The sequence below is a fragment of the Hypanus sabinus genome, chromosome 5 (genome assembly GCF_030144855.1).
Source record: "Hypanus sabinus isolate sHypSab1 chromosome 5, sHypSab1.hap1, whole genome shotgun sequence".
NCBI classification, from domain to species: Eukaryota; Metazoa; Chordata; class Chondrichthyes; order Myliobatiformes; family Dasyatidae; genus Hypanus; species Hypanus sabinus.
In genome coordinates, this window is record NC_082710.1 from 142,510,529 (window position 1) to 142,654,707 (window position 144,179).

The window sequence follows — 144,179 nt, forward strand, 5'->3', positions numbered from 1 at the left end:
GGATACAACTGCAATATTTAAAAGACATTTGAACAGGTTCACGGATAAGAAAGATTCAGAGATAAAATGAGCCAAATCCGGGGAAATGGGACTTGAGTAGATGCATGAATTGGTTAGTATAGACCAGTTGGGTCAAAGGGCCTGATCCCATGCTGTACACTTTGATGAGTCTATGACTCTACAGCTGGCTTTGAAATGTGCCAAGGGGCTCATTTTTGTGTATAATCTAATAGCCGCAAACGATTGCAGCCACTTTCTCTGATCACCTGTGTTCTTGGTTGATGTTACTGTTCCCCTGGATACTTACAGGTGCTTCACTGTATGAAAGATACAGTATACTTTAGATAGTACAATGAAGACTGTTGAACTTAACATGACCAGTGACCCCAGTTCAGTCGTGGCCCCCAGCACTGCCCACGTGGACACTCGCGCATTCTACTGCATGGGCTTCCCCCAGGGACAAGCACCTCCTCCTCCCGAAAATCTGGTGAGGATAGAGTCAGAATCAGGTTTATTATCACTAACACATGTCATGAAATCTGTTGTTTTGTGGCTGCAGGACAGTGCAAGGCAGGAGACTTACTGTGTTGCAAAAAGTAAACTAACAAATAAGCAGTGCAAAAGAGGAATAACAAGGCAGTGTCCATGGGATCATGGTGATGGGGAAGAAGCTGTTCCTAATATGTTGAGTGTGGCTCTTCAGTGTCGTGTAACTTCTCCCCAGTGGTAGTAATGAGAAGAGGACATGTCCTGGATGATAAAGCTCCTTCATGAATCAGAGGGGAGGGGGCGGGGAATTTGATGGGAATATGGAGACAATAAAATGGGTGGAGGTAGGATTAGATTAAATGGTAGTTTTGATGGTCAGTATGGTCTTGATGGTCCGAAGGGCCTGTATCTCGCTGTGACTCTATAAGAAACTGTTGAATTTAACAACCTTTCACTGCAAGTCTACAGACACAGGACATATCCACTGATTCTGTTACTTGGGGCAATGCAAGTTATCATAAGGACAGATGTCCTTCCTGAAACAAAATAAAACATTCCTCTCAATTTTTCCTTCAACCCTCTTTTTTTTCTTTTCCATTAGTCCAACTTCTATCTTCAATCATCTTGCTTCAACTACTTGCCCCCATTCCAGTTGTCCCAGTCCCCTTCTTATGAATCCTTGCAATGGCTACAACACCTTTCCCGACTGTACACATCTCCTAAAGATGGTAGCAACAGTGATTTACTAATGAGAAAGATTAGCACATCATTTCAGTAGAATATTGACTTAATATTAGTTTGCAATGTCCAACTTATTTTTCACTGACTACCACAGAGCATTGTTGCAACAGATTCAATTCATTGTTAATCAGAATTAAGATCTCTGTCATTTTCCATACTCGTTATCTGATTCTCATTTAAGCAATAGTCCCTTTCTGGTTATCATGCCTGCATTGTAAGTGCTTTCCTTTTCATCGAAATCCACCAGACAAGCCAAGATATATTTCATCCTTTATCCAATCATCCACTATTCCATATTCAAATAATTCCCCATAATTTGAAAGATATGACAGGCTTCCTTGGATCCACATTGATCTGGGATTATTACCATTAAGCCTGTAGAAGCTGGTTGAATTAAATTCCATTAGATGACAATGACTGAACTTCAATTATGCTTCATTGGCAAGACGTTTTTTGAGCTTCTACTGATATTAGAAAGGGTAAGATTACTTCAGATCTTTATTACAGGCAAATAATTCCAAAGTAATTGAGTTATCATTCTTAGGATTGAACATCTGATTTTACTTATTTTAAAAATTCTTTAACTCTGAGGTCAGAATTGAACCTGAGTCTGGCACTGTGAGGCATTGGGCTCTAGCAGCTGTGCCACCCCTCCCACTGCCTCAGATTCCGCGGTGTATTTCAGCAGGCAAACTACCCCTGCTCCCTACCCACATAAAGCAAGTTCTCCCACTCCTTAGTGGGACTTTTAATATGAAAATTATCACCCACAGCCCCTCTTACTCCTGTTTTGGTAAATCTGGAACTTGCCAGCAACAAAGAATCTGCTGGAGGAATTTGGCAGGCTGAGCAACATCTGTGGTCAAATCAAGACGTACAAAAAAGCTCGATGAACTCAGCAGGTCGGGCAGCATCCGTTGAAACAAGCAGTCAACGTTTCGGGTCGAAACCCTTCATCAGGGTTTGTCAGGAAACCCGAAACATCACATCCTTGTTCTTATATTCTAGTACTTTTGAAATGAGTGTTTCTTTATCACTGACTCAACCTGCAAGTTAACCTTTGGGGAATCCTGCCCAAGGACACCTAACTCCCCTTGTACCTCTAATTTCTGTATTTGCTCCCCATTTAAGAAATAGTTCATTCTTCTATCAACTGCACGACCATACACTTCCCTACACTCGATTCCATCTGCTATTTCTTTGCCCATTACCCTAATCTATCCAACTCCTGTAGACTCCCTGTTTCCTCCACACAGTCTCCCCCTCCACCTAACTTTGCATCACCCGCAAACTTGGTCACAACTTCTCATGCTCCAGTTTTCTCCTACATCATAGCAATGTGTGGGTTGGTAGGTCGTGTGCAGGCAAGTGGTAGAATCTGGGACGTAGAACAGTACAGCACTGGACAAGCCACTCAGCCATCAATATCTATTTGTTTGTTTGTTTATATATTTATTTTTAGAGATACAGCGTGGAACTGACCCTACCAGCCCAATGAGCTGCACTGCCCAGCACCCACCTATTTCACACTAGGCAATTTACAATCGCCACTTAACCTACAGTGGTGAACTACATATACCTGTCTGGACACGCCCCCCCCCCCACTGACTGCTCCTGTGGCTCCTCCCACGGACCCCGGTATAAAGGCGATCGAGGCCTGAGCCCTGCCCTCTGTCTCCAGGATGTAGTATGGTGGTCAATTGCTGCTTGTTCTTTCTTCCAGCCAATAAAAGCCGGTATCTCGCTTCACGTCTCTGAGAGTTTTTGATGGTGCATCACCTACTAACCGGTACGTCTTTGGACTGTGGGAGGAAAGTGGAGTACCCGGAAGAAGTTCACGCAGTTCACGGGGAGAACATACAAGCTCCTTAAAGACGATGCCTGGAATTATACTCTGAATACCGGAAAGCCCTGATCTGTAATAATGTCACGCCAATTGCTACGCTATCTTGGCACCCTAATGTCGCGCTGACCTAAATGCCAATTTATACTAAGTGCTCTCCTCCTTTATATCATCCATGTCCCTCCATTCCCTTCGTATCCAAGAATACACATACAGTATTGGACTAAAGTCTAAGGCTCATATGAATACAGCTAGGGTGCCAAAGATTTTTGCACAGTATTGTATTTGCTAACGTGGAGCCGAGAGCAAGTTTGTAAATCTGGCGGGAGCACAGGACGTTAGGAATGGTGAGAGTGGAGTGCTGCAGGAGGAGTGTGGGACAGGTAGCAGAGAAGGAATGCCAGGGGAAGGGCAAGTTGCACTGGTGCAGACTCACCCAGTCCTGAGATCCCAAGCAGGGGTCATTCAATTCCAAACATGGGGATTATTGATCATTACAGAATGTCTCCTGCTCCCTCCCCTCTCCCTTCCCCTTTTCTCAACCATGATTCCCCTCTCCCTGCCTGCTTCCCACTCTCACTCCACAAACATTTTCTGCCCCATGGGAAAGGGGAGAAAAGACTGTGGTGATTTTGGAGTGCTGTTATCACTCTCAGAGTAAATTAGATTTTTGTTTTGACATTTGAAGGCTTTTGAAACCAACCAACAAATGCCAACGCATCTGAGGAACTGAGTGTATTGGAAGGTCCCACCTAAATCAGTGGGTTGGGACTAACTTTGCAATGTTGACTGGAGGAGAGGATAATGAATCGCTTCCCTGAACAGGGCTAGAAGGCGCTGTCCCAGGTTCGATCCCGACCTCAGGTGCTGCCTGCGCGGAGTTTGCAGGTTCTCTCCCCGTGACCGCATGGGTTTTCCTGAAGGTGCTCCAGCTTCCTCTCCCGTCCAAAAAACATGCTGGAAGGTGGGTTAACTGGCTTCTGTAAATAACCCCTCGTGTGGTGGGGAGAGCAGGAACTATTTATTTAATTGTTGAGGTACAGCATGGAATAGGCCCTTCCCTTTGAGTCACACCACCAAGCAACCCCTGATTTAGTCTAATCATGAGAGAATTTACAGTGACCAATTAACCTACCAACTACTACATCTTTGGACTGTGAAAGGAAATGAGATACAAACTGCTTACAGACAGCCGTAGGAGTTGAAATTGAGTTGCTGGCACTGCAAAGCATTGTGCTGACCACCATGTTGCTGTGCCACCTGATCAAATGGGTTACAGGAAATGAATAAAGGGGATGTGACTGATGGGATAGCATTGAGAGCCAGCATAGACTCAATGGACCAAATGGCCTCCTTCATAAGAATATACGAGTAAGATACAAAGTAGTTATGCAGGGTGCAGTGAGAGCATTTGCTGCATTTCCAAATTAATAGCATCTCTATACTTGCAGTTCAGGACATGATTCACCCAGTGTTGTGTTACATCTTAATGAGGGATCCCCTGCAGAGAAAATATCACTCCCATTAGCCAATCATACCTATTAACAAACATTCTGCGTGGAGATATTAATCAGAGTCTGAATAAATGCTCCCTTTAAATATACAGTCTCATTATCAGTTTGCTTTCTCTTCTAACTGGGGGCTAATTTATTGAGGTGAGTTGTATAAATTTAATAAGTAGCTATCCATTACTCATAAGGTTTTAAATGAAGTGCAAGATGTTTTGGATAGAGCTGGGAAGTTGAAGTCATTTGCTCGAGAAGGCTCGATCAGCAGAAGGTTTGAGATTCACCCAGGATTGTGCAGGTCCTAGCAGTACCGCCCATTCACTTTCGAGGTAGACTCTGTAGTGTTCCGTTCTGCATTCAGTGGCCATTTTTAGGTGTACACCCAGCTCGTTAGTGCAAATATCTAATCAGCTAATCGTGTGGCAGCAACTCAATGCACAAAAGCACGCAGACATGGTCAACCTGTTCAGAATGGGGAAGAAATGTGATGTATGTGACTTTGATTATGGAATGATTGCTCGTGCCCGATGGAATGGTTTGAATACCTCAGAAACTGCTGGTCTCCCGGGATTTCAACGCACAACAGTCTCCACAGAATGGTGCAAAAATCAAAGAGACAAAAATATGTAGTGAGTTGCAGTTCTGTGGGTGAAAACATCTTGTTAGTAAGAGAATAAAAACACAAAATGCTGGCAGAACTCAGCAGGCCAGACAGCAGCTATGGGAGAAGGTAGTGATGACGTTTTGGGCCGAAATCCTTCATCAGGAGTGAAGTAACATGGGATGGTGGAGAGGGGATAAGAAGTGGGGGAAGGGATGAAGTAGAGAGCTGGGAAGTGATAGGCTGAAGGGAAATGGGCTAGGGGGAAGTGGAGAATAATGGGAAATAAAAGAGAAAGGTAGGGCTGGGGGGAGATTATAGAGAGGGGGGAAAAGAGAGAGAAAGAGAACCAGACTAAAATTATAGATATGGATGTGGTAAGGGGGGGTCAGGGGTATCAACGGAGGTCAGTGAGTTGAATGTTCATGCCGGCAGGAAGGAGGCTTGTGGTGAACTACATATTACTGTCTGGACACGCCCCCTGCTGACTGCTCCTGTGGCTCCTCCCACAGACCCCGGTATAAAGGCGATTGAGTTCTGAGCCCAGCCTCTCAGTCTCCAGGATGTAGTATGGTGGTCACTCACTGCTTGTTCCTTCTTCCAGTCAATAAAAGCCGATATCTCGCCTTTACATCTCAGAGTGAGTTATTGATGGTGCATCAAGGCTACCTAGGCGGGAGATAAGGTATTTCTCCATCAACCTGAGTGTGGCTTCATCTTGATGGTAGAGGAGGCCATGGACAGACATGTCGGAGTGGGAGTGGTCTGTGGAATTGAAGTGTGTGGCCACAGGGAGATCCCGCCACTGCTGGAGGACTGAGCGCCGGTGTTCGGTGAAACGGTCTCCCAGTCTGCGGCGGGTCTCCCCGATGTATAAATGGCCACATCGGGAGCACCGGATACAGTATATCACCCCAGTTGACTCGCAGGTGAAGTGGTGCCTCACCTGAAAGGACTGTCAGGGGCCTGGGATGGTGGTGAGGGAAGGAGTGTGGGGGCAGGTGTAGCACTTCTTCCGTTTGCAGGGATGAGTGCCCGGAGGGAGGGAGGTGGGGAGGGATGGGGTGGATGAATGGACAAGGGAGTCGTGTAGGGAGCGATCCCTGCGGAAAGCCGAGAGTGGGGGGGAGGGGAAGATGTGGCTGGTGGTGGGATCCCGTAGGAGGTGGCAGAAGTTATGGAGGATTATACATTGGATCTCTAGGCTGGTAGCGTGATAGGTGAGGACCAGGGGGACTCTATCCCTGGCAGGCTGGCGGGGTGATGGGGTGAGGGCAGAGGTGCATGAAATACGGGAGATGTGATGGAGGGCAGAGTTGATAGTGGACGAAGGAAAGCCCCTTTCTTTAAAAAAGGAAGACATCTCCTTTGTCCTAGAATGAAAAGCCTCATCCTGAGAGCAGATGCGGCAGAGGCGGAGGAATTGAGAGAAAGGGATAGCATTTTTGCAGGAAACAGGGTGGAAGGAGGAATAGTCTAGGTAGCTGTGAGAGTCTGTAGGTTTGTAGTAGACATCGGTGGATAGGCTGTCTCCAGAGATAGAAACAGAAAGATCTAGAAAGGGAAGGGAGGTATCAAAAATAGGCCCCAGACAGTCCTTTCAGGTGAGGCACCACTTCACCTGCGAGTCAACTGGGGTGATATACTATATCCGGTGCTCCCAATGTGGCCATTTATACACTGGAGAGACCCGCCGCAGACTGGGAGACCGTTTCACCGAACACCAGTGCTCGGTCCTCCAGCAGTGGTGGGATCTCCCTGTGGCCACACACTTCAATTCCACAGACCACTCCCACTCTGACATGTCTGTCCATGCCCTCCTCTACCGTCAAGATGAGGCCACACGCAGGTCGATGGAGCAACACCTTATCTCCCGCCTAGGTAGCCTCCTACCTGCCGGCATGAACATCCAACTCACTGACCTCCATTAATACCCCTGCCACCCCCCCCCCCCCCACTTACCCAATCCCTATCTATAATTTTAGTCTGGTTCTCTTTCTCTCTCTTTTTCCCCGCTCACTATAATCTCCCCCCAGCCCTACCTTTCTTTCTCTTTTATTTCCCATAATTCTCCACCTTCCCCTAGCCCATTTCCCTCCAGCCTATCACTTCCCAGCTCTCTACTTCAACCCTCCCCCCACTTCTTATTCCCCCCTCGACCATCCCATGTTACTTCACTCCTGATGAAGGGTTTCGGCTCAAAACATCGTCACTACCTCCACCCATAGCTGCTGTCTGGTCTGCTGAGTTCTGCCATCATTTTGTGTTTTTATTTATTTCCAGCATCTGCAGATTCACTGGTGTTGCCTTGTTAATAAGAGAGGTCGAAGGAGAATGGCCAGCCTGGTTCAAGCTGACAGGAAGGAGACGGTAATTCAGGTAACCATGTGTTACAACAGTGGTGTGCGGAGGAGCATCTCTGAATGCACAACGTGCCTAACCAGCAGAAACCCACAAGTGTACGCTCAATGGCCACTTTATTAGGTACAGGAGGTACCAATTAAAGTCGCCACTGAGTGCATTTGTCTCTCCGCAGAAGGTGAAGCAGCCCATGTCTGCATGGAACAAGATATGGCAATATTCAGGGTGATGAGGGACACTTGTTCTACAAACATGGTAAACAATGACATCTCCAGCAGGAGTAAGTATCACTTAACTTTCAACAGAACTACCACCTCTGTGTCCCCAAACCCCATTGATGAAAATCCTTTATTGTGCCAGACTATGTAGTAACAACAGGTCAAAAATTGGATTACTTCACCTCTTGACAGCCAAGTCTTTTCACCGTCTGCAAGCCAGGTCAAGAGTCTGCTGATTTATCCTTCTCTTGCCTCTAGATGAGTGAACAACTGACAACTCCAACAATGCTTAACACCATCCAGAACAAAGCAGACCACTTAACACGCTAACTACTATACCCATCCCCCCACCTTCACCACCACCACCACAGTAACACAGAGCGGATACAGTGGGACCACCGTCACTCACAGTTTCCCCTTGAAGCATATGTCATCCTGGCCTGGAGCTCGGCCACTGGCCTTTCTTCATTGCCAAGCGCACCTTCACCCACACTGCAGCGGGTCCAGTAGGCAGCTCCCCGCTGCCTTCTCAACGGCACTGTTGGATTAGGGTCTAAAACTGTTACTTAAGTTGTTATTGTTCTCATAGTTTCATCTTTCAATGCCTGATTATACAGTATAATCGCCTATTTCTCTGTAATGTTTCGTAGATGGTCGAGTTTCTTTGTCATGGAGCTGAAATGTCAAGGTGGCATTCCTTGTTGTTTACAGAAGATGCCCTTCTTTCTCCAGCTGCACCGGTCTGTCGTGTTGAGAGAGAACAAGGGGGCTCCGGTACTTAGTTACTTCCTTCTTGCTTTTCTTACTTCCAACCTGCCTTTCTTTTCATTACTTCTGTTACCTGCTGCTTCGAGTTGACAACTGTGAATTGTACTTCAACAAATATTTAAGATTGGGGGATCACTTTGTCAGCACCTTAACAGGGAGGATTTCCCGGTGTCCAGCCATTTTAATTCCACTCCCCACTCCTAATCTGACAAGTCAGTCCATGGAACTGCCATGATAAGACCACTCTCAAAACATCATATTCTGTTTGGGTAGACTCCAGCCAGTCGGCAAGAACATCTGTTTCTCCAACATCTGGTAATTTTGCCCCCATCCAGCCCCTCTCCTATTCTTGCTCTTCCCTTACCCCTTCTGTTCTATCCTGCCTCTGGTACTTCTGTTCCTCTTCCCCTTTCTCCCATGGTCCATGGTCAGATCACCTCTCGGCTCCCCTGGTTTCACCTGCCACTTTCCAGCTTCTTCCCCCTTCCTTTCCAGGTCTCAGCCCAAAACGTCAACACTTTATTCCTCTCCATAAATGCTGTCTGACCACCTGCGACCCTCCAGCATTCTCTGTGTGTTACTCTGGACTTCCAGCTTCCGCTCAATCTCATGTGTTTATGTAACTATAAGATTTCTGCCTCATTCTTGACTTCTGAAGAACATTCTGGACAACATCATCTCCAGATCCAACAACTGTTAAGGATGGGCAACAAATGCTAGCCCACCTGGCAGTGCCGAAGACGCAGGCAAAAGTAATTGATTATTTTAGTGACAGCATAATACCACACTTGTCTAACGGCGAATACATATTTGCAATATTGATGGTCTCTGTGAACAGCAGAATGGTAAATGTGACATCCAGCTTTAACTGCTCTGAGTGTTTCAGGGGTCACATAATCTTCTGTCACAGCAAAACAGGACAACAGCAAAAACTAATGATGTGCACGTGAGGGACACACTCTACAATCAGTTGGATTCCATGCTTCCAGCTTAGGTGGTGTCACAAGACTGAGAGACACAGACGACCGCCGACATTGGAATCTGGAGCAACGATGAAGCTGCTGGAGGATCTGAGCAGATCAAGCGTTAGGTCGGGGGCGGGCGGGGGTGCGGAAAGGACGGTCAATATTTCTGCTTGAGACCCTTCATTTTTTTCTCAGAGTGGAGGGGAGATAGTCAGTATAAAGAGGCGAGTGGAAGGGGTAGAGCAAGAGCTTGCAGGTGATTGGTGGATCTAGTTGAGGAGGGGTGATAGGAAGATGGTGGAGAAGGGAGTGGAGATGGTGACAGAGGCTGGGATGTGACAGGTAGGGGTGACAAATACCATATAAATATAAGACATGGAGTTAGACCACTCAGCCCATTGAGTCTTTTCCACCATTCAATCATGGCTGATATATTATCCTTCTCAACCCCATTCTGCTGCTTTCTCCCCATAACATTTGACACCCTGACTAAACAAGAATCAAGGACCTATCAACATCCACATCCACCTTAGCACCCAGAGCCATCTGTGGCAATTCACCAACCCCTTGTTAAAACACCATCTCCCATGATCATTTCTGTGAACCTCCTCCAGACCCTCTCAAATGCTAGCACATCCTTTCTTTGCTGAGAGGCCCAGAATTGCTCACAACACTCCAAATGCAGTCTGACCAATGCCTTACCTCAAAGAGCAGATGATGACAGAGTCTGACAGGAGGGGAGGGAGGAGCATGAAACCAAAAACAGGAACAGGTGAGGAGGGCATATAAGAACAGTATGAGACCTTCCCCCCTCTGCTCCCATCTGCCAATCAACTCTCCCCTCATCTGAATCCACCTATCACATGCCAGCGCTTGCTTCACCTATTCCCCTCACCACTGCAAAGTTCAAGGTTCAAAGTTGAAAGTAAATTTTATTATCCAAATACATATATGTCACCATATACAATCCTGAGATTTCATTTTTCTGGGCTTACTCACTAAATCCATCAAATAATAGCCACAGCATACTGAAGTTTGTCAAAGCTATTTATAACAGCCATCTCTCCTTTAACCTTTCAGGCTAGTCCAGATCTCGACCCAAAGCATCAGCTGTCCATTTCGCTCCTGATGAACTCCTTAAATACCTTATGTGCTGATTGAGTAGATATGTCAGTCAGAATAGACCATACCAGGGTGAGTGACCAGGGCTAATTTCACCACTAGAGTTTCTACCACAGGAAGATCATCCACACAAGCTGTTGGAGAATTAAGCACAAAAAGTAAGATCTTGTCTGCCTTCAGCTCACTGACCATTATAGCTGTATAGATTATTTTACTCTACATTCTATTCTGCATGGAATTTGAGAGCAAAGACAAAGTAAAGGAATAACTTCAGTGGTGTCCTGTGGCTACTCAGCTTGTAGGAAACATCTGAAAATGCAGAGGAGGAAAGCATTTGGTGCAACAGGAGCAATGGAGGATATGATGACAAGATCTTGAATTATAAATGAATGCAAAGCTAATTGCATGAGTCATCGCTTGTCCATGACTCAGCAACATTGCTAAGATTCAGACATAGGCATGGTTTTATGAAGAGATCTGAACTTGCTGTGTTTTGCAACGTTTGCTGTATTGTTTGCAATCATGCCATCAAGGGAAATCATTTCAATTGATGCAAATACTGGGATACTAATAAACAAGCCCTGCTGTACCATACCTTAATTTTTCAAGTTTTGATTTTGTCAATATTTAGAAAATATGAGCTTGAGTAAGCCACTGTGTCAGGGGATATCGAGAAAATATTTACCTCAACAGCAACCAACCTTCAGATTTGAACATGGATTGTAGATGGAATTTAAAATGCAGCTCGGAACAGTGAATTGCAGACCAGAAGCACCTACTTGATTGCGATATCTGCATAGTCGTGAACACAATCAACCGTTATTGCATGAATACGACTCAGAGACCACAGTAATTAACACTTGTTTTGCCTGCAATGATAGAAAGACCCTCTTTCTCTCTCTCTCTGTCTCTCCCTACTTCTCTCTCCCCTCTTTCTCCCTCTCTCTCACTCTCTCTCCCCCTCTTTCTCTCTCTCCCTCTCCCTACTCTCTCCCCCTCTCTCTCCCTCTCTCTATCTCTCCCTCTCTCTCACTCTCTCTCTCCCCCTCCCTCTTTCTCTCTCTCCCTCCTTCCCCATCTCCCTCTCCCTCCCTCTCTCCCTCTCCGTCTCTGTTTCCCTCTCTCTTTCCTCTCTCTCTCTCTCTCTCTCTCTCTCTCTCTCTCTCTCTCTCTCTCTCTTCACTTCCCCTCTCCCTCTCTTTCACCCACTCTTTATTTCACTCTTTCTCCCTCTCTTGAGGGACTCTAAAGACTCTCAGCTTGTGTGCATCCCAAATAAAGACTTTTACATCTACCAGCTACATTGCTTCAATGACGGTTCACAGGCTGTTTAATATCATCTTCTCCAGGTCTCCTCCTCTGTCCCTCCAATGCCCTGATTTTGTAAGAATTTGTCATTTTCTCTTTAAGCACCCCCATCCCTATGATCTAACCTCTGGGCTAGGGAATTCTATAGATTCCACCCTCTGTGCAAAGTCCCCATCTACCTTTTTAAATGACCAACCCCAATCTTACAACTGCACCTCCGCTCTCAAGAGCTTTCCACGTGTGGAAACACCGTGTCCATCTAGGACACGTACTTTTCTCATTACTACCCTCGTGGAAGAGGTTCAGAATCCTCATTCAATGCTTTAGAAACAGCTTCTTCCTCTCTGCCATCAGGTTTCTGAACAGCCCATGAACTCATGTACACTCCATTATTCTTCTTTTGCACCATTCATTCACTCATTCGTCTATTTCTCCATCTACCTATCTATCTGTTTAATATAGTAACATACTATTTTTATGTCCTGCACTGTAGCGATGTCACAAAACAATAAATTTCACACTAATGGCGATAGTGGTAATAATCATGATTGCTAGTTCTGTCACAGCCCTGCAGGATCCAATCTTTCAATAAGATCACCCCTCGTTCTGCTGAACCCCAAATAATTCTGACTCTAATGTGATTGGTTGTTTAGCCAGGATGATGACCTCACAGACGGGGTGGTTGGGGTGTTGTCGATGCCTTGACTCCCACTGAACTGACAGTTGTGCATCCCAAGTATTAGTAAAAAGGAACCTCGTGTAACTAAGATGACAGAAAAATGGAATTCACAGACAAGCTATGTTCAGGTACTGCAACTGACAAACTAAAGAAAGTGAAGAACTGGACTCTGCAATGTGATTAATTAAGGGTAGTCAAGACATTGAAGAAATTGAGTCACTTTAAGAGTTTGCGAGGTCAGAATTGACAGCTGGTCTGAAGCTTACTGATTTCCTGGAGCTTACAATGTGACCTACAGCTGTGGTTTGGAAAGGCTGCAGTGCAGGGGGAGATGCCGTTTGAAAAGACCGTATTTCATTTATATTCCTGGTTTCCCAATTATTGGGGAAAACGTGGTAACAATAGGCAGAAATCTTGCGGACCAATTGCGAGGGACTCAAGGCAGAGGACAGGTCCATCTTGATATCCAGTGAATGTATGTCAAGCTGTTCATTAGTATAGCTGTTCCCCATGACATTGTAATGTTCGCTACGTACCACAGCATGAAGGACAGTTGTCTACGTCATCCCATCTCACTGCTTCTGCCTTCTCTCACCTCCTACATCCTATCCACCACACCTCCCCCTCCTTGCCACTCACACCCTCCCATGATCATCTCCATCCATCTTCTCTCCTTCCTCATAAACCCATCTCCCAGACCCTTCTCAATAGGGGTGAATCCCACCTTCTCTTGGAAAAGAAGCTATCACAATCAGGGATCACTTGTGGGGGGAAAAAAAGCAGTTTTTCTGTCAGTATGTGGACTGCTTTTTCTCTGTTTCACCTCATGGGCGCGCATTGTCCTTGGATGGTTTTCCTTTTATGTCGAATTGTTTGTCTTAGCACCAGTTCCATTTTCTCACTTTGTTTTCCAGGTGTTTCATTTGGGGCATGGGGATTTTTGAACTCTTTGTTTTATTGCTTGTGTTCAATTTGGGATCATTTAATTAGCAAGGTAATGCCAATGTCCAGAATTCCTATGTGCTCCAGGGGGTATTTCGGGGCGGGGGGGGGGCATGCCAACCCCTCTTTGTGGGGTTGTTGCGGTTCCTTGCCTGGTGAAACTCTGTCCGAGTTCTTCTACGTATCGTCGGTGATTTCTGTTCATCCAGATTCTGTATCGTTCACCTGAGCTCTTACTAGTTTTTCTAGTTAATTTATGTAATAAATCTTGGTTTTGTTTAAATTACTGAAGTCACTGTGATTCGCTCGTGATCCTCACAGAAACTTCTGCTGTACTTCCCAACAGATTCTATGAATTTCAAAGGACAAACTTGGTTATTCCTCTTTTGCATTACTTACTTATTTTTGTAGCCTGTACTAATTTTTTATATCTTGCAATGAATGCTTCCGCGAAACAACGGAGATCCCGACACGATCAGAGATAATAAAATGGATTCTGGTTCTGATGATCACTTGATGCCGGTCTTACCTGCAGAGTGAATCATCCTCTTTCTGACATACCTCGCATAAACCACATGACTCTACCAGGTCCACAGTACGCCTTCCCTCTCCGAGATCAAAGGCCACCTCAGACCTTCTAGCCTATTCAGACTTGCAAGCTATTGTAGATTCTCAGTGTCACTTCTGCATTTGCCCATTTTCCATGGCAGGGAAGGGCACCACAGATTGCGAAAGACAGAATGGGAGTGAGAAATCGCTCGCCTTCCACTTGGGCCTCACCAACATTACAATAAAAAGCTCTGCACCCCGTGTAGGTGACTGAGAACATTCGGGGAATGCAGACACACAGACTTTTCTCCAGTTACTATCTCTGGTGTCAAGAGAGAAGAAACATCAACATTTACTGAGGGGACTAACTTTGCCCTTCACTTAATTCCATCTAATTTGGTTCAATGCATCTACTCAAATTAATTTTGGAAGGCAGTGACAAGTGGCCATTGGTTGCACAGTCTTTTAGTGCCATCTACTGGTCAACAATTTTTATTTCATCCGACAACCTTTCATCAATGGTTGAAGTTTTAGACCTTCTTCAGGATGAGAAAGGAAGGGGGAAGATGCCAGAATAAAAAGTTTGGGGGGGGGAGGATAGGTGAAGCCAGGTGGGTGGGAAAGTTAAGGGGCTGGAGAAGAAGAAATCTGATAGGAGAGGAGAGTGAACCATCGGAGCAAAGGAAGAAGGAAGTGCACCGGGGGAGATGATAGGTAGGTGAGGAAAAGAAGTAAGATGGTAGAGAGGGAAATGGTAGAAAAGTGAAGGGGGAAAGGAAAAAAAAGAAAAAAAAAATACCGGGAGAAATTGATGTTAATTTTATCAGGTTGTAGACTACCTAGACGAAATATGAGGTGATGTTCCTCTACCCCGAGAGTGGCCTCATTATGGCAGAAGAGGAGGTCATGGACTGACATGTCAGAACAGGACTGAGGATAGGAAATAAAATGGTTGGCCGTCGGGAGACTCCAATATTGGCAGATGGAGCGAAGATACTCTACAAACCATCCGCCAAAGGTTTTGAGTTCATACACCACTTCTGGAAATTCAGGCCACTTCAATTCCTTGAAATGACATCGCCAGCACTTGAGGGACTGACTTATAGAAAAAGGTTGAATAGGTTAGGACTTTACTTCCTGGAGCATGGGAGAATGAGGGGAGATTTGATGGAAGTAAACAAAATTATATGGAGTAGAGATAAGGTAAATGCAGGTGGGCTTTTTCCACTGAGGTTGCGTAAGACTAGAACTAGAGATCATAGGTTAAAGGTGAAAGGTGAAATGTCTAAGGGAACCTGAGGGGAACTCCTTCACTCAGAGAGTGGTGTGAATGTGGAATGAGCTGCCAGTGGGAGTGGTGATGTGGGTTTGATTGCAATATTTAGGAGATGTTTGGATAAGTACATGGATAAGAGTGGCATAGGGGTCTGTGGTCCAGGTGTGGAGCAACGAGACTAAGCAGGATAACAGTTTTAAAAAGTCTGTTCTATTGCTCAAGTTCCCAGTTAAATTTATTTGTCATATCACAGAATATTAAATCAGTAATTACTTTTTGTTTGTTCAATACTTGGGATCAACATGTCACTGGTAACACCAATGTTTATTCCCCATCCTTAATTACGCTTGTGAAACAGGTATTAAAAATCCATCTTGAAGTTTTGAAGTCCTTCTGATGAAGATACTTCCTTGGTGCTGTTAGGAGGAGATCAGTACTTAAACGCAACAAAGACAAGATGGTGGGTGAATTTACCACATACAAATTTCTCTCCATAAATTCCACTTCGAAACATATTACTGTTCCTTTATAATTTATAGGTCTAAATCCCAACATTATAACTTCACTATTCACTTGCAACTTTCCTAAGTTCAGCAAACAATGTTGATACAGGATTGCTAATTGTAATATCTTAAACAGATAAATGTTACATAATTAACTTCATTTACACAATGACAAAAGTTTGAATAGTTATTTTACGAAGCTTTAATAAGATCAGCATAAACAATTAACATGTTTAACTAAAATCTTATTATGCTTCTAATATATATTTAATCCGAAACTCTTCTGTGAAATGGTAAACAGGAATTACAAGCGTTTTAATCAAATGAGGTGCCGTGTTATTAACATATAATAATTATGGATTGTTCACCATTGCATAATGTAGCAGCTCATTTGTGTTCTGAGAAAGCTCTTCCAACTAATTTGAGTAGAATTTTCATCTGGATCATTTCAGCAGCAGAAAATGATATGAAAGGAGAAACAGCTCAGAGTTCAGAGTTCAATTCCAGAGCCACTCCATAAGGAGTCTCCGTAATCCTCTCCATGGATGCTTGTGCTTCCTCCGGATCTTCCGGTTTCTTCCCACAGTCCAAAGATTAACTGGCTATTGTACATTGAGCTGTGATTAGGTTAAGGTTAATCAGGTTTTTTGGAGGCTGCTGGGGTGGTGTGGCTTGAAGGGCCTACTAAATAAATAAATTTATTATTAAGCAATAAAATTGGAGGATCCTTTTGTACAAAATGCACACCCATTCTTCATTTCCCTCCTTTGCAGACTCAGCCAATTCTATCACAGACACAACTCTCCCTGAATACCCACACTCCGTTATTCAGGAGCAGCTTTCTCCCCTGCTGCCATCAGATTTCTTTCTTTCTTTCTTCCTAAATCTTTTTATTTCCATCAGATTTCTGAAGGCATAAACAGTACCTCGTTACTCCTTTCTTCTTGCTAGTCAATTATTTATATAACTTACAGTGATTTGCTCTGTACTAGTGCCATAAAACAACAAATTTCATGTCTTGCAAGACAGTGATAATGAACGGGACTCACTGTAAAGAGTGCAGAGAAGACTTATGAGAATTATGCCAGGACTCAAGGGCCTGAGTATTAGGAAGAGATTGGGCAGGTGAGGTCTTTATCCCTTAATGAACAGGAACCTTATAGAGACGTATAAGATAATGAAGCAAATAGATATGGTGAATTCAGCAGGGAAAGGAAACCAAAAATTAGAAGGCATAGGTTTATGGTGAGAAGGGGAAAAATTAAGAAGGACCCCAGAAGCAACTTCTTCACACAAAAGGTTAAAATCGAATTTGCTGTCTATGGATATGTGTGTACAGGTACAACAGCATCACAAGCATAGAACATCATATATTGTAGGTAGGATGTCTTCTATCTCAACCCCTACCATTAACCAAAGGGTCTATGGACCCCGGAGTGGCAGCCTCTGGTTCAGAGGGATGTGGGAAAGTGGGATAGAATTCAAGGGTCTTTTAGATGGGCACATCAATAGGGAATGGAGGGATGTGGATCACATGCAGGTAGAAGGGTTTAGCTGAATATTTTGACATAGCTGGCACAGACACTGTGAGCCCAAGACCCTGACGCTGTGCTTTACAGTTCTGTGTTCCCTGGCAAGGCTGTCCTTGACATCTGTAAATGCTAGAATTCAGAGATAAAAACAAAATAGCTGGAAATACTCAGCGGGTTAGACAGCATCGGTGGGGAGAGAAGCAGAGAAAATTGTACCTACAGCGACTCATTTCGTGCCGATGCCATGGGCTCGGACATAAGTTGCACCAAATAAAGAGGCAGGCGTTGAGACCGGGTTTGGAATTTCTAGGTGAAAATGGATGACTTCTACACAGATGATCAGCAATCCCAGGGCATCGGTACTACCCTCTTAGATTCCTTGAGGAGTCCAAAGAGCGAGAACAATACTCAGTAGGTTTCCTCGCTGTAGAACAAGGTTAACCTGAAACAAGTCCAGTGGGACTGCTGATGTTAATGAAGAAAATGCAATAATTTCCTTTTCTTGAATTTAATTGTGTTGAACTAAATGTAGTTAATTGCTTTTAATTGCTCCCCAGTGTTTGCATTTTTAAAATTTTTTGTTCTTTTTTGTGCCATTTTTTAACATCTTAATTCCTTCCATATTTTTCAAAACATTCACAGATATTCAGTACCTTTCACAGCCTGTCACTCTGGAGACATGTTCAAATTCCACCGGGGCGTTAACAGTGGGATTCAGAAGTGAGAGCAGATGTTGGTGTGGCTGGTGAAATTCAGGAGAAATTCAAGCATAGCGAGAAGCAGACTCAAAACTGTCAACATCTGGATCTGACAGCAGGGTGTGAGGATGGTGCTGGGTAAACCGACCCTGTGGACATCTGGATCTCCATCAGGATATGAGGATGGTGCTGGGTAAACCAACCCAATTTATGTGTGAATGCAAGTGTTTCCAGGGAACTGTGGTTGAGACCAGAGTTTTGATTGGAAAACAGTGAGCTCTGGGCTTTGTTCATTAAATGGAATCACTCAGCCTAAGTGTTGGCTTCCAGAGCAGGAACCAGTGAGTTCAGACTGTACGAGTTCCAAGCCATTAATCTTTGCATTAGCCATGATCCTTCAAGAATCACTTGATTCTGGCATGGTCCCCAAGGACTGGAAGATTGCAAATGTCACTCCATTCTTTAAGAAGGGAGGAACGCAAAAGAAAGGAAATTATAGTTAATCTAAACGAGTGGTTGGGAAAGTGTTGGAGTCTATTATTATGGATGAGGTTTCGAGGTACTTGGAGACTAATTATAAAATAAGTCAAAGTCAGCATGGTTTCTGTAAAGGAAAATCTTGCCTAAAAAAATCTGTTAGAGTTCTTTGTGGAAGTGACAAGCAGGGTGGACAGAGGAGAGGCAGTGGTGGTCATTTACTTAGATTTTCAGAAGGCATTTAATAAGGTGCCACACATGAGGCTGCTTAACAAGATAAAATCCTTTAACATTAGAGGAAACATACAGGTGTGGACAGAGGAATGGCTGACAGGCAGGAGGCAACGAGTGGGAATAAAGAGGACCTTTCCTGGTTGGCTGCCAGTGACTAGTGGTGTTCCTCAAGGGTCAGTATTGGGACTGCTACTTTTCACGTTGTTTGTCACTGATTCAGATAATGGACTTGATGGCTTTGTTGCAAAGTTTGTGGATGATACAGAGATAGGTGGAGTGGTAGGTAGCGCTGAGAAAACAATGTGATTGCAGCAGAACTTAGACAAATTGGAAGAATGGGCAAAAAAGTGACCGATGCAATACAGTGCTAGAAAATATATGATAATGCATTTTGGTAAAAGGAACAATAGTGTGGACTATTATCTAAATGTGGAGAAAATTCAAATATCAGAAGTGCAGAGGGACTTAGAAATCTTTGCGAAAGACTCCCAGAATTTAGGGCTGAGTTTGTGGTAAAGAAAGCAAATGCAATGTTGGCATTTGTTTCAAAGGGAATAGAATATTAAAGCAAAGCTGTAATGCTGTGGCTTTATAAGACACTAATCAGGCCACACTTGGAGTATTGGCCCCATATCGTAGAAAGGGTGTGTTGTCGTTGGAGAGAGTCCAGAGGAGGTTCACGAGGATGATTCTTGGAATGAACGAGTTAACATATCAGGAGCATTTGGCTGCTTTGGGCCTGTACTCACTGGAATTTAGAAGAATGTGTGTGGATCTCCTTGAAACCTACCAAATGTTGAAAGGACTAGCTAAGGTGGATAAGGAGAGGATGTTACCTATCGTGGAGGTACCTCGAATTAGAGGGCACAGCCTTAAAATTGAGGGGTGACCCTTTAGAACAGAGGTAAGGAGGATTGTTTTTCCGCCATAAGGTAGTAAATCTGTGGAATACTCTGCCACAGACTGCACTGGAGGCCCAGTCCATGGGTATATTTAAGGCAGAAGTTGCTTGTTTCCTGATTGATCAGCATATCAAAGGATATGGCAAGAAGGCAGGTGTATGAGGTTGAGTGGGATCTAGGATCAGCCATGATGGAATGGTGGAGCAGACTCGATGGGCTGAATGGCCTAATTCTGCTCCTATGTCTTCTGGTCCGGTTCAAACTTGGCTGGGCTGAGCCACTAGAAGGTGGCGTTTTTACCAAGAAAGGATCATGATTATTTTATGCTACTCCACTGAGTGTTTTCTACTTGAACTCTTTGAAAGCCCAGGTGGCTTCCATCCTCTTTGAATTAGGTCATCAAACAACCTCCAGGTGTCTGAAGATCTCCTTCAAGCCTTAAGTCAATTTTCCTAATTGTTGTTCATAAAAATTGAGCCACTCAGAAAGCCCAGGTTCCCAGCCACTGTCAGCAGATTATATCAGTATTTGCTGATTAATTGAACTACAGTGTGACCTTTAAGCCAGACACTTTCAAACCTTATTATTTTTTTTTCTGCATCAAACTTTGTTAACCGCAAGCAGTGCAGTCCTTTGTTTAATATATTTCAAATTGGGGTGTTTGAGCTGTCGATTTTTATGATCAAATGTTCCAAATGTTAAGCAGTGCATAAGTTTGAATACCTGTTAATTGGATAAAATTAGTGTAAATGGAAGCATTTTATTTTTCATCAAACCATCAGATTCTGCTGATTAAAGCCCTCGTCGTCAGCGAGCAATACCAGAAAATGTACTTGGCATTGGAGGGCTATCTGCCTGCTAACAATCTGCTTAAATTGAGCTGGGCGGGTGAGGGTCCTTCGAGGGGCAGTCACAGTGAGTGATGAGTAAAACGTTTAATGGAATGAAAGGTGTGTGTACTCACAGCCAGGAGAAAGCTGCAAAACAAAAGATAGGAAGAAGAGTGCAGAAGAGATCCACCACAATGTTGCCTGGGACAGAGGGCTATAGTTACAAGGAGGGATTGTATAGGCCAATTTAATCTCACTGGAATGAAGGAGACTGAGGGGTGAGCTGATCGAGTTTATAAAATTAGGAGAGGCAGAGGTAAGGTAGACAGAGTCTTTTTCCACGGGTAGTGGAGTCTAAAGCTGGAGGGCACGGGTTTAACGTGAGGGGAGAACTTTAAAGGCGATCAGAGGGATATGCTTTTTGCACACAGGGTGGTGAACGTTTGGAATGAGCTGCTGGAACCCAATACATCTGCAATATATGGAATACATTTGGATAGGTACGTGGATATGAAGGGAGGAGACGGTTATGAGTTTAATGTGGGATGATGGGATTAATGAAATGTAGACATTATAAATATAAAAGGCCTGTTTCTGTGCCTAAGGTCCTAAGATTCTATGAAAAGTTTTCAAATATACCAAGCGGGCTTTGGAAGGGCTATACCAGGTTCTGCTAAAATCTAATCGATGAACCCTGGGAGAACGCCATGGATTTTTTCATCTTCCTGAGGGGCATGGGATTTGAAAGCAAGTACCCATGACAATGCAGCACTCCCTCAGAGCTGCACTGGGAGCAATGGCCTCAGATTCTCTCCTTAATTCTTTCAACTTGAATTAAACTCCCCTAATTCCTGGTCTTCCCCCCCCCCCCAAGTGTAATTGGTCATACAGCATGGAAAGAGGCCCTTCTGCTCATTGGCTCTCCTAATCAAGGTGTCCCAACTAGGCTAGTCCATTTCCCAGCAGTTGTCCTCGAAACCTTTCCAACTCATCCACTTGTCCAAATATCTTTTATATGTTATATTCGTAATTGTTTCTGCCTCAACCATTTCTACTGGCAGCTCACTCCAAGTGCAGACCACCTTCTTCCACAGAGTTTCCCCTCAAGACCACACACTAGATTCAACCATCAGGGGCACCTGAACTAGAAGGGATAACCTCACTCAGCTCAACTCTGAACTGATTCCAGATCCTATGGACTCACTTCTCTACAACTCATATTCTCAGTATTATTTATCTACTTATTTATTACTATTTCTAGTTTTTTTTACAGGCTGGTAAACCCTGAGGTACGAGCATAGCCAAGCATGCTCACTTCTCAATTGGTAGGAACCTTCAGACCATCCTAGTGATGCTTATTATTGTGGCTTTCTGGATACAGTATTTGCATAAATGTGTAGGCCTAATTGTTTAATGCTATGGTGCAGTGACTTTGGGATGGTACCAGTAGTGGATGTTACCATTGGGACAATGTATACCCTGTTCATGTTCCATAGTCTTTCAATTTCCTTTTTTAATTCAGCATGTTTCCGGTGTTTTTCACTGATTGATTGTGTATGTTATGTGTGTTTGGAACGGCTAAATCTGTTAAGTACGTTGTTCTTGCTTGTTTATCCTCTGATATTATATCCAGTCGATTATTATGGATTGTCCTGCCTGTGATAATAGACTGGAATTTTGTCAGACTCTAAAGCTGGAGCAGGCTTGTACTTATAGTAAGGTATGGTGTCTCTTATGACTTTATATTTTAAAGCAAGATTTTAATGAATGAGGTTTGTCTCTTAATTGTGCTTGTGTGTATTATTATTATTAAAGATTCAAAGTATATTTGGTATCAAAATACGTATGTGGTATACAACCCTGAGATGTGTCTTCCCACAGACAGCCACGAAACAAAGAAGTACCATGGAACCCATTCAAAGAAAAACACCAAAACACCCAAAGTGCAAAGCAAAAGGCCAGAAAAACAAGCAGAATATAAAACATCAAGCCACACGGTCATTGAAACAGTCCAGTAATGTTCACTTCAACTCAGTTCGACGCAATTATTATTATTCTATTATATTCTATTTTTGTATTTGCACAGTTTGTCTTCTTTTGCACATTGGTTCTTTGCCAGTCTTTGTGTGTAGTTTTTAAATGATTCTATTGTACTTCTTTGTTCTACTGTGAATTCCTGCAAGATAATGGATCTCAGGGTAATATACAGTGATATATATAGATTAATAAATTTACTTTGAATTTTGAACATTATTAAATCTTACTCCTTTCACATTAAACCTGTGCTCTTTAGTTGTTGATTTTCCAGCCTGGGAAAAAAGACCATGTGTTATATGCCCCTTGTAATTTTATACACCTCTATACAATCACCTGAGAGAGGAAATTAATGTGTGTAATGCACCTCACACTTTGAATTGAGACGGGATTGGATCCAACGTACAGCTGGTTGTGAATCTGTGCACATTTTACTCCACATGCATGCTTCAACTTCCAGCATTGTTTTTATATATCCTTCATTCTTTATAAGTGTTTTTATTTTGTTGCATGTTGTACCTGACCACCACACCACAGCGAATTCCTAACACGTGTAAATGTATCTGGTGAGTAAAGCTGATCCTTGATGCTCGATCCTTTGTTCCAAAAGGAGTTTGGGAAACTTCAGTAAGTTGCTTCAGACGTTGTGTGCAACAGATCCAGACAGTTCTTTGAAATGTTATTGATGAGGCTTAACATTATGGGAAGTGTGAGTGATGGAAGCTGCTCTTCAGTTCCAGCATCTTGCTAAACTAAAAGCGAGAGCCATTAACAATCTGAATGCTCGAATTGCTGCTAAATTGTTCTGATTGCAACATTCCTTCCATCTCAAATCAACCGAGAACCCAGCGTCTGTGGCAGCCGCTGTGTAAAATTCCGAGGTCAAAGTCATCAGTTAATATAAAGATAAATTATCTCATTTTGAAGCTCATGTCACTTTGTAACATCTTACTGGTTGAAAAAAAGCTCTTGATTATTTTATAGTGACACAACGATCGGTATAAATAAGGGGTTCTGCGCAGCACTAAATCTTTGACTGGCCCTGATGATAAAATGTAAACTACAAGAGTCTGCTCTTGTCTTGTCCAAGGAGTGCGGCAGCCTCATAGCCTCGGAGACCTGGGTCTGAAGCTGACCTCCGGAGCAGTCTGTGTGGAGTTTGCACACCCACGCTGTGAGTGTTTCGGTTTCCTCTGGGTGCTCCAGCTTCCAACTCCAACGTGCCGAAGTCACCAAACCATCCCCAGTGGGTGGCAGAAGAATTGGGAGAGGAGGTTGATTGGCATCTGAGAGAGCGGAATGGGATTAATGAGAACTGACAAACTCAACGGGACAAATATTCCACGCAGTCAGAGACCATGAGATTTCCGAGCTCTTTTAAACTTAGGCATGGGAGTAATAGAGTCACAGAGCAATAGAACATATAAACAGGCCTTTCTGACCAACACATCCATAGTATCCACTGAGCTACAACTACTTGCCCATGTTTGTTCCATATCCCACAAACCCATCCATTCCATGTGCCTATCCAAGTGTATTCTCAAAGGTAAATTTGTCATATTTGTAAATTGGTTTATTATTGTCACATACAGTGGAAAAGCAGTCTTGTGTATCAATCCATTACAACAGTGCACTAAGAGAAGTTTCAAGTTTAAGTTTAATTGTCATTCAGCCATACATGAATAGCTAAGAATACAACAAAACAAAACAGTATTACTCCAGGGCCAAGGTGCGAAACACAATGCTGATGGTCATACTAAGCAGAAGGTATGTATAGCACATATTAGATTGCAATAAAACGCAGTCACACAGAGAAACTATAATCCATGAATGTTGCAACAGTCTGCAGTCAAATACAATAAAGCTTGTCTTTGCCCGAGGGAACAGTGGACTCCAGCACTGACACTGCCACTATGGATCCTGTGCCACACCGCCTCTGACCCAACCCTGGATGGCTGCAAACAGGCAACACCACGGCTTGAGGCCTAGTTCTCGTTACGGCCAAAGCCACGCAGTTCACCTGCTCCTCACCAATAAACCAGTGAACAGGACTTGCAGCATTCCACATTATCCATGTCCAACAGGGTCTTGTCATCTCCAGAAAAGCGACTGGGACAATGGCTTGCTGTTAGACTGCACAACGACTTCGCACACTGACTCTGACGTCTCTCCATTGCAACACAGCCCATACCAAGTCCAATCACAAGATAAGATCTGCAGATGCTGGAAATTCAAGTAACACCCACAAAATGCTGGAGGAACTCAGCAGGCCAGGCAGCATCTACGGAAAAGAGCAAACAGTGAACGTTTTGGTCCACGCCCTTTCATCAGGATCAAGGGTCTTGGCCTGAGGCGTTGGCTGCACTCTTTTCCATAGATGTTGCCTGGCCTGCTGAGTTCCTCCAGCATTTTATGTGTGTTTCTCCATACCAAGTCCACCTCCCTCAGTTTCAAAGAGCAACTCGCTGATGGGGTAGACCTGCAGTCTTGTGATCATGGAATATACGTTTAAAAAAAGACAATAACACCTCTGGTTGGGCCCGTAGAAGATGCTGCATTCGAGCACACTGCCATCTCTCCAGGAGCAATAGCAGAGTGCAGAATAACGAGTTACAGTTACAGTCAAAGTGCAATGCAGGTAAACAATAGGGTGCATGGTCATGAAAAGGAAGACTGTGAAGTCACGAGACATCTTATCATACTGGGGCACAATTCAACAGTCTTGCATCATGAGAATAGAAGCTGTCCTTGAGCCTGGTGGCACATGCTTTCAGGATTTTGTATAATCTTCCCAGTGGAAGAGGGGAGAAGAGAGAATGTCCAGGAAGGGTGGTATCTCTGGTGATGTTGCAACAAGTTAGAATGCTCTTCATGGTATATCTGTAGAAATTTGCTAGGGTCTTCGGTGACACACCAAATCTCCTCACGCTCCTAAAGAAGTAGAGCCACGTTGTGACCACATCAACATGATAGATCCTCCGAAATGTTGACATCCAGGATCTTGAAGCTGCTCTCCCTTCCCACCACTGGGCCCTCGATCAGCATTGCTGTGTGTTCTCCTGACTTCCCCATCCTGAAGTCCACCGTCAGTTCCTGGGTCTTACTGATGCTGATGTTTCTGTGACACCGCTCAACCGGCTGATCCACCTCGCTTCTCTATGTCTCCTCATTGCCTTCTGAGATTTTGCCAACAACATTGGTGCCATCAGCAAATTTATAGATGGCATTTGAACTCCGCCCGGCCGCACAGTCCTGAGGGTAAAGGGAGTAGAGCAGTGGTCTAAGCACACATTCTCGGAAGTTCACAAGTGGGGAAAAGCTGGAGTTGGCAGACTGGCGCAGAATCCAACTCAGACTCTGTGAGGTTGGTTGTTGTCCCAGTACAGGAAGAAGACCATTTGAAACTTGGGATATCACTAGACTTGCCTTCACCACTCCAGGAGGAAGTAAATTTGGAGATGACTGTGGTGAACTACATATACCTGTCTGGACACGCCCCCCCCCCCCCCCCACTGACTGCTCCTGTGGCTCCTCCCACAGACCCCTGTATAAAGGCGATTGGAGACACCGCCCCGGCCTCAGTCTCCAGGATGTAGTGTGGTGGTCATTTGCTGCTTGTTCTTTCTTCCAGCCAATAAAAGCCTATATCTCGCCTCACGTCTCCGAGAGTTATTGATGGTGCATCAATGACAACAGAGTGGATGGAGCTGGTGGGAGGTTGTGGGGTATTCACACAATCTCAGAGCTTCTGAGAGACTTCCTAATGTTTCTGCAGAGAAGTCAGGAATACTAAAACGTCAGAGCAGAGAGACTGGCTTGACACCATGGGAACGAAGCACATTGGCAGCCCTTTATCTCTGTGTTCCTGCAAAGCTGAGAGAACAAGCAACAAATTTCATTTCTATTGTACCCTTAGCAGAGAATGGTGTTCCCAAAGCACTTCATGGAAAGACTACTAAACAGCATATGATACTGAGGTACATCAGAAGATATCGGGACAGGAGACTGAAGCAAACAATTTTGGCAGTTAAAGTAACACACACAAAATGCTAGAGGAACTCAGCAGGTCAGACAGCATCTATGGAAAAGAGTACAGTCGACATTTCGAGCCAAAGCCCTTCAGCAGAGTCCTGATAAAGGGTCCTGGCCCGAGACATCGACTGTACTCTTTTCCATAGATGCTGGCTGGCCTGCTGAGTTCTTCCAGCATTTAGTGCGTGCTACCTGGATTTCCAGAGTCTGCAGATTTTCTCTTGTTTGTCTTAGGCAGTTAAAGTCTTTTTTTTTCCAGTGGTTGAGTGTTTAACTTCAGGGATGACCAGGAAGCCAAAATTAGAGTTCAAAGAAAATAGGCAATTGTGGAAGGTTACAGAAATCAGTGCAGTTTAAAACAGGCAGTGAATTAATATAAACCACTTCATGCCTGCCGGCCATCTCCAAGTTCATCCTTAAGAGCATAAGACGAAGAAGCAGAACTAGGCCATTCAGCCCATCAAGTCTGCCCCACCATTCCATCACAGCTGATCCCACATCCCACTCAACCCCGTACACCTATCCTTCATCCTTCAGTGAAGATGTAAAGAAAACTTTGTTGGATGAGGGTCCATATTGTTTTTATTTTGTTATTCCTTTTACTCTTATACTTGCTTATACATTTTATAATCACCTTAGTAACTTGTACATTTGGTTCTACTGAAGTGCTTTGTGTACAAGGCTGAAATATGACTCAGTCAGATTTTGTTAACAGCATTCTTATTTAAAACAAGACTGGAACACAATGAAAATCAGATGCTGAAAATGCAGAGCAACACACACAAAATGCTGGAGGAACTTGGCAGGTCAGGCAGCATCTATGGAGGGAATAAGCATTTGACGTTTCGGGCTGAGATTTACAGAAGTTTCTGCAGATGGTGGACATCCAGAGCAGATGAAGACTCTCTGCCCAAAACATTGACTGCTTATTCCCCTCCATAGATGCTGCCTGACCTGTTGAATTCCTTCAGTATCTTGTGTGTGTGGCTGTAAATTAAAGGGTTTCTACAATTGAAACTTTATGTGCACGTAATCATTAATTGCAAACAACTTTAGGTTCAAACATGAAACAGATATAAAAGTATTAATAACAACCTATCTCCTGATATTATAACTGACTTAACCAGGCCGATTGACTTCCACCTAAACTGTAAAAATTATAGTAGAAATGAGCTCAAATATGTTTTTAAAATTGTGTCTTTATTTGCTGCAGGAAAGTTGAAATGATCAAAGTGTGTTACAAGATATAACGAAGCGGAACATGCAAAACATCCTCTGGAAGTACTAGAAAGGCCAAAGTATACTGAGTCATTATTCATTATTTTGTTGACATTCAGTTTGAATAAAGTCTGTTTGAATCCATTTCTCTATGTAAAGTGTGTGAGAGATTAAAGGCAAACTTCAGGCTCTTGTTTGTTATCAGCTGCTATACATTGAAGGAAAATAAATCAAAGAGAATCAGCATTGATTCAACTGTTTGTTTAATATAAAATTTAATCATTTTTGTTTAATGTTAGAAGATGAAAAATAACAAAGTAGGCATTGGCAATCAGCCCTTCAGTCTTTTTCCAGCATTCTTTGTTATCCTCTACCTCAGCACCATTCTCTACACCAACACCATAACTCCTGATTCCCTTAATAGCAAAAAAAATCAAGTTGAATTGAACTGAAACAAATTGACTTTATCACTTACATCCTTCATACACATGAGGAGTAAAAATCTTTACGTTACATCTCCATCTAAATGTGCAATGTGCAATTTATAGTAATTTGTAATAAATAGTATGTACAACAGGACAGTCACTGTAACATAGAGTACACTCAAATCAGCCTGAGTTCATCAGTCTGATGGCCTGGTGGAAGAAGCTGTCCCGGAGCCTGTTGGTCCTGGATTTTATGCTGCGGTACCGTGATAGCAGCTGGAACAGATTGTGGTTGTGTTAACTCGGGTCCCCAAACTGTGATAACAGCATTAAAAACCCAAGCTGGAGAGGTAAACGGCAAATTGCATTTCAAGTTCAGACACCCTCACGAGTCCTCAGCATTTTGTTTCAATCACGCACTTGAATCTATCTCGCCTTGTCCCTTCATCGCAGCCCACTGGCTTTGACCTTTTGGACGTTGTCATTTCATCCTTGGCTCGAGGGATAATTTATTTTCCAAACTGGAACATTCAGTTTGTAGAAGCTGGAGATTGTTTCACCCCTCTTGTTCTGTCATTCACTGAAGTCACAGTTGCTTTTGGGTCTGTCCACTGATCCCCCACACACCTTATACCCTCAATAATTATCAACGTTAGCAGATGGTTCCTATTACTATTTTTAGAAGGGAACTGCAAACCTTTAACTCCACCTGTTCTTGTGCTGCACTGCTCTTTGTTTTATAGTAGAATAATACAAAGTTTAAAACAAAGAAACAAGATTGGAAACAACACTCAATCTGCGCTAGATCAGCTGGTCGAACAGCATCTGTGGGAGATAAGAAATTGCCAACGTTTTGATCAAAACCCTGCACCAGGACTGAGAGAGGAGACGTGAGATGGGCAGGTGAATGATCCACACTTAACACTCTGACCCTTATTCATATCCCCATCACCATGTTCTCCCCTGAGACTATTCAGCCTTCCTTTAAAGACCTCAAATCACCAACATTTGCCCAAAGATTGTGGAATTCTTGTGCCAAGGAATAGTGGAAGTTGAAGAACAACTTTTCAGAGTTTCTTCCATTTTCTTCACCACTGAGATTATTATACTCTACTTCCAGTGTTTTCTTTCAGAATTACCTGATAGCTGACACAATTTGACGATCATAAATTTTGTCAAAGAACAAGCATATGGGCAGTGGACAGAATGGCCTCTGTTCCACACAGTCAATAACTAATCCTCAACAATGGACAGAATGGCCTCTGTTCCACACGGTCAATGATTAATCCTCAACAATGGACAGAATGGCCTCTGTTCCACACAGTCAATGATTAATCCTCAACAATGGACAGAATGGCCTCTGTTCCACACGGTCAATGACTAATCCTCAACAATGGACAGAATGGCCTCTGTTCCACACAGTCAATGATTAATCCTCAACAATGGACAGAATGGCCTCTTTTCCACACAGTCAATGACTAATCCTCAACAATGGACAGAATGGCCTCTGTTCCACACGGTCAATGATTAATCCTCAACAATGGACAGAATGGCCTCTGTTCCACACGGTCAATGATTAATCCTCAACAATGGACAGAATGGCCTCTGTTCCACACCGTCAATGATTAATCCTCAACAATGGACAGAATGGCCTCTGTTCCACACGGTCAATGATTAATCCTCAACAATGGACAGAATGGCCTCTGTTCCACATGGTCAATGATTAATCCTCAACAATGGACAGAATGGCCTCTGTTCCACACAGTCAATGATTAATCCTCAACAATGGACAGAATGGCCTCTGTTCCACACGGTCAATGACTAATCCTCAACAATGGACAGAATGGCCTCTGTTCCACACGGTCAATGATTAATTCTCAGAAAGGGTGCAACTTGAAACTCCTCAGGTTGGCTGCTGCTGGAGAAATCATGCATTTTTAAAAGAACTTGGATGTATTGTAATCAAGAAATGAAGGAAGAATGAATTTCAAAACAAAAATGGGGGCAGTAAAATTAATGAAGGTAAAATAGTTTGGACTAATTGAATATTGTTGGAGCTGAACATTGCAGTTTTCAAGTTCCTGGGCTTCAACACATTTACCCTGGAACCGACACATTGACGCAATCACAAATAAGGCACGCCAGTGGGCTGTACTTCATTAGGAATTTGATAAGATTTGGTATGTCACCAAAGACTTCCACAAATTTCTATAGATCTACAGTGCTGAGTATTCTGATTCCATGGAAGCTTCAGTGCACAGGATTGAAAGAGACTGCAGAGGGTTGTAGGCAGCCAGCAACATCGTGGACACAGCCCTCCACACAACTGAGGACATCTTCAAGCAGCAGTGCTTCAAGAAGGCAGCATCCATCACTGTGGACTTTCACCATCTGGGACATTCACTCTTTTACTGCCATTGGGAAGGAAGTACAGGAGCCTGATGACTCACACTCAGTATTCTACAGCTTCTTCTCCTTCATCAGACTTCTGAACATTCCATGAATCCATGAATACTACCTCGCTATTTTTTGTTCTATTTTGCACTTCTATTAATTTTTTATTCTAATTTCTTATTATGATGTATGGCCAGGCCATTCAGCTCATGAAGTCTATACCAGCTCTTTGAGTACTTCCAACAGTCCCATTCCCTCTTACTCTCCCCACCTGATACTTTCTGATCCTACCCCTCACTTCTGCACAAGAGACAGTTTACAGTGCCCAATTAATCCACCATCCCACTCACTTTCTGGAATGTGGGAGGAAACCAGAGCACCTGGAGGAAACCTCCATGGTCACGAGGAAGATGTGGAAACTCCACGCAGACAGTGCCAGAAGTCAGGATCAAACCTGGGTCTTTGGCGCTGCGCCACTGTGCCACCTTACACTGGCATATTCCTTGAAGAGGTTCTTCCCACATCAGCATCGAAGGGACTTCATTTCTTATCTCCCACAGATATTTGTTCTTCACAGTCTAACTTCTAAAGCAGGGGTCGGCAACTTTTTTCCCTCTGTGGGCCGGATCACATATTAATGAGCGGACGGTTGGCCAGATAAATGCCATAAAGACTTGAAGTATGGGAATTATCCATTTAAATACATCTAATTATGTTTTGCCTCAAATTAATGAATAACACATGATAGAAAATCATTTGTGCTTAACCAAGGATGCCAATTAGTAATCAAAGAACTCAGTTTAGTTGCAATTTATTCAATCAAGGCATCTTTTGAATCTTTTAGAAGGACACAAAGAATCTTTAAACATAAAACGTATGAACATGATGTATTGAATGGTGGTAAATTAAGTATAATAAAAAAGAAAATTTTAATGCAAACTGTCGATAAATCAATGTGAAGCTTGATGCTGTTTGTTGTATGAAAGCTTCTGAATATTGGGTGTCAGACTTGTTGATGCCAAGAGCAAGACATTATCCAGATGGGCATCAGTCAATCTTGTTCTCAAATGGTTCTTGGTGTGCTTCACTTTTGAAAATATTTGCTCACACAGGTAAGTGCTGCCAACAATGATGCCATCTTTTTTGCATGGTTCACTAAGTTAGGATACTTCCCACTTGAATGAATATATTTTCTATCGAAGTCAAGCACTGACACATCTTCAGAATGAAATTTCCATCTCAATATGTCGTCACACTGCATCTCAATCAATTCCATTTGAAAAATTTCTGATGCAGTGTCCAATTCCACATCGTGGAGTAGCAAACAGCTTGAACTCATTTGCATGCAAGCGAAAATCAGCAAAACAAGATGAAAACTCTTTTCTCAATTCTTGGATCAAGCTCACAAAAATGCCTGGATCTTGTGCTTTACTTTTTTTGAAAAGTGGGAAAATGTGCACAATTTCCTTTTTGAAGCTGGTACTCCCACAATTGCAGCTTTCTTTCAAAGGCCACGATATGACCAAACATCTCATGTATCAGCTGATTTTTTTTCCTTGAAGTTGTAAATTCAAGTTACTTAAATGAGGTGTAATGTCCACAAGAAATACCAACATTGCAAGCCAATCAGGATCACAAAAATGTGAAGCATCCTCATTTTTGCTTTCAAGGAATATGGCCACCTCTTCATGCAATGCAAATACTCTTTCCAGCATTGACTCTCGGCTAAGCCAGCGTACATTGCAGAAATAAGCCAGGTCCCCATATTCTGCCTCCGTATCCAACAAAAACTGCTGAAACTGGCGATGATTCAATCCTCGAGATAGGATCACATTCACTGCCTTCACAACAATGTCCATAACATTCTTTAATTTCAAAGACTTGGCACATAATGCCTCTTGATGGACAATGCAATGAATTTTAACCAGGTTCTGTGCGATTCCAAGGTTTTCCATTTGTCCTTGCAGCAATGCGATGATGCCTTTTTTCTGTCCCACCATTGCTGGTGCTCCATCAGTTGTGATGCCAATTAGCTTCGACACATTAAGTTTCATTTCTGACAACATTTTCAAATAAGCTTCAAAAATGTCTGCTCCAGTAACCGCGTCCTTCATAGGAATTAATTGAATAAGCTCTTCAAAAATTTGAAAAGTTGAGGTCACTCCTCACCCAAACACTGCAAGTTGAGCAGCGTCTCTCAAGTCTGTGCTCTCATCAAGCGCAATTGAAAAAAAAATTACAATTTGTTGCAGGCATCCCTTGAAAAACTTTTAACATCTTCTGACATTTCTTCAGCTCGCCGTGTGATCGTTCTTGCTGACAGGCTGATAGATGCAAATATAGATTTCTTTTCAGGACAACCAATATCCACCACTGCCAGTAAACATTCTTTGACAAACTCCATCTGTAAAAGGCTTCATCTTTTCTGCAATACATTTTGAGACGTCGTATCTGGCACGGGTATTTCCTTCATTTTCACTGCTTTTCTTGGAAAAAAAATGACATTGTTTTCCGAAACTAGCCTTCATTCGCTCAATTTCATTTTTCCTTGCTTGTGCAGTAAACTTGTTAAGATTTCCACTGTGGCGGGTCTCGTAATGTCACCTGATGTTTGCCACCTTCTTCACAGCAACATTTTCTAGGCAAATGAGACAAACTGGTTTCCCAGCTTGCTCGATGAAGAAGTAATCTAGGGCCCAAGTGTCTTGGAAATTTCGGCACTCAGTGTCTACCTTCCTGTGTTCTGCATTCATTACCATTGGAATTTTTTTCTTCAATTTTATTTCGAAACATGAGTTATTCAACAAGTATCATAGCACATGTAAGTATCTGGATACTTAGCGTGGATTTCTTGTTAAAACACAGTGACGCTGTTTCTATTTACAAATTTGAACGATCCCATCTGAAAACCTGCGTGTGCACGGAGAGTATCTCATACATGTTAATAAGGTAGTCTGCCTTCCTGTCATTCATATATACCAAAAGCGGAACCTGGGGCCAGTGTAACAAGGAGCAATGCATGTCCATCAGTGTGGTTGCGTGAAACACTCAGAATAAGGAAAAATCACTCGCAGGCCGGATAAGCATAGTATCCCAATATTTGCTTGCGGGCCGAATCTGGCCCGTGGGCCGTAGATTGCCTACCCCCATTCTAAAGCATCAAGTCATTGAGTCGAAGAGAAATACAGCACGGGAACAAGCCCTTCAGCTCACTAACACGCACTGACAATCACGCTAATCCTACCTCCTGCAAATCCCATTTTTTATCCTTCTCACATCGCAGCGACTGTCCGCAGTATCGATGACTCTCCTACAAGCTAGGACCGATATACAGCAGCCAATTAACCTACCTGCACCCATGTCTTTGGGATGTGGGTGGAAGTCAGGGAGAATGTGCAAACTCCACACAGCACCAGAGGTCAGGGCCAAACCCGGTCACTGGGGCTGCAAGGTAGCCTACTGTGTCCTATTCTTCCATCTGATAGAGAAAAATCATCGTGCATGAAATAAGTTTTCAGGTATTAACATCAACACGACACTTCCGGTGTTTCAGAGTGCTCCAGGAAAGCCATTCCATTGTTCAGCCGCCGAGATCTGCTACGTCTGATGAAGCTCTTCTTGCGAGGTTCCCAAATCAGAGTTATTGCCTCTTCTCAGGGTCACCAAACGCAGCCATTAAATGTTCTCAACATCAGTGCAATCTGTGGAAGCTGTATCTTACCCTGCAGAGGGTGGAAAGCAAGCTAACTTCATCAGTACCCTCCTCACCACTGAGGACATTGTCAAAAGGTGATGCCTCAAAAAAGCAGCATCATTAAGGTTCCCCACCACCCAGGACATGCCTTCTTCTTATTACCACCATCAAAGAGGACAAACAGGAGCCTGAAAACACACACTAAGTGTTTGAGGCACAAACACGAGAGAGTTTGGAGGTGCTGGAAATCCAAAGCAACACACACAAAATGCTGGAGGAGCTCAGCGGGCAGGACCTGATGATGGATCTCGGCCCGAAACGGCGACTGTTTACTCTTTCTCACAGACGCTGCCTGGCCTGCTGAGCTCCTCCGCCGTTTTGTGTGTGTCACTCAGCGCTTTAGGAACAGCTCCTAAACGTACGGTGAAGAGCATTCCGACCAGTTGCATGGAAGCTTGAATGCACAGGATTGAAAGAGGCTCCAGGGGGTTGTAGACAGACAGTTCCATCATGGGCACAACCCTCCACACGACTGAGGACTATAAAATTTAAAGGACATTTAATGTATTGCACTCGGTCACAAAACAACAAACTTCACGACATACGTGTATCAGTGATAGTAAACTTGATTTTAATTCTGAATGCAGGAAATGTGTTTGAAGCACAGATTTGTCACCTTACCATAATAACCCCGGGGTGCGCTGGAAGTACTCAGCTGGCTAGGCAGCATCAATGGAGGCCCAGTTCGGATTGATGACCATTATTCAGAACAACAAGAAGTTGGGCGTAAAATGTGCTTGAGTTGCAAGGGAAGGGAAAAGGGTGGAGATAACAGAGGGGACATCTCCGAAAGGTTGGAGATCAAGACACTGAATGAGTCAAGTGGCACTGGCACTCAGCAGAAGGGAGACACAATGGACTGCAGATGCTGGAATCTGGAGCAACAAACAAGATGCTGGAAGAACTCAGTGGGGCGGGCAGCAACTGTGGAAGGAAATGGATGGTTGACATTTTGGGTCAAGAACCTGCATCTGGACTGAAGGATAGATGGGAGATAGCCTGAGAGGAAGGGGTAGAGCACAGCTGTCAGGTGATAGGTGTATCCACGCGATGGACAGGTGGGGGAGGGAAAGTGGAAATAGTGACAGAGGGTGTGAGGGTGGAGATGACAAAGGGATGAAGATGGTGGAATTTGAGAGGAGAGGCATGGAACCAAAGGGTGGAGCTGTGGAGGGCAGAGAGCGCAGTGGGAGGAGGGAACCTAGTGGAAGGAGTGTGGGGGTGATGGATTGGTGGAGAGGGTTGAGGAGGGGAAGGAAACACCGCGATTGGGGGATGGGGTGGATTTAGGAGAATTTGTGTAGATCAGGAGGATGGAGTTAATAGAACCAAATTTCTGAAGTTGAATGCAACCCACAGCATTTAAACCCCCCCCCCCAACAAGCCTGAAATCACAAACCACAATGCTCAGGGACAGATTCTATCCGACTATTAAAAGACTATTGAATGTTCCCCCAATACAATAAGATGGATTCTGGACCTCACAATCTACTTTGTTATGGCCTTGCGCCTTATTGTCTGCCTGCACTGCACTTTCCCTGTAACTGTAACACATTATTCTGTATTCTGCTGTTGTTTTACCTCAAAGCACTGCTGAAATGAAATGATCCATATGGACGGCAGGCAAAACAAGCTTTTACTCAGTACCAAGTCAAGTCAAGTCACTTTTATTGTCATTTCGACCATAACTGCTGGTACAGTACACAGTAAAAATGAAACAACGTTTTTCAGGACCACGGTGTTACATGACACAGTACGAAAACTAGATTGAACTACATTAAAAAAAAACACAGAGAAAGCTACACTGGACTACAGACACAATACAAGAACTAGACTGAACTACTTAAAAAACAACGCAGAGGGAAAAAAAAACACACAACAACTACACTAGACTACAGACCTACTCAGGACTGCATAAAGTGCACTAAACAGTGCAGGCACTACAATAAATAATAAACAGGACAATAGGGCAAGGTGTCAGTCCAGGCTCTGGGTATTGAGGAGTCTGATAGCTTGGGGGAAGAAACTGTTACACAGTCTGGTCGTGAGAGCCCGAATGCTTTGGTGCCTTTTCCCAGATGGCAGGAGGGAGAAGAGATTGTATGAGGAGTGCGTGACGGTACACGTGACAATAATAGATCAGTTTGCTGATTTACCGATCTTACATTTGGGACTCAGCACCAGGTCAAAACTCCAAACCCAAAACCTTGCTTTAAATTTTCTTTAGGAAGAGAATGTGTTTGCAGCATTTGAATCCAAATAACTCAAAACATGCAGATAAACAAGACATCAACTGACATCTGGATTTATCATTAATGTTTCAAATTATTGTTGAAATGAAACATATTCATTTATCTGACTTGCCATTCTGCCTGACTGAAAATCAGTGTTCATTTATATTTCCGGTTACAGTCACCCTGAGCAACTGATAGACAGCACTGAAAAAAGAGTAAATTGGAAGATAAAGTATCACAACTCGTGCTATTTATCTCAGCAGTCTAGCTGCTTCAGTATTTTTATGGTGAAATAAAATAAAAATTCAAAGTTACCCTCTAATTTGTTTCCTACAGCCACTGCTTCTTATGTATTTATGTTGACCAGTTTAATCACTTTATTGCAAGGAAATCATTCTCTCTTTCAATTTATTTTGAAACATCAGAACACCTGATACAAGTATATGCGATTGAGAGAAAGAGATCAGTGGATAGTCATTTTCCCATTGAAGAAGAATCAAAAACAGGAAGGAACAGGTCTAAAGTGAAAGGAAGGAGTTTTTAAAGAGAGACGCGCAGGATCGCAGACGTTGGAATCCAGAGCAACGAGCAATCGACTGGAGGGAGACAAAGGAATCGGACTTGTGCTGGGTACTCAGGGCTCCGGTGCAGGACCTTGACCAAAAACATTGACAATCCTCCCCATCCGCCACAAATGCTGCCTGACCGACTGAGTTCCTCCAGCATATTGTTTAAGATTTTAAGCGGATGCAATGAGCAATTTTATTTCTCCCACAGAGAGTGGCAGGATCAGATACATTTAAAATCGGCATATATAAATGGAGGAGCTCAGCAGATCAGGCAGGAAATATGGAAGGACCATCCTGCTGAAGGGTTTGACTGTTGACATTGACTGTTTATTTCCCTGGCATGACCTTTCACCTTCTAGTTATCCTCCTTCCCTTCCCCTGCACCTTTTTATCCTGGCATCTTACCCCTTTCTTTCTGGTCCTGATGAAGGGTCTTGGCCCAGAGTGTCGACTGTTTATTCCTAGACGCTGCCTGGCCTACTGAGATCCTCCATCATTTTTGTGTGTGTTGCTCCAGATTTCCGGCATCTGCAATCTCTCTTTCTTCTCTGTACGGTGTTAAGAAACAAGTTAAACATTTAATATAACAAATTAGGGACATGATGACCTTGCACCTTATTGTCTACCTGCATTGCACTTTTCCTGTAGCTGGTACGAGTTATTCTGCATTGTTATTGCTTTACCTTGTTCTGCCTCAATGATCTGATCTGTATAGAGACAATCTCCTCACTGTTATCTCAGTAATAAACCAATTCCAATTCCAAAATAGGCAAAGCATAGAAGGTTACGTTCCTAACATCAGCGAACAGCCAGTGTGGATGGGGAAATAGGATTATCGTAGATGTGCAAAGAGGTCAGCATGAATTTGATGGGCTGAAGAGTACTACTTCAGTGCTGTCTAGCTCTATGATTCCATTACTCTTTGCGATATAGCATTTCCAGTTAGTTGGTGGGTTAAGGTAATGGCTAGACTGTGATACTGTGGCGTGATCAAGACCACACGTAGTAAGAAGAGAGTCACAGTTGAGCTGTTTGAATCATACCTTCCAGTGAGTGTTAGCTGCTTCTCTGTCCTCTGTTGATCTTTCCCTGGCCTTCAGCAGGACGGGCTGCTTGGGAGCATGAACCCTCGATCAATTTATTGTGGCTGTCAGTGAGCTGTTGGATTTCCTGCTTTCATTTTTATTTCAAAAATAGACATTACTCACGATAAAACAAAATACATGCAAAGAAAGAAGCAGTGAGAAAAACTGAAGCTGCGTGCTTGTGGTAGGTACATTCAGTAGTGTGAACTTCAGCAAGAAAAAGGCACAAACTTACTACTGTGTCCCTCACATGATTCCATCAGCTGCTCCCCTTTTGACTGTTGCAATACCCGAGTCTGTTTCACCCACCGTCCATTCCGAAGATCATGAGTGTTCTGTGGGAATTCAGCAGAGTTGTTCCTTTACCTCCAAGGCTCACTGGAGAAGCCAGTCCTCCAGCGGCTCACACCGGCAATATATTATCCCCTGGACCTCCGGCTCATTCACATCAAACCAGTTCCGAAATTTTCTGGCAGAAAAGCCAAGAATTTCTTCAGCTGGTGCTAATTACGTTGGAGCAGCAGGCAGCCCGGCCGCTGCAGATGTTCCGTACTTCCGTTCAGCTGGAGGTCACTGGGATGAATGTGAGGCAAGGTCATTGTGGGGGCCTCAAGACCTTTGACGTTGAATTTCTTACCACAATGTTTCTGTTGCTGCCCTGACTTTGTGACCAGCTTCATCAAGAGCGAAAGGAATTGTCATCCCACAGCCACAGCTCCCTGTGTAGTACAGATACCTTTGATCGGGTAATAGAACATTGACCAGAGAAAAGTACAGCACAGGAAGTGGCCCATTATACGTGTGCCGACCATAATGCAAACTTAAACTAATCCTATCTGTCCGTATATCCTTCTAATCCGGGGGTCGGCAACCCGCGGCTCTTCCATCTCTGTGCTGCAGCTCCCTGTGGCTTTGGAAAATAAATGGTCAGTATTTAATTAAAATGTATTTTATGTTAGTTTGTTAGTTTTTGAAATGTAATTCTAAATTTGAAGATTATGGTGATCTTGTACAATCTAAATAAAACGTTGTGGCGACCCATTTCCTGGCACATCCAAACCGGTTCACAATTAGCCAGCGTTCAGGCTAAGGGAGATAGCCTACAGGGGTTTGTGAGTACGTGTCTTTTGGAGCATCCACGCCCATGGGGGGGGGGGTTGAGGGAGGCTTAAAAGCAAGGCTGTTTAGTTCGAATAAAGTTATCTTTGACTGCAGTTTACTGACTGCGTGTAGCACACCACTACAACGTGTTTTTATTGCTGGCTGTCCAGAGGGGAGGTGCTGAAACGCTTTGTCGCGTGTCTGGAAGAAGTGAAAACTTTCCTGGGCAGCAAAGGGCTCACCTTTCCTGAGCTGGAACAGCCAGAGTGGCTGGAAAAGCTACACTTCATGGTAGACATGACAGCGCACCTGAACACGCTGAACACAGCTCTTCAGGGGAAAGGACATACAGCCCTGCACATGTTGGAGGATGTTTTGGCATTTGAGCGCAAGTTGACAGTGCTTGCCAGAGATTTACAGAAAGGCACATTGACTCACTTCCCCAATTTGAGAGAGTTCAAACAAGGTCACGACATGATAAATTCGGAGTATTTACATTCTGCAGTCATCGCAATGCAAACATCATTTGGGAAACACTTCTGTGAGTTCAGAGAGGAAAAAAACACATTATCCTTCCCGGTCACTCCCTTAAGCATCGATCCTTCCCTACTGAATACGACTGCATTGGCAGGTGTGAGTCAACCTGATCTTGAGATGGAACTGGCTGACATAGCGGACAAAGACATATGGGTGTCCAAGTTTAGACGCTTGACAGCAGACCTTGAAGATGTTGCCCGTCAGAAGGCCGTTCTTGCTCAGAATCACAAATGGAGTGATATTGAAAACCTCCCCAAATCAGACAAACTTGTGTTCGAAACATGGAATGCTATCCCCGACATTTATGTAAACATTAAAAAATATGCGCTTGGAGTCCTGTCGATCTTTGGATCCACATATGTATGTGAGCAGGTGTTCTCCAACATGAGCTTTATTAAAAACAAACATCGCGCACGCCTCACAGATGACAGCCTGCGATCCTGTGTAAAGATGAAGGTGATGTCATACAGCCCTGATGTGCAGACGCTGTGCACTGAGGTCCAGGAGCAGAAATCCCATTAACCAAGTATGATAAATATTTTAATTGCCTATTGTTTTACGTATATTCGTATTTTTTCATTGTTCAGTGAAATAGTCCTTTTATTTTTCAGGTTGACAGCTGGCTGACATTATTTTTGGTTTGCTGCTGGTGGAAAATTTAAGTTCGGCGTTTTTCATAAATACAAGAAGGACTCAAATAGACATTGAGTATTTTACTTAAAAGTAACCTTCAACCCAACGTCTTTTTTTCAGAGTTCAAAATGTTTTTGTTGCATGCAGAAATGTAATTTCGTTTTCTCTGCAGGAGTTCATCGATTTCATAAATGCAACACATTATAGTTTGTTTATACATAGCATAAAGGCAAAAAAAACGTTGTATGCAGTGTTATTTCATTTTAAATGTCAAACGGGTTTTGTGGCTCCCAGTGTTTTCTTTTCTGTGGGAAACGGGTCCAAATGGCTCTTTCAGTGGTAAAGGTTGCCAACCCCTGATCTAATCCATCATGCTCCTGTCTAAATGCCCTTTACATGTTGCCACCTAGATGGCACCAGCAAGACACGGCGGAGCTTCACAGGAAGCTAACAAAACTGATGACATATACCTCTTCTGAACTACAATCACTGCAACCCCCAACCTGTATTTTCCCTCTGGGAGCTGTGCTTTTGAACTGTCTGTCTCACCGGGCATTTTTGCAGTGCCCTGAAGGTCCTGGCAAACTGGATACTGTAGAATTCTGGTACAGCTGGAGCAGGGCTGGGTTGAAGTTGCGGGGCCTGAGAATGAAAAGCAAGCTAATGTTTAGCCGATTAAAACACCGAGCCAGATTAAAAAGATTAAGGTGGTGAGGTCGAGGAGAAAGGGTAGGTTGGTGTTCAGCTGACTACTCCTTGAAGATTTACTGGCATGGTATACATACTTTGATAATAAATGTGCTTCAAGCTTTCTATCACACCTGCTCCCTCCACTTCTCCTGGAAAACTGTTCCAGATACCTATCAATTTCTATGTAGAAAAATACTTGCCTCATAAATTTCCTTCAAACTTTCCCCCTCTCACCTTGTTCCTGTGCCCTGTAGTATTCAAACTCTATGCCCTGCCCATGCCTCTCATGATATTTATGTGCCTCTATCAGGTCTTCCAAAAGCCTGCAAAGCTCCTAAGAAAACTAACAAAATTTGTCCAGTCTGTCCTGAAAGCTGATGCTCTTCTTGCATGCAACATCTTGTTGAACCTTGACTGCCTCCTCTCTGGAGCCTCCGTATTCTCTCCACGGTGTGTTAACCAGAATTGGACACGATATTCCAGATTTGGCCTAGCCTAAGTTTTAGTTTTGTACAGCTGCAACATGACTTCATGGCCCTTATATTCAATGCCCTGACTAACAAAAGCAAGCATGCTGAATGAATTCTTTACCATCCTATCCCCTGTGTTGAGCCACACACATGGACCTCAAGATCCCTTTGTACATCAATGCTCCAAACTGTGCTGCCATTTTTACTGTATACTTCCCTTCTGCATTTGACCTCACTGTTTGCAACACCTCACACTTGTCTGGAGTAAAATCCACCTGCCATTTCTCTGCCCAGTTTTAAAATTATTTATATACTGCTGTATATTTTGACAATCCTCCTCACTATCTATAATTCCACCAATTTTGGTGTCATCCAGTCAGATAATCTAACCTGTCAGATCAGTGTTGCCATGGAGACCCCTTGTTTACCGCCCTCACGGAACATGGTGTTGGCCATTACATTACTTTCCGGACCATGAGCTTCTAGGTCCCAAACAGTCCCTACATCCTTGCCAATCGTACCCTTCCCATCATTTCTGGCCTTGATGTTGCAGTTGCCCAGGAGTGCCAGTTTATATTTCTCTGAAAGGGAACTTGATAGGGTCCTAACGAATTATGCGGGGCGTAGATGGCATAGACGGAAGGAAACCTTTCCCTTTGGCAGATGTGTCTAGAAGCAGAGGAAAAAGGTACAGAATATGAGGTAAGAGGTTTAGAAGGCCAGGATTTTCAGATTTTGAGCTTGTGTCCTCCTTCCAGAACTTCTAAGGATGGACAGACAACTGTCAAACGTGGTTCCATGCTAGAGCTTTGTGATGCATTCACTTATCCCGCCATAGGAGTTACTGAGACGCTAGTCTAATTCATACTTGACAACAAGACCCAACCCATGAAATCAGAGCCCCTCTTCCAGTTTGCTGCCTCTGGCTTATTTCATGAGTTAGTCATTTCCTTGAGGCATCGACGTCAGAGTGGCTCTGACAGCAGGTCAATGTTTATGTACGTTGCTGTAGACCTTTCAGAGAGGACCCTTGGCTTCCAAATCCCAACTATCATATAGAGGAGAAGAGGTTCCCTGTATGTAAGTAATTTTAATGAAATTGCTGTTGAACACTAGCTATCTTGTGTAATCAACAGATCTGAACCCATATTTATTATTTTTTAAATTTATTTTAGAATTACAGCAGGCCCTTCCAGTCCATCAAACCCTCATCACCCAATTACCCCCCATATGACTAACGTGTGCATCTTGGACTGTGGGAGGAAACCCTTGCAGTTATGGTAGAAACTCTTTACCAGAACGCGCTGGCATTGGAGAGGGATCAGAGGAGGGTTAAGAAAATTATCCTGGAAATGAAAGGGTTAACATGTGAGGAGTGCTTGATGGCTCTGGGTCTATAATCACTTTAACTTAAAGGAATCTCATTGGAAGGTGGATATCTCATTGAAATCTATCAAATATTGAAAGGGCTTGACAGAATGGATGTGGAGAGGGTACATCAGGTAGTGGGAGATTCTCGAACCAGAGGGCACCACCTCAGAATGGAAGGACATCCCTATAGAATAGATATAAGGAGGAATTTCTTTAGCAAGAGGATGGTGAATCTGTGGAATTCATTGCCACAGACGGCTGCAGAGGCCAAGTCATTTGGTATATTTAAAATGCAAGCTGACAGGTTCTTGATTAGTAAGGGGGTCAAAGTATGCAGGGAGAAAGCAGGAGAATGTGGTTGGGAGGGGAAATATATCAGCCGTGATCAAAGGGCCGAGCAGACTCGATGGGATAAATGCCCTGATTCTGTTCCTGTGTCTCAGAGTCTCACTGTCTGATGGATACCAGCTTAACTCTCCACAGAGCTCAATATTTCATCTGCATCAACCATCTTCTGGCTCGCTCTTTATTTCAGAATTGGAACATTGCAGTTCTTCTCGTCCGTATTTTGTTGCATTGTTCAACGAATAATTAATAAGCAGAAATTTTCTCCACAGGATTTGAGCATCTGTTTGGAAGCGGAGGCAATTGATGGAATTAGGTACTTATTATACATGGCAGTTCAGAGATACAGTGAAAGATGGTGCTGTAGGAGGTTAAGCTGCTCTCTTATCTCATATGCCAACAGACAGATGTGTCTCATGCAACTATGATCAATAACATCTGTACCTTTGAAGCAGGGAAAAATAAAATATATGTAAACACCTGGCTATTCATTATTCATTTAACTTGATTCCTCAAGACACCCCAATTACTGCAAGAATTGACCGTGAGACGAAGTTAAGAAATAAAAGGACTGCACTAAGCTTAGTAAGCACAACTTTGTACAGCTCCGTGGTGCTGCTTATTAGATATGTAAATGGTACTGTACAGGAAGGATAAAACAATCTTTTACTTTAAGCTAAATGTGTGCTTCATTTGAAGAGAGGAGATGCAGGATATTGGAGAACCGGCACACATTCTCTGAAAGACCAAGAGCACCATCTGCTGGAAGCACCAGGGAAGACAGGGAGCGGAGCGGCAGTAAGCATTGTCGGGCAGTCGGGCCCTCGTTCTCATAGAATCAGAGGCATACTAAGTGGGCCTAGCACATCTATGCTGACCGCGGAGGATCCATCGATCCCTGAGGGTGACTCAGATAAATGTGAGAGTCTCTGGAACACCTCCTCAGGCAGGTGCTCCACCCTCTGGCCGAAAAAGTTGCTACTCAGACCCTCTCCAAATCTCTTGTCCATCACATAATACCTATGCCTATTGGCTTTAGATGCAGTGGCACGCAGAAGTTTGGGCACCCCTGCTCAAAATTTCTGTTACTGTGAATAGCTAAGCGAGTAAAAGATGACCTGATTTCCAAAAGGCATAAAGTCAAAGATGACACATCTCTTTAATATTTTAATCAAGATTACTTTTTTATTTCCATCTTTTACAGTTTCAAAATAACAGAAAAGGAAAAGGGTGTGAAGCAAAAGTTTGGGCACCCTGCATGGTCAGTACTTAGTAACACCCCTTTTGGCAAGTATCACAGCTTGTAAACGTGCTCTGTAGCTAGCTAAGAGTCTTTCAGTTCTTCTTTGGGGGATTTTCGCCCATTCTTCCTTGCAAAAGGCTTCTAGTTCTGTGAGATTCTTGGTCCATCTTGCATGCACTGCTCTTTTGAGGTCTATCCACAGATTTTCAATGATGTTTAGGTCAGGGGACTGTGAGGGCCATGGCAAAACCTTCAGCTTGCGCCTCTTGAGTTAGTTCATTGTTGAGGTGTGTTTAGGATCATTCTCATGTTGTAGAAGCCATCCTCTTTTCATCGTCAGCTTTTTTACGGACAGTTGTTACAAGGGGGCATTGGGGATGAGTACAAAAATGTCAACCTGGACGTAAATGTTGGATAACAAACCAGTAAGACCTGGACTCGGACTTGGACTCGGACTTGACTTGGACCTTGACTCGGACACGGAAATTAACTGCGGCTCAGCCTGGACTCGGATCCTGGAATTGGAACATGGCTTGGAGCCTGGAACTGGAACACGGACTATAAGCCTGGACTTGAAGGACTTGGACACTGAGGAAATACACTACCCAACTCAGAGTAGTGGCGAACGGCCGGACCTACACAGCTGGAAGGACTAGGACAACAGGTTCTTGACTTGACCCAGCAACAGCGGACGACAAGCTCTCAACTCGACCTAGGAATAGCGGATGACAGTCTCTTGACTCGACACAGGAACTGCGAATGGCAGTCTCTCAACTCGACCCAGGAACTGCACACAGCAGGCTCCCGACTCGACCCAGTCTCAGCCGGCCATGAAACGACAGAATTTGTATCTTACTTGGAGTAGTGGCAAAACGGGCCAGCAACCCAGCTGGACACAAAAACGACTGAATTCACTAAGCGGCCATGGCACTAAAGCAACTAGAGTCCACGATCCTCGGCAGCCCCGAGACAAGCATAGCCACCTTGCTGTGGTGACTGGCTTCCAGTGACCGGTTACCGAATGATGGTCCAGCACTGAGTAGCTGTAACCCAGAGCCTTTTATGTTGCTGGTTCGAAATTAAGATCAGGTGCCTTAATCTTCCGCCCAACAGAAGACAGGAAAAAGGAAATAACTGGAGTGAGGAGTCCACGGACGGGACCGTGGAACAGTGTGATGTTTGCTTCCAGAATTTGCTGGTACTTAATTGAAGTCATTCCTCCTTCTACCAGTGAAATGTTCCCTGTGCCATTGGCTGCAACACAAGCCCAAAGCATGATCGATCTACCCCCGTGCTTAACAGTTGGAGAGGTGTTCTTTTCATGAAATTCTACACCCTTTTTTCTCCAAACTTATCTTTGCTCATTGCAGCCAAAAAGTTCTATTTTAACTTCATCAGTCCACAGGACTTGTTTCCTAAATGCATCAGGCTTGTTTAGATGTTCCTTTGCAAACTTCAGATGCTGAATTTTGTGGTGAGGACACAGGAAAGGTTTTCTTCTGACGACTCTTCCATGAAGGTCATATTTGTACAGGTGTCGCTGCACAGTAGAACAGTGCACCACCACTCCAGAGTCTGTTAAATCTTCCTGAACGTCTTTTGCAGTCAAACGGGGGTTTTGATTTGCCTTTCTAGCAATCCTACGAGCAGTTCTCTGGGAAAGTTTTCTTAGTCTTCCAGACCTCAACTTGACCTCCACCATTCCTGTTAACTGCCATTTCTTAATTACATTACAAACTGAGGAAATGGTTACCTGAAAATGCTTTGCCATCTTCTTATAGCATTCTCCTTCTTTGTGGGCATCATTTATGTTAATTTTCAGAGTGCTAGGCAGCTGCTTAGAGGAGCCTATGGCTGCTGATTGTTGAAACTAGGTCTGAGGAGTCAGGGTATTTATAAAGCTTTGAAATTTGCATCACCTGGCTTTTCCCAATGATGACCGTGAACAAGCCATAGCCCTAACAAGCTAATTAAAGTCTGAAACCTTGGTAAAAGTTGTCTGAGAGCTCAAATCTCTTGGGGTGCCCAAACTCCTGCATGGTGCTCCTTTCCTTTTTTACACTCTAAAATTGTACAAAACAAAAATAATGCATTAATCTTGCTTAAAATGTTGAAAAGAATGTTTCATCTTTAACTTAATGACCTTTGGAGATCAGTTCATCTTCTACTCACTTAACTATTCACAGTAACAGAAATTTTGACCAGGGGTGCCCAAACTTTTGCACGCCACTGTATCTCTGTGATGGGGAGAACTTTCCTACCATCTACACTGCCTATAGAACATAGAACAGTACAGTTCAGGAACAGGCCTTTCAGCCCAAACTGTCTGGGCTGACCATGATGCCCATCCAAACCAAATCCAACTGCCTGTATGTGATCCATATCCTCCCACTCCCCACATTCCTGACTTGTTCATGTACTTTTCTAAATGCTTCTTAAATATTGCTACAATATGTTTCCACTGTTTCCCCTGGCAGAACATTCCAGGCACCTGCCACTCTGTGCAGAACACTTGACTCATAAATCTCCTTTAACTTTCCTCCTCTCACCTTATTCCTACACCTTCCAGCATTTAACATTTGCATCATAGGTCAAAAGGCGACTCTGTCTGTGCCTCTCTGAACTTTATAGCTGTCAATCAGGTCTGCTGACAGTCTCTGGCGTGCCAGAGAAAACTATGTAAGTTTGTACGACCAATCCTGAAAGCTAATACTCTGCAACCCATCCTGGAGAATCTCATCTGCATTGTCTCCAAAGCCTGCACATCTTTCCTGTAGTGTGATGATCAGAACTGTTCACAGGAGTCCAAATGTGACCTAACCAAAGTTTAATACAGCTTCAGCTTAGCTCCCTAACTCAGAAATCTGTATACCTCCATCAGGACAACAACACACACAAAATGCTGGTGGAACGCAGCAGGCCAGGCAGCATCTATAGGGAGAAGCGCTGTCGACGTTTCGGGCCGAGATCCTTCGTCAGGACCTCCATCTGGTCTGGTTTTACTGTAGAACGGGTAGAAAGGTCACCCACTGAATCTTCTCAACAGCGTTGATCCCTGGAAGATTTATTTACATACTTACTTGCAAATTTCCACCGGGTAGAACCACCAGAAGTTTATTTTTTATCATTATCCATTCACAAATTGAGCCAGCATTCAATTGCACATCCGAACTGCAGCTCCTTAGAGAACGTGTTAAGGAACTGAAGCTGCAGGTCAATGATATTTGGTTCATACAGCAGATTGAGGAAATGATAGATAGGAGCTGCAGGGCTGTAATCACCCCTAGGTTGCGGGAGGCAGGTAACTAAGTGACAGTCAGGAGAAGGAAGGGAAATAAGCAGCCAGTACAGAGTACATCTGCGGCTATTCCCTCAATAATAAGTAGACCATTTTGGATACTGTTGAAGGCAACGGCCAACTGGAGGGGAGCCACAGCAACCGGGTCTCCGGCATTGAGTCTTGCACTATGGCTCAGAAGAGAAGAGGGTTTATGGGGCCTGCTGCAGTGACAGGAGATTCCATAGCTAGAGGAATAGAGATGATGTTCTGTGGACGTGAAAGAGACACCCGGATGGTATGCTGCCTCCCAGGTGCCATGGTGAAGGACATCTTGGATTGAGTCCATGGCATACTTAAGGACGAGGGCGAACAGCCAGAAGTCTTGGTACATATTAGCCAAATGACATAGGGAGGAAAGGCAAGGAGGACCTGAAGAGTGATTTTAGGAAACTAGGTAGAAAAGCAGGACCTCCATGGTAGTAATCTCTGGATTGTTGCCTGTGCCATGAGCCCGTGAAGGTAAAAATACGATGACTTGGCAGGTGGGTGCGTGGCTGCGGAACTGTTGCAGGGGGCAAGAGTTCAGATTTCTGAATCATTGGGATCTCTTCTGGGGAAGGTACGACCTGTACAAAAGGGATGGGTTACACCTGAACCCGAGGGGGAGCAATATCCATACGGACAAGATCATTAGAGCTGTTTGGGAGGGTTTAGACTAATTTGGTGTGGGGGGGGGGGGAACCAGACTGATAGAGCTGAGGATGGGGCAGAATGTTCATAAACAGAGGCAATGTGTAAGGAGACAGCCAACAAGGACTGACTGATGATAGGGCAAAATTGCAGTCAATGGAATGAGTTGCAACGTAAAGGGGGGAGCAAGATTGAAAAGGATGATGAATACAGTACTGAAGGTGTTATGTTTTAATGCATGCAGTGTATGCAATAAGATAGATGAGCTTGTAACCCAATTAGAGATTGGCAGGAATGACATTGTGGGCATCACTGAGTCATTGCTGAAAGAAGATTATAGCTGGGAGTTTATTAGCCAAGGATTCACATTGTATCGAAAGGACGGGCAGGTAGGCAGAGACGGTGGCTCAGTTGGTAAAAACTGAAAACAAATCTTTAGAAAGAGGTGACATTGGATTGGAAGGTGTAGAATCCTTGTGGGTAGATTTAAGAAACTGCAAGGGTAAAAGGAGCCTGATGGGAGTTGTATACAGGCCTCTGAACAGTAGCAAAGCTGTGAGCCACAAGTTACAACAGGAGATAGAAAAGGCATGTCAAAAGGGTGATGTTACAATAGCCATGGGGGATTTCAATATGCAGGTAGACTGGGTTGGTTCTGAATCCCAAGAGGGAGAGTTTGTAGAATGCCTACAAGATGGCTTCTTAAAACAGCTCATTGTTGAGTTCACTAGAGGATGAGCTATTTGGATTGGGTTTTGTGCAATGAACTGGAATTGATTAAAGAGCTTGAGGTAAAGGAACCCTTAGGAGCTAGTGATCTTAATATGATAGAATTCATCCTGCAATTTGAGAAGGGGGAGCTAAAGTCGGATGTATCACTATTACAGTGAAGTAAAGGAAATTAAAGAAGCATGAGAGAGGAACTAGCCAAAATTGATTGGAAGGGAACACCAGCAGGGATGAGGGCAGAACGGTGATGGCTGGAGTTTACGGGAGCAATTCAGAAAGACAGATACATCACAAAGAAGAAGTATTCTAAAGGCAGACTGTTGCAACCGTGGCTGACAAGGGAAGACAAAGCCAATAAAAATGTCAAAGAGAGGGTATACATTAGAGCAAAAATAAGATGGAACTTAGAGAATAGGAAAGCTTTTAGTAGACAACAAAAGACAATTAAAAAGTCATAAAGAGGGAAATAATGGAATATGAAGGTAAACTACCTAATAATTAATATTAATAATTAAGATATTAATAAGTTAATAAATTAAGATACCAGAAGTTTCTTCAGATATACAAAGAGTTAAAGAGGGGCAAGAGTAGATGTCAGACCACTGGAGAGGTAATAATGGGGGAACAAGGAAACGTCAGACCACTGGAGAGGTAATAATGGGGGAACAAGGAAACGTCAGACAAACTGAATAAGTATTTTGCATCAGACTTTACTCTGGAGGGCACTAGGAATATGCTAGAAATTTGAGAGTGCCAGGGGGCACAAGTGAGTGAAGTTGCCATTACTAGGGAGAAGGTGTTTGGAAAACTGAAAGGTCTGAAGGTAGTTAAGTCACCTGGACCAGATGGCCTACACCTCAGGATTCTGAAAGAGCTTGCTGAAAAGATTATAGAGATAAGAGTATTAATCTTTCAAGAGTAAATATATTCTGGTATGGTTCCAGAAGATGGAAAATTGCAAATGTCACTCCATTCTTCAAGAAGGGAGAGAGGCAGAAGAAAAGAAATTATAGGCCAGTTAGTCTGACCTCAGTGGTTGGGAAGATATTAAAGTTTATTGTTAAGATGTTGTTTCGGGGTACTTGGAGGCACATGATAAAATAGGCTGAGTCAGCATGGTTTCCTTAAGAGAAAGCCTTGCCTCACATACCTGTTGGAATTCTATGAAGAAATATGTAGGATAGACAAAGGAGAATAGGTTGACATTGTGCACTTGGATTTTCAGAAGGCCTTTGACAAGATGCCACACATGAGGCTCCTTAGCAAGTTAAGAGCCCATAATATTACAGGAAAGGTACTAGCATGGATAGAACATTGGCTGATTGGCTGGAGGCAAAGAGTGGGAATAAAGGGAATCTTTTCCGGTTGGCTGCTGGTGACTAGTAGTTTTCCACAGGGGTCTGTGTTTGGGACCACTACTTTTTACAGTATATGTCAATGATTCGAAAAATGGAATTGATGTGGCCAAGTTTGCAGATGATAGGAAGATAGGTGGAAGAGCAGGTAGAGTTGAGGAAGCAGGGAGGCTGCAGAAGCACTTAGATTAGGAGAATGGGCAAAGAAGTGGCCGTGGGAATACAGTATCGAGAAGTGTATGATCATGCATCTTGGTAGAAGAAATGAAAGGGTTGACTATTTTCTAAATGGAGAGAAAATTCAAAAATCTGAGGTGGAAAGGTACTTGGGAATCCTCGTGTAGGATTCCGTAAAGGTTAATTTATTGGTTGAGTTGGTGTTGAGGAAGCCGAATGCAATGTTAGCATTCATTTCAAGAGGACTAGAATTTAAAAGCAAGGATGTGATGTTGAGGCTTTATAAGGCACTGATGAGGCCTCAGCTTGGAGTATTGTGAGCAGTTTTGGGCCCTTTATATAAGAAAGGATGTGCTTGCATTGGACAGGGTTCAGAGGTAGTTCACGAGAATGATTCTAGGATTGAAAGGGTTACTATAGGAGGTCCAATCAATGGCTCTGGTCCTGTACTCCCTGAAATTCAGAAGAATGAAGGGGAGTGATACTTGTCGAATGTTGAAAGGCCTTGATGGAGTGAATGTGGAGAGTACATTTCTTCTGGTAGGGTAGTCTATCAACAGAGGGCACAGCCATTTAGAATGGAGGGACATCCATTTAGAATGGAGATGAGAAGGAATTTCTTTAGCCAGAGAGTGGTAAATCTGTGGAATTCATTGCCACAGGCAACTGTGCAGGAGAAGTCAATGGGTATATTTAAGGCAGATTCTTGATTAGTCAGGGCATGAATGGTTATGGGGAGAAGGCAGGAGATCGGAGCTGAGAGGGAAATGGATCAGCCATGATGAAATGGTGGAGCAGACTTGAAGGGTCAAATGGCCTAATTCTGCCTCTATGTCTTATGGTTTTATCCCTAGATGCTCTTGAAAAGTTGGTGATGAAGACCCACCTCCTGAGATATGGATGTACGTACAAAGCTGTTGGGAAGATCTAGGGTTTGACCCAGCAACAATGAAAGAAATGCATTATACCTCAGTGACCACTTTATTGGGTACACTTGTACGCTACTCATTAATGCAAATATATAATCAGCCAATCGTGTGACAGCAATTCAATGCATAAAAGCATGCAGATATGGTCAAGAGTTTCATTTGTTGTTCAATAGGGGAAAGAACTGTGATCGAAGTGACTTTGATCATGGAATGATTGTTGGTGCCAGACGGGGTGGTTTGAGTATCTCAGAAACTGCTGAACCCCTGGGATTTTCACGCAAAACAGTCTCTAGAGTTTACAGAGAGTGGTGCAAAAAGCAAATAACATCCACTGAGCAGCAGTAACGTGCTGCTATGCATCTGAAATTGTTAATTAAATCCTAGTCTGTTACAGGGGTTCCCAACCTGGAGTCCTCAGACCCTTCAGTTAATGGTGAAGGTCCATGACATAGAGAAGCTTAGGAACCACTGGAAGCATAATGGGGAGAAAGTTCTCAGATTCCCACTGCATTCTCTGTGAAGATAAATTTCCTGAGGATGGTCCTCAATGGCCATCTTGAATTTTGGGGTCTTTGGCATCTGTTTTTTTTTTTAAAGAGTACCAGAGAGAGGTGGGAGCAAATGGAGGAAAGTGAAATAACTGGTTGATGATCAGAGGAGACCTGGTTCTCTCTATGACTCTATGAAAGAGAAAAAGGGCATGAATAAAAGAAGGTGGGAATAAGAGAAAGGGTGAAGGGAGGGGAGGTTGAGAAAAAGTGGAAAAAAGGAGTGAGAATGGTAGGGGCTGATAAAAAGAATTATAAATAGAGTGAAAGAATGAGAGAGCATGGAAGATAAATAAGATAACTAAATATTCAGTGCCAGAGTAAATGATCCAGGTTGGAAATAAGTGACCCTGGTGTATTTTGCAGCTGCTTGACTAGTATCGTGTGGGGCTGTGTGTTATTATTGGTACAGTGTGAAAACACAGCCGTGCAGAACAGTGCAACATCAGTGAACATCAAATGGGAAAATCCTGCCGCTGGATAATCTACCAACACAACATCAGCCTCTGTAGGCTCAAAACAGAAAAACAATCTGGCAAGAAGAAGACAATTCTAATCCCTGAAGTTATTTATGCAATTTGTAATTGCAGGCTTACATATTAATTTTGATAATTTAATATTTCACAAACAACCACTGCTGGTCTTGCTTGCAAAGCATGAATTATGAAGTCTTACACTGAATATCAATAACCACCTCTGAAAGTTCCATCATGGCTTGCCTGTTCGTGGTAAGAACTCAACTACTGCCCCACTCAGAACTCTTCAAAGTGCACAGTGAGTGCTCCACTGACCAACTGTTTCTCTAAAGGAGTTATTTGCTGGTTATACAAGTTACAGTGGGAGTGATAAGATGATTACGAGACTGTGCTTCCACACTGGTTTTTTGATTTCCAGTGCTGCAAGTCCAAAGAGAATGGGTTTAATGACCAAACTCAGGGGCTATCACCCAAAGGCAGAGTCAAATTTATTGTCACATGTGTAAGCACAAGAGCAATGAAAACTCACTTGCACATAGCATCAGGTAAGCAGCAATCACAACAAAAACAATAATTTAAACATAAATTATGCATACCTTTTACAAGAAGTAGAACAAAAAAAATCCATTTTAATGCAAAGTGATCAAAGTGGTCAGAGTGTTTAAACAGTCATGATTATGGCTTTGCCAGTTGATTCAAGAACCAAATGATAGAAGGGAAGGAGCTGGTCTTGAATTTGGCAATGAGGGACCTCAGGCTACTGTATCTCCTGTCCAATAGTAGAAAAGATGGCATGGCCCAGATGGTGACGATTTTTGATGATCGATATTATCTTGTTGAGGCAGAGACTCCTGTAGATACTACCGATAGTGGGAGGGATGTGCCCATGATGTATTGGGCAGAGTCCACTCCTCCCTGTAGCTCTCCATCTTTATACGTATTACAGGTTGAGTGTGATTCTGTCATGGGGAAAGGGACTCGGGCAGATTTAGCATTTATCTGTACGTACTCCCTTAGCCAGAGGAAATTAATTTATATTTTTGCAAGTCACGACATGAAGGAGCGTTTAGGATGAAGGTCAGCTCTGAAAGGGACCTTATTTATTTACTTGTTTGTTTGTTCACTTGTTCAGAGATACAGTGCGGAACAGGTCTTTCCGGCCCAACGAGCTGCACTGCCCAGCAACCCAGCTATTTCACCCTAGCCTAATCACGGGATAGTTTACAATGACTAATAAACCAATTAGCCAGTACGTCTTTGGCCTGTGTGAGGAAAGCAGAGCACCCAGAGGAACACTCATAAGAAGAGCTTACAAACTCCTTACAGAAGACAACAGAATTGAACACCGAGCTCCTACACCCCAAGCTGTAAGAGTGTTGTGCTAACTGCTGTGCTATCAGGACATTCAGAAGGTCAGTCAAAGTAGCACCAAAAGGTCATTATCATAATGGAGTCAAGGTCATGGTACAATTAAAAGTAACATTTTTATTTTAAAACAATAATATTGCTAATGCGTTGCAATAACTCATGATTGAAAGTCTGTGTATTTTTAAATTATTTCAACATGCTGCTAACCAAATACAAATCTTACAAGTGAAAGCAAGCAATTCTGCACCTTTGAGCAACTATTAGTCTTTTATTTCCTTTGTTTAGTAACTAAGTGCACTCCCGTGAGTGGTTCTGAGCTAATCAAGCCACACGGCTTTAAACAGGGCAAGGGCTAAAGTTGGAGCCGGCCACTGAAAGCTAATGTCACACAGTAGGACAGCGGCAGTCACTGAACTTTCTCCCCATCGGACAGGGGAGAAACACAGAGCAGCATGTTTTACTAATGTGCAACGGTGTTCAACGGTAATGCCGCCAGTGTGGATGGATTGAGTTTAAGCACAAACTCTTATGTTTTGTAACTCTAAACCATAAAACTAATTTAAAGGAAAAGCGAGAGTCCAAAATGCGTGTCTAACGTCACATTTTTACTTTAAGACAAGTGCGCCCATATCACTTGACAGCATAATGATGTATGGCATTTATGTACTTTTATAGATAACCCGCAATGCATTAGGTAAACAATAATAATGCTTGATCAATCAATATATTTACAATATTATTCAAATATTACTGAAATATTAAATACACACCACTCTTCCCTGATTAGCTCTCAGCTCCAATTTAATATAGAATGCATGTCAACTTATATACACAGTATACCATATAATACAACTATTATATAGACATCCATAGCATAATAAAGTTTAAATTGTCACATTCATGCCTAAAGATTTTATCGCTTTTTTTCTTATTCTTGTGAGATAACATTTTTCCTGACAAGGGGGATCACTTTGTTTGGCAGGTGAGGCTTGTGGCTGCGAAACCACCTCAGATTCTGGGGCCTCCTCCCTGGTGGTTGCAGGAGTTGACTCTGTGACTTCAGGAAGTGGTTCTGACAGCTCTGTCCACCTTTCTTCTCTAATGATTACCTGTGCTCTCCTCAATGGATCGATGTGCCATCTCCAGATGATATCAGACGCATTCTTCATTGAACTGGTCCAGTTCTGTCCTTAGTCTTTCAGAATACCAACTTTTGAAAACCTCTGTAGTCCCTCAGGACTGCTTGTCCAGGACTGAAACATCAAACCTCCTTGCTTAACAACCCCCAATTTGCCTCAGCTGTTCGTCCTGCATACACCTGGACGATGTGGATCATAATGTGTGAGTACGGTGTCTGCCATCACCATTTCCTTTACCTTTTTGAAAGCCATTTCCCATTGCCTCATTCATTGCCATTTCTACCTGATCTGTAGTAATGAGTTCGACAGTTGGAGCACAGTAGCCAGATTTTGCGTTCTATTTATTATCAAAGTTTAATTAAGTTGTCCGCACTATTTCAGGAATTTATTATCGAAGTATGTATAAGCCAGCATATACTACCCCACGATTCATTTTCTAGTGGTCATTCATAGGAAAGCAAGGAAATACAACAGAATCAATAGAAACTACACATAAAGACTGACGAACAGTCAATGTGCAAAATGAGACAAACTGTGAAAATACAAAAAAGAAAAAAATATTAATAAATAATACTGAGAACATGAGTTGTAGAGCCCTTGAAAGTGAGTCCATAGGACATGGAATCAGGTCAGTGTTGAGGTATGGTTCAGGAGCCTGATGGTTAAAGGCCTATCAGAACCTGTTGGTGTGGGACTTCAGGCTTCTGTACCTCCTACCTGATGGTAGTAGTGAGAAGAGTGCGCAGTGGGGTCCTTGATAATGGATGCAGCTGGCATTAACTTCACTCTGCTTATATTTTTACTTCTGTCATTGTGTGAGAGAACACTGGATATACAGTGATACAAAGAGTAATTACTGAATGTAGTTTAGTGCTCCATGAATATTTTAATTGTCCTTTTAAAAGATTAATATTAATGATTTTTAATGAGGTATTCTAATATGCTTCATTTATTTCTATCTGTTTCTGGTATACTTATATAAATAGTAAAACAATGAATACACGTAAATAAGCAACAGGACACATTCTTTTTCCTTGTAAAATTCTAAGATTATTGTTACTAATTTGTTACTCAATGATAATCACTGAGCAAAATTACCATGCCACGCGAGAGTTTTTTTAAAGAAGTTTATTGCCAAATTGGGCATAACCTTACAGAAAGGTTCACCACCCCTGTCCCAGACCATGACCCCACCTGTGAACATCAGGCCACTGTCTCCCAGGTAGACACTGACCTCACTCACAGTTACTGTAGGACTTCCCTTGGCAACATCCAGCCATTGTATCTTTGACTCTACACTCCTCTCCATCCCCAACGTCTCCAAACTGATGGACCTATTGTTTTAGCCTCTACTTGTCCTTATATACCTCTTAGCTTCTCCCCTGCATCAGTATCTTCCTACTCACATCTGTGACATCTCCAAGAATCTCCACCACTGAGACAGCTTCTGCTTGACCAGTTGTGATCCACAACTCCATCCGACCTCAGGTCTTAAGAGTCTAAGGACCCTTCCTAAAATGTGGATCCCCTCTATCAGCATGAACTTTGTCTGTAAACTTCTTCTTACCCTGAAGCTACTCTCCTTCAACTCCACTCACTTTCTACAGATCAAAGGTGTACCCATAGGAATTTGTATGGGTTCAGATATTGTCTTCCTATTCAATCAATATATTGAATAGTCTTTGCTTCCATCCTAATTAGGCTCTATCGTTCAACTCTTTCACCATAGTTTTGATTACTCTATCTATGTTACTTCCTGCACTCATTGGGAGTCAACGAGTTCAAAGTCCAACATAAATTTATCATCAAAGTACATATACAGTATGTTACTATATACTGCCTTGAGATTTGATTTTTGCAAAGAGAAAAAAAGAAATTCAACAGAATTTTGCTAAAGCTAGGATAAAAAAAAGACTGACAAACAACCAAAAAGACATAATGTGCAAATAAGGATTCTACTGAGATCATGAGTTGTAAAGAGTCGTTGAAAGTGAGCCTGCAGATCATAGAATCAGTTCAAAGTACAGTAGTGGTGAATGAAGTTATCCACACTAATTCAGGAGCCTGATGGTTGTAGGATAATAACTTTCCCTGAACTAACCTAACCTGATGGTGTGATGATGGATGCTGCCTTCATATGGCAGCACTCCATGTAAGTGTATTTAATGATGGCGAGGGTTTTGCCTATGATGGACTGGCTGCATCCACTACTTGCTGTAACCTTTTCCATTCCTGGACATCGGCGTTTCCATACCAGGATATGATGCTACCAGTTTCAATACTCTCTAATGGGCATCAATAGAAGTTCATCAAAATTTTAGATAACATGCCAAATCTATGCAAACTTCTAAGAAGAGGTGCTGTTGCTTTTTGTTTGTGATGCTGGTCCCAGGACAGGTCTATTTATATGTTAAAACCAAGGAATTTAAATCTACTGACCGTTCACACCTCCAAACCCCAAAAGAGGACATGTGTCTTCTTCCTCCTGTAGCTGATAATCAGCTCCATGGTTTTGCTGACATTGAGTGAGAGGTTGTTGTTGTAGCACCACTCAACCAGATTTTCAATCTCCATCCTAAACGCCAATTGAGCGCTACTTTCAATCAATCAATTCAAGTTCAATGAATCACTGCTGTTTGCCAACCAGTGTTCAAGTCCCCATCATCCACATCTGAGTTTTCCCTTCTGTGACATCTCTGTCTCTATCTCAGGGTATGGATCGGTGACCAACTTTCATTGTAAGCTCAACAACGCCCACAGCTCAATGGAAAGCAAAAAGCCGCAGATGCTGGTAGTCATGAAATTAAAACCAAACAGCATTCACTGGAAACACACAGCAAGTCAGGAAGCATCTATGAAAAGAGAAACAGAGTTAACGCTTCAGGTTGGAGACTCTTCATCAGAACCAGCCGCACCTCAGTTCTGGTGAAGGGCCTCTGGTTTAATCAAAAGGCAAGCCAGCAGTTGTACTTCATTCAGAGTTGGAGACTTGGTATGTCAGCAAAGACTTCTGCAACTTTCTATAGATGTATGACAGAGAGCATTCTGATTGTTTGCAACACAGCCTGATGTGGAGGCCCCAATGCACAGGATCACAGAGGACTGTAGGCCCAGTCAAGTCCATCACGGGCACTACCCTCCCTACCATCAAGGGCACCTTCAAGAGGTGGTGCCTCAGGAAGGTGGTATCCGTTACTAAAGGCCCTCACCATCCTCCTCTCAGTACTGTCATTAGGGAGGAGGATCATGAGCCTGAAGACGCACACTTATTGATCCAGAATCACTTTCTTCCCCTCCGCCATCAGATTTCCAAGCAGTCCATGAACCCTCCTTTGTTGTTCCTTCTTTGCACTATTTATTTATTCTATAATTCATAGTAACTTCACGACTTTGCACTGTGCGGCTGATGACACAAGAGATTTCTCATCATATACACCAGCGAAAATTAACCTGACTCCGATTTTCTGACTTTATTTTATGTCTTCCACAATTCTCTTGATGACACCGCCTGCTGGCCTGTTCCAGTGAGGACTCCATTCCGCTCTCCCTACTCCTCCATTTTTATCGACTGTGATGATAAACACTGGGATGATTAAGCTGTCTTTTTTTTTCCCTTAACTGTCACACTTTAGGTTGCACGGTCAGCACAATATTTTGGGCCTAAAGGCCTGTAATGAGCTGTAGATTTCTATGTTGTATGTTCTACGTTCTTCCCTCACTCCCTTTCCTCTAACCCAGAAGAAGGTGACTTCATCATCCACTCCACTAATCAGGTGGGAGCTGGACTCACTGAGGAAGTTTGTGCCAGCAAAGACTCTTCACAGAAAGGCGGCCAGCAAGCACAGCTGATAAGTCCTTCTGAGGAGATCTCATGCCAACACCCACTAACATACCAGCGTCTTGGGACAAAACTTCCAGGGAGACATAACGCTTTCTTCAACTCTTAACACCAATCCCATCAAGTCTTATATAAATCGGTCCAGTTGACTGAGAGGCCACAATATAAATTTGTCCTGTTTGCCTCAGTCTTATTAAAATGCAGAGGTTCTCAATTATATGCTAATTTCTATCAGAGCTCTTTGATAAACATTATCACTGTAATAAAATTGGGGTCAATAAACATCAGTGAAAAGCATAACAGCTTACCTAACAATGATATAAATTTACTCAATTACTTCAACTCGGCTGCCAAACTGCACAGGAAGTAGATTTATTTCATAGCGATGTAAGTTTTAATGCTGTTCAGTGACATTTCATCCACATAAATTTGGCTGTAGGGATTGGTTATTTCAATAATTTATATGTATGCTTTTCACTTGCATAACTTTAATCACAGTTAAATGACCATGACTGTAATTAAATGCACAGAGGTTGTCAATTATAGCTGAACTACTCTGTCACTCTCTCCAAAATATTCTTGCCCATGGGTTTCAAATGAATAGCCCTGAAGATGCCGATGATCAATGCACAGGAGCTAATATGTCAACTGCCCAATGGGATATGCTTAAGTGCATCATGCAGAGGTTTGTAGGTTCAATCTCTGTCTCGTGTTGAGCTTAGAAGAACTTTATTTATGGGCTGTATTAACACTGTACTAATGAGATGAAACAAAGGGATTTAAGCAAGAGAGGGAAAGTTTAAAGGAGATACGCAGGGCAGTATTTTTTCACAGAAAACGTGATAGGTGCCTGGACTGGGCTACTAAGGGTAATGGCGGAAGTAGATATATAATGGTGTTTAAGAAACAAAGAATATGCAGGGATTGGAGGGATATAAATCACGTACACGCACAAGTTATTTTGTTTAATTCAGCATTATGCTTGGCACAAAGAAGGGCCCGTTTCTGTGTTGTACTGCTCTATGTTCTAATTGGCTGATATTCCTGTTGGTTATCCAATAGGTTTTGTTCAAGGTGTGCATTAATATGCAGCCTAACACAATAGTTAGATAATTCTTCTTTAGAGTTTAAACCAGTTACTTACTTGACACACCTATAGAACTGACTTCTTCATAATCTTTGGTCAATTAGAAATACACAGAGCTTGGTTACATCGCAGATTAAGCATTGGGAGACCCTGGTCCCCCTCTTATTAATAAAGATATGTCAGCATTTGTGAAGCTGTGACAGTGATTTACAAGAATCACTGAAAACCTACACGATCAGGTTCAAGACCAACAACTTCCTTTCAACTATCCAGTTCTTGAAGCAACCAGCACAACCCTAATCACTACACAAGTGTAGCAACACTATGACCACTTTGCACTATAATGGACTTGGTCTTCTATTTGTTCTTTTATGTCCTTTCATGACATGATTACTCCGTGATGCCATCTTGATTCATTCACAGAAACTGTGCAGCAAGGACAGCATTGTGTAGGGTTTTGGTCCCTTGATCTATAATGGCATACTTGTTAGAGAGGGAGTACATCAAAGATTCATGAGAGCAGATGGCAAGTCAGTTGTATGAAGAGAGATTGAATAGGCTAAACCCCTAATCTCTGTATCGTAGAAAAGTAAAAGATTGCCTTATTGAAATTTACAAAATTCTTAGTGGATTAACTGGTTCAGAATGGGGAGGGTGTTTCCACAGGCAGAGGATTTGCGATCAACAGATGACAAAGTAAGGGGCGGGACACTTGTGAATGAAAAGAAAAATCTCTTCACTAAGAAGGTGGTGAACCTTTAGAATTCTTTATTGCAGAGGGCTCTGGAAATTCAATCACTGCTTGCTTTCAAAATAGCGGCTGATAGATTTCCGAACATTAGACGAATTGGTGGGTAAGGGTCAGCAAAGTGGTCTGGTGGAAGATCAGCAGTAATTTTGATGAATGGATACCCCCCTGTTCTTACTTACATTCTTATGTTGTAAGGAGGCTATTTGGCCCATCGTACCAGTGCCAGGACTTTGGAGTAAATGTCTAGTTGAACTCACTTTCCCAAATTAGTGTGTTTCCCAGAGTGTGTAAACTTAAAAATGTTAACTGCTTTTGCATAACAGTAATATACTTCATTCATAAAGTTTGCATATACTTGGATTGTTTTCTTTGAAGGGTCGAAGGTTGAGGAGAGACCTAATAGGTTTATAAAGTTATGAGAGACAAGGTAGTCAGAGACTTTCTGTCAGGGTTGAAATGTCAAATACCAAAGGGCAGGAGTTTAAAGGAGAAAATCGGGGCAAGATTCGTTTTACACAGAGAGTAGCAGGTACATGGAATTGGCTGTCAGGGATGGTGGTGGATGTAGATATGATAGCAACATGTAAGAGGTTTATGAATGTCCAGGAAGTGGAGGGAGATGGACCATGTGTATGCAAATAGGGTTAGTTTAATTTGGCATCATGTTCAGTACAGACAGTGTGGGTTGAAGGTCCTGTTCCTGTGCTAAACTCCTCTAATTCAGAGGAAATTTATGTAGCTATTCAGAACAAAAGGCTTATTGTTCTATTTGCCTACAGGATTTATATTACACCAACAGCAACTTTATTTCATATATGTTGTACAAGGGGTTGTGAAGGCTCCACGTGCTCAGTAGTGACAAGACCGTAAATTGTCGTCTCTCCCAGTGAATCTTTGAGGTGGCAGCTCCAACTCTTGTGTGTTGGGATGCGCCATTCCGCCACTTGCTCCGCGGAATACTGGCACGCATCAGTGTGTCTTTGACCAAACCTTCCAACAATGGTGATGCTTCTCTCGGTGTGTCCCTGGGAACTACCCACAGAGCAGACACAAAAGGTTGAAAGCACGTTCCACTAGACTGAAGGTCCGTTACCAGACCTCTCACACGCTAAAGGTGAATTCCTAAGCACGTGCACATTATTGTCTGCCTGCACTGCACTTTCTCTGCAACTGTAACACTCTACCCTGCATTCTGTTCTTGCTTCTCTCAATGCACCATTGCAGTGTATTGACCTGTGTGGGCATGACACAAGACAAGATTTTCACGGCACCTCAGTACCCTGTGAGAACTCTTGTTCTTTTACCCGTCACGACATTTAGGGCAGCCGTGAAGGTCCTCCGTCTCGGGTGACGTGCACAGCTTCCTTCATCACGGCAAGAGCTTCATCTCGGTTTACTGTCAGGTTTGCAAGTCCAGGGCAGAGGAATACCATCACACACAGATGTAGAAGGATCCTTAACTGCTGTTCCGTAGCAGTTTCGTTTGTCCAGTCAAAGTTGTTACGCTGAGTTGACCCCCTTCCCCCCAAAACCTGGAAGATCGGTGGACCGCTGACCTCTACCCTTTGACCTGTTTGGTGTGGGTGACCTTACCAAGAGCCAAAGCATAAAGCCCTGACTCCAGCCAGCATAGCTCTCCAGGTCACTGAGGCACGCAAGCCTCCAAACCCTACGACAAGGCTGTGGTCCTCTTGGAGGACCTGTGAGAATAATAAACCAATTTACCTACTTGGTCTTTGAATCCACCTTGTCGTGGCCCTTGGACTTTATTGCATACCTGCACTTTCTATATCGCTGCAACACGATCTTCTGCATTCTGTTTGCTTTTTATGATTTCAGTATACTTACGTATAAAGTAATGTCTGGGTGACACACGAACAGAAGCTTTCAATGCACCACAGAGCATGTGACAATGATAAACCAGTTCAAATACCAAATGCACAGCCGTACAGGATAAACCTGCCTTTATCGTCTACAGAATTTAACAACCCTGCTTCAAGTCCACTATATTCTGTTTGAATTTTATTTAGTTTACTTGCATCACAGATTAACTCATCTCTGCCAACAAGCTGTTGAAAATTGTTTACAAATTCTTATAAAGGTCACATCATGCCACCTACTGTCAGAATCCATTACTACATGAAGATAGAATTCCCTGGTGCAGGGTTTTGAGCTGAAATATCATCAGTTCCTTTTCTTGCTGGTTTCCTCCAGCAGAGTGGAGACACAAGAGACTGCAGATGCTGGAATCTGCAGTAACACACAAAAAACTGGAGGAACTCTGTGGGTCAGGCAGCATCAATGGAGGAAAACATATGCCATCCTGACCCGAAACATCAACACCTTCATTTGGCAGTCTTAATACAAATTTTGTTGAATATGACTCACCGACAACATAAAATAATTGGGATGCAATTGCTTTTAGAAAAAAAAATGGAAGAAGCATATTGTAAGCAGAATAAGAATCAGAATCAGGTTTATTATTAATGAAATATGTTGTGAAATATGTTGTTTTGCAGCTGCAGCACAGTGCAATACACAAAAAATTACTGTAAGTCTTAAGAAATGCTGAAATATAAAAAAAACTAGTGCCAAAAGATAGCAAAATAATGAGGTAGTATTCATAGATTATTCAGAAATCTGATGGTGGATGGGAAGAAGCTCTTCATCAAATGTTACGTGCAAACTCAGGCACCTATACCTCCTCCCTCACAGTAGTAATGAGATGAGGGGATGTCCTGGAGGGTGAGGGTCTTTAATAAAGGATACCTCCTTCTTGAGGCACTGCCTTTTAAAGACATCCTTGATGCTGGTGTGATAGATAGATCTGACTGAGTCTACAACGCTTTCTCGATCCTGGGTGTTGGAGCGCCCGTACCAGGCAGTGGTGTAACCAGTCGGAATGCTCTCCACGGCACGCCTGCAGAAACTTGCTAGAGTCTTCGGTGACATATCCAAATCTCCTCAAACTCCTAATGAAATATAGCCCCTGCCATGTTTTTTTCTTCGTGATTGCATCAGTATGCCGGGATATTATTAGGATAGAAAATTTTATCTTTTCTGATCAGTTCCAGAACATAACTTTAAAATTAAGAGTTAAAGTTGGTGTCAATACTTACTTTAAAAGGAGTGGAAACTGGAAACATGGACTTCGCTACTCAAAAAAGTGAAATTAACAGAATGCTGGAAAAGTCACATGTGGAGAAAGAAAGTAGTAAGGCTTCGGGCTATGATTTTTCATTGGCATTCTTAAAAGCTTTTCAGGCTTGGGAGTTGGGAGGAAAGGGGCCAATTGTAAATGTCTAGCCTGAGATTGATATATCTGTGTTTTACAATCAGATTTATTGTTACTGGTATAAGTCATGTCAAGTTTTATTGGCATCAGTACCTTGCAGGCAAAACAAGTTACCTTAAGGCTGTAAGACTTAGGAGCAGAATTAGGCCATTTGGCCCATTGAGTCTGCTCTGCCCTTTCATCATGGCTGATCCATTCTTCCTCTTGTCACAACAACAATAAACAGATAATGCAAACAAAAAGGAATAGCAACATAATGTTCATGAGTTTACAGACTGCTCAGAAATCTGATTGCAGAGGGGGGAAACCTGTTCCTGAAACATTGAGCGTGGACATTCAGGCTCCTGTACATCTGCCCTGATGGTAGTAAGAAGAGGGAATGTCCCAGGTGCTGAGGATCCTTAATGCTGAACACCACCTTCTTAAGGCAACACTTCTTGAAAGTGCCCTCAGTGGTAGGGAGACTTGTGCCTATGATGGAGTTGGCTGAGTACAACTTTCTACTCCTCCTGTGATCCTGCCTCCATACCAGTCAGAATGGTCTCCATGGTACATCTGTAGAAATTAGCCTTTATCGAAGAAATAAAGGCTATAGGACCAGGCAACACACACAAAATGCTGGTGGAACACAGCAGGCCGGGCAGCATCTATAGGGAGAAGCGCTGTCGACGTTTCGGACCGAGACCATATAGGACCAGGTTGGGAGGAACATGGTGCAGATTGGTTATTTAACCCATTATTGAACATCTTGAGGCTTAATAACTGTTCCTGATTAGTTTTACACTCCTGGTTAAATCTGGTTAGATTTTTGCACATCAGTGGCTTTAAGATTCAATTTTTTCTGCTTTCATCCACATTTTTTTAATAAAATTGGATTGGAATGAAGTAACTTATTATGCAGCTACAGCATAATATCACAGATGAGCAGTCATTTCTGACTACACTAGAATAAGTCATGCACCAATGCTGGCATAGCTACCTTTATTCAGACTTTGAGTAAACTATTTAAAAATAAGTTTCTTAAGACTGTTCTGTCCTGATATTTTAAAATTATGCCTCCTGTATAGTTTGTGTATTTACAGACACCATGGAATGTGTTACAGGGCATATTTTCCTTCAATGCTTTTATCTGTAAATCAAAATAAAATATTATGTTCATTACAAATTCCTCTGAAATATGCTTTTTATTTTATGTTGAATCATTATTTATTCATAATTTAAAACATATGGGCCCATGCAGTACTGCAATAAAGAACCCAGTGCCATTAACTTCCTAATTAAATATTGTGGAAACTAATTTATAAAATACATCATCAGTTAATGAAAAGAAAATGCCAGAAAAAGACTCAGCAGGCCAGGCAGAATCCGTAGAGAACTTTCTTCAGTAAAGGAAAAAAATGGGAAAACAAGTACATTTTAATTACAGAAAAAGGGAGTGTTAAATTGTACAAAGGGAACATCTGAGATAGGATGAAGGTCAAGGGAATCCCAATGCTAGAGGTGGTGGTGAGGGGGAAGGCTCGTAAATTGCAATTGATCTGTCTGAGGTGGTGTAGAGGGAGATCAGGACCAGATGAAAAATGGGAGGTGGAAGTTGGTGGGTGATGGGAAAATACTACTGTAACTATGAGATACAGAACGCAGTGCCTGTTGGAAATCTGAAGTGGGTTACAGTTACAGAGAGACAAAAGTGAAGTTAATTGACAGGCCAATAACCTTACATTAAAACTGGCCAGTTCTGATAAAAACTGAAAACAACTTAAGTTGTTGAACAAAGCCTGAAGGAGCAGTCAGCAGCTGAGCTGCTGCATAGCAACATACATCGGATTTCAGTGGAACAGCGCAAAATGCCAGTGACAGGGAGATCAGAGAGGGGTAGAAAACATTAAATTCTGTGTCAGGCAACCTGCTCCCCACGTATCCCTTTTCTGAATGATTCTACACCCAACCACACCATTAGTCCTCTGCTCTAATCCCTCCATTCATCATGTACCTACTCCTCTCACTGGGTGCACTCCCCCACTATTTCCATCTGCCACAACTCACATTTGGTTCCATGCTGCACCTTCCTCTCCTATCAGATTCCACCACATGCAACCCTTTGTGCCTCCACCTATCACTCCCAGCTTCTGACACTATCTCCACCATTCCATTCTCCATCTGCCCAGCACCCTCCTCGCCTGGGTCCACCCATTACCTGCCGGCTCTCATCAACGCTTATCAAAAGACCATAAAAATAGAAGCAAAATTAAGCCACTCAAGTCTGCTCTGCCATTCTATCAAGGCTGATTCATTATTCCTCTCAACCCCTTTCCCTTGCCTTCTCCCCGTAACCTTTGACACCCTTACTAATCGAGAACCTATCAACTTCTGCTTTAAATATACCAAACGACTTGGCTCTATGGCTGCCTGTGGCAATGAACTCCAAAAATTCACCATCCTCTAGCTTTTAAGAAATTCATCAAACTCCGTATTTTAAAGGAACATGGTTCTATTCTGAGGCTGTGGCCTCCAGTAGTAGATTCCCCAACTATAGAAAACATCCTCTTCACCAGGGGTTCCCAACCTTGGGTCCATGGTCCCCTCAGTTAATGGTAAGGGTCCACGGCACAATAACAGTTGAGAACCCATGCACTTTGTCTAGGCCTTTCAATATTCAACTGGATTCAATAAGATTCTCTCTCCCCACTCCATTCTAAACACCAGTGAATACATAAAGCCAAAACACTCCTCATACTTTGATCCTGGGAATAAAAGAGTATTTCTCATGATCCTCCATTGGACCCTCTCCAATATTAGTACATCCCTTTTTAGATGAGGGTTCCAAACTTGCTCACAACGCTCTGTGTATCTGACCAATGCTGCTATGCTCCATGCTGCTAATATGATGAACTAATCAGCACAACTTTGGGCCCTACTCTGGGCTGCTCCAGGGTTCGGATCTGAGGAATCAATTTTAGTTTTTAATCTTGTTGTTTGCACTACTTATGGTTTTTTTCCCTCTTGCATATCAGGTGTTGGCCTTTTAAGTTTTTTTTAAGTGGGTTCTTTTGTGCTTCTTGTTTTGTGGCTACCTGTGAGCAAATAATTTTCAAGGTTATACAATTTATACATTCTTTGATAACAAATGTACTTTGAATCTTTCAAACACTACTTCATCTGGAAAGTGCAGCAAATCACTGACAGCACCATTTTTCTAAGGTGTCCTCTGTGGTTATCACCATGAAATTTCTGTGTTTTGTCCCTCTTTTCAAGGTTCATAATTAAATTCTGGTCAATAAAATGGTCTTTCTATTCTGTGCAAGAGGGAGTATTTGTTCAAGCCAACTGTTTAAATATAAACAGGTAATTAACCACTAGGGAGTTCAATAGCAATAAGAAAGCGAAAAAAAAAACAGCTCATTGTGTTTCATTTCTTTATAATACCCTTGCTTGACCTTCAACATTGAGGAGAGAAAGAATTGATAAAAAAATTTTAAAATAGCCTGACTTCCAAAATATTTTCCAAAACTATGGAAAATTCCCTGCTTTCCAAGTGCAGAACAATGGTGCAGCTTACAGCAACTGGGGTTCAATCCTGACCCTGGCGCTTGAGGGAGCTTGCTCGTTCTGTGATCACAGGGCTTTCCTCTGGGTGTTCCCATTTCCTCGTGGGAATGTGGAGACATTTCCTCATGGGAATGTGGGACAGAGGGGATATTTATGGGGAACCACATTTCTTCACAAGCTAGCACAGAGTAACATACGAAACAAAGATCTCAAATCACATGACAAATGTGAAATGTCCCTTTCACATGTCTCTTGGTCCAGAATTTAAGGTCATTGGCAAAGCAAAGGCATTCAAGGCTGACCTCGAAGAAATTTTCCACTGATATCATCACAGCATGGATTTCCTTTCTCCTGCTGTTGTCAGTCACCAATTCGAAACCTCTGATACTCGGAAGCTACATCACCAACCTGACTTAATAGTCAATCATTAAAGAATTATGAAAACAAAGAAAGTAAGCAATATTTTTTCTGAATATCTGTGGAATTCTCTGCCTAATAAAGCACCTCAGGTGATGTGGCTACCTCAGTAAATGTATTTAAGACAAAGTTGGGTAGATTTTTGCATAGTTGGGGAATTAGTGGTTATGGGGAAAGGCAGGTAGGTGGAGATGAGTCCATGGTCAGATCAGCCATGATCCTTTTGAATGGCGGAGCAGGCTCGACGGGCCAGATGGCCTACTCCTGCTCCCATTTCTTGGTATGTCCTTATGCTAAATATTATAACATACGCAACTCAGGTAAATGCTCAACTTTGATGCTTCAACTGTGTAACCCAAAATTAGCTAGGCAATATATTAATTTTGGTAACGTGCTCACTATGCATCAATTTTATGCCAGCAAAATTTGACTCCAGCATCGTAAAAATTTCATAACATTAGTTTGCAATTAAGTGAAATTCATCAGCTCAAGTAATTTACTTTCGATTCTGTTGGAAAAGACTGTCAACTGTAAAGCCTCTGAAAGCAGGCAAGTCGCTGAAAGTAACTTTAAGATTTCTATGTAAACCTACAAATACAGAGATCTCATATTGCTGTCACCTCCAGAGAACAATGACAAAAAATGCTTATTAATTCACCATCATTACGGTCACAAAATGCACATCGTTTTGCTATTTATCTTAGTGACTCCACAATACAGGATAAAAAACTAAGTAACATTTCACTTCTGGAATAAACACCTTCCACTGTAGCCTGTAATTAAAGTCATGTTATTAATCATATTTGGGTTGGTTAATAGATTATAACAGGTTAACACATTTACTGCATCTCTTAGCTGGGGATCTCTGCCAAGTACAATTGATGCCAGGGCTCCAGCTGCTTCTAATTTGCATAAATAATCTGGATTTCACTCAATCGACATTGACTGCCAAATTTGCAAATGAAGAGGATGGGGAAAATCAGGCACCATCAAGAATCTAAGGTACAAAAGGGTTTCTGGGAGAGTTTGCAGGTGGGAAGATGGCAAATAAACCATCTAAAGTTCTTTCACTGAGAAATAAATTAGATGACTACTCAAAGGGTCAAAGCAGCTGAGAAAACAGACAAGGAATTGACAGTGCTTTCCTCTGTCTGCAGTATCCAGAATGATGGTTTTAGGATAACAAATTAGTCAATCCTTCATAATGTCACTTTTTTTTAACGTAAAAAAATTGAGCTTCACCCAACCAGTCTATCTGCCATCAAGAACATACTGTATATACAGAAATGTGCCAGAAAAAGGCAAGCACTACCATGAAGGATCCCACCCACCCTGCTCATGTCCCACTCTCAAGGGAGATGCAACTCACCATCGATGCCAGGACTACCAGACTCAAAAAGTTACTTTCCCCAAGCCGTCAGGCTGATCAAAATCTCCATCTGTTAACCCTCACCACCACTACTTTGCAATTTCCTGTCAGTCAACTACAAGATATGCCTGTCCCTTGCATCAGCTTATGTATATACAATCAAAGTATATAAGCTTATCTTATGTATTTATATTTATTGTGTTTTATTTGTATTCTTAATACTTATTGTGTTTTTTTTCACAGCACTGAAAAAAGTAACAATCATTTCATTCTCCTGTACACTGGAGAAAGACAATAAACAATCTTGTATCTTTAGTTTTTAATCTTTGGAATACATATAAAAGGCTGCAGATACTCAGTATTTAATAAATTCAAGGCTTTGATACTTTGGACACTAGAGCACTAAGAGTTTAAGAGAATCAGACAAGGATATAGAACTGATGCTGAGGCCCATCACTGAAGCTTTTGAATAATGGGAGGATGATACTTTATGCCTCTTAGTGCTCAATCTTGTGTATTTTTACAACGAAAATCAAAATAGATCAGATTGTCAAATTGATACAGTATACAACTGGTGATACTGTCATAACAATCTAGCCAAGTCATCTAGGTCATGAAAGTCCACCAGATATACCTAAGTCCATGTTAACATTTATCATATTAAGTTATGGCTGCATAGCAGCTTCAAAGTTATTAACCGGATATAAATAATTTAATTCTGGAATCTCAATTACACGCTAATAACTATTAGCTAGTTATACATAGTGTTTTGGTGAGAGTTCAAATGAAGTGTTGATTTTAGCATAACACAGCATGTTACATGGCACAAACAATAGTTTTCCTATTTCACTAGGAAGTCAATTTTACAAAGCAACTATCTTGATTCCCCACCTTCAGCAGTTCAACATGCTCAACAAAAAATGTTGTCAATGATGCTCAGAGCAAACATATTTAAATCAAAAGGTATTTAATACCAAATGAGTAAAGATTGCATAGCCTCTCCTGAGCTCATACTCTTGCAGTAGGTAAATTTAGTACATTTATACTTCTGGCATAATTTCCAACAACGGTAACAGGAAAAAATCCCAAACTCAAATACAATTCCAATTAAAATATTACCCTGCTACATTTTGTCAGAGCTAATATCAAAGACTAACATTTCCAATGAAGCATACAAGATTCAAAAGAAATCTCTTCTGAAAGCATCGCATTGTACTTGAAACATTAGTCCTGGCTTCTGAAGCCTCAATTATACTGTTATACTAATGCAAGTTCAAGCCAGATAATGTTGTCACTGTAGCTGACCATGAAAACGTTTTCAGAACACATGATTTATGCAGTAGTACTGTATGTTCAGAGATGTATTTGTGCACATTTCCTTTTTAGGCACGCGTTAAATATGAGCAATTAACCATAGTTATCCAATTCAGCTCACTGTAATTACAATTACATTCAGAAGTCATTTAACTTGTAGGAAATTACAAAAGTATTTTGACTTATTAAAGGGTAGCACTGTTTGATGTACAAAAACAACATTTTCACTTGGCACAAAAAGGGCAGCTTCATTAATCCAAGATCAAGGCCACTGCTCCAATGGTAATGGTAACAGTGAAGAAGAAATGTCAAGAGGACTTGCCCCTCATGAAGGACATTAATGCGATGCATCTCTGAAGTCCATCATCAATCACTTTCACCGTCTTGAAGTCGAAGGTGTTCTTCTCTTTTACAAAGTTCCGGAAGAGGTGGATACCTCCACCAACTCCAAAGTAATGGGCCTTGGTGGCCAGGTAGACAGTCCCTTGGTCGGAGAGCAAACTGGACAGCGTGTGGTGCAGTGAGGGGTAGCTGTGGGGGTTGTAGAGAGTCTCTGAACTCAAGATGACATCATACTTGAAGGAAGCACCAGGGTCACTATGAACGTGAGCGAAGAGTGACCACGGCCCCGAGAAGAAGCGGCAGCGGGAGAGGGGGTGGCCCTCAGTCCTGCTGCGTTTCCCGGGAGGCTCCACGCTTTCTCTCAGTTCGAGTCCAGGGAGTGATCGCCCCATCAAGGCCACATTGGGGATGGTGAACTGCTCCAGCACCTCGCTGTTGTAGTCCTGGAAGTGGACGCAGGCTGCGCCCTTGCTGAGGGCAGCGATGCCCAACAGCCCAGCGCCACAGCCCAGGTCCAGCACCCTCTGGCCCTGCAGCCCCACGTTGTCCAGGTACTCCACCAGGTCCACAGTGCACTCCCAGACCTTCAGGCCTCCCTCGTACAAGCCGGGTACCAGATCCGAGATGGACAGCAGATCCCAGGAAAGCTTTTCCTTCCCTGGACCTGACACAGATCTTTCGTCCGCAGCACCGCCCTCCTGGGCTCCATTTCCCTCAAGTGCAGCGCCAGATCCACCCTTCTCGGTCCCGGGCGCAGAACCGTCTCCTTCGGCCTCAGATCTCCCGGGATCCACGCTGGAATCGCCCCGAGTCCCAGACCCGGATCTCTCAGCTCCAGCGCCAGCCCCGGGGTCCCCCGCCTCCTCCTCTGGCACGGCTCCAGACAGAAGCCCCGCTCTATCGGGACGCAGGCAGGCCGAAGGCTCGATGTGTTTGATCCGAAGGCCGCCGGCCACCAGCACCGACACCGCGGCCCGTTCCAGCAGCGGCCTCAGATCGGCAAGGTTATCGGCCACGTGCTCCCGGAGCGGGCGGGAGGCGACCGCAGGCGTCGGGTCCCCTGACTCGGGGTGACACTTCCCGTTGCTGCTACCGACCTCAGGGCCGCCATTCAACGGGAACCCGAATTTGAATTCCATCGCTCACGCCGCCGCGCGCAACACACGGCCGACCATCACCGTTCCCGTTCCATTCGCTTGACCAATCACCGTCGGCTCACCGTCTTCTCAACCAATACCGACGTCCTTCCCGCTCGTCCCGCCCGTCAGCCGGTGCGCCAGCCAATCAGCGTAAGTCCAAGTGGGGCGCGCTCGTCACGACTCCGCCCCTTTGGTTTCCTGTCAACCAATCAGAAGGTGCGACGGAGCCGTCGAGCGCGCTGCGTAATCACGCCCTCTCCACCTGTCAGTTCGCCCCGGCGTATTGACAGTCTGCGGGAGTCCATGGATCCGCAGGACGAGGTGAGTTCTGGGTCTGAACCGGGGTCTGCGGGGTCAGTGTGCGACGGCTGAGTTCGGACCTTCAGCAGTGACGGATACCTCGGGTCTGCTGCGCCATTCATTAGGGGGGTGGCTGGTCCCATGTATCTTATGCCCTTAACTCACAGCCATTGATCATCTCCAATGCTTCCTCATCTCAGTCTTGAGTAGGTATCTCCTCATTCTGAAGTCATGTCCTCTGATTCTGGACTCATCCTCTCAGCATCCCTCCTTCCTCAATATGTTTCAACCAGATCGCCTCTTGCCCTTACATTATGTTTCCAACGTCTGTGATCCTGCTGCGAACAAGTTTTTCATCGCTCCTCTGCATACATGTACTTATGCTTATTGATAACAAACTTTGATTTTTGATAAGCTCCAACCTCAAAGTCGTGCAGTTACAGAAATGCATTTTAGCCCATCAAATCCAGGCACCCACATTGTACAAATCCCATTTTACTTCAACCCCTCCCCTCCCCCCAGACAGTACCACTCACCTTCACAGACGTGTCAATTTAGTGACCAACCTGAGAATGCTGCAGATCTGATGTAGAGATGGGAAGAGAAGCATTTTCTAATTGAACGCCCTCTGTCAGAACAGGGCAATTGAGAAAGAAGCTTGATAAGCTGCTGGAAGGGTGGGAGAGTGGAGATTCTTTGACAGGATAAAATAGGAGAAGAAAGGGCAGGGAAGCAAACAAGCTAAGCCAATATCAAAGAGGAATGACTGATAGAAACCGTTACCTGAAGTGGAATTCAATATTGTGTGTTTTTCATTTTTTTCTCTCTCGAGGGATACCAGGCATGACAGCCTGACTTGCATGGTACATGTTTCTCAAAGTAAAATTTAAGTGTAAATTCACTTGCAGTGGTACAATAAAAATCTTAATTGCAACAGCATCACAGGCACAAAGCATCAGATGAGCAGCGTTCACAGGAGAAACATAAATTATGCACAGTTTTTACAAGAAAAGAACACAATTAAAGCAAAAAAAAATCTAAGCCCACTTGAGTGTGAAGTTGTCAGTGCTGCTAAGCTGTAGTGCTTAGAGATTCGGCAGTTGGTTCAAGAACCAAATGATTGAAGGGAAGCCTTGAACCTGGTGACGTAGGACTTCAGCTTTATGTCCCTCCTGTCCAGTGCAAGTTGTAATACAATGGCATGGCCTGCTTTTTATCGGCAGGTTTCAATCAACGCGGGCAGTCGTTTGTTTGACTGAGGCAGTGCGAGGTTTAAAAAGAGCTCAGAGTGTTTCCAGACACTGTGGTGGTCTGCAATCATAACGATCTATTAGGCTCTCAGCAAAAGTCAGTAAAAAAGCAAGGTGTAAGCAGAGCAGACATTGTAGGAGCAAACATTGTGTGAGTGGTCAGGCATTGGCTCAACAGGAAGAGGCTCTAAGTAGGTTTCTAGTAAGTTTTAGTTTCTCTTTCTTTGGCTATTAGTACATACTAGTGTGGTGAGAATGGGTCCGAGGTTAGTGGTGTTCTTCATTGAAGCTGAAACTTTGGGAGACCTCCAATCTCCTTGATAACTACATCTACATGAAGTGCATCGAGCTGTAGCTCCGTAGAGACTGTGTTAAGGAATTGGAGATGCAGCTGGATAACCTTCGGCTCAAGTGATAGATAGGAGGTACAGGAAGGTTCACCCCTAAGTTGCATGAGCCAGATAGCTGGGTGACTGTCAGGAGAGGGAAAGGGAATGAGCAGCCAGTGCAGGGTACCCCTGCAGCCATTACCTTCAATAATAAGTATACCACTTCAGATGTTGTGCGGGACGACCTTCCGGGGAAAGCCACAGTGACGTGGTCTCTGGTTCTGTGGGCCAGAGAAGGTGGGAGAAGGGAAGAGCAGTAGTGATAGGTGATTCCATAATTAGGAGCAGGCAGGAGATTCTTTGGACATGATAGAGGCAGCCAAGTGATAGTGATGGGGCAAGTGAAGTTATCCTCCTTGGTTCACAAACCTGATGGTTGAGAGGTAATAACTGCTGGCATTGGAGAGGGCCCTGAGAAGGTTCACAACAATTATTCGGAGAATGAAAGGATTAACATATGAGGAGTGTTTAATGGATCTGGGCCTGTATGGCTGGAGTTTATAAGTCAGCCATGATGAAACAGCAGAGCTGACTTGATGAGCCCAATGACCCAATTCTGCTCCTATGTTTTATGGCAGGAGTTCCTGACCTTTTTTATGCCATGGACCAATACCATTAAGTGAGGTTAGGAAACACCGGTCTTATGGATGGTGGGGGATCTTTGATAATGGATGCTACTTTCTTGTGACCATTGTTACTGAGCCCATGTTTCAACCTTTCAAACAGAATTCAGTATTCTATCATGCTACAATCACTTCTCTTCGAAGATCTTTTATTGTGAGGTCAGTTATTCAATATGCCTCATTACCCATTACCAAAGGCAGTCAACTCACTCTCAACTCCATAATATACTGTACTGCTTTAGGAAACTATCCCAAATGCACTTTATGAATTTGTTCTTATATCTACTTTAACTTGATTAACCATCTGCGTGAAGATTGAATTCTCTACTAATTATTGTCTGCTCCATTATTGGTTGAAACCTTTTCCTGCAGTGTACCGTTTGGGAGTGCACACATTGATCTTAACAGTGATTTCTTTCCCTAGCTGTTTGTAACTTCCACTCAAATGAAATCATAACGTGTTGATCCTAGATTATCTTTCACAACTGTATCAGTTTCATCTATTTGCAGCTCTACCCCATCCCTTTTATTTCACATCTGTTCCCATTAGGAGAGTCTAACTCCGGAGGGCACAGCCTCAGGACAGAAGAACATCCCTTTAGTACTGAGATGAGGAGGAATTTCTTTAGCCGGAGTGTAGTGAATCTGCGGAATTCCTTGCTACAGATGGCTACTGAGGCCAGGTGATTGGGTACATTTTAGGCGGAATTTGAAAGGTTCTTGATTAGTAAAGATGTCAAAGGTTACAGGGAGAAGATCGGAGAACGGGGTCGAGAGGGAAAATACATCCGCCATGATCGAATGGCAGAGCAGTCTCAGTAGACTAAATGGCCTAATTCTGCTCCTCTGTTTTATGGTCTGCACTTCCTATAAATCAAATATTCCTGAATATTAAATTCCTACCTTTAATTCCGCATTGCAATAATCATAGTTGTTAGTCAGATCATCTCCATCGGTTGGTTCATTAACATTATGAATGCTTCGCACATTAAGAAACTTTAGCCTTGATTTTTTTTCTATTTTTAATCAACTTTTATTTCATACAGTGGCCCAATTTGCCTCTTACATTAGATTTCCCTACCTTCCACTTCTGCATTTCTTCTTTCACTTATTCTCAACCTGCTTAGATTCTCATCTCAGTGGATTGATGGTCCTTCTGGGACGTTGCTGGGAAGGTGGTGGTCAAAATCCAAAGTATGAATGCAAAATACAGCTCTGAGATTTGTCTTCCCCACAGACAGTCACGGAACAAAGAAGAACCGTGGAACCAACCCATTCAAAAAAAAATATCAAACCCGCCCCCCCCCCCCACAACCGTACGCAAAACAAAATCGCGCAAGTGGCAACCAAAAAAAAATGAGCAAAAGCACAGAATATAAAACACCAAATCAAAAGACATATTTCAGTACAGTTCAGCTCAGGCCATTCGATTAGTAGTAACAAAAAGAGTAACCAGAACTAGAACTAGAAGTTAGAACACATCATTAAACTGAATTAGAGTACAAATCCACAATCCACATCGATTAAACCTTGCTCCTCCGACAGCATCGAGGGAGGGAGAGAGAGAGATAACTTGATCACAAGGGCTGACCTTTGGGAAAGAGAGAGAGACCACCATATGCAGATACTCTCCTCCTGCAGCAGCGAACCAGAAGCTGGTAGACAGCCCTGAACACTCGCCCGCCCTCTGCACCCGCCTTGATGATTTCAATCTTCCTAGGCGCTTTAATCGACGAGATTGGCAAGAGATGGAGTCAACCATGGGCCCACGTCCCATCTCCGAGCTCCCTGGCCTCCATGCCTCACGCTTTGACCGCTGTCTCATGGAATGCTCTTGGAGACAGCTAACCGCCAAATCGCCTGATTACACCGCCAGAAACAGGCACTCACAGAAGTAGAACCAGATCTGAAATAAATGGAAGTGAAAAGAATTGCCTTGAGGACATTGCCTTTGGTAGCTTTGTTTGCTGCTACCTTCCTCTTCCACACGCCTCTGGGTCCAGACAAAGCAAGAACAATGGATTATCTTGCCTGAAGATAAACTGGTTGGATTATTTGTTTGGGATTACCATTACTGACATTGGCTTTTTAATCCTGATACTGAGGCTTGCACTCAGAACTCACCATGAGATTTCCCCACAGCATTTGTCTCCAGATTACGTCCAAAAATTTACCTGCTTTCGCACCCCTTATTTTTGCTTGCATTGTTCTTACAACCCCAATGATCTCTGTGTGAATTTCGCGCTGCCTCTATAAAGTAGCTACCATAATCCAAGATCCCAGACATTCTGTCTTCTCCTTCCTCCCAGTAGTGAGAAGATACAAAAGCCTGGAAGTATGTTCCATCAAGCTCAAGGACAGATTATCTCCTGCTGTTATAAGTCTATTGTACCCTAGTATGATAAGATGAATTCCTCACCTCATAATCTACCTCAGTATGGCCTTGCACCTTCTTGTATACCTGCACTGCATTTTCTCTGTAACACTTTATTCTGCATTCTGTTGTAGTTCCCGTTGTACTACCTCAAGGCACTGATGTGGTGAAATGATCTGTGTTCGATGGCACCCAAAGCAGTGTCTCACCATCCCTGAGTACATGTGACAATAATAAACCAATTTACTTGCAACAATAAGACTGCATTTATTCAGTTACCACATAAAAATAACAAATTACATCACAGAATGATCATGGAAGAAACTGACTTCAAGGCAAGAGAGGAAAGTTGAAGGGTGGCCAAGGTATTCCAAAAAGGAAAACATCATCGACCTAACATTATACCTTGCTGGTCAGCATCAGTCAGAACCAAGCTGAATTTACACACTTGAAATTTCTAATTGCATAAAGTAATCAGAACTACCTTACAGATGTACAAGTGCATTATGTGTGACAGGATGTGCCGCTTTGTTGGGATATACCCTGATTAGCTGTGTGCTCAATGGATAGCACACTTTGGAATTATAACATGAATATCATGTCACTGTATAAAGTTATGTGGATCTTTGTAGAACCGATCAGCGGTAAAAGAGCTCCTACTATTAAAACGATATTGCCACCACCAAGCAACAGCAATGGAATTGACACCCCAACGACCATTCATAGAAGCCTAATTAAAGCTGAAGCGAAGTAGTGCTGGGCCAAATTGTATATTGCAACTGATCACCAAAAGCTTGGTCACAAAGAGGTTTGAAGGACCATTTTAAAAGGAAGGAGTTGAAGAGATTCTAGAATAAGGGAAGTCAAGTCCAGAGTTTAAGGCAGCGGCAGCTGAAGCTGCCCCTGCCAATGGATGTTAACAGAAGTCAGAATGCTGATTTCACTTCAAGGCATCTACCATCTATCCACCAGTGATGGGCACGTCAAAGCTTGAAAATCAACATTAATCGCATCCTGAAGTGTCACAGACTGTCCCAGCTGTGCTGTTTGCCTCTCACCAACTCCGGAGCATCCAGCTTGGATTCTAGCTCTATTTCACTGGTCAGTGTATGTACGGAGTTAGTTTAGAGCCTTCTGAATGGCTCACTTTCGCCCTAATCTCAGTGACTGAAGCTGGAAGGAATTGCAGAGATAGGGTGTAGTGATTTCAAAACAAAGATCAAAGCACATTGTTTGTCTGGGAGCCAGTGTGGGTCAGCAAGCAAGGGAGCTTAAGAAAAGACAGTATTTGATTCAGACATTAGATTGCAGACCCTGGGATCTGGAGATACGTTCTCCTGGAGGAGCTCAGTGGGCCTGAGCAGCATCTGTGAGAGGAAAGGAGGTGTCAACATTTCAGGTTGAAACATTGGTACATGTTCACAACAGCTGGGTTTTGACCTCAAATTTGTATAGGATGGGTCCAGGTGTGTGCTAGAATGTTAAAAACCACAGATAGCACAGGCAAGGATGTCGGTTATATTTATTTACAGAGTGTGGTGGAGACAGACACGGTTAACAATAGCATCTGCCTTTGAAAATGCCCTACTAAGCAAAGGTGTCAGCTGTCACAACTGAAAGTAGAACTGTTCCATGATCTTAACCTCTGGCTAATTTTTTTTTGCTTACATTTTGAGTCATGTAAGAAATCCAATTATAATCCCTTTTATTGAAAACTGCTTCAGATTAAAATGCCTCCTTTAGAACACAGAGTTCCTGGAAACCATGTGATGTCTGGTTCTTCGCTTGCGAAGTTCAGGAGGGAAGAAGAGTCCTCAGGAGTGACAGCATGATCGTTGGTGACTGCAGAGGCCAATTCTGGACCTGCAGACTCTAGAGCAGTAAGGACAGTGGAACAGCTGGGCTATAGGAGCTTGGGTAGTAAGATCCTTCCTGCATCTCCTCTTCTCTTCAGCAGTCACCCTCCCGATTCCTCAAAATTCTTGGCTGCTGCATGGCTCAGCATTCTCCTGCGGTCTCTGTCACAAGCCAGCGGCTGCCACTTGTTGACCTTGATATTTACCTGAGGGAGCTGCTGTTTAAGTTGGTCTTTGTACCTCTTGCGTGGGGAACCACGATCTCCCTTGCCCTGAGAGAGTTCTCCCTAGAGTACTGCTTCCGGTAAGCTGGAGTTGTCCGTGCGAGACATGTGCCCTGACCAGCAGACCTGTTTGAGCAGCAAAGTGGCTTCAATGCTTGGAAGTTGAACCTCGTTGTTGGAGACACGATCCTGCCAGCTGACACCCATGATGGAGTTGAGGCAGCACTGATGGAAGCACTCGAGCAATTGGATTTGCTTGTGGTAGCAGACTCAGGCTTCGGAGCTGTGTTGGAGTGTTGTGACGAGGGCAGCCCTGAACAGCTGATTTTTGTGGACAGATGCAGCTGATGGTTCTTCCACACACTTTTCTGAGGCGCCCGACGGCACTGTTGGCTCTGGCGAATTGATTGTCGATGTCCCTTACTGCCGTAGTGTCATTGGAGATGACATTGCCCGGGTAGGTGAACTGCTCAACTGTGGTGAGAGGGTGGTCGTCATGGGTTCTAAGTGCCATCCGATGGAGGATCATTGTTTTCTTCAAGCTTGGCGAACTGAGTGACTACAGTCTGTAGCATGTCCTCTGTGTGTGTGAGAAGAGCACTTGTAAATTTATGTTTAAACATTACTAAGTATAGGTGTGTGCATTGAAATAAAGCAACATTATCTGACCAGTGAGTAGTTAGTTTGCGATGTATTTGCGGCGTATTGACGATGCTCTTTGATTGAGATGTGAGAACATCATTGTATAAGTGCTGAGAGCCTATGGAAGCCCATTTCAAAGGAGACTTTCAATCAAATAAGCTGTTGTTGAGTTAGATCCCAGTTCATTACTACTTGGTATGGCAGTTGCTCTGCCCATAATCGCAAGAAACTACAGAGAATTGCAGACAGAGATTAACACAGCAGGGAAACTAACCTCCCTTCCGTACACTTCTCGCTGCCTCTGTAAAACAGCTAAATGTAAGCAAAGATCTCACCCATCCCAGTCATTCTCCCTTCTTCCCCCTCCATTTAGCAGAAGGTACAAAATTGTGAAAGCACATACCACCAGGCTCAAGGACAGCTTTAATCCTGCTGTTATAAGACTATTGAATACAATAAGATAGACGCTTGTCCTCACAGTTTATTTTGTTATTGGCCTAGCAGCTTATTGACTGCCTACACTCCACTTTCTCTGTAACTGTGGCACTTCATTCTGCATTCTGTTATTGTTTTCCCTTTTGATACCCCAATGCATTGATGTAGTGAAATAATCTGTATGGATGACATGCAAACAGATTTTCACTGTACTTCAATACATGTGACTATAATAAACTAATTTACTGATGTGATTTGCTACTATAATCCATAAATCCAGAACAAATTATTGCCATGAGTGAAGTTTTACTAACTGAAGCTTATGAATAGAAACATAGAAAAGCCAGATACATTGCATTCCAATTAATTGGGGTGCATCGGGACCAGTACAAGTGTGAATGAACAAAATCAATGCAGACAGCTTGTGGAGATAATAGACTGCCTTCATACAATGCTTTTGACAATTGCATCCTGAAAACCTTCATTTTCATTGTAACATTTAAGATAATTGTCAATTCCTTCGAATTCTTCATAGTTTCTAACTTGTTGAGGTAGTGAAATTATTTCATTTTCACTCCCAGCTGCTTCTGGCATCTTCAAGCCTGAATGCTTGAAACCACAGTAAGCAAAATAGGTCTGAATTGTCTTCCTGCTTATTTCTCACCAACTGTCAGTGACAATAATCATTGCTTTTTGAACACAAGCACACAACTGATGCTATTCGAATCTGTTCACTCTAAGCACAGTGTATTGTCTAACGGCCACACAAGGGCACGCATCTGTTGCTAGTTGGAAGCAACAGTCACCTGTCCCGATTAAGCGGCATAGTGTCCCAAATAAACAAAGGGAATCTCAGCTGTTTTCTTGATTAGGTTCTGTTCTTTAAGAATTGTCCCAAATAACCGGCCACACCAATTAAACAGAATCCACTGTACTGTGGAAATCCAAAACAAAATGAAGAATATGCTGGAGAAGGGCTGGAGCACATCGTAGAAAGAGAAATAGATTTAATGAGAGTAATAGACACAAAATGCTGGAAAAACTCAACAGTTTAGGCAGCATCTATCGAAAAGAATAAACAGTTGACGTCTCAGCCTGAAACGTTGACTGTTTATTTTTTTCCATAGATGATCCCTGGCCTGCCGAGTTTCTCCGGCATTTTGTGTGTATTACTTTGATTTCCAGTGTTTACAGATATTCTCTTGCTCTAAATTTAGTAAGAACATTGTGACAGGGATCTTGTTGCTATATACTTGTTAGTTTTCTAACAAAATCCCGATATTTACCCTCATTTTTGACAGCAGCATTGGGATGCAACGGTGCAGCATTTACAGCTGCTTTGCAGCCCCAGAGATTCTTGACTAATCATTAGCCTAGGCAAAGGAAGCAGATGCATTAACAAATCTAACGGTCTCAACCGGAGACAGGATACAAAGACATTTCCTGTATGGTCTCTGCATCACGCAGGATACTTCTCAGGGAAAGATGGCCTTCCCAATCAGAACAGCTTTAGTGAGAGAGGATGGGTAAGTTTAAGAAGCATTCAATCCAGGAATAATAGACAGAGGAAAGCTGACCATCGTTCTGTCCAACATTTTTTAATCTGTGAGGCTTTGTGTGGCAGAACTGAATGGTTAAAATTAGTTCTCAGGGTACATGAATTCACAATGTGAAGCAACAAACGGGTAAAATGCAGACATCAGGCAGGAGAGGGCGATCTTCGAGATTACAACTCAGTCACAGCCAAGTATTTCTAGCCAGTAGGGAAAAAAGATTACATTTCTTTAAAACCTTTCACTTTCCTTCAAAATGGAGGTGCGATCAATCCATACACAGCAACGTCCCACAAACATCATGGGTAGATGATTTTTTTTAAGTGATATTGAAATAAATGTGCAAGGCGCCAGTCGTAACTGTGTAGCTCCTTTTCGAAATAATGCCACAGGATCCTTTACATTTACCAGAAGGAACAGACAGAGCCTCAGTTTAACGTCTCGAATGTAAGATGACACTTTGGATGTAATCCACCTTACCCCCAAACCCCTCCTTCCTCATCAACTCTCCTCAGTAGAATCTGCTCAAGTAGATTTGAAACTACAATTTTCTCACTGAGCAAGGAATGCTTGACAGTGCAACTGGTCAGTCTTAGTCTCACAGATAACCCTGTGGATCCACTTATCTATTCAACTGATGGCTACAATATTTCATGCTTATTTGCCTTAAATTTGCTTGTGTATTTATTTAAACCTGAAGATATCAGCTGACACTATAACTAGGCAAAATGCAAATGCAGTAAAATTCTGGTAATCTGCTATCCAGAAAACTTGATGGTTTGGCATCTGGATCAGTGAATAGTGATTATTTCACTCTGTTCCATTCACCATGCACCGGAATCCCTCGCTCCCTCACACGCTCCAGGTCCCTGAAACCCTCACTCCCTCACACACACCAAGACCTCAAGTCCCACGCTACCTCAAACACACCAAGACCCCGAGACTCTCGCTCCCTCATGCACACCGGAACCCTGAATCCCTCACCTCCTCACACACACCAGAATCCCGAGTCCGTCGCTACTTCACACACACCGGGACCCTGAATCACTCGCTCCCTCACACACACCAAGATCCCAAGTCCCTCGCTCCCTCACACACACAGCGACCCAGAGACCCTCGCTCCCTCACACACTCTGGGACCCAGTGTCCCTCGCTCCCTCATGCACACTGGTACCAGAGTCCCTCGCTCCCTCACACACACCAAGACCCCGAGTCCCTCGCTCCCTCACACACACCGGGACCCCGAGTCCCTCGCTCCCTCAAACACACAAAGACCCTGAATCCCTCACTCCCTCACACACACCGAGATCCCGAGTCCCTCGCTCCCACAAACACACTGGGACCAAGAGCCCCTCGCTCCCTCACACACACTGGGAACCAGAGTCCCTCGCTCCCTCACACACACCGAGATCCCGAGTCCCTCGCTCCCACAAACACACTGGGACCGAGAGCCCCTCTCTCCCTCACACACACCGGGACACCGAGACCCTCGCTCCCTCACACACACCGGGACCCCGAGTCCCTCGCTCCCTCACACACACCGAGATCCCGAGACCCTCGCTCCCTCACACACACCGAGATCCCGAGACCCTCGCTCCCTCAAACACACTGGCACCCAGAGTCCCTCGCTCCCTCACGAACACAGAGACCCCGAGTCCCTCACTCCCTCACACACACCGAGATCCCGAGTCCCTCGCTCCCACAAACACACTGGAATGCAGAGACCCTCGCTCCCTCACACACTCTGGGACCCAGAGTCCCTCGCACCCTCACGCACACTGGGACCAGAATCCCTCACTCCCTCACACACATCGGGACCCCGAGTCCCTCACTCCCTCGCACACACCGGGACACCGAGTCCCTCGCTCCCTCACACACACTGGGACCAGAGACCCTCGCTCCCTCTCACACACCGGGATCACGAGTCCCTCACTCCCTCACACACACCTGGACCCCGAGTCCTTCGCTCACTCACACACTCTGGGACCCAGTGTCCCTCGCTCACTCACACACACCGGGATCCCGCGTCCCTTGCTCCATCACACACACCGGGACACCGAGTCCCTCGCTCCCTCACACACACTCGTATCCCGAGTCCCTTGCTCCATCACACACACCGGGACACCGAGTCCCTCGCTCCCTCACACACACTCGTATCCCGAGTCCCTCGCTCCATCACACACACCGGGACCCCGAGTCCCTCGCTCCCTCACACACACCGGGACCCCGAGTCCCTCACTCCCTCGCTCACACCGGGACACCGAGTCCCTCGCTCCCTCACGCACACCGGGATCACGATTCCCTCACTCCCTCACACACACTCGTATCCCGAGTCCCTCGCTCCATCACACACACCGGGACCCCGAGTCCCTCACTCCCTCGCACACACCGGGACACCGAGTCCCTCGCTCCCTCACACACACTCGTATCCCGAGTCCCTCGCTCCCTCACACACACCGGGACACCGAGTCCCTCGCTCCCTCACACACACCGGGACCAGAGTCCCTCGCTCCCTCACACACACCAGGATCACGAGTCCATTTGAGCTATGTTCCATTTGAAGTTCCACTCTTCCTTTATAAAGTTCTTTGCTAGGGGTCATTGAATAAATCTTATCAATTGCTTTGATTTTATCAACTAATGTTAATATTTTAGAATTAGTTCGTTTCCTAACCAGCAGAGTATGAAATAATCTGTCCACGAATATATGCTTTAAAAGTATCCCACAAAATTCCACTAGAGATCTCTGCTGTAGAATTTGTTGAGAAAAACAAATCAATTTGTTGTTTACTAAAGTTAACAAAGTCTAAATCCTGCAATAAAATAGGACTAAACATCCAAAATTTAGCATTGATATGTGAATCCATTATTTTAATAGATAACTCCATCACTCCCTGACACACACCGGTATCCTGAATCCCTCACTCCCTCACAAACACCGGGACCACGAATCCCTCACTCCCTCACACACACCGAGACCCCGAGAACCTCGCTCCCACACACACACCGAGACCAGAGTCCCTCGCTCGTTCACACACAATGGGACACCGGGTCCCTCGCTCCCTCACACACACCGGGACCAGAGACCCTTGCTCCCTCACACACTCTGGGACCCAGTGTCCCTCGCTCCCTCACACACATCGGGACTCCGAGTCCCTCGCTCCCTCACAAACACCGAGATCCCGAGTCCCTCACTCTCTCAAACACACCGGGACCCTGAGTCCCTCGCTCCCTCACACACACCGAGATCCCGAGTCCCTCGCTCCCTCACACACACCGGGATCACGATTCCCTCGCTCCCTCACACACACCGACACCCCGAGTCCCTCGCTCCCTCACACAGTCTGGGACCAGAGTGCCTCGCTCCCTCACACACACCAACACCCTGAATTTCTCACTCCCTCACACACATCGGGACACTGAATCCCACACTCCCTCACACACACCGGACCACGAGTCAATCGGTCCCTCACACACACCAAGACCCCGAGTCCCTCGCTGCCTCACACACACCTGGACCCAGAGACCCTCGCTCCCTCACACACACCAAGACCCCGAGTCCCTTGCTGCCTCACACACACCGGGACCCTGAATCCCTCGCTCCCTCACACAGACTCGTATCCCGAGTCCCTCGCTCCATCACACACACCAGGGCATCAAGTCCCTTGCTCCCTCACACACACCAGGATCCCGAGTCCATCGCTCCCTCACAAACACCGGGACACCGAGACCCTCGATCCCTCACACACTCTGGGACCCAGTGTCCCTTGCTCCCTCATGCACACTGGTACCAGAGTCCCTCGCTCCCCCACACACACCGGGACCCCGAGTCCCTCGCTCCCTCACACACACCGGGACCCCGAGTCCCTCGCTCCCTCAAACACACAAAGACCCTGAATCCCTCACTCCTTCACACACACCGGACCCCGAGTCAATCGCTCCCTCACACACACCAAGACCCCGAGTCCCTCGCTCCCTCACACACAACGGGGCATCAAGTCCCTTGCTCCCTCACACACACCAGGATCCCGAGTCCATCGCTCCCTCACAAACACCGAGACCCCGAGACCCTCGATCCCTCACACACTCTGGGACCCAGTGTCCCTTGCTCCCTCATGCACACTGGTACCAGAGTCCCTCGCTCCCCCACACACACCGGGACCCCGAGTCCCTCGCTCCCTCACACACACCGGGACCCCGAGTCCCTCGCTCCCTCAAACACACAAAGACCCTGAATCCCTCACTCCCTCACACACACCGGACCCCGAGTCAATCGCTCCCTCACACACACCAAGACCCCGAGTCAATCGCTCCCTCACACACACCAAGACCCCGAGTCCCTCGCTGCCTCACACACACCTGGACCCAGAGACCCTTGCTCCCTCACACATACCAGGACCCCGAGTCCCTCGCTGCCTCACACACACCGGGACCCTGAATCCCTCGCTCCCTCACACAGACTCGTATCCCGAGTCCCTCGCTCCCTCACACACACCAGGACCCCGAGTCCCTCGCTGCCTCACACACACCGGGACCCTGAATCCCTCGCTCCCTCACACAGACTCGTATCCCGAGTCCCTCGCTCCCTCACACACACTCGTATCCCGAGTCCCTTGCTCCATCACACACACCGGGACACCAAGTCCCTCGCTCCCTCACACACACTCGTATCCCGAGTCCCTCGCTCCATCACACACACCGGGACCCCGAGTCCCTCGCTCCCTCACACACACCGGGACCCCGTGTCCCTCACTCCCTCGCACACACCGGGACACCGAGTCCCTCGCTCCCTCACGCACACCGGGATCACGATTCCCTCGCTCCCTCACACACACCGACACCCCGAGTCCCTCGCTCCCTCACACACATCGGGACCCCGAGTCCCTCACTCCCTCGCACACACCGGGACACCGAGTCCCTCGCTCCCTCACACACACTGGGACCAGAGTGCCTCGCTCCCTCACACACACCAACACCCTGAATTTCTCACTCCCTCACACACATCGGGACACTGAATCCCACACTCCCTCACACACACCGGACCCCGAGTCCCTCGCTCCCTCACACACACCAAGACCCCGAGTCCCTCGCTCCCTCACACACACCAAGAACCCGAGTCCCTCGCTCCCTCTGTCACACCGGGACCCTGAATCACTCACTCCCTCGCACACTCCGAGATCCCGAGTCCCTCGGTCCCTCACACACACCGGGACACAGAGACCCTTGCTCCCTCACACACTCTGGGACCCAGTGTCCCTCGCTCCCTCATGCACACTGGTACCAGAGTCCCTCGCTCTCTCACACACACTGGTACCAGAGTCCCTCGCTCTCTCACACACACCGGGACACCGAGTCCCACACTCCCTCACACACACCGGGACACCGAGTCCCTTGCTCCCTCACACACACTCGTATCCCGAGTCCCTCGCTCCCTCACACACACCGGGACCCCGAGTCCCTCGCTCCCTCACACACACCGGGACCAGAGTCCCTCGCTCCTTCACACACACCAGGATCACGAGTCCATTTGAGCTATGTTCCATTTGAAGTTCCACTCTTCCTTTATAAAGTTCTTTGCTAGGGGTCATTGAATAAATCTTATCAATTGCTTTGATTTTATCAACTAATGTTAATATTTTATAATTAATTCGTTTCCTAACCAGCAGAGTATGAAATAATCTGTCCACGAATATATGCTTTAAAAGTATCCCACAAAATTCCACTAGAGATCTCTGCTGTAGAATTTGTTGAGAAAAACAAATCAATTTGTTGTTTAATAAAGTTAACAAAGTCTAAATCCTGCAATAAAATAGGACTAAACATCCAAAATTTAGCATTGATATGTGAATCCATTATTTTAATAGATAACTCCATCACTCCCTGACACACACCGGTATCCTGAATCCCTCACTCCCTCACAAACACCGGGACCACGAATCCCTCACTCCCTCACACACACCGAGACCCCGAGAACCTCGCTCCCACACACACACCGAGACCAGAGTCCCTCGCTCGCTCACACACAATGGGACACCGGGTCCCTCGCTCCCTCACACACACCGGGACCAGAGACCCTTGCTCCCTCACACACTCTGGGACCCAGTGTCCCTCGCTCCCTCACACACATCGGGACTCCGAGTCCCTCGCTCCCTCACAAACACCGAGATCCTGAGTCCCTCGCTCCCTCACAAACACCGAGATCCCGAGTCCCTCACTCTCTCAAACACACCGGGACCCTGAGTCCCTCGCTCCCTCACACACACCGGGATCACGATTCCCTCGCTCCCTCACACACACCGACACCCCGAGTCCCTCGCTCCCTCACACACTCTGGGACCAGAGTGCCTCGCTCCCTCACACACACCAACACCCTGAATTTCTCACTCCCTCACACACATCGGGACACTGAATCCCACACTCCCTCACACACACCGGACCACGAGTCAATCGGTCCCTCACACACACCAAGACCCCGAGTCCCTCGCTGCCTCACACACACCTGGACCCAGAGACCCTCGCTCCCTCACACACACCAAGACCCCGAGTCCCTTGCTGCCTCACACACACCGGGACCCTGAATCCCTCGCTCCCTCACACAGACTCGTATCCCGAGTCCCTCGCTCCATCACACACACCAGGGCATCAAGTCCCTTGCTCCCTCACACACACCAGGATCCCGAGTCCATCGCTCCCTCACAAACACCGGGACACCGAGACCCTCGATCCCTCACACACTCTGGGACCCAGTGTCCCTTGCTCCCTCATGCACACTGGTACCAGAGTCCCTCGCTCCCCCACACACACCGGGACCCCGAGTCCCTCGCTCCCTCACACACACCGGGACCCCGAGTCCCTCGCTCCCTCAAACACACAAAGACCCTGAATCCCTCACTCCCTCACACACACCGGACCCCGAGTCAATCGCTCCCTCACACACACCAAGACCCCGAGTCCCTCGCTCCCTCACACACAACGGGGCATCAAGTCCCTTGCTCCCTCACACACACCAGGATCCCGAGTCCATCGCTCCCTCACAAACACCGAGACCCCGAGACCCTCGATCCCTCACACACTCTGGGACCCAGTGTCCCTTGCTCCCTCATGCACACTGGTACCAGAGTCCCTCGCTCCCCCACACACACCGGGACCCCGAGTCCCTCGCTCCCTCACACACACCGGGACCCCGAGTCCCTTGCTCCCTCAAACACACAAAGACCCTGAATCCCTCACTCCCTCACACACACCGGACCCCGAGTCAATCGCTCCCTCACACACACCAAGACCCCGAGTCAATCGCTCCCTCACACACACCAAGACCCCGAGTCCCTCGCTGCCTCACACACACCTGGACCCAGAGACCCTCGCTCCCTCACACATACCAGGACCCCGAGTCCCTCGCTGCCTCACACACACCGGGACCCTGAATCCCTCGCTCCCTCACACAGACTCGTATCCCGAGTCCCTCGCTCCCTCACACACACTGGGACCAGAGTGCCTCGCTCCCTCACACACACCAACACCCTGAATTTCTCACTCCCTCACACACATCGGGACACTGAATCCCACACTCCCTCACACACACCGGACCCCGAGTCCCTCGCTCCCTCACACACACCAAGACCCCGAGTCCCTCGCTCCCTCACACACACCAAGAACCCGAGTCCCTCGCTCCCTCTGTCACACCGGGACCCTGAATCACTCACTCCCTCGCACACTCCGAGATCCCGAGTCCCTCGGTCCCTCACACACACCGGGACACAGAGACCCTTGCTCCCTCACACACTCTGGGACCCAGTGTCCCTCGCTCCCTCATGCACACTGGTACCAGAGTCCCTCGCTCTCTCACACACACTGGTACCAGAGTCCCTCGCTCTCTCACACACACCGGGACACCGAGTCCCACACTCCCTCACACACACCGGGACACCGAGTCCCTTGCTCCCTCACACACACTCGTATCCCGAGTCCCTCGCTCCCTCACACACACCGGGACCCCGAGTCCCTCGCTCCCTCACACACACCGGGACCAGAGTCCCTCGCTCCTTCACACACACCAGGATCACGAGTCCATTTGAGCTATGTTCCATTTGAAGTTCCACTCTTCCTTTATAAAGTTCTTTGCTAGGGGTCATAGAATAAATCTTATCAATTGCTTTGATTTTATCAACTAATGTTAATATTTTATAATTAATTCGTTTCCTAACCAGCAGAGTATGAAATAATCTGTCCACGAATATATGCTTTAAAAGTATCCCACAAAATTCCACTAGAGATCTCTGCTGTAGAATTTGTTGAGAAAAACAAATCAATTTGTTGTTTAATAAAGTTAACAAAGTCTAAATCCTGCAATAAAATAGGACTAAACATCCAAAATTTAGCATTGATATGTGAATCCATTATTTTAATAGATAACTCCATCACTCCCTGACACACACCGGTATCCTGAATCCCTCACTCCCTCACAAACACCGGGACCACGAATCCCTCACTCCCTCACACACACCGAGACCCCGAGAACCTCGCTCCCACACACACACCGAGACCAGAGTCCCTCGCTCGCTCACACACAATGGGACACCGGGTCCCTCGCTCCCTCACACACACCGGGACCAGAGACCCTTGCTCCCTCACACACTCTGGGACCCAGTGTCCCTCGCTCCCTCACACACATCGGGACTCCGAGTCCCTCGCTCCCTCACAAACACCGAGATCCTGAGTCCCTCGCTCCCTCACAAACACCGAGATCCCGAGTCCCTCACTCTCTCAAACACACCGGGACCCTGAGTCCCTCGCTCCCTCACACACACCGGGATCACAATTCCCTCGCTCCCTCACACACACCGACACCCCGAGTCCCTCGCTCCCTCACACACTCTGGGACCAGAGTGCCTCGCTCCCTCACACACACCAACACCCTGAATTTCTCACTCCCTCACACACATCGGGACACTGAATCCCACACTCCCTCACACACACCGGACCCCGAGTCAATCGCTCCCTCACACACACCAAGACCCCGAGTCCCTCGCTGCCTCACACACACCTGGACCCAGAGACCCTCGCTCCCTCACACACACCAAGACCCGGAGTCCCTTGCTGTCTCACACACACCGGGACCCTGAATCCCTCGCTCCCTCACACAGACTCGTATCCCGAGTCCCTTGCTCCCTCACACACACTCGTATCCCGAGTCCCTCGCACCATCACACACACCGGGGCATCAAGTCCCTTGCTCCCTCACACACACCGGGACACCGAGTCCCTTGCTCCCTCACACAGACTCATATCCCGAGTCCCTCGCTCCCTCACACACACTCGTATCCCGAGTCCCTTGCTCCATCACACACACCGGGACACCGAGTCCCTCGCTCCCTCACACACACCGGGTTCCCAAGTCCCTCGCTCCCTCACACACTCCAGGTCCATGAAACCCACTCCCTCACACACACCTGGACCCCGAGTCCTTCGCTCACTCACACACTCTGGGACCCAGTGTCCCTCGCTCACTCACACACACCGGGATCCCGCGTCCCTTGCTCCATCACACACACCGGGACACCGCGTCCCTCGCTCCCTCACACACACCGGGACCCCGAGTCCCTCGCTCACTCACGCACACCAAGACCCCGAGTCCCTCACTCCCTCACGCACACCGGGACCCTGAATCCCTCGCTCCCTCACACAGACTCGTATCCCGAGTCCCTCGCTCCGTCACACACACTCGTATCCCGAGTCCCTCACTCCATCACACACACCGGGGCATCAAGTCCCTTGCTCCCTCACACACACCGGGACACCGAGTCCCTTGCTCCCTCACACAGACTCATATCCCGAGTCCCTCGCTCCCTCACACACACTCGTATCCCGAGTCCCTTGCTCCATCACACACACCGGGACACCGAGTCCCTCGCTCCCTCACACACACCGGGTTCCCAAGTCCCTCGCTCCCTCACACACTCCAGGTCCATGAAACCCACTCCCTCACACACACCGGGACCCCGAGTCCTTCGCTCACTCACACACTCTGGGACCCAGTGTCCCTCGCTCACTCACACACACCGGGATCCCGCGTCCCTCGCTCCCTCACACACACCGGGACCCCGAGTCCCTCGCTCCCTCACACACACCGGGACCCCGAGTCCCTCGCTCACTCACGCACAGCGGGATCCCGAGTCCCTCACTGCCTCACGCACACCGGGACCCTGAACACCTCACTCCCTCACACACACCAGGACCCCGAGTCCCTCGTTCCCTCACACACACCAGGACGCAGAGACCCTCGCTCCCTCACACACTCTGTGACCCAGTGTCCCTCGCTCCCTCACACACACCAACACCCTGAATTTCTCACTCCCTCACACACATCGGGACACTGAATCCCACACTCCCTCACACACACCGGACCCCGAGTCCCTCGCTCCCTCACACACACCAAGACCCCGAGTCCCTCGCTCCCTCACACACACCAAGAACCCGAGTCCCTCGCTCCCTCTGTCACACCGGGACCCTGAATCACTCACTCCCTCACACACACTGGGACCCAGAGTCCCTCGCTCCCTCACACACACCTGGACCCCGAGTCCCTCGCTCCCTCACAAACACCGGGACCCTGAATCCCTCGCTCCCTCACACAGACTCGTATCCCGAGTCCCTCGCTCCTTCACACACACTCGTATCCCGAGTCCCTTGCTCCATCACACACACCGGGACACCGAGTCCCTCGCTCCCTCACACACACTCGTATCCCGAATCCCTCGCTCCATCACACACACCGGGACCCCGAGTCCCTCGCTCCCTCACACACACCGAGATCCCGAGTCCCTCACTCCCTCACACACACTGGGACCCAGAGTCCCTTGCTCCCTCACACACACTGGGGCCCCAAGTCCATTGCTCCCTCACACACACCAGGATCCCGAGTCCTTCGCTCCCTCACACACACCGGGACCCCGAGTCCTTCGCTCACTCACACACTCTGGGACCCAGTGTCCCTCGCTCACTCACGCACACCAAGACCCCGAGTCCCTTGCTGTCTCACACACACCGGGACCCTGAATCCCTCGCTCCCTCACACAGACTCGTATCCCGAGTCCCTCGCTCCCTCACACACACTCGTATCCCGAGTCCCTCGCTCCATCACACACACCGGGGCATCAAGTCCCTTGCTCCCTCACACACACCGGGACACCGAATCCCTTGCTCCCTCACACAGACTCATATCCCGAGTCCCTCGCTCCCTCACACACACTCGTATCCCGAGTCCCTTGCTCCATCACACACACCGGGACACCGAGTCCCTCGCTCCCTCACACACACCGGGACACCGAGTCCCTCGCTCCCTCAAACACACAAAGACCCTGAATCCCTCACTCCCTCACACACACCGGACCCCGAGTCAATCGCTCCCTCACACACACCAAGACCCCGAGTCCCTCGCTGCCTCACACACACCTGGACCCAGAGACCCTCGCTCCCTCACACACACCAGGACCCCGAGTCCCTCGCTGCCTCACACACACCGGGTCCCTGAATCCCTCGCTCCCTCACACAGACTCGTATCCCGAGTCCCTCGCTCCCTCACACACACTCGTATCCCGAGTCCCTTGCTCCATCACACACACCGGGACACCGAGTCCCTCGCTCCCTCACACACACTCGTATCCCGAGTCCCTCGCTCCATCACACACACCGGGACCCCGAGTCCCTCGCTCCCTCACACACACCGAGATCCCGAGTCCCTCACTCCCTCACACACACTAGGACCCAGAGTCCCTTGCTCCCTCACACACACTGGGGCCCCAAGTCCATCGCTCCCTCACACACACCAGGATCCCGAGTCCGTCGCTCCCTCACACACACCGGGACCCCGAGTCCTTCGCTCACTCACACACTCTGGGACCCAGTGTCCCTCGCTCACTCACACACACCGGGATCCCGCGTCCCTCGCTCCCTCACACACACCGGGACCCCGAGTCCCTCGCTCACTCACGCACACCAAGACCCCGAGTCCCTTGCTGCCTCACACACACCGGGACCCTGAATCCCTCGCTCCCACACACAGACTCATATCCCGAGTCCCTCGCTCCCTCACACACACTCGTATCCCGAGTCCCTCGCTCCATCACACACACAGGGACACCGAGTCCCTCGCTCCCTCACACACACCGGGTTCCCAAGTCCCTCGCTCCCTCACACACTCCAGGTCCATGAAACCCACTCCCTCACACACACCGGACCCCGAGTCAATCGCTCCCTCACACACACCAAGACCCCGAGTCCCTCGCTGCCTCACACACACCTGGACCCAGAGACCCTCGCTCCCTCACACACACCAGGACCCCGAGTCCCTCGCTGCCTCACACACACCGGGTCCCTGAATCCCTCGCTCCCTCACACAGACTCGTATCCCGAGTCCCTCGCTCCCTCACACACACTCGTATCCCGAGTCCCTTGCTCCATCACACACACCGGGACACCGAGTCCCTCGCTCCCTCACACACACTCGTATCCCGAGTCCCTCGCTCCATCACACACACCGGGACCCCGAGTCCCTCGCTCCCTCACACACACCGAGATCCCGAGTCCCTCACTCCCTCACACACACTAGGACCCAGAGTCCCTTGCTCCCTCACACATACTGGGGCCCCAAGTCCATCGCTCCCTCACACACACCAGGATCCCGAGTCCGTCGCTCCCTCACACACACCGGGACCCCGAGTCCTTCGCTCACTCACACACTCTGGGACCCAGTGTCCCTCGCTCACTCACACACACCGGGATCCCGCGTCCCTCGCTCCCTCACACACACCGGGACCCCGAGTCCCTCGCTCACTCACGCACACCAAGACCCCGAGTCCCTTGCTGCCTCACACACACCGGGACCCTGAATCCCTCGCTCCCACACACAGACTCATATCCCGAGTCCCTCGCTCCCTCACACACACTCGTATCCCGAGTCCCTCGCTCCATCACACACACAGGGACACCGAGTCCCTCGCTCCCTCACACACACCGGGTTCCCAAGTCCCTCGCTCCCTCACACACTCCAGGTCCATGAAACCCACTCCCTCACACACACCGGGACCCCGAGTCCTTCGCTCACTCACACACTCTGGGACCCAGTGTCCCTCGCTCACTCACACACACCGGGATCCCGCGTCCCTCGCTCCCTCACACACACCGGGACCCCGAGTCCCTCGCTCCCTCACACACACCGGGACCCCGAGTCCTTCGCTCACTCACACACTCTGGGACCCAGTGTCCCTTGCTCACTCACACACACCGGGATCCCGCGTCCCACGCTCCCTCACAAACACCGGGACCCCGAGTCCCTCGCTCCCTCACACACACCGGGGCCCCGAGTCCCTCGCTCACTCACGCACAGTGGGATCCTGAGTCCCTCACTGCCTCACGCACACCGGGACCCTGAACACCTCACTCCCTCACACACACCAGGACCCCGAGTCCCTCGCTCCCTCACACACACCAGGACGCAGAGACCCTCGCTCCCTCACACACTCTGTGACCCAGTGTCCCTCGCTCCCTCACGCACACTGGGACCAGAGTGCCTCGCTCCCTCACACACACCAACACCCTGAATTTCTCACTCCCTCACACACATCGGGACACTGAATCCCACACTCCCTCACACACACCGGACCCCGAGTCCCTCGCTCCCTCACACACACCAAGACCCCGAGTCCCTCGCTCCCTCACACACACCAAGAACCCGAGTCCCTCGCTCCCTCTGTCACACCGGGACCCTGAATCACTCACTCCCTCGCACACTCCGAGATCCCGAGTCCCTCGGTCCCTCACACACACCGGGACACAGAGACCCTTGCTCCCTCACACACTCTGGGACCCAGTGTCCCTCGCTCCCTCATGCACACTGGTACCAGAGTCCCTCGCTCTCTCACACACACTGGTACCAGAGTCCCTCGCTCTCTCACACACACCGGGACACCGAGTCCCACACTCCCTCACACACACCGGGACACCGAGTCCCTTGCTCCCTCACACACACTCGTATCCCGAGTCCCTCGCTCCCTCACACACACCGGGACCCCGAGTCCCTCGCTCCCTCACACACACCGGGACCAGAGTCCCTCGCTCCTTCACACACACCAGGATCACGAGTCCATTTGAGCTATGTTCCATTTGAAGTTCCACTCTTCCTTTATAAAGTTCTTTGCTAGGGGTCATTGAATAAATCTTATCAATTGCTTTGATTTTATCAACTAATGTTAATATTTTATAATTAATTCGTTTCCTAACCAGCAGAGTATGAAATAATCTGTCCACGAATATATGCTTTAAAAGTATCCCACAAAATTCCACTAGAGATCTCTGCTGTAGAATTTGTTGAGAAAAACAAATCAATTTGTTGTTTAATAAAGTTAACAAAGTCTAAATCCTGCAATAAAATAGGACTAAACATCCAAAATTTAGCATTGATATGTGAATCCATTATTTTAATAGATAACTCCATCACTCCCTGACACACACCGGTATCCTGAATCCCTCACTCCCTCACAAACACCGGGACCACGAATCCCTCACTCCCTCACACACACCGAGACCCCGAGAACCTCGCTCCCACACACACACCGAGACCAGAGTCCCTCGCTCGCTCACACACAATGGGACACCGGGTCCCTCGCTCCCTCACACACACCGGGACCAGAGACCCTTGCTCCCTCACACACTCTGGGACCCAGTGTCCCTCGCTCCCTCACACACATCGGGACTCCGAGTCCCTCGCTCCCTCACAAACACCGAGATCCTGAGTCCCTCGCTCCCTCACAAACACCGAGATCCCGAGTCCCTCACTCTCTCAAACACACCGGGACGCTGAGTCCCTCGCTCCCTCACACACACCGGGATCACGATTCCCTCGCTCCCTCACACACACCGACACCCCGAGTCCCTCGCTCACTCACACACTCTGGGACCAGAGTGCCTCGCTCCCTCACACACACCAACACCCTGAATTTCTCACTCCCTCACACACATCGGGACACTGAATCCCACACTCCCTCACACACACCGGACCCCGAGTCAATCGCTCCCTCACACACACCAAGACCCCGAGTCCCTCGCTGCCTCACACACACCTGGACCCAGAGACCCTCGCTCCCTCACACACACCAAGACCCGGAGTCCCTTGCTGTCTCACACACACCGGGACCCTGAATCCCTCGCTCCCTCACACAGACTCATATCCCGAGTCCCTTGCTCCCTCACACACACTCGTATCCCGAGTCCCTCGCACCATCACACACACTGGGGCATCAAGTCCCTTGCTCCCTCACACACACCGGGACACCGAGTCCCTTGCTCCCTCACACAGACTCATATCCCGAGTCCCTCGCTCCCTCACACACACTCGTATCCCGAGTCCCTTGCTCCATCACACACACCGGGACACCGAGTCCCTCGCTCCCTCACACACACCGGGTTCCCAAGTCCCTCGCTCCCTCACACACTCCAGGTCCATGAAACCCACTCCCTCACACACACCGGGACCCTGAATCCCTCGCTCCCTCACACAGACTCGTATCCCGAGTCCCTCGCTCCCTCACACACACTCGTATCCCGAGTCCCTTGCTCCATCACACACTCCAGGTCCATGAAACCCACTCCCTCACACACACCGGGACCCCGAGTCCCTCGCTCACTCACAAACACCGAGATCCCGAGTCCCTCACTCTCTCAAACACACCGGGACCCTGAGTCCCTCGCTCCCTCACACACACCGGGATCACGATTCCCTCGCTCCCTCACACACACCGACACCCCGAGTGCTTCGCTCCCTCACACACACCAACACCCTGAATTTCTCACTCCCTCACACACATCGGGACACTGAATCCCACACTCCCTCACACACACCGGACCCCGAGTCAATCGCTCCCTCACACACACCAAGACCCCGAGTCCCTCGCTGCCTCACACACACCTGGACCCAGAGACCCTCGCTCCCTCACACACACCAAGACCCGGAGTCCCTTGCTGTCTCACACACACCGGGACCCTGAATCCCTCGCTCCCTCACACAGACTCGTATCCCGAGTCCCTTGCTCCCTCACACACACTCGTATCCCGAGTCCCTCGCACCATCACACACACCAGGGCATCAAGTCCCTTGCTCCCTCACACACACCGGGACACCGAGTCCCTTGCTCCCTCACACAGACCCATATCCCGAGTCCCTGCTCCATCACACACACTCGTATCCCGAGTCCCTTGCTCCATCACACACACCGGGACACCGAGTCCCTCGCTCCCTCACACACACCGGGTTCCCAAGTCCCTCGCTCCCTCACACACTCCAGGTCCATGAAACCCACTCCCTCACACACACCGGGACCCTGAATCCCTCGCTCCCTCACACAGACTCGTATCCCGAGTCCCTCGCTCCCTCACACACACTCGTATCCCGAGTCCCTTGCTCCATCACACACACCGGGACACCGCGTCCCTCGCTCCCTCACACACACCGGGACCCCGAGTCCCTCGCTCACTCACGCACACCAAGACCCCGAGTCCCTTGCTGCCTCACACACACCGGGACCCTGAATCCCTCGCTCCCTCACACAGACTCGTATCCCAAGTCCCTCGCTCCCTCACACACACTCGTATCCCGAGTCCCTCACTCCATCACACACACCGGGGCATCAAGTCCCTTGCTCCCTCACACACACCGGGACACCGAGTCCCTTGCTCCCTCACACACACTCGTATCCCGAGTCCCTTGCTCCATCACACACACCGGGACACCGAGTCCCTCGCTCCCTCACACACACCGGGTTCCCAAGTCCCTCGCTCCCTCACACACTCCAGGTCCATGAAACCCACTCCCTCACACACACACCGGGACCCCGAGTCCTTCGCTCACTCACACACTCTGGGACCCAGTGTCCCTCGCTCACTCACACACACCGGGATCCCGCGTCCCTCGCTCCCTCACACACACCGGGACCCCGAGTCCCTCGCTCCCTCACACACACCGGGACCCCGAGTCCCTCGCTCACTCACGCACAGCGGGATCCCGAGTCCCTCACTGCCTCACGCACACCGGGACCCTGAACACCTCACTCCCTCACACACACCAGGACCCCGAGTCCCTCGTTCCCTCACACACACCAGGACGCAGAGACCCTCGCTCCCTCACACACTCTGTGACCCAGTGTCCCTCGCTCCCTCACACACACCAACACCCTGAATTTCTCACTCCCTCACACACATCGGGACACTGAATCCCACACTCCCTCACACACACCGGACCTCGAGTCCCTCGCTCCCTCACACACACCAAGACCCCGAGTCCCTCACTCCCTCACACACACCGAGATCCCGAGTCCCTCGGTCCCTCACACACACCGGGACACAGAGACCCTTGCTCCCTCACACACTCTGGAACCCAGTGTCCCTCGCTCCCTCACACTCACCGAGACCCCGAGTCCCTCACTCCCTCACACTCACCGAGACCCCGAGTCCCTCACTCCCTCACACACACCGGGACACAGAGACCCTCGCTCCCTCACACACTCTGGGACCCAGTGTCCCTCGCTCCCTCATGCACACTGGTACCAGAGTCCCTCGCTCTCTCACACACACCGGGACACCGAGTCCCACACTCCCTCACACACACCGGGACACCGAGTCCCTCGTTCCCTCACACTCACCGGGACACCGAGTCCCTCGATCCCTCACACACACTCGTATCCCGAGTCCCTCGCTCCCTCACACACACCGGGTTCCCAAGTCCCTCGCTCCCTCACACACTCCAGGTCCATGAAACCCACTCCCTCACACACACCTGGACCCCGAGTCCCTTGCTCCATCACACACACCGGGACACCGAGTCCCTCACTCCCTCACACACACTCGTATCCCGAGTCCCACACTCCCTCACACACACCGGGACACCGAGTCCCTCGTTCCCTCACACTCACCGGGACACCGAGTCCCTCGATCCCTCACACACACTCGTATCCCGAGTCCCTCACTCCCTCACACACACTGGGACCCTGAATCCCTCGCTCCCTCACACAGACTCGTATCCCGAGTCCCTCGCTCCTTCACACACACTCGTATCCCGAGTCCCTTGCTCCATCACACACACCGGGACACCGAGTCCCTCGCTCCCTCACACACACTCGTATCCCGAGTCCCTCGCTCCATCACACACACCGGGACCCCGAGTCCCTCGCTCCCTCACACACACCGTGATCCAGAGTCCCTCACTCCCTCACACACACTGGGGCCCCAAGTCCATTGCTCCCTCACACACACCAGGATCCCGAGTCCGTCGCTCCCTCACACACACCGGGACCCCGAGTCCTTCGCTCACTCACACACTCTGGGACCCAGTGTCCCTCGCTCACTCACACACACCGGGATCCCGCGTCCCTCGCTCCCTCACACACAACGGGACCCCGAGTCCCTCGCTCACTCACGCACACCAAGACCCCGAGTCCCTTGCTGTCTCACACACACCGGGACCCTGAATCCCTCGCTCCCTCACACAGACTCGTATCCCGAGTCCCTCGCTCCCTCACACACACTCGTATCCCGAGTCCCTTGCTCCATCACACACTCCAGGTCCATGAAACCCACTCTCTCACACACACCGGGACCCCGAGTCCTTCGCTCACTCACACACTCTGGGACCCAGTGTCCCTCGCTCACTCAAACACACCGGGATCCCGCGTCCCTCGCTCCCTCACACACACCAGGACGCAGAGACCCTCGCTCACTCACGCACAGCGGGATCCCGAGTCCCTCACTGCCTCATGCACACCGGGACCCTGAACACCTCACTCCCTCACACACACCGGGACCCTGAATCCCTCGCTCCCTCACACAGACTCGTATCCCGAGTCCCTCGCCCCCTCACACACACTCGTATCCCGAGTCCCTTGCTCCATCACACACACCGGGACACCGCGTCCCTCGCTCCCTCACACACACCGGGACCCCGAGTCCCTCGCTCACTCACGCACACCAAGACCCCGAGTCCCTTGCTGCCTCACACACACCGGGACCCTGAATCCCTCGCTCCCTCACACAGACTCGTATCCCGAGTCCCTCGCTCCCTCACACACACTCGTATCCCGAGTCCCTCACTCCATCACACACACCGGGGCATCAAGTCCCTTGCTCCCTCACACACACCGGGACACCGAGTCCCTTGCTCCCTCACACAGACTCATATCCCGAGTCCCTCGCTCCCTCACACACACTTGTATCCCGAGTCCCTCACTCCATCACACACACCGGGGCATCAAGTCCCTTGCTCCCTCACACACACCGGGACACCGAGTCCCTTGCTCCCTCACACAGACTCATATCCCGAGTCCCTCGCTCCCTCACACACACTCGTATCCCGAGTCCCTTGCTCCATCACACACTCCAGGTCCATGAAACCCACTCCCTCACACACACCGGGACCCCGAGTCCTTCGCTCACTCACACACTCTGGGACCCAGTGTCCCTCGCTCACTCACACACACCGGGATCCCGCGTCCCTCGCTCCCTCACACACACCGGGACCCCGAGTCCCTCGCTCCCTCACACACACCGGGACCCCGAGTCCCTCGCTCACTCACGCACAGCGGGATCCCGAGTCCCTCACTGCCTCATGCACACCGGGACCCTGAACACCTCACTCCCTCACACACACCAGGACCCCGAGTCCCTCGCTCCCTCACACACACCAGGACGCAGAGACCCTCGCTCCCTCACGCACACTGGGACCAGAGTGCCTCGCTCCCTCACACACACCAACACCCTGAATTTCTCACTCACTCACACACATCGGGACACTGAATCCCACACTCCCTCACACACACCGGACACCGAGTCCCACACTCCCTCACACACACCGGGACACCGAGTCCCTTGCTCCCTCACACACACTCGTATCCCGAGTCCCTCGCTCCCTCACACACACCGGGACCCCGAGTCCCTACCTCCCTCACACACACCGGGACCCCGAGTCCTTCGCTCACTCACACACTCTGGGACCCAGTGTCCCTCGCTCACTCACACACACCGGGATCCCGAGTCCCTCACTCCCTCACGCACACCAGGACCCCGAGTCCCTCACTCCCTCACACACACCAGGACCCCGAGTCCCTCGCTCCCTCACACACACTAGGACCAGAGTGCCTCGCTCCCTCACACACACCAACACCCTGAATTTCTCACTCCCTCACACACATCGGGACACTGAATCCCACACTCCCTCACACACACCGGACCCCGAGTCAATCGCTCCCTCACACACACCAAGACCCCGAGTCCGTCGCTCCCTCACACACACCAAGAACCCGAGTCCCTCGCTCCCTCTGTCACACCGGGACCCTGAATCACTCACTCCCTCACACACTCCGAGATCCCGAGTCCCTCGGTCCCTCACACACACCGGGACACAGAGACCCTTGCTCCCTCACACACTCTGGGACCCAGTGTCCCTCGCTCCCTCATGCACACTGGTACCAGAGTCCCTCGCTCTCTCACACACACCGGGACACCGAGTCCCTCACTCCCTCACACACACCGGGACACCGAGTCCCTCGCTCCCTCACACTCACCGGGACACCGAGTCCCTCGCTCCCTCACACTCACCGGGACACCGAGTCCCTCGATCCCTCACACACACTTGTATCCCGAGTCCCTCACTCCCTCACACACACTGGGACCCAGAGTCCCTCGCTCCCTCACACACACCGGGGCCCCGAGTCCCTCACTCCCTCACACACACCAGGATCCCGAGTCCCTCACTCTCTCAAACACACCGGGACCCTGAGTCCCTCGCTCCCTCACACACTCTGGGACCAGAGTGCCTCGCTCCCTCACACACACCAACACCCTGAATTTCTCACTCCCTCACACACATCGGGACACTGAATCCCACACTCCCTCACACACACCGGACCCCGAGTCAATCGCTCCCTCACACACACCAAGACCCCGAGTCCCTCGCTGCCTCACACACACCTGGACCCAGAGACCCTCGCTCCCTCACACACACCAAGACCCCGAGTCCCTTGCTGCCTCACACACACCGGGACCCTGAATCCCTCGCTCCCTCACACAGACTCGTATCCCGAGTCCCTTGCTCCCTCACATACACTCGTATCCCGAGTCCCTCACTCCATCACACACACCGGGGCATCAAGTCCCTTGCTCCCTCACACACACCGGGACACCGGGTCCCTTGCTCCCTCACACAAACTCATATCCCGAGTCCCTCGCTCCCTCACACACACTCGTATCCCGAGTCCCTTGCTCCATCACACACACCGGGACACCGAGTCCCTCGCTCCCTCACACACACCGGGTTCCCAAGTCCCTCGCTCCCTCACACACTCCAGGTCCATGAAACCCACTCCCTGACACACACCGGGACCCCAAGTCCTTTGCTCACTCACACACTCTGGGACCCAGTGTCCCTCGCTCACTCACACACACCGGGATCCCGCGTCCCTCGCTCCCTCACACACACCGGGACCCCGAGTCCCACACTCACTTACGCACACCAAGACCCCGAGTCCCTTGCTGCCTCACACACACCGGGACCCTGAATCCCTCGCTCCCTCACACAGACTCGTATCCCGAGTCCCTCGCTCCCTCACACACACTCGTATCCCGAGTCCCTCACTCCATCACACACACCGGGGCATCAAGTCCCTTGCTCCCTCACACACACCGGGACACCGAGTCCCTTGCTCCCTCACACAGACTCATATCCCGAGTCCCTCGCTCCCTCACACACACTCGTATCCTGAGTCCCTTGCTCCATCACACACACCGGGACACCGAGTCCCTCGCTCCCTCACACACACCGGGTTCCCAAGTCCCTCGCTCCCTCACACACTCCAGGTCCATGAAACCCACTCCCTCACACACACCGGGACCCCGAGTCCTTCGCTCACTCACACACTCTGGGACCCAGTGTCCCTCGCTCACTCACGCACACCGGGATCCCGAGTCCCTCACTCCCTCACGCACACCGGGACCCTGAATCCCTCACTCCCTCACACACACCAGGACCCCGAGTCCCTCGCTCCCTCACACACACCAGGACGCAGAGACCCTCGCTCCCTCACACACTCTGTGACCCAGTGTCCCTCGCTCCCTCACGCACACTGGGACCAGAGTGCCTCGCTCCCTCACACACACCAACACCCTGAATTTCTCACTCCCTCACACACATCGGGACACTGAATCCCACACTCCCTCACACACACCGGACCCCGAGTCCCTCGCTCCCTCACACACACCAAGACCCCGAGTCCCTCGCTCCCTCACACACACCAAGAACCCGAGACCCTCGCTCCCTCTGTCACACCGGGACCCTGAATCACTCACTCCCTCACACACACCGAGATCCTGAGTCCCTCGCTCCCTCACACACTCTGGGACCCAGTGTCCCTCGCTCCCTCATGCACACTGGTACCAGAGTCCCTCGCTCTCTCACACACACCGGGACACCGAGTCCCTCACTCCCTCACACACACCGGGACACCGAGTCCCAAACTCCCTCACACACACCGGGACACCGAGTCCCTCGTTCCCTCACACTCACCGGGACTCCGAGTCCCTCGATCCCTCACACACACTCGTATCCCGAGTCCCTCACTCCCTCACACACACTGGGACCCAGAGTCCCTCGCTCCCTCACACACACCTGGACCCCGAGTCCCTCGCTCCCTCACAAACACCGGGGCCCCGAGTCCCTCACTCCCTCACACACACCAGGATCCCGAGTCCATCACTCCCTCACAAACACCGGGACCCCGAGACCCTCGATCCCTCACACACTCTGGGACCCAGTGTCCCTTGCTCCCTCATGCACACTGGTACCAGAGTCCCTCGCTCCCCCACACACACCAAGACCCCGAGTCCCTCGCTCCCTCACACACACCGGGACCCCGAGTCCCTCGCTCCCTCAAACACACAAAGACCCTGAATCCCTCACTCCCTCACACACACCGGACCCCGAGTCAATCGCTCCCTCACACACACCAAGACCCCGAGTCCCTCGCTGCCTCACACACAACGGGACCCCGAGTCCCTCGCTCCCTCACACACACCAGGACCCCGAGTCCCTCGCTGCCTCACACACACCTGGACCCCGAGTCCCTCGCTCCCTCACAAACACCGGGGCCCCGAGTCCCTCACTCCCTCACACACACCAGGATCCCGAGTCCATCGCTCCCTCACAAACACCTGGACCCCGAGTCCCTCGCTCCCTCACAAACACCGGGGCCCCGAGTCCCTCACTCCCTCACACACACCAGGATCCCGAGTCCATCGCTCCCTCACAAACACCGGGACCCCGAGACCCTCGATCCCTCACACACTCTGGGACCCAGTGTCCCTTGCTCCCTCATGCACACTGGTACCAGAGTCCCTCGCTCCCCCACACACACCAAGACCCCGAGTCCCTCGCTCCCTCACACACACCGGGACCCCGAGTCCCTCGCTCCCTCAAACACACAAAGACCCTGAATCCCTCACTCCCTCACACACACCGGACCCCGAGTCAATCGCTCCCTCACACACACCAAGACCCCGAGTCCCTCGCTGCCTCACACACAACGGGACCCCGAGTCCCTCGCTCCCTCACACACACCAGGACCCCGAGTCCCTCGCTGCCTCACACACACCGGGACCCTGAATCCCTCGCTCCCTCACACAGACTCGTATCCCGAGTCCCTCGCTCCCTCACACACACTCGTATCCCGAGTCCCTTGCTCCATCACACACACCGGGACACCGAGTCCCTCGCTCCCTCACACACACTCGTATCCCGAGTCCCTCGCTCCATCACACACACCGGGACCCCGAGTCCCTCGCTCCCTCACACACACCGAGATCCCGAGTCCCTCACTCCCTCACAAACACCGGGATCCCGAGTCCCTCGCTCCCTCACAAACACCGGGATACCGAGTCCCTCGCTCCCTCACACACACCAGGATCCCGAATCCCTCACTCCCTCACACACACCGGGATCCCGAATCCTTCGCACCCTCACACACACCGGGACCCAGAGTCCCTCGCTCCCTCACACACTCCAGGTCCATGAAACCCTCACTCCCTCACACACACCGAGATCCCGAGTCCCTCACTCCCTCACAAACACCGGGATCCCGAGTCCCTCGCTCCCTCACAAACACCGGGATCCCGAGTCCCTCGCTCCCTCACACACACCAGGATCCCGAATCCCTCGCTCCCTCACACACACCAGGATTCCGAATCCCTCACTCCCTCACACACACCGGGATCCCGAATCCTTCGCACCCTCACACACACCGGGACCCAGAGTCCCTCGCTCCCTCACACACTCCAGGTCCATGAAACCCTCACTCCCTCACACACACCGGGACCCCGAGTCCTTCGCTCACTCACACACTCTGGGACCCAGTGTCCTTTGCTCACTCACACACACCGGGATCCCGCGTCCCTCACTCCCTCACACACACCGGGACCCCGAGTCCCTCGCTCACTCACGCACACCGGGATCCCGAGTCCCTCACTCCCTCACGCACACCGGGCCCTGAATCCCTCACTCCCTCACACACACCAGGACCCCGAGTCCCTCGCTCCCTCACACACAGCAGGACGCAGAGACCCTCGCTCCCTCACACACTCTGTGACCCAGTGTCCCTCGCTCCCTCACGCACACTGGGACCAGAGTGCCTCGCTCCCTCACACACACCAACACCCTGAATTTCTCACTCCCTCACACACATCGGGACACTGAATCCCACACTCCCTCACACACACCGGACCCCGATTCCCTCGCTCCCTCACTCACACCAAGACCCCGAGTCCCTCGCTGCCTCACACACACCAAGAACCCGAGTCCCTCGCTCCCTCTGTCACACCGGGACACCGAGTCCCTCGCTCCCTCACACTCACCGGGACACCGAGTCCCTCACTCCCTCACACACACCGGGACACCGAGTCCCTCGCTCCCTCACACTCACCGGGACACCGAGTCCCTCGCTCCCTCATGCACACTGGTACCAGAGTCCCTCGCTCTCTCACACACACCGGGACACCGAGTCCCTCACTCCCTCACACACACCGGGACCCTGAGTCCCTCGCTCCCTCACACACACCGGGATCACGATTCCCTCGCTCCCTCACACACACCGACACCCCGAGTCCCTCGCTCCCTCACACAAACCGGGATCCCGAGTCCCTCGCTCCCTTACACACCGGGACCCCGTGTCCCTTGCTCCCTCACTCTCACCGAGACCCCGAGTCCCTCACTCCCTCACACTCACCGAGACCCCGAGTCCCTCACTCCCTCACACACACAGGGACCCCGAGACCCTCGCTCCCTCACACACTCTGGGAACCAGTGTCCCTTGCTCCCTCATGCACACTGGTACCAGAGTCCCTCGCTCCCTCACACACACCAAGACCCCGAGTCCCTCGCTCCCTCACACACACCGGGACCCTGAGTCCCTCGCTCCCTCAAACACACAAAGACCCTGAATCCCTCACTCCCTCACACAGACCGGACCCCGAGTCAATCGCTCCCTCACAGACACCAAGACCCCGAGTCCCTCGCTGCCTCACACACACCTGGACCCAGAGACCCTCGCTCCCTCACACACACCAAGACCCCGAGTCCCTCGCTGCCTCACACACACCGGGACCCTGAATCCCTCGCTCCCTCACACAGACTCGTATCCCGAGTCCCTCGCTCCCTCACACACACTCGTATCCCGAGTCCCTCGCTCCCTCACACACACCGGGATCCCGCGTCCCTCACTCCCTCACACACACCGGGACCCCGAGTCCCTCACTCACTCACGCACACCGGGATCCCGAGTCCCTCACTCCCTCACGCACACTGGGCCCTGAATCCCTCACTCCCTCACACATACCAGGACCCCGAGTCCCTCGCTCCCTCACACACAGCAGGACGCAGAGACCCTCGCTCCCTCACACACTCTGTGACCCAGTGTCCCTCGCTCCCTCACGCACACTGGGACCAGAGTGCCTCGCTCCCTCACACACACCAACACCCTGAATTTCTCACTCCCTCACACACATCGGGACACTGAATCCCACACTCCCTCACACACACCGGACCCCGATTCCCTCGCTCCCTCACACACACCAAGACCCCGAGTCCCTCGCTCCCTCACACACACCAAGAACCCGAGTCCCTCGCTCCCTCTGTCACACCGGGACCCTGAATCACTCACTCCCTCACACACTCCGAGATCCCGAGTCCCTCGCTCCCTCACACAAACCGGGATCCCGAGTCCCTCGCTCCCTCACACACCGGGACCCCGTGTCCCTTGCTCCCTCTGTCACACCGGGACCCTGAATCACTCACTCCCTCACACACTCCGAGATCCCGAGTCCCTCGCTCCCTCACACAAACCGGGATCCCGAGTCCCTCGCTCCCTCACACACCGGGACCCCGTGTCCCTTGCTCCCTCACTCTCATCGAGACCCCGAGTCCCTCACTCCCTCACACTCACCGAGACCCCGAGTCCCTCACTCCCTCACACACACAGGGACCCCGAGACCCTCACTCCCTCACACACTCTGGGAACCAGTGTCCCTTGCTCCCTCATGCACACTGGTACCGGAGTCCCTCGCTCCCTCACACACACCAAGACCCCGAGTCCCTCGCTGCCTCACACACACCAGGACCCTGAGTCCCTCGCTCCCTCAAACACACAAAGACCCTGAATCCCTCACTCCCTCACACAGACCGGACCCTGAGTCAATCGCTCCCTCACACACACCGAGATCCCGAGTCCCTCGCTGCCTCACACACACCGGGACCCTGAATCCCTCGCTCCCTCACACACACTCGTATCCCGAGACCCTCGCTCCCTCACACACACTCGTATCCCGAGTCCCTCGCTCCCTCACACACACTTGTATCCCGAGTCCCTTGCTCCATCACACACACCAGGACACCGAGTCCCTCGCTCCCTCACACACACCGGGACCCCGAATCCCTCGCTCCCTCTCACACACTCGTATCCCGAGTCCCTCGCTCCCTCACACACACCGGAATCCAGAGTCCCTCGCTCCCTCACACACTCCAGGTCCATGAAACCCTCACTCCCTCACACACACCAGGATCCCGAGTCCGTCGCTCCCTCACACACACCAGGACCCCGAGTCCTTCGCTTACTCACACACTCTGGGACCCAGTGTCCCTCGCTCACTCACGCACACCGGGATCCCGCGTCCCTCACTCCCTCACACACACCAACACCCTGAATTTCTCACTCCCTCACACACATCGGGACACTGAATCCCACACTCCCTCACACACACCGGACCCCGAGTCCCTCGCTCCCTCACACACACCAAGACCCCGAGTCCCTCGCTCCCTCACACACACCAAGAACCCGAGTCCCTCGCTCCCTCTGTCACACCGGGACCCTGAATCACTCACTCCCTCACACTCACCGAGATCCTGAGTCCCTCGGTCCCTCACACACACCGGGATCACGAGTCCCTCACTCCCTCACACACACCGACACCCCGAGTCCCTCGCTCCCTCACACTGACCGGGACCCCGAGTCCCTCGCTCCCTCACACACACCGGGATCCTGAGTCCCTCGCTCCCTCACACACCGGGACCCCGAGTCCCTTGCTCCCTCACACTCACCGAGACGCCGAGTCCCTCACTCCCTCACACTGACCGGGACCCCGAGTCCCTCGCTCCCTCACACACACTCGTATCCCGAGTCCCTTGCTCCCTCACACTCACCGAGACGCCGAGTCCCTCACTCCCTCACACTGACCGGGAGCCCGAGTCCCTTGCTCCCTCACACACACTCGTATCCCGAGTCCCTCGCTCCCTCACACACACTGGGGCCCCGAATCCCTCAATCCCTCACACACACCGGGATCCTGAGTCCATCGCTCCCTCACACGCTCCAGGTCCCTGAAACCCTCACTCCCTCACACACACCAAGACCTCAAGTCCCACGCTACCTCAAACACACCAGGACCCCGAATCCCTCGCTCCCTCATGCACACCGGAACCCTGAATCCCTCACCTCCTCACACACACCAGAATCCCAAGTCCGTCGCTACTTCACACACACCGGGACCCTGAATCACTCGCTCCCTCACACACATCAAGATCCCGAGTCCCTCGGTCCCTCACAAACACCGGGGCCCCGAGTCCCTCACTCCCTCACACTGACCGGGGCCCCGAGTCCCTCACTCCCTCACACTGACCGGGACCCCGAGTCCCTCACTCCCTCACACACACTCGTATCCCGAGTCCCTCGCTCCCTCACACACACTCGTATCCCGAGTCCCTCGCTCCCTCACACACACTCGTATCCCGAGTCCCTCGCTCCCTCACACACACTCGTATCCCGAGTCCCTCGCTCCCTCACACACACCGGGACCCCGAGTCCCTCGCTCCCTCACACACACTCGTATCCCGAGTCCCTCGCTCCCTCACACAAACCGGGATCCAGAGTCCCTCGCTCCCTCACACACCGGGACCCCAAGTCCCTCTCTCCCGCACACACACCGGGATCCGAAATCCCTCCGTCCCTCACACACACCGGGATCCCGAATCCCTCGCTCCCTCACACACACCGGGATCCCGAGTCCCTCGCTCCCACACACACACCAGGACCCCGAGTCCCTCGCTCCCTCACACTCACCGGGACCCCGAGTCCCTCGCTCCCTCACAGACACCGGGACCCCGAGTCCCTCGCTCCCTCACAGACACCGGGACCCCGAGTCCCTCACTCCCTCACAGACACCGGGACCCCGAGTCCCTTGCTCCCTCACAGACACCAGGATCCTTAGTCCCTCGCACCCTCACAAACTCCGGAACCATGATTCCCTCGCTTCCTCACACACACCGGGACCCCGAGTCCCTCTCTCCCGCACACACACCGGGTTCCCGAATCCCTCCCTCCCTCATACACACCAGGATCCCGAATCCCTCACTCCCTCACAGACACCGGGACCCCGAGTCCCTCGCTCCCTCACAGACACCAGGATCCTTAGTCCCTCTCACCCTCACAAACTCCGGAACCATGATTCCCTCGCTTCCTCACACACACTGGGACCCCGAGTCCCTCTCTCCCGCACACACACCGGGTTCCCGAATCCCTCCCTCCCTCATACACACCAGGATCCCGAATCCCTCACTCCCTCACACACACCGGGGCCCCGAGTCCCTTGCTCCCTCACACACACCGAGACCAGAGACCAGCTTTGCCATTCAGTAAGAGCACATCTGCCCTTGCCCCATAACTCTGAATTCCCCTGCTATTCAATAATTTATCTAACTGGATCTTTAATATAATTAATGATGTAGCCTCTACATTTTCCCTACGTGTTCACTACTCTCTTGGAAAAGCAGTTTCTCCTCACCTCTATGTCAGATCTACCCCTCCCCATATCATGAGTCTATGTTCCATAGATCTAGTGTGACTTATCCCTGGAAACAACTGTCCTGCCTGTATCCAATATATACCTTGCATTTATGTTTCTAAACCTTCCCCTCTCATTCATCTGAATTCCAGCGGGTATAATCGGAGGCTATACAATGCCACCTCATAGGTTAACCCCTCATTTCCGGATTCACCTGTTTGAAGAGCAGCTACTTCCCTTCAACCATTTAGATCTTGTGACAGATCTTCAACTGTCACAATCCTAGTCACTACAGTTCAGCAACTCAATGAACACATTGATCACTTTGCACTACAATGGACATTTTGGTGATCTAATTCTAGTCTTCCTTGTAAACATTGTGTATCATTTATCTTTAATTTATATTTTTCTTGTGAATGTTGTGTCTCTCAGGCTATGTGCTTGCAATGTTGCTGCAAGTAATATTTTAGTTCCACCTTTGCTTACATGGACTTGTACATACGGTGATAAACATGACTTTGTTATTCCTGGCATCTTTCTTGTGGTTTCTCCATTTTCCTTGTTGTTTTCCTTAATCTTATCCAATTCTTCAATCAAAGTTGTATACTTTTCAAAAGTCTGATGTAGTTCCCCTACTGCTGTTCTTTCAGATGTTGATTCCATGAAGAGAGTTCCCTGTGAGACACTGTATTTGTAGAAATGCATCTCGGAAAATTTGCAGCCATTGACTTTCTCCCATTGGGATTATCAGTTTGTGTCTCTGACATTCTTATTCAATCCTATATGACCATTGTTTCCATTGATTCTATTTTGATCCAACTCAGATTTGGACCATTGCTTTACCAAATGGTCATGAGGTGGTTCTAACCAATATCTTGCTCTAACACACAGTAGCTGGGAAATGAAACAGACTTTAAAAAAGAACAGGTAAGTTTGGAAAGAGGTTTGGGAAAATCATGTCATTATTCTTTATAAAATCTAATTTACCAATATATTGTTCATTCATTTTAATGACATCTAATATGTCATGAAATTAATGTAGCCAGCCATTTGTTAACATTTAATAAAGATCAAGACTTCATCATTTGGGGCCAGTTTTGACTTTGTCAGGCCTGTATTAGTTGCTATTTTCCTCATATACTCTACACGGCAATAGGAAAGTACTGATGCTGCCCGTGTCTGTAAAGGGCCTTCCTTCTGAGCAGTTTAAGCCTCCTCCTGTATCAAATAGCAGACTTTGCTGATGTACAGTTAGGGTTCAGGTTAATCAAACAAATTCAGTTGTCAATCTGAAAGCAACACACACAAAATCTGAGAGACAACTGGACTAAGAATTTTTAAGGAACATGATGAGATTCTCCAGATGCTGGAAATCTTGAGCAATACACACAAAATACTAGAGGAACACAACAGCTCAGGCAGCATCCGTGGAAGGAAATCAGCATCCATAGATGCTGATTAACCTGTTGTGTTACTCCAGCAATTTGAGTTTGTTGCACTGGAAATTATAAATCCAATTTTACGGCTGAAATTTTACAAATTATTCCAAAATAAGTGATTTTAAAATGATTTCCAATTGTCTCAATTGTGATCCCCCAAAACCCACTCTAGGACTTAACCTTTTTGCTAGCCATTCCATTCCCAGACATTCTACTATACCAATTATTGTTCTATAACATCAGTGTGGTCTTATCTACTTCTAGTGGTTAAGGTCCAATCTTTAGAAAGTCTTGGAGTTTCTTCCCTCCCAAAGTGATGCAATTGAAACCCCTTTGAAGTTAAAATTCACCTGCAGATCCCCAAAAAATGGTTAAAACTCAGCCAGTCAGGCAGCATCTGTGGAAAGAGAAACAATTGAATGTTTTGTGTCCATGACCCACCTGGAGCCATTGACTATTTTCTCTTTCCAGATGCTGCTGAATTCTTCCAGCATTTCTGTTTAGGTTTTTTTTTACAGGTTCCAGGACCTGATTTTTTTTTCTGCTTAACATCTACTTTTTAATCTCAGCGTACTTCTCTGTTCTGCGCGCATGGAATGATCCAAGCGATGGAAAATACATTTAGAAAGATTTGGAATTAATGATTTACTCTTCTCCCATTGGCCACAACTTTGCTGTTGGGTACACCACTGGCAGCTTTCCTCCATTATTCTGCAGCAACCAAGAACTGAAGATTAATCTGCTGTGAGCAAATCTCAAAGAGAAAAGTCACTAAAGAATATGTAAAAAAAACATTTTCATTTTCCTTGAACATGTCCAATTATTAGTCATAACCATTTCAGAGATGCAGAAAGAAAAACTATTTGGACAAAAGACATAAATCAGAAGAGCAATGGAAAATGACAAATGTAAACTGGTGTCACAAAAGAAGAATGTTTGTCATTCATATCTGTATAAGGACACAAGGAGTAGTAACAGGTCCTTAGAATCTGCTGCACCGTTCGTCAAGATAAAATACCTCAGCATAACTTTCCTGCACTATCTTCATATCCCTAGATTTCCTTAATATCCAGATACTTATCAATCTCTGTTTTGAATGAACTCATTGACTGAGTCTTTGCAGCCCTTAAGATAATTCTTAAGATTCACTCCACTCTCTTAATGAAGAAATTTCTGTTCATTTCAGTTCTTAAAGACTTACTGAGGGTGTAAGCCTGTTCCTGAACTTCTCAGCCAGACCTGGCAACCAGTCAATCCCCAAAGGAATGGTGTAAACCTCAGTGAGAACATCTCTCATTTTTTATTCTCCAAGAGATAATAGTTATGTTACTGGATGAGTAATAGAAGGAACACAAGTTCAAATGCTGGCATGTTACGTTCTTGCCCATTAATCTGTGGAGGGGAGATTGAATCTTATCGTGGCATCTGAGGAGTTTAGACGTGAATAGTTTATTGAAAAGAAGGCAGATTTAGTGGTGGTAACCATAAACCGCAGGGTTAATGTAAAAATCTATCTAGTTCATCAATATTCTTCAGGGCTCTTAACCTGGTCAAATCTAAATGCAGGTCCAGTCCCACCAACCTGGCTGACTCTTAACCACCTTCTCAAATGGGGACAATAAGAGATGGGCTATAAATGCCAGCACTCATTGCCCCTGATGTCCATATTATGCCAGTTCCCCAGGGCTGATAGTTTGCACATGCTACTTGGGTTGATAGTAAACAGAAAAGAGATGCAGTGGATGAGATACGGTGAAAAACTTTGTATGTCACCCATGCACATCATTTTATCACATCATTACACCAAGTTAGTTCAAGGGAAGAGCAGTAACAAAGTGTTACAGTCACAGAGGAAGTGCAGCCAGACAATAAGGTGCGAGGCCATGATTGTGAGGTCAAGAACCCATCTTATCGTACTAGCAAACCATTCGATAGTTTTGTAACAGAGGGATAGAAGCTTCCCTTGAGCCTAGTGGTACACACTTTCAGGTTTTTTGTATCTTCTATCCAATGAGAGGGAAAGCAGAGAGAATGTCTGAGGTAGCAGTGGTCTTTGGTGATGCTGCTTGCTTTACTGAGGCAGCAAGGAGTGTAACAGAGAACACGAAGGGGAGGCTGGTTTCTGCGAAGCCATGTGCTGTGCTGTTCAGTCACATCAACAGGCCACATCTCAAGAAGAAGTTTGCTCAGTTAATTAACTCAGTTGATTGGTATCCATCGGCTGTTAGATTGAATTCACTGAAGGTGCAACAATATTATGACAAGAATTCAAAATGATCTTCAGCAGTGCACCTATTTTTTACAGAATTAGCAATGAATTGCACTCTCAAACTCCAACTGAAATTGAAAGAACCTGCACAGAGCCATAGCATTAGTTACTTGCCAATAATGAGTTTAGAAAGGTATTAGTAAAGACTGTACAGTATAGTTCCATTATCAACGTATTGCAGCTCCTGAGAATTCCCTTTCAGTGTCCTTGCTTCTTGATGTTAGATTCTCAGAGCGTAATTATGATACAGATCAGCAAATAAATCAAGGAAGGAACAGTGACTATACGCTCCAGCAATGAACCAGCGCAGTGTGGTAAGTATGGGTAATTTTCCTCTGCCTATATCACACAGGCAATGCTCTTGATTACACATCTATAGAAGGATATTCATCACCCTGACCTTCCAATTTCAAGCACACTGGCGCAGGGAGAGGGAACAATCAGCTCAGTTACGAAGCTGATGGTCCAATGAGCTTTGAAACCATTGCTAATGACTGCACAGAATGATCTGTCTGATGTACTCGCTGTGTAATGCTTTACTTTGGAATGTATTTGTGACTTAATAAATAGTTGTTACATAGTAAAGATGCTTGTCTGACCTATTTTGTTTAGAGGTACAGTACCCTTCTGGCCAAAAGAGTCACATCGCCCAGCAACCCACCTATTTAACACTAGCCTAATCACAGGACAATTTACAATGATCAAATAAGCTACTAACCAGTACGTCTTTGGGCTGTGGGAAGAAACTGGAGCACCTGGAGGAAGCACACGTAGTTACGAGGAGAATGTAAAAACTTCTTCCAGATTGTGCTGGAATTGAACTCCGAACTCTGATGCCCCAAGCTGTAACAGTGTCATGCTAACAGCTACATTACCATAGCACCCCAATGGTAAATTCTTGGATTACTTGCCAAGAAAGGGTTAAAGTTAGTTCATCAATTTGTGAGTATCCAAATTGGAATTAACATTAGCATTCAAAGTATAACTGAAGAGAAAAGCAGTATAAACTATGGAGAGTCAAGTCGGGTATCACTTACCCCTGGGTGCCAGGAAGAAGAATGGGGAAGGAGTTTAAACTGCAGTCTAATTCTTCATCTGATAAATCCTGAAGCTTTGAGTGTCTTACTCTTGCAAATTTCTAGTCTCTGCCTTTCCTGGGTTTCTAGTTGATTTGTAGGAATGAAAGAATGGGGCGGGGTATCTCAGCCCCCTCCTTGGAATAATATGTCATTGGTGAGACGTGTGGAGAAGGGAGAGCCCAAGCAAATTCACCCTGAACTAGAAGCAGCTATAAGCCTTAATCAGGACCTGAGGTGGTTGTGTAGGAATTAATTCACATGCGTTCTGGCTTCAGATGGTGATATATGCCCAGTAATACTGTTGTCCTAGTCAAAGAATCAATCAGTACGCTTCTCTACATCAACCTCATCACTCCACGTGATATTACTCATGGAATCCAGGGTAGCCAACACAAGAGGTGAAGGTCAGAGTTTCAGGTGGGTGGTGAAATTTTCCATTGAGAAGGGTAAAACAGTTAGCAATTGAGGTCAACTATCTATAGAATCCCCATGGAACAGGCACAATTTTCTTCAACAAGAACATGATCCATTAGCTTGCACGGAAGTTAAAAACAGCTGAGTTCTCTTTGGAGAAGATTGGAGATGGTGGTAAGAGAATATTATTTGCTGAATCAAGAGGTTGTTGTGAGCTCAAGTCCCACTTGATTGTAAAATATCTATTTTGAGTCTCCAGAGCAGTGCTGAGGGAGTTGTGTCACGCCAGAGGCGCATCTTTCCAATTAGACCTTAAACAGAGGCCACATAACTTGATCAAAGAGATTAAAATGTTCCATGGTGATGCCTTGAAGAAGAGGGGAATTCTCCCTGATCTTGGCCAATTTTACCCCCAACCAACCTGCCTGAAGCAATTTATCTGGTGAAATCTTGTTGTTGATAAACTGCCTACAATGTTATCAAGTTCAGGTTTGAATTTGATTGTCAATAAACCATGCACATGTGTACAGCTGAACAAGACAGTGTTCCCCCAAGACCAAGGTACAAAGCACAATACATAGAGTCACACACAGCACATATAGTTATAACAGCACATACAGTCACAAGATAGAGTCAGACGTGCCATATTATTAAATGCTATCGACATTACTACAGAAATGCAAGCCTTTTATTTACTTAAACAAAGATCTGCATTTTATTGTAGGAAGTTGAACAAGGAACCCCATGAGGAAATTTCTCACCATTAGCTAGAATTTGTTAACAAATGACACACCTTCATCTGCCAAACACATATAAATAAGTTTCCACGAATACATCCTGGATCTGGGACACGCTTGAGGGATAAGTCTACATCTCCTCACAGCTTTTCTGGCGTACAAGCTGTGTACCTTAATCTGCTGTACCTTTCTCAAGGCACCAGCCTGCTTCTGCAGTGTGCATTCTCAGATCATGCATGCTTCCATGCAACCTTACTTCGATGTCTTCTTAGAAAGCTATCCAAGGATGACAGAGGATGCGTAATATTTCCCAGAGAGCAGGAATTGGAATGGATCGGAAGCTGTGACCTGAATAGTTATGTTGTTTTATACAGACTGGCAAGCATAGCAAATATCACTGGGGATTTCACACTTGGCACAGAGCCAAGCTACTTCTATGCAGTGTTTCAGCAGCACTGCAAGCTTTCTGACTTTCATTACAAGGAGGAAGGTAAGCGTCTCTTTTACAGCACCTTGGTAATTATTGAATTAGTTAAAAGTTGCATAAATGGTAAATTAATCCCCTTCGATGACTAGCTTTATAATACCTCCTACTCATTCGTTTTTTTTAATGTGCAAAGCTTTCTGATTTTCTCTGCATTCACGTGTATGGATCATTTCTATGTAGACTGATTTTGTATTTACTTTGATGGGTTTGAAGTTCAAGGTTATAGAGAAAAACACTGCACGTCATATTCAACATTGTCCTTCTTGTTTTAGCATCTGTGCCATGAGTTAGAATTGCAGACTAATATATTTATTTTACCACGTAATGGTTGCTGGAGATTTCAGACAGAATTTTCTCTTTTTCTACTACTTATTCATCAAAGGTTTTAGCAATTATTTTTTAAGCTTTGAACAATTTCTGCAAGTTTATCTTTTCTGCAATGAAATCTAGAAAAAATAATTTAATTTATGAAGATCGGGCAGCAGTTACTGCCTCACACTGGTGTAGGGCAACAATTATGATTGTTATGGGGGAATTATTTTTCATGATCAACACATGACTTCCAGATAATGTACTGCAGGGAAAAAAAACCCTGGAATCATTTAAAAAGCAATTGAACACCGACTTTTTTCCCCTCCAGATTGCTGAATTCAAGTGGGTTGAATGGTTTTGCAGGCTGCAGACATTTGTATGTAATAAGACATGCTGGATATTGAAATTATATGACTCATATTTGAATGTTTGATGTGGACACAGGGGTAAATTAACTAGTCAACATCTAGTTAAAGAGTGTAGATAGAAGCCAAATCTGTATTTTCTTTCCATGTGTTTTGGTAATGCTGGATGGAGAAGAAGTAAAAAGTTCAGCATCACATTGCTGTCATCAGTTGTGTTTTTACTGAAAATATTCAGATATCCTGCTGTGTTTTGCTCAGATTTCATAATTCAGAGATTTTATAACAAGAGATTTCATGATTCAGGAAAAGTAGATTAACTGGACACCTTAAGATGGAATTGCTCAGTTGTTTGGCAGAGATGGCAAATGCAACTGTGTAAATAATATATTCCAATCGGGCTGTTCATTATGCAGAGACTTTGACATGGAATATGTGTGTTAAATCAAAGGAAAATTAAGGTAATGGAAACGTCATGATGACCAAGGACACCTGCCAATGTTAGAATAACACTGATCAGAATATATTGGCTCATAACTTCACTGGGTACCACCTCAAGGTGATTTTTCCCTGCTCTCTGTTGCTTCAAGAACAGTTAAAAGAAAACAAATCATTTCTTTGCTATCAGTTACAATCGCATCCTCCTTTTCACCAATTCATAGTCATCAAGTCATATTCATCAGCTCAATTTTCCCTCAGTGTGAAGGACATGTTGTACATCATATCATAGATTGTCAGCTTGGATTTTGCACTGCAGCTTGATATTCAGCCAAGCAGAACCCTGTCTATACTGTTTGGTTCCTGCCTGCTTACAATTCTAACCACTCATCCCAGACAAGCAATCCAGGACACACTCCCCACCAAGCATTGTAAGACACGGATATTCCTCAGAAAAAAAGCTTGTGAATGAGTTACACTGCCTTAGCCCCATTTCTGGCTTTCATTTATCACTGCAGCAAACAATGGTAAAAGGACAAGTTAGTATGATTCAGAAGCAATTTCAGTTTGCTTCAACAGATTGGATAAAATAACTTTTTACAAAAAGGTATTTATGGTGGATATAATAGTTTATTATATCTGTATCTTATAATATTACCTACAGGAAAAAGGCAATAAGCATAAAAGAGTGCAGAGAAAATTTACAAGGATGTTGCCATGACTTGATGATCTGGGTAACAGGGAAATGTTGAATAGGTTAGGACTTCATTCCTTGAAGCACTGGGACATGAGGACAGATCTTATCAATTTTAATAATACAAAGAATTATGATAATACAAAATTATGATGGGGTGTAGAATGCACGCAGACTTTTTCCTCTCGGGTTGGGTGAAATCAGAACTAGAGTTCATAGGTTTAGGGTGAAAGGTGAAATATTCAAGGGGAATCTGAGGAGGAACTTCTTCGCTCGGTTTGGTACAAGAGTGGACGAGCTTGTATCAGAAGTCATAGATGCGGGTTCAATTGTAACATTTAAGTGAAGGTTGGATAGATACATGGATGGGAGAGGTATGGTCAGGGTGCAGGTAGATGGGACTGGGCAGAAGATCAAGTCAGCATGGACTGGATGGGTTGGTAGGCTGTTTCTGTGCTGGAGTGCTCGTTGACTCTGAAAACAGTTTCTACATAATTTTTACTAGAAGGAGCATAATTAAAACAAAACATTAAGTCCATTTTACTTTTACTGTGGGACTTCAGGCTTTTGTACGTCTTCCCTGAGGTAGCTGTGAGAAGATGACATTGATCTGATGGTGGAGATCTTTGATGATGGACGTTGCTTTCTTGAGGCAGGGCCTGATGTAGATTCTACTGGTGATGGGTAGAGCTTCGTATTTTCCTATGCATTTGAATTGTGTGGACTAGATCAATTAGTATTCTAAAAGGAAGTAGATAAAAGGTTGAAGACCAGGGAATTGAAGACTGTGGGGAAAGGATACAGGAAAGGAGATGAGGCCTGGGGCAGATCAGCCATACCTGATAGAGGAATAGTCTTGATGGTCTGAGAGGCCTACTCCTGCTCCCATTTTCTTGTGCCCTTATGTTCTTATTGCCAAGTAGGGGAGTCTACAGACAAAACTGAGGTGCATAAGAATTTCTTATAAGAACTATTAACCCTTTAAGTTTTGTTGCAATTTTCTTTCAAGTATTTTACTGTCAAGTAGATACAACTTGAAAGTTATTATCTTTTGCCAAGAAAATTTGGAAGAAATTTGCATCTTTTTTGCATCAAATTTGCATGTAGTGTTGAATACACTGGCATAAAATGGACACAGTGCTGGGAATGATACATTATAGGACAGTGTATGGCAGGCCCACTAGCACTGGCTAATCCCCAACTATACTAAGATCATGGCCATATGCAAACAACAATGAAGCTTTTTGTTAATAAAGGAAATTTTCCCAGGGCTATGGGGAATGAACAGAGAAGTGCAACAAATTACAGCTTGTGTTTGCATAGAAACCTTGACATAAGCACTCCAAGGCCCTTTAGTATCAAAGAAACTTTACAAGCAAATTGCAAACGATATATCAGGACTGCTGACTGAATGATTGGTCAAAGTGGAAGGTGTTAAAGATGCATTAGAAAAACAAAAAGCAGATGGAGATCTAGGGAGGAGTTTCAAATGTTAGGGTGGGAAGTTGTGAGCAGGTTTGGGCCCCTTATCTTGGAAAGGATGTGCTGAAACTGGAGAGGGTTCAAAGGGGGTTCTCGAAAATTATTCCAGAATTGAATGGCTTGTCATATGAAGAGTGTTCGATTACTCTGGGCCTTCATTCAGAAAAATGGGGGGGCGGGGGGTGACCTCATTAAAACCTATCGAATGGTGAAAAGCGTTGATAAAGTGGGTGGAGAGGATGTTTCCTATGGTGGGAGAGTCTGAAACCAGGGGACATAATAGAGGGCCATCCTTTTAGAACAGAGGAATAGCTTTAGCCTGAGCGTGGTGAATCTGTGGAATTCTTTGCCACAGGCAGCTGTGGAAGCAAAGTCTTTGTGTACATTTAAGACAGAGGTTGATAGATTCTTGACCCAGTTTATCTCTTAAATAAGCCCTTAATTGGAAATAACAGAAAAGAGTGTTATTTGATATTTTATATTTATTCTTTAATTGGTCAAATGACATTAATATACCTCCTTCAAAACAGTCTCCTATATATCTAATCCCTTTGTGAAACCAGTTATATAAAAGTTGATTATCCATTGTAAAAGGGATAAGTTTATTTTGAATTAAAGGTCTCTTTGCTAATAAAGATTTCTTTATCTCATCATCAACATTTATCTTATTCCATAAATCAATCAAATGTTTTAGTATAGGAGATTCTTTCTTTTCCCGTATCCATTTAGATTCTCATTTATATATAAAATCTTCTGGTATATTTTCTCCTATTTTATCTAATTCTATTCTAATCCATGCCAGTTTATCTTCATCAAAAAAAATGCAATAAATCTAAGTTGATTTGCTTTGTAATATTTCTTAAAATTTGGTCATTGCAACACTCCTAGGTCAAATTTCCATGTCAATTTTTCCAACAATACTCTTGACATCTTACCTTTCCAAAGGAATTTCCTCACACATTTATTTAACTCTTGAAAAATCTTCTGCGGTAATTGTATTGGTAGTGTTTGGAATAAATATTGTAATCTAGGGAATATATTAATTTTTACAGCATTGACTCTACCTATTAATGTTATTGGTAACATCATCCATTTATCAAGGTCCTCTTGAATTTTTTTCAATAATGGCAAATAATTTAGTTTATATAAATTCTTTATATCATTATCAACTCTTATACCTAAATACTTTATACCATTTATCGGCCATCTAAATTGAGTTATTAATCGACATTGACTATAATCTCCTTTAGTAAGGGGTAAAATTTCACTTTTATCCCAATTTATTTTGTACCCTGATATTTTCCCATATTCCTCCTTGCCAGTTCGTGCTTGATTCTTGCTTGGCAGTTAAAAACAGACCAGGCTTCCAAAATGATAAATGCAATTAGAACAAGTGTAAATAAAATTACTTATAAACCTTTAGAAATCAATGAAACTTTAAAAAAATTTTATTCTGAACTGTATCAATCAGAATCACAAAATGATATTGTTGAGATAGAAAGGTTTTTATCACAAATAACTCTCCCAAAATTGAATTCGGAAGAACAGAAGGGATTAGATGGTGCCTTTTACATTAAAAGAGGTCGAAGAAGCTCCAGGATCACTTTAGAGTAATAAATCTCCAGGAGAAGATGGTTTTCCACCTGAAATTTGCAAAAAGTTTAAAGATTTATTAATTCCTCCTTTTATGGAGCTAATACACCAAGCAGAAAGAACGCATAAACTTCCAGAATCTTTTTCGACAGCTATTTTAATAGTATTGCCAAAAAAAGACAGAGATCTTTTAAAGCCAACATCATATAGACCTAACACACAAAATGCTGGTGGAACACAGCAGGCCAGGCAGCATCTATAGGGAGAAGTGATGTCAACGTTTCGGGCCAAGACCCTTCGTCAGGACTAACCGTAGTCCTGACGAACGGTCTCAGCCAAAACATCAACATCGCTTCTCCCTATAGTTGCTGCCTAGCCTGCTGTGTTCTACCAGCATTTTGTGTGTGTTGTTGTTTGAATTTCCAGCATCTGCAGATTTCCTCGTGTTTGATCATATAGACCTATTACTTTGTTGAACACAGACTATAAAATAATAGCAAATATTTTATCTAATAGATTATCTAAATACTTACCAAAATTAGTACACATGGACCAAACAGGATTTATTAAAAATAGACAATCGGCAGATAATGTAACTCGGTTACTTAGCATAATTCATTTGGTACAAAAGAGAGAAGAAATGAGTGTGGCAGTTGCTTTGGATGCAGAAAAAGCATTTGATAGATTGGAATGGGATTTTTTATTTAAGGTATTGGAAAAATATGGATTAGGAGTATCTTTTATAAAATGGATTAAAATCTTAAATACTAACCCCAAAGCTAAAGTGGTGACAAATGGCCAAATTTCAACATCATTTCAGTTAACAAGGTCAACTAGACAAGGTTGTCCATTATCACCTGCTTTATTTGTGTTGGCGATAGAACCATTAGCTGAATTAATTAGAACTGACTCCGATATTATGGGTTTCAGAGTTAATCAGGCGGAATATAAGATTAACTTATTTTCTGATGATGTTCTGATTCATCTAACTAACCCATTGCATTTGTTGCATAAATTATCTTCTAGATTGGTTGATAGATTCTTGATTGGTCAGGGCATGAAGGATTACGGGGTTGGGGGGAAGGCAGGAGTTTGGGAACATTGGGGCTGAGAGGAAGAGCGAATCAGACATGATGAAATGGCAGAGCAGACTCAATGGGCGAAATGGACTAAGTCACAGAGTGTAATTTACCCAAGGAAGCTCACCAGAACCTCCACTTCCACAGGAGGCTGAAGAAATTTGGCCATTCCCCCTTGACCCTCGCCATTCTGCATTGATGCCACATAGAAAGCATCCTATCCAATGTATCATGGCCTGGTATGGCAGTTGCTCTACCTGTGACTGCAAGGTTCATTTGCTCAGCATTTAGGATGAGATACTAAATTGGATCAGACATTAGTTTTGCAGGAGAAACCAGAGAGTAGTAGTAGATGGTTGCCTCTCTGACTGAAGGCCTGTGACTAGTGGTGTGCCACAGCGAACGATGCTGGGTCCATTGTTGCACGTCATGTGTATCAATGATATGGATGATAAATGTAATAGACTGGATCAGCCAGTTTGCAGATGACACCAAGACTGGAGGCATAGTGGACAGTGAGGAAGGCTATCAAAGCTTGCATTAGGATCTGGACCACCTGGGAAAATGGACTGAAAAATGGCAGATGGTATTTAATGCAGACAAGTATAAGTTGCTGCACTTTGGGAGGACAAACTGGGTGGTAGGGCACTGAGAAATGTTGTAGAACAAAGGGATCAGGGAACACAGATCCATAATTCTTTGAAAGTGGCATCACAGGTAGAGAGGGTTGTAAAGAGAGCTTTTGGCACATGGACCTTAAATCAAAATATTGTGTGCAGGAGTTGGAATATTATGTTGACAGACAGACATACTTTATTGACCCAGAGGGAAACTGGGTTTCGTTACAGTTGCACCAACCAAGAACAGTGTAGAAATATAGCAAAATAAAACCATAAATAATTAAATAATAATGTAAATTATTCCAAGTGGAAATAAGTCCAGGACCAGCCTATTGCCTCAGGGTGTCTGACACTCCGAGGGAGGAGTTGTAAAGTTTGATGGCCACAGGTAGGAATGACTTCCTATGACGCTCAGTGTTGCATCCCGGTGGAATGAGTCTCTGGCTGAATGTACTCCTGTGCCTAACCAGTACATTATGGAGTGGATGGGAGACATTGTCCAAGATGGCATACAACTTGGACAGCATCCTCTTTTCAGACACCATCATCAGAGAGTCCAGTTCCACCCCCACAACTTCACTGACCTTACAAATGAGTGTGTTGATTCTGTTGGTGTCTGCTACCCTCAGCCTGCTGCTCCAGCACACAACAGCAAACATGATAGCACTGGCCACCACAGACTTGTAGAACATCCTCAGCATCGTCCGGCAGATGTTAAAGGACCTCAGTCTCCTCAGGAAGTAGAGACGGCTCTGACCCTTCTTGTAGACAGCCTCAGTGTTCTTTGACCAGTCCAGTTCATTGTCAATTTGTATCCCCAGGTATTTGTAATCCTCCACCATGTCCACACTGACCCCTTGGATGGAAACAGGGGTCACCGGTGCCTTAGCCCTCCTCAGGTCCACCACCAGCTCCTTAGTCTTTTTCACACTAAGCTGCAGATGATTCTGCTCACACCATGTGACAAAGTTTCCCACCGTAGCCCTGTACTCCACCTCATCTCCCTTGCTGATGCATCCAACTATGGCAGAGTCATCAGAAAACTTCTAAAGATGGCAAGACTAATTGGTCCAAGGTGTAGATGGTGAAGAGAAAGGGAGACAGAACAGTCCCCTGTGGAGCCCCAGTGCTGCTGACCATTCTGTCTGACACACAGTATTGCAAGCGCACGTACTGTAGTCTGCCTGTCAGGTAATCAATAATCCATGACATCAGGGAAGCAAGTGAATATGAGATTGGTGAAGCATAACTGTGTCCAGTTCTGGTACCTACCTAGAGGAAAAGTATCAATAAAATTCAAAGAGTGCAGAGAAAATTTACAAGGATGCTGTCAGCACTTGAGGACCTTAGTTATAGGGAAAGGTTGAATAGGTTAGGACATTAATTCTTTAAAACATAGGAGAATGAGGGGAGATTTGTTAGAAGTATACAAAATTATGCAGGCCATAAATGGAGTAAATGCAAACAGGCTTTTCCCACTAAGGTTGGGTGAGACTGGAACTAGAGATCATGGGTTAAGGGTGAAAGGTGAAATGCTTAAGGGGAATGTGAGGAGGATCTTCTTCAGTCCGAGTGTGGTGCATGTGTGGAACGAGCTGCCAGCAGAAGTGGTGGATACAGATTTGATTTCAACACTTAAGAGAAATTTGGATAGGTACAGGAATGGAAGAGATATGGAGGACTATACTCATGGGACTAGGCAAAGTAATGTTCAACATGTAGATAGGCCCAAGAGCTTGTTTCTGTGCTTTAATACTCTGTGACTCCAAGAGAGTTGTAGACATTGCTCAATACATCACAGGGAGGTAACTAACGTGCTCTCCCTAAGAACGTAAGAAATAGGAACAGGAGTAGGTCATCTGGCCCATCGAGCCTGCTCTACCACTCAATGAGATCACAGCTGATCTGGCCATGGACCCACCTCCACCTACCTGCCTTTTCCCAATAGCCCTTAATTTCCCTACTATGCAAAAATCTATCCAACCTTGTCTTAAATACATTTACTGAGGAAGCCTCCACTGCTTCATTGGGCAGAGAATTCCATAGATTCCATGTGTAACCCTTACCCAACAGACTGGTATATGTCTAGGGGAAAAAGGAGATCCAGCCACTCTCCAACCCACCTCCCGTACACGCAGGTGCTGTGAGAATCGAGTTAATGCCTCGCGCCCGCCAACAGTATCAAACCCACAACAAATACCGTTATGAAATACACTTTAAAGAGTTTACTAAAATTAAAAAAAAATAGTAGGCAATACTATATATATATACAAGGAAAAAAACAAAAGGCGCCAACTTATCAAAGTTCAGTCTGTTTAGTGCACTCGTTGGAGCTCAATCAATGAACCAATCAACCCATCCGGCCGTCGCACCTGGGACCACCCCGGTGGTCTTACGAGCAGTCCAGCACACGTCCACCTTCCTCAGCGTCTTCCTCGGCCTCTCCAAAAAAACCCGCGAAAACCCCTCGCCCAAGTTCCCAGCATCACAAGACACAATGACATTCCCCATTGATTAACAAATGAATACAATTACCATATCAGCCATTCTAAAGTGAAACAACGGCGAGAGAAACACTTAGCCGACAAAGAAACATTCCTACTTGTAACAAACCAAAGAGGCCATTTTGAGTAACATACCCAGGACATTGTACATTCTCTCCCCACCAGCAAATGTCATGCCCTCATGGCATTACTAGAGGTCCCCAAAGCTTCTTGCAACACACAAAACCCAACCCAGGTGCAGAAAGCAGTGACATAACTACCCAGAGCAGTAGAAATCACACTCGGTTCTCCCGGTACCACAGATGTCAACCGCTCCGGGGGGCGCCTAATCTCCATACCCCTTCTGCCCCACTGGGCTCCCTCGTCACCTGCGAACCCACTGTCTCGGACACCCCAGGTCTACCTGACAGACCCGCACCCCCTTCCTCACAGGGGTCCTCCCTCACCCGAGATCTCTCCGGCTCACGCTCGGGTTCCACCCTCTCTCCCACCAATGTAGGCAGCCTCTCCATCTGACCCTCAAGACCTTCCCTCCTCTCACCCAATTCAGTATGGGAAGGGCCAGGAGCCTCCTCTCCTGGCACTGGAGCACCAACGAATGGGAACAGGACCCACTCATCTGAGTCGTCCTCCTCTGAATCGGTAGCCATTCCCGGGTGAGGGACCCGTCCCCGCTCTTCAGCAGCGGGCTCTTCCCGTTCTCCGCGCCCTCGCAGAGTCCTTGTACTGGGCGTAACCTCCCACTCGGGCTCCTTATCCACCTGCACCGCTTAACCCAGTGGCAGCAGGTGATTCCTATGGAGTACCTTGATAGGCCCTTTTCCATCCTCAGGTTTCACCCGGTAAATGGGCAGGTTCGGCATCTGGCTCTCTATTACATAGGGGCTGGCCGCCCATCGATCTGCCAACTTGTGCTTACCAGGGAGTCCCAAATTCCGTAAAAGGACCCGGTCGCCCGGTAATAATTGTACAAACTTCACCTTTCGATCATACCGCATCTTATTCTTCTGATTTTGTTTGGTAGCCGCCGCCTCGGCCAACTCGTACGCCCGCTGTAACTCCCTCTTCATGTCGGACACGTACTTTAGATGGGACTTCCCGGGAAATTCACCCACTCCACCTCCAAAACACACGTCAATGGGCAACCTCGCTTCCCGCCCGAACATCAGATAATAGGGTGAATACGCTGTAGCCTCATTGCGAGTACAATTGTAACAGTGAACCAATTGTCCAATATGACGACTCCACCTGCTTTTCTGCCCAATCTCCAGCGTCCCGAGCATATCCGACAGGGTCCTGTTGAATCTCTCTGGCTGAGGATCTCCCTGTGGGTGGTAAGGGGTAGTCCTGGATTTCTCAACCCCAAGCATAGTCAGTAATTCCAGGATAAGGCAGCTCTCAAAGTCCCGCCCCGATCACTATGGATTCGCCTGGGAAGGCCGTAGTGCACAAAATATTTCTCCCATAAAACCTTCGCCACTGTCGTCGCCTTCTGATCCTTGGTGGGAAATGCCTGAGCATAGCGAGTGTAATGATCAGTGATGACTAATACATTCGCGGTGTTGCTGGTGTCAGGCTCAATCGACAGGAAATCCATACATACCAGGTCCAGAGGTCCCGCACTCTGCAAGTGCGACAGTGGAGCTGCCAACGCTGGCAGGGTCTTCCTCTGGATGCAACGACGGCATCCCCTACAGTATTCTTCGACGTCCCCCCTCATCCGGGGCCAGTAGAACCGGTCTTTGAGTAATCCATATGTCTTTTCCACCCCCAAATGTCCAGAATCATCATGTAAGGCCTGGAGTACAGCCTGGCGATACTCCTCCGGCAGGACCAGTTGCCAACAGCGGGGTTGGTCCGGAGGCGTCGTTACCCGGTACAAGATTTTGTTCTTTAACTTCAACCGAGACCACTCCTTCAACAACAGAGGCACGCATGGGTGTTTCGCCTTCTCAGCCAACGCCCCATCCCCCTTCTCGACCGCTCTCCACACTGTGCCAATGCCCGGGTCATTTTGCTGAGCAGTTGCCACTTCCCCCGGACTCAGTTCCGGCAACTGTTTAGTCCCCAGAGCGGTCAGGTCACAGTAAACTAGGGGTATGGCATCGTCAAAAACCCCCAAATGGTCCACGGTTCATTCCAGCCTCCCTCTTCCCTCAGCCTTCACGGTGATAACAAACTGACACATCGCCTTCACTCCAGGGGCAGGGACACTCTCCCACTCCTCGTCCCTCTCCTCCTCCCCCGGCTCCCGACGAGACAATGCATCCGCATCGACATTCTTGCTTCCGGGGCGGTACCTCAGGCTGAAATCATATACCGACAATGCCGCCAGCCACCGATGTCCTGTGGCATCCAGCTTCACCGAAGTCAAAATATAAGTGAGAGGATTGTTATCCGTTCTCACCTCAAACTTGGCTCCGTACAGGTAATCACCCAGCTTGTCCACCACCGCCCACTTCAGCGCCAGGAACTCCAGCTTGTGAGTGGGATAGTTTCTCTCCGATGGCGACAAGCTTCGGCTGACAAAGGCTACCGGTCTCAATGCTTTGCCATGCTCCTGGTACAGAACAGCCCCGAGACCCTCTCGGCTGGCATCCATGTGCAGCACATATGGCTTCTGGGGATCGGCAAAAGCCAACACCGGGGCCTGGGTCAGGGCCCTTTTCAAAGATCGGAACGCCTCTTCACATTGATCATCCCATCTCGAGCCAAAAGGTTCCGCCGGGTTCCAGTATCCTCCAGCGTCCTGCCTCTGGTTCCCCACCGGGGGATAGCCACACAACAGCTGAGTCAACGGGTGACACACTTTGGCATATCCTTTCACAAATCGCCGGTAATACCCACAGAACCCCAAAAATGAGCGCAGAGCACCCACTTTCTGGGGTCTCGGCCAGGTGGTCACGGCCTCTATCTTGGTTGGATCAGTAGCCACTCCCTCTCGCGAAATGATATGGCCAATGTAGTTAACCGACGACTTGCAGAACTGGCATTTGTCCAGGGAAAGCTTCAACCCTTCTTCATTAAGCCGGTCCAACACCTTCAACAGCCTCTCCTCATGTTCCTCCAAAGTCGATCCAAACACTATCAAATCGTCCAGGTACACCAGCACCTCCAACAGATTCATATCCCCCACAGTTCTCTCCATGAGCCTCTGGAAGGTGGCTGGGGCTCCCGATATGCCTTGGGGCATTCATTCGAACTGAAAGAACCCCACCGGGCAGATAAAAGCGGTCTTCTCTTTATCGGCCGCACTCATCAGGATCTGGTAATACCCACTTCTTAAATCCAGCACACTGAACCACTTCGCACCGCTCAGGCAGGCCAACGCATCCTTGACACTTGGGACAGTATATTGATCAGGGACAGTTCGCCGATTCAGCGTCCTGTAGTCAACACACATGCGCACTCGCCCATTCTTCTTCCGTGCCACCACTATTGGGGACACATAAGGACTTCGAGACTCAGCTATGATTCCTGCCTCCTTCAACTTGCACAAGTGCTATCGCACGTCCTCAACATCTGCCGGAGCCAGCTGCCGGGATCTCTCTCGGAACGGGGTGTCCTCCGTCACCCGGATGGTGTGGCGAGTGCTTTTGGCGCAGCCAACATTAAACTCGCCCCGAGAAAAAACAGTTTCCATCTTCAGCATCTTCTCCACTAGCCGGTGTTTCCACTCCGGCGACACAGGGGAATCCCCGAAGTTAAAGGCTTCAGCGGTCAGCTTCCTTCGATGCTCCGATCCCTCCCCGTTAGGGGTCCTCACTGGTGCGCTAGACATTACCGTCACCGGGAACAGATGTGCCAGCGGCATTCCCCTCTTAAAGGTGATTTCTCTTGCCGTGGTGTTCCTGACACTTATAGCTATACGCCTTGCATGTACCACCCCTGGTCTCTGCACTTCGGGCCTCACCAGCGCCCCCGCCGGAAATCGGGTCTCCCCTTCAAGATCGTCTGGGGTGTCTACTAACAGGGCTTCTCCCGTCGGCACTCCTGGGAATCTGGGGGTCCCCATCACTAGTGCTACCTCCCCTGGTTGGATCACCTTGGGCCTCGCCTGCGTACACCACACCGTCCCTCGTTTACACTCCGGGTCCAGCCCTTGGGAGGCAACCCCTTCTGCGAACACTGCTCGAAACACTGGATGAACCGAGAGGGTCTCCAGAAAGTTTTCCCCCCCTTTCTCCTTACAAGCTCCCAGGAGCCGTCGCACAACTGGGGAGTTAGTCCCCACCAAGAGGGCAGCACCACCGGTTTCCACCGGGTCAGGACACACCAACACCAACGTCTCAATAGCTTCCGACACTCCCACATCGCCCTCCGAGAACTCCAATCTCACCGATAGGTACCCATCGTACGGGTAGTCACCCTCGCTCACACCCCAAATCTGCAGGGCGTCAAATGGTGTTACGGGCAAATGCTTTAGATATTGATTGTAGAAAGACCGGTACAATAAGGTCACCTGCGATCCCGTATCAAGAACGGCTTTTGCGTAAATTCCCTCTATCCGTAGACCCAAACTGGCACGGGGTCCTACCAGCCCATCCGGAACAGAGGCGTGGGCACCCGGTGGTCTTCCGGCTGATCTCTGGGAACGTGTTCCTCCAGAGGCTGCAGTCCGTTCCCTCACTGAGCCTCTCCTAAGTTTCCCGACACCTCTCCCTTTTTAGTCATAGGGGGGGCTTGTCCTCCGCAGGACTCCTTGTCTCTCACAATCCCACCTAAAGTGACCCTCCTCTCCACAGCTATAGCACACCCTCGGCCGCCCACAGTCCCGCCTGAAATGCCCCCCTTTCCCACAGTTAAAGCACACACTGCCGGCCGCCCCTCCTCTCCCAGGACGGCTCCTGCTCCCAATCCACTGCACTGATCGCCCCTGAGAGTAGGTACCTCCCCTGTCCCTCCCCTCCAAAGGGGGTTCCCTACTCCCCGGGGGATTGTCATTCCTCCACTCAGCCACCACTTCCTGTATCGCTGAGGATCGCTCCCGTAGGCCTGTGCCCCTTTTCCGCCCCAACGCTCTCTCTTCCTCTCGCACCTCTCTAATCAGTTGCCCGAAGGATGGAGGGGGACCTTTCCTATAAGCCTGCCGGATAGTCCACGCCACCTTGTCCTCCTCCAGAGAGCCACTGAATAGCTGACTCATCCTCATGCTAGCCACGTCAGTCGCCTTCACTACCCCCCGGCGCCGCAGCCCCGAGAGCATCCCCTCCATCCTAAATATGTACTCGGAGAGCTTTTCCCCTCTCCATTGTTCCAGACGTTGAAACTCTGCTAAAAGCAGCCAGGGTTCCCCTGACAACCCAAACGCTCCCTCCAAAACTTCTAGGCATTCCTCCACTGAGGCCCCAGGCTTCTCAGCTTTCAACTCCCGGACGGTTTTGGCTGCTAAACCCCTCAAACTTCCCACCAATCGCTGCCTCTTCTCCTCCTCTGAGCCTGGCCGCTCCTCTAACATCAAAGACGTATGCTCGATCCAGGTCTCATAGTCCACCTCCCCATCCGGAGTAGGCTTGGCTCTGGAGAACACCCCCAGCTTCAGCTGTGGCCTCTTGGCCACCCCCACCAGGGAATTAAGTGCGGCTGCCAGCTCCGAGGCTTCCACCCTACCTGAGGAGCGGGGCTTAGTCACGACTCCCTCCTCCCACCTCCCTTTCCTAGTGCCGGGCACCTCTCTGGGGTCCACCTCTAGCTCTAGCTCTTCCCCCGATGTCTCCTCAGCCTCATCCTTGTAGGAGTGGAGCCCCCACGGCCCCTCCTCCCCCGGTACACTGACCGTCGCCAGCAGTTCCACCGTCCTGACCCTGACTTCAGCACTCGTACGAACCAACACCCAGCTAGACTCTACCTCTTTACCACACCGTCTAGCTACCAATTCTACCTGCCCAATACCCTTCACCGAACTTAAACCCCGCACTATCGCGTCTCCCGAAACTCGAACATCCACTCCGCTCACTACGCATGCGTACTGTACTGGTACATCTTCAAACTGGCACCAACAAACAAACTTATCTCTGTCCATCTCCGCTCTGCTGCCTGCGCGATTCCACAGCCCCTGACAATCCAATCCGGGACGAGCCCCCCCACAAATGTAACCCTTACCCAACAGGCTGGTATATGTCTAGGGGAAAAAAGGGATCCAGCCACTCACCAACCCACCTCCCGTACACGCAGGTGCTGTGAGAATCGAGTTAATGCCTCGCGCCCGCCAACAGTATCAAACCCACAACAAATACCGTTATGAAATACACTTTAAAGAGTTTACTAAAATTAAAAAAAATAGTAGGCAATACTATATATATACAAGGAAAAAAACAAAAGGCGCCAACTTATCAAAGTTCAGTCTGTTTAGTGCACTCGTTGGAGCTCAATCAACGAACCAATCGACCCATCCGGCCGTCGCACCTGGGACCACCCTGGTGGTCTTACGAGCAGTCCAGCACACGTCCACCTTCCTCAGCGTCTTCCTCGGCCTCTCCAAAAAAACCCGCGAAAACCCCTCGCCCAGGTTCCCAGCATCACAAGACACAATGACATTCCCCATTGATTAACAAATGAATACAATTACCATATCAGCCATTCTAAAGTGAAACAACGGCAAGAGAAACACTTATCCGACAAAGAAACATTCCTACTTGTAACAAACCAAAGAGGCCATTTTGAGTAACATACCCAGGACATTGTACACATGGAATCTGTCTACACTTCCCACTGCCGCAGTAAAGCAGCCAACATAATCAAAGACCCCCGCCCACCTGGAAAATCCTCTCTCTGCTCCCTCCATCAAACAGAAGGTGCAAATGCCTGAAAGCATGTGCCACTGGGCTCAAAGACAACTTCAATCCCAGTGTTATAATGGCTCCCTAATACAATTTAACCATATAACAATTATAGCATGGAAACAGGCCATTTCGGCCCTTCTAGTCCATGCCGAACGCTTACTCTCACCTAGTCCCACCAACCTGCACTCAGCCCATAACCCTCCATTCCTTTCCTGTCCATATACCTATCCATTTTTTTAAATGACAATATCGAACCTGCCTCTACCACTTCTACTGGAAGCTCATTCCACACAGCTACCACTCTCTGAGTAAAGAAGTTCCCCCTCATGTAACCCCTAAACTTTTGCCCCTAAGTCTCAACTCATGTCCTTTTGTTTGAATCTCCCCTACTCTCAGTGGAAAAAGCCTATCCACGTCAACTCTATCTATCCCCTTCATAATTTTAAATACCTCTATCAAGTCCCCCCTCAACTTTCTATGCTCCAAAGAATAAAGACCTAATTTGTCCAACCTTTCTCTGTAACTTAGGTGCTGAAATCCAGGTAACATTCTAATAAATCTTCTCTGTACTTCCTCTATTTTGTTGACACCTTTCCTATAATTCGGTGACCAGAACTGTACACAATACTCCAAATTCGGCCTTACCAATGCCTTGTACAATTTCAGCATTACATCCCAACTCCTATACTCAATGCTCTGATGTATAAAGGCCAGCATACCAAAAGCTTTCTTCACCACCCTATCCACATGAGATTCCACCTTCAGGGAACTATGCACCATTATTCCTAGATCACTCTGTTCTACTGCATTCTTCAATGCCCTACCATTTTCCATGTATGTTCTATTTTGATTAGTCCTGCCAAAATGTAGCACCACACACTTATCAGCATTAAACTCCTTCTGCCATCTTTCAGCCCACTCTTCTAACTGGCCTAAATCTTTCTGCAAGCTTTGAAAACCTACTTCATTATCCACAACGCCACCTATCTTAGTATCATCTGCATACTTACTAATCCAATTTACCATCCCATCATCCAGATCATTAATGTATATGACAAACAACATTGGACCCAGTACAGATCCCTGAGGCACACCACTAGTCACCGGCCTCCAATCTGACAAACAGTTATCCACCACTACTCTCTGGCATCTCCCATCCAGCCTCTGTTGAATCCATTTTACTACTTCAATATTAATACCTAACAATTGAACCTTCCTAAGTAACCTTCCGTGTGGAACCTTGTCAAAGGCCTTAATGAAGTCCGTACAGACAACATCCACTGCTTTACCCTTGTCAAATTTCCTAGTAACCTCTTCAAAAAATTCAATAAGATTTGTCAAACATGACCTTCCACACACAAATCCATGTTGACTGCTCCTATCAGACCCTGTCTATCCAGATAATTATATATACCATCTCTAAGAATACTTTCCATTAATTTACCCACCACTGACGTCAGACTGACAGGTCGATAATTGCTGGGTTTACTCTTAGAACCCTTTTTAAACAATGGAACCACATGAGCAATACGCCAATCCTCCAGCACCATCCCAGTTTCTAATGACATTTGAAATATTTCTGTCAGAGCCCCAGCTATTTCTACAAGGTCTCTCAAAGTCCTAGGGAATATCCTGTCAGGATCCGGAGATTTAACCACTCTTATATTCTTAAAAGGTGCCAGTACTTCCTCTTCTTTAATCATCATAGTTTCCATAACTACCCTACTTGTTTCCCTTACCTTACACAATTCAATATCCTTCTCCTTAGTGAATACCGAAGAAAAGAAATCGTTTGAAATCTCCCCCATCTCTTTTGGCTCCACACAAAGCTGTCTGCACTGATTCTCTAAGGGACCAATTTTATCCCTCACTATCCTTTTGCTATTAATATAACTGTAGAAACCCTTTGGATTTATTTTCACCTTACTTGCCAAAGCAACCTTTAGCTTTTCTAATTTCTTTCTTAAGATTCTTTTTACATTCTTTATATTCCTAGAGCATCTCATTTATCCATGCTGCCTATATTTATTGTAAATATCTCGCTTCTTCCGAACTAAGTTTCCAATATCCCTTGAAAACCATGGCTCTCTCAAACTCTTAACCCGTCCTTTCAACCTAACAGGAACATAAAGATTCTGCACCCTGAAAATTTCACCTTTAAATGACCTCCCTTTCTCTATTACATCCTTCCCATAAAACAAATTGTCCCAATCCCCTCCTTCTAAATCCTTTTGCATCTCCTCAAAGTTAGCATTTCTCCAATCAAAAATCTCAACCCTGGGTCCTGCCCTATCCTTCTCCATAACTATATTGAAACTAATGCTATTGTGATCACTGGACCCGAAGTGCTCCCCAACACATAACTCCGTCACCTGACCTATCTCATTCCCTAACAGGAGATCCAACACTGCCCCTTCTCTAGTTGGTACCTCTATGTATTGCTACAAAAAACTATCCTGCACACATTTTACAAACTCCAAACCATCCAGCCCTGTTACAGTATGGCCTTCCCAGTCTATGTGTGGAAAATTAAAATCTCCCACAATCACAACTCTGTGCTTACTACAAATATCTACTACCACCTTACAAATTTGCTCCTCCCATTCTCGCTCCCCATTAGGTGGTCTATAATACACCCCTATAAGTGTTACTACACCTTTCCCATTCCTCAATTCCACCCAAATAGCCTCCCTAGACAAGCCCTCTAATCTATCCTGCCAGAGCACTGCTGTAATATTTTCTCTGACAAGCAATGCAACACCTCTTCCTCTTGTCCCTCCGATTCTATCACACCTGAAGCAATGAAATCCAGGAATATTTAGTTGTCAATCACACCCCTCCTGCAACCATGTTTCACTAATAGCTACAACATCATATTTCCAGATATCAATCCATGCTCTAAGCACATCCACCTTTCTTACAATGCTCCTAGCATTAAAATAAATGCATTTAAGAAATTCTCCACCTCTTACTCTCTGCTTATCACTAACGGTGCAAACAACTTTACTATCTTCTTTTTCTTCCTTTTCCCATACATCTGTTCTTACACTCTGGTTCTCCTCCACCCTTGTATCTAGTTTAAATCCACTGGAGCCTCTCTAGCAAACCTACCTGCAAGAATCTGTGTCCTCCTCCGGTTCAGATGTAAACCATCCCGCCAGAACAGTCCCACCTTCCTTGGAAAACTGCCCAATTATCTATAAATCTGAAGCCCTCCCTCCTGCACCATGTCTTCAGCCACGTGTTGATCTGCACTATTTTACTATTTCTAAACCCACCTGCACATGGCACTGTTAGCAATCCTGAGATTGCTATCCTGGAGGTTCTGACCTTTAACTTGGCGCCTGACTCCCTAAACTCACCTTTCAAGACCTCCTCTCTCTTCCTACCCACGTCATTGGTCCCTACATGGACCACGACATCCGGCTGCTCATCCTCCCTCTTGAGAATACTGAGAACTCGATCCGAGATATTGCAGACCCTGGCACCAGGGAGGCAACAGACCATCCGGGATTCTCGATATCTTCCACAGAACCTCCTATCTGTCCCCCTAACTATCAAATCCCCTATCACTACTGCTCTCCTCTTTTCCCTCCTTCCCTTCTGAGCTGAGGGTCCAGTCTCAGTGCCAGAGACACAACCACTGCAACTTGTCCCTGGTAGGTTGTCCCCATCAACAGTATCCAAAATGATATACTTATTATTGGTGGTAACAGCCACAGGGGTGTTCTGCTCATTCTGTCTATTCCCCTTCCCTCTCCTGACAGTCACCCAGCTACCTGTCTCTTGACTCCTAGGGGTGACTATCTTCCTGTAACTCCAGTCTATTTCTGCCTCTGCCTCCCGAATGATCTGAAGTTCATCCAGCTCCAGCTCTAGTTCCCTAGCACGGTTTGTCAGGAGTTGCAGCTGGATGCACATTTTGCAGGTGTAGTCATCAGGGACAATTGTGCTCGCCCTGACTTCCCACATACTGCAAATGGATCACTCGACTGCCCTACTGCTGCCTCCATTACCTACTCCTGTTAATTAGAGTTATTAAAGGAACTTACCCATCCTTACCTCACTGGGAGCAAGCTGGTCCTCAGCCTCTGCTCGCTGAATCCTCTCGAGCCAAAGCCTTCCTACTTTGTCTCCCTCTACTCCGTCGCCCGCTACCACATTATGAGCTTGCACCTATCATCTGCCTGCACTGCCCTTTCTCTGTAACGGTAATACTTTGTTCTTCAAACTGTTAGTGCATCACCATGTGCTAACTTGATGCACTGTTGCAATGAATTGATCTAAATTAGGGGTTCCCAACCTTTTTTATGCCTTAGACTTCTACCATTAACCGAGGAGTATGTGGACCCCAGGTTGGGAACTCCTTATCTAAATGAACAGTTTATAAGACAGGTTTTTTCCCCTGCATCTCAGTGCCTGTGACAATAATAAAGCAAATTACCAATTTTGTGAATGATTAAAACGCTTTAATTGAAGAAGTGGCTGCAGGGGTTTGTAGGGATAGTTGGAAGCACAGTTGCAGGGAGGTTTCAAAACAAGAGCCGGAATTTCTGATCCGAGATCCGAGTGGCTCAGCAAGCAGAGGCTGACTGGAACCTGGCGTAGGTCGGACTATGGCATGAGAGCATGGGGGCGTTCAGCTGAATGTTTACAACGGGTGGTTTTTAAAAAATGATGCTGTTAATTTAGGCCAAGCAGCCTCCTCCTGCATTAGAATCGTGGACATTTATTAGCACCAAAGGGGCCATTCAACACAAAACATCTGTGTTGGCCAAAAAAGTATCATTTATGGATCTTATTCCATGATAGGATATGAATTTTCTCATGTTCATTGAAGTGTATCATAAATATGATAAGCTTCTACGTGCTCCTACTGTATCAGGCAGTGAGTGCAGACCCCCAATACTCAGTTCTCATCCCCATCAAGGTTCCCTCCCCCTAAACCCTAACCCCAACAAGTCTCTTATCAACTCACATAAATATACCATTCAGCTGGAAAGAGTGTAGAGGATTTGTGAGGATGTTGCCAAGTCGTGAATGTTGGAGAGAGGTTCAACAAGTTGTCACTTGATTCCTTGGAGCACAGGAGAATGAGATATGATATTATAGTGGTGCATATAATCATGAGGGCAGAGACAGGGAGAGTGCAATCAGTCTTTTTTCCCAGGGTTGGAGAATCAATAACTAGAGAGGATTGGCTTAAATTGAGGGGTATGGGGTGGGGGGGGGGCAGGGGAGAGAGAGACATTAGGAACCTGATGACCAACTTCTTCACACAGAGGAATTTCATACATGGAATGTGCTGACATAGGAAGTGGTTGAGGCAGATACATTAACAATACTTGAAAGAAATATGGGCAGGTACATGGATAGAAAAGGTTTACAGAGACTTGACCAAGAAAGGGCAAATTGAGCACTTAGATGTGAATCTGGACCAACATGATTAGCTGGGCTGAAGAACCTGTATGACTCTATGACTCTAAGTCAAAGACCCTGGTCTTCAAGGGGTCCTTCCTCCTCACTCCGTCTGGGCCGCTGTTTTTTTTAGACACCTTTATAAAATCTTCCCTCACTGTCCTTTGTTCCAAAGAAAATAACCCCAACCAAAACAGTCCTTGTAATTCTCAGGGGCTGGAATTTTTTCCATAAATCTTTTCTGCATCTCCCCAGTAGAACAGTGAGCTGGTTGCGGCCTAACCACAGACCCAGTAAGACCGCCCCCCACCCTATCCTACAACCCGCCACCTCTGTGGTCCGTTGCCTTCTGTGCATTCTCTTGATCAGATGTCCGCACGGTGGGCCTGCCTAGAAATGGCAGCTGTGAGCCGGGAAAGACCTTGATCAGGACACTGACTGCAGCACTTGTTGCGCTGCTCCTGGCTAGCCAGACAAGCAGCACATTAGAGATGCAGAAATCATAGGTCTGACGTCAGTGAAGGCAGAGTCTGAGCTCCACCCAGTGCACAGTGTTGTTACACAGACCCTTTGGCACCGAGTAACTTCTGGGGTAAGTCTGTGCTTTTGCAGTTATATTTCCATTCATCTTTACGTATGCCTGAACAGTCCCCTGACTCTGTCGCACTTACATTGATATACATTTTCATAGGCAGAGAAGAGTTAAAATGTGATTTCCTCATTTGAGTTTGTGCAGTCTCTGTTCAGGGAATTTGTTTTATTAATGCTCTGTACTGAAGGCCGGAGTAAAAGAAATGCCTCCTGGCTAAGATATTGAAAGACTTGCTCGTGTTTTCACCATGGTTGAATGGAAAACCAGGAGATGGGGTGAGAACTTCCACAGCTCGTGGCTCAGTTCTAGTGGCACAGAGAAGCAGTGGGTGAATGCTGCTGTCTCACAGCCCCAGAGCCCCAGGTTCAATGCTGACTTCAGATGCAGTCTACGGTGGGTTCACATGTTCTCCCAATAACTGTGTAGCTTTCTCCCAGATGCTCCATTTCCTTCCACGGCCCAAAGACGTGTGGGCAGATAATTTTAAAAAATCAGAGGAATTCATGGGCATGTATGAGAAAGAGTGAGTTTCAGGGTTGCAGGGGAATAAGAAGAGAGAGAAAGGGATTGTTGTGATTGTTCCCTGGGAGCGAGCTTGCTTCTGATGGGCCAAATAATCTCTTTCAGTGCCATAGTAAGTAACGGGAAGTGGGATATCAGATCCATCACGTACCATAATCATTGTAAATAGTCAAAAAAAAAACAATACACGCAGAGTTGTGAATTATACAACATGGCCCAACTCATCCATGCCAAGCAAGACACCTACTTGCTTATGTTTGGCCTGTACCTTTCCTATCCATATACATGTCCAAATGTCTTTTAACAATTGTTATTGTACCTGTCTCAACCACTTCCATATATCCACCACCCTCTGTGTGAAGTTGCTTCTTAGGTCCCCTTTAAATCCTTCCCTTCACACCTTAAACCCATGGCTTCTAGTTTTGGACTACCCTCTTCTGAGTGGCCAAGTGGATAAGGCATCAGTCTAGTGATCTGTAGGTTGCTAGTTCGAGCCTTGGCTGAGGAAGCGTGTTGTGTCCTTGAGCAAGGCACTTAACCATACGTTGCTCTGTGACGACACCGGGGCCAAGCTGTATGGGTCCTAATGCCCTTCCCTTGGACAACATCGGTGGCGTGGAGAGGGAAGACTTGCAGCATGGTCTTTCATACAACCTTGCCCAGGCCTCAGTCATATCAAAAATCAATGGACAGCTGAAGAAGGAGAGATTCTGAGTAAAAGACTGTGACCATGCACCTTATCTAAGACCCCCATGATTTTATGTAACCCTCTAAGATCACCCCTCCACCTTCTCCACTCAAGAGAGAACAGTCAGAACCTGTCCAGTCTCCTTATGGCTCAGGCCCTCCAGTCCCTGTAATATCCTCCTGAAACTTCCCTGCGCCCTTTCCAGCTTAATGACATCCTCCCTATAGCTGGGCGACCAGAACAGTATGTAATGTGTACTTGCAAATAAATAACCAAGAGGGATTTTGAAGATGTGTAATAACAAATAGTTCTGAATTGATGATTTTTCTAAACAAGCAGTGAAAATGGTCATTCTCAAGGTGGTGTGATTTTAGGGCACTGTCTGTGATTTTTTGGTATCTGCTTGTCTACACTGAATGCAATGTTATTGAACCTTTCTTTCCAATAAACCATGAGGGGGAGGAATAAAGAATAAACCTTATGAAATCCATCAGTCCTGTAGTCTCCAGCGAAATATTGATTGCTTATTGATCAGCCTCTGCACCTGCTTATTGCTTGCTAAATCAATCATCCCACACATGTTCCTTATATTAGTTGCAAATCAGGATAGTTAACAATTGGCATCACCCAATTATTCTTGATTCTAACCAATAGTGGTGACAAAAATCACACCCATAGATGTACTTGAGAACCTCAAAGGGTTTTTTTTGCATCAATGCTGGCAATACATTTTAAGAATGTAGTTTGTGTTAAGAATGTGGCTTTCAAAATATGGATATTCTTGTCAAGACACTAACCAATTTCTGACTCCATCAGCTACATTCAGTGGCCACTTTAGTAGGTACACCTGTACATTTCCTTGTTAATACAAGTATCTAATCAGCCAATCATGTGGTAGCCACTCAATGTATAAAAGTATGCTGTCATGGTGAAGAGGTTCAGTTGTCATTCAGTTCAAATGTCAGAATGGGGAATAAATGTGATCTAATTGGCTTTCGCCATGGAATGTTTGTGCCAGATGGGGTAGTTTGAGTATTTTAATAGTTGCTGTTCTCCTGGGATTTTCACACACAACAGTCTCTAGAGTTTACAGAGAATGGTGTGAAAGGCAAAAAAAATTGCTGAGTGACATTAAACAGGAAACAGAAACCACAGTGATTTGGAGTCTGGCTGCTGAAACCAGAGATGCAAAGGTTGCACCTGCTGGTACTGTTGAGGGAATGGCAACCCACCTGAGACAGCAAGGTTTCAGTACAGTCACTGCCACTCATACAGGGCAAGGAAGCTGAACCCCCGATGGCTGAATCCTTCTGCAAGCATGCACACTGCTTCCCCGTGACCGAGCTACATCTCATCCTCCACAAGGTGTTGCTAAGGCCACGTTTGGAATATGATGTTCAGCTTTTGTTGCCCTGTGTAGGGAAGATGTTAATAAACTAGAAAGAGTGCAGGAAAGATTTACAAAAATGTTTCCAGGACTCAAGGGACTGAATAAAGGGCGAGGCTGGAGGACCTTTTCCCCCTTGGAAGGTAAGAGAATGAGGGATGATATTACCGAAGTGCATAAAATAATAAGTTTTACACACACACACACACACACACACACACCTCCCCCCTCAGTAACACCACTCATTTTCCCCCAAATTAGGGAATCAAGAACTGGAGGGCATAAAGTTTAGAGTGAGAGGGGAGATATTCACTAGGAACTAAGCGGCAGCTTTTTCACCCAGGGAGTGGTCAGTTTATGGAAAGGAAGAGGGTGAGGCAGGTACATTAACAATATTTGAAAACCATTTGGAAAGGAACATGGAGAGTAAAGCTTTAGAGGGATATGGGTCAAATAGAGGCAAATAGGAGTAGATTAAATAGGCATTTTGGTAGATGTGGACCAACTGGGGCAAAGAGCCTGTTTCAAAGATGTAATGCTCTATGTTTTCACTCTAACAAAACACAACTAATATACACACACAATCAACGGCACCAACTGTTTGATGAAGATTCTACAGAGAACCAACAAAACCTAACAAAGATTACAGCTACATTGTCCACAATGAAGTAAAAGAGACTCCTGTGACTGATGAAGAATTTTGAGTTAGAGCAGTGGCTCCCAGACATCCTTGGGTTACTGCTCGCTTGGTTCCCAGCTCACATCCCTTTCTCCCTTTCCCTTTCCAGCCTTTGCATAAGAACATAAAGAATTTTGATTTATGATGCACGGTGGAAGAAAATACAAAACGGTGAAAAAAAATTGCAGAAATTATTCCAATCTATTTAAAGCAACAGTTAGTTATTTATTGGATTGGTTTGGTGTAGTGATATCGACCTTTCAACATCTGGCTGAATATCTCTCAGAAGGCATCTCTGATCTCCATGTTCAGTAATTTGCTTTGTTGCTTTGTCAGAAGTTGGGCAACTGCACTGAAGCCACTCTCTACTAAATATGATGTTCGAAAGGCAATAAAGAAAGCCTTAAACTTTCTTCCTCAGTGCACTATAGCATTCAGAGATTTCTTTCTGCAACTAAAATTCTTGGTATGATTTTTTGAATTTTGGCTTCAGCTCAAAGTCATTTTGTAGTAAGATCACTTCTTCCTCCATTCTTGTAAGTGTTCAGAAATGAACTTATTTCCCAATCTGGAATTTGTATTGATAGAAGATCTTGAAATCTCTCTGACATTTATTTAAGCTACTCACCCAGATGGGGAGATGGGCTTGAAGATTATGATCTAGTTTTCTTTCTTTCTCGTCCAACTCAGAGAGGTTCAGAAATTGGAAAAGGTCACAATGGCCATTGTTCCACTTAGTATGGTTAACTTGGACAGAAATGTGGAGATGAGTAATTTGACTTTCATAAGATTCACATAAATTCCTTGCAATTGAAGACTGATTTCATTAAACTATATGAATAATTCTACAAATAAGCACTGTCATGCCTAATATTCTTGAGCTGATTACTGAATGAACCATTTAAGTCTTCAAATAACTTTAACACAGTTTCAAAATGCATATTAAGGCATCTCAGGTAGTTTTCTTTTGAGAGCTAACTAACTTCTGTGTGCAACAGCAAGCATTCATCATTCTCAATACAAGGTTCTCAAAATTGTTGAGAATTGAGAGCATGGCACTTGATTTTA

At 46.7% G+C, this 144,179-nt stretch overlaps 1 protein-coding gene across 1 annotated transcript; it reads right to left on the reverse strand.

Annotated features, from left to right (window-relative positions):
• Nucleotides 1-69,884: 69,884 nt before the first annotated feature.
• mettl18 (methyltransferase 18, RPL3 N3-histidine) lies at nt 69,885-72,525 on the reverse strand. The gene has a single exon (XM_059969165.1). The coding sequence runs from the start codon at nt 72,471-72,473 to the stop codon at nt 71,301-71,303; it is 1,173 nt and encodes a 390-aa protein (XP_059825148.1). The 5' UTR covers nt 72,474-72,525; the 3' UTR covers nt 69,885-71,300.
• Between the last annotated feature and the right edge of the window lie 71,654 nt (nt 72,526-144,179).

Excerpts from the sequence above, each read along its gene's own strand:
- mettl18 (XM_059969165.1), bottom strand. The coding sequence starts at position 72,473 with ATGGAATTCAAATTCGGGTTCCCGTTGAATGGCGGCCCTGAGGTCGGT.